Source organism: Lampetra planeri, chromosome 19 (genome assembly GCF_965212315.1).
Source record: "Lampetra planeri chromosome 19, kcLamPlan1.2.h2, whole genome shotgun sequence".
NCBI classification, from domain to species: domain Eukaryota; kingdom Metazoa; phylum Chordata; class Hyperoartia; order Petromyzontiformes; family Petromyzontidae; genus Lampetra; species Lampetra planeri.
Window position 1 is genome coordinate 4445524 of NC_136125.1, and position 120338 is coordinate 4565861.

General features: G+C 46.3%; 3 protein-coding genes across 6 annotated transcripts in view; 1 reads left to right on the plus strand and 2 right to left on the minus strand.

Moving 5' to 3' along the window:
- The window catches only part of LOC144723971 (organic solute transporter subunit alpha-like), a 13251-nt gene extending 6246 nt beyond the window's left edge, over window positions 1-7005 (minus strand). Inside the window, exons 1-5 of one of the 2 annotated variants that reach the window (XM_078602780.1) lie at window positions 6803-7005; window positions 4587-4747; window positions 2945-3018; window positions 2055-2213; window positions 174-285 (exon numbers count right to left, since the gene is read on the minus strand). In XM_078602780.1, the coding sequence (XP_078458906.1) occupies window positions 174-285; window positions 2055-2213; window positions 2945-3018; window positions 4587-4747; window positions 6803-6914 (618 nt within the window). In that variant the 5' untranslated portion in view covers window positions 6915-7005. The remainder of the gene's footprint in view (window positions 1-173; window positions 286-2054; window positions 2214-2944; window positions 3019-4586; window positions 4748-6802) is intronic. The other variant, XM_078602781.1, reaches the window with a different exon arrangement.
- A 20154-nt stretch (window positions 7006-27159) lies between these two features.
- On the minus strand, window positions 27160-106196 carry LOC144723972 (uncharacterized). Of its 2 annotated transcripts, XM_078602782.1 has the most exons (14): window positions 105777-106196; window positions 96118-99343; window positions 93582-93822; window positions 91852-92082; window positions 90294-90374; window positions 69992-70191; window positions 44393-44459; window positions 43131-43342; window positions 35800-35878; window positions 34003-34076; window positions 32994-33086; window positions 32079-32207; window positions 31354-31451; window positions 27160-30943 (listed from the first exon to the last, which is right to left on the minus strand). In XM_078602782.1, exons 2-14 carry the CDS (start codon window positions 99325-99327, stop codon window positions 30730-30732), a joined length of 4929 nt encoding a protein of 1642 aa, XP_078458908.1. In that variant the 5' UTR covers window positions 99328-99343; window positions 105777-106196; the 3' UTR covers window positions 27160-30729. The 2 variants fall into 2 exon arrangements, with proteins under 2 accessions (XP_078458908.1, XP_078458909.1); XM_078602783.1 differs by lacking the exon at window positions 90294-90374 and having other exon boundaries at window positions 105777-106195.
- A 6200-nt stretch (window positions 106197-112396) lies between these two features.
- On the plus strand, window positions 112397-117464 carry RPL31 (ribosomal protein L31). 2 transcript variants are annotated; one of them, XM_078602787.1, is made up of 5 exons: window positions 112397-112611; window positions 113970-114073; window positions 115024-115149; window positions 116105-116217; window positions 117391-117464. In XM_078602787.1, exons 2-5 carry the CDS (start codon window positions 113970-113972, stop codon window positions 117420-117422), a joined length of 375 nt encoding a protein of 124 aa, XP_078458913.1. In that variant the 5' UTR covers window positions 112397-112611; the 3' UTR covers window positions 117423-117464. The 2 variants fall into 2 exon arrangements, with proteins under 2 accessions (XP_078458913.1, XP_078458912.1); XM_078602786.1 differs by lacking the exon at window positions 112397-112611 and having other exon boundaries at window positions 113947-114073.
- The last annotated feature ends 2874 nt before the right edge of the window (window positions 117465-120338 follow it).

The following is a 120338-nucleotide window of genomic DNA, read 5'->3' on the forward strand; positions in this document are numbered from 1 at the left end:
ATGTACCCTGTACCGCTCCCATTCTGCTGTAATGCGCACTAAGTGCCCACTTTATTCAGGGAAATATTGGCAGATAAAATAAAGATTGAATGATTCATTTTTAAACACATTAAGGGTAATCTGCTCAGTTCTGTATAAAGAATGTAGGTCTGAATACAGTGCCATCCACTCACTTTGCCCGGGATGATGAGGCCGTCGATGACGAAGACATTGCCGATGAAGAGAATGATGAGCCGCAAACATAAAATGTACATGACGATCTGCCGGAGAATCCTTATATTGATCCTGTGAGGAGACATGGCCATGACCCACGCGCAGCGAATGTTCAATTTGTGCTCAAAGGACATATTAAAATAGCAGTCAGCGAGCATGAGACAGGTGGAGCATGAAACGTCGGACATCGTGCGGAACAACATCGCGGCACGACCTGAAAACACATCGGAGAATGACACACGGTGGACTTTGTCGAATACTTATGTATGTTGAACTTCTTTCGAACCGTACGTAGCCAACCGTGCTCATCGGAGGTGTGGGGGAAGGACAACAAACTACACCATTGGAACTTCATTTGCCAGTAAAAAAAAAATATTACTGGCAAATGAGGTTCCAATGGTGTAAATGCTTACCCCGAGCTCTCATACTCTGATGGTGCATTGTCTTTGAGTTGTGCGCCTTTTGGCGTCATCTGGTCCAACACCATGTGAGACTAGGCTCTAAGGAAAGCTGTCTCGGGTGTGGACCAATCAACTTCAAGGACAGTGCATACATTATCAGAGTTATGTTTTTTGTTTGCATTATGACTGCATTGTGGTCTATGCAAACATGACTCCTTGTAAAAAAGGTGTCAGTTTTGTTGCCAGATAGAAGGGTTAAAAACCAATTATGAAAACAAACTAGACACAAAAAGTCACTCTAAAGGACCCGATTCATGTGGGGGCTTGAGGGGTTGCAGCCTGGGGCCTCTGAGTTTGAGAGGCCCCAAAAATAAACTGAACTGATTTTTGTGTTAAGTTCGTTGCCCGTACCTCGCACCTCCGATTCGCACGGTTGGCTATGTACGGTGAGAAAGAAATTCAACATACATACAGACTCATAATAAAGGTTTTTAGGTTAGATCACGTAAGTATAAATGTTTCGATTTAAAGCTTTCGTGACTGTAGGGATTCATATTCTTGGTTCTTTCGGTAAAGTCACGTAGAAGGGAAAAAAATAAAATAAAACAATAAAATTCTCACGACGTTTTGATTGCAACACAAGCAATCATCATCAGGTGTGACAACCACAGCCAGTTGCTGTCCGTGGTGCTAAAGTAAAAAAAAACGCCACTTTTTTCAAACTTTATTTCTGTGGTTTTCACACCCGATGATGATTGCTTGTGTTGCAATCGAAACGTCGTGAGAATTTTATTGTTTTATTTTTATTACTTTCTTTTTTTTTCCTTCTACGTGACTTTACCGAAAGAACCAAGAATAAGTATGAATGTATCGCAAACCTCCACTACCCGACACAGCCAGTAAGGTTTGTCACGTAAACAACACGCGCCAATTAGTTACTACTTAAGCCCACTGGTGTGTTGGAGAGTAAATCCACTACATTTACAATTGTAATCCAAAAACCTTAATCATGAATAATATTGTTCGCGAAAACCTACGTTGTAAACTGATTCATACAGACTGCTTTTAATGGTTGAGGCGCAATACGGGAGTGCTACAATACATACGTGTCCTTTCGGTGAGATTCAGCAATTAAAATCGCAGCATCGCAAAGTGCATTACTGCCAGTTATGTGCCGATGTTAAAATAGCTTTGCCCATTTTAGATTTGAAATCGCATTACAATTGGCATGTTAAAATCTCGAAATTGAAAAACTGAGGCGAATAACAATTGATTGTTTGGCATTGATGGTAGGTGAGGGGCAATATCAAATGAGGTCCCAAAACTCCCAACGTCTCTGGGCCCGCGTTGAACCCAACCGGGTCCCCTGCCTGCCTCTTGCCCAGCGCACGTGGATCGCCCATTTGGCCAAAAGCAGTGGCGCAGGTGCGACGGCCTCACCTGTTGAACTCCACGGTGGGCAGGCAGAGGCAGCAGCAGCAGCAGGGCCCCGTGCTCGTGCGAAAGGACTCGTTCTCAAGCTTGCTCAGCATGGAGCTCGTGCCGCCCATGTACACGATGGTGAGCTCCACGAACAGGTAGATGCAAACGCCAAAGTAACTGTTGGCGGGGAGGGAGGGGGGAATAACAGCGCGTGAGAAGATGAATATTTGGTTTTCTTGGTTCTTTCGGTAAAGTCACGTAGAAGGGAAATAATAAAATAACAAAAATTTAACATAATAAAATACAATGCTCACGACGTTTCGGCCACAACGCAAGCCGCCGTCCTCAGGTGAAGAACAGGTCTGTCAGGAGGACAGCGTCTAAATGGGACGGCTGCTTGCGTTGTGGCCGAAACGTCGTGAGAATTGTATTTTATTGTTTTATTTTTATAATTGTATTATTTCCCTTCTACGTGACTTTACCAAAAGAACCAAGAAGATGAATCCCTGCAGTCACGAAAGAAGCTTTAAATCGAAAAATGAATATTTTGCTTTGAAGGACAGTAATGTCGCACGAGTACTGGAAGACGACGGCATCGTTGGTAGTCGACGTGTGTCCGAGTGAGAAAGGCGGCGGTGGGTGCGTCACTCCTGCGCGATGGAGGAGGGCAGGTTGCTAAGGGAGGCATTGGGGTGGCGCCCATAGGTTGGTGACCAAAGGGAATGAGCTAAAGCCCAATTTGTGACGATGAGACTTTCAGAGTGGCCCTCTGATGTCGGGCGTCGGCTGTGCCACAGCGGCGAGATCTGGCGAGGCGTGGTGGCATCGGTGATACACTTGGCTGTGATGAGGTCTGTTCTGGAAGCGTCGCAGGAAGGCGATCGGTAAGGAGGGGGGGGGACACTTACACGGACGAGAGGAACTCGGTGAAAACCGTGGCACGGGGCACCCACATGGCGATGGTGGCTCCAGAGGCAATCACCTGGACAGCGGCGAATAGAATACGAACTTCATTAGACGAATGATACGACATCATGAGCTTGACAATGAACTGTTATTTCACGGGACCTCCCTGTTATTTTTCGATTACAGTGAGGAGGATTGCAACTAAAGGTATTGAAAAAAAACTTCTGGTATTAATCTCCAACTTACATCCCGAAGCCAATAGTGGAAAATCTGCATTCCTATGATGGGGCCGAAGGTACACATAAGACACTCATTGTTAACTCCCCACAAAGTGGTTTGAGTATTATCGTCTCTAGACATACGAGGGGTGGGATTGACCCCTCACTCAGTTGAGTCAATTGGTTTCACTGCATTTATAAAAGGTAATGTCCTTTATTTTCCAACACAGTCTAAAGCCTCGCCAAGTCTCAAGGCTCTGATTGTAGTGAGAGTATGAAAAAAACAATTGCAACACTCTGTAAATATTCACATTATTTAGTTTGTATCAAAACAGTATTCTAAACTACAGTGTATACACTATGCTAAAATACAGATGGGTTAATGAAAATAAAAACGTGAAGAGTTTGTTTATATAACAAAAAAAAAGTGTATTACTAAAACTTGGATTCTTATGGAGAGCTCTCACTCGGCTAGCCGAATCATCACAGGGTAATTTTCGTAAAAGTAAACAAATCCATTTTATTCCTCATCTATGCATCATCTCCACAGAAACTAAATTATGCAGCAGTGTACACAATTATCATGAGATCCGTGCTGTAAAAAAACACTGGACAAATAACACAAATACTGAATACTGTACAATAATAATCTCTTAGGCTAATAATGAGCCGCACAGTGTCGTTCTCAGAGAGAGAGAACGACTCGGAGGCATGGGGAGCCACAGACAAGCTGAAAGGTAGCCAAGCGGTGAGCCAGCACCAACTATTGCCCAAGCTCTGCGGTCCGCTATATATTAAGGCGTCACCGACCAATTAATGAGCGTTTATACATGTGGGTGGAAACCGGAGTACCCGGAGAAAAACCCAAGTTGGGCAACATTCTATCCCTGTACGAGTTGGAAATGGATTTAGATTGATCCACTTGCTGTATTGTCATAGGTGTGGTGGCGACTTCGACACCCACGGAAATGTAATTTCACGACGCAGCACTGGAGTAGAGGCATATGCCGCCACCACCACCCGGGTAAATTATATTTAGAATTCAAAAAAATGTTAAAAATGCAATCCCGTATGGGAAAACATTGGTGGTGGAAATTACAAACGTCATTGCAGTGTGGGGCTAAGCAAGCCGTGAATCATCCATCTGATGCAAACAACTCCTTTGAGCCTTTATTATCAAACACATCTTTACAATGTACATCCTGAGAGGCCATTGCAAAACATGATTTCGTAAAGCACACAAGAGTAGCAAGGGATTTAGTAGCCTGCTCATGTAACGTGCAAGTTTATAGGTTGCATTGTTTGTACTTGATAAGAATGCCAATTGTGCAAAAGATGGCTGGGAAATTCTGCACGATCTAAAGTGAGATTGATTCCTAACGCGATCGTTACCGCTGGGCTTGGCCTGGCATGAGGAGTAACGTACCGCGGGACATCCTGTGATCACCAGCTTGGCAACGCGGAGGGAACGGTTCATGGGCTTCCTTGTGAAGTACAGCGACCGCTCGATGTATACGATGACGCAGAATAACGCCATCACGGACAGGATGATGAACATGAAAATGTTGATGGTGTGTCCCTTGACGACTGTAAACACACACACAAGTCATCATCATTATTAACAGCTCCGAATGATCCCACATGGTCTTGCGATTCCACGATCCGTCTCATTGCTGCACATCAGCTCATCTCGTCATCATTCCATCTCCACAACGGTTGTCCTTTTGGGATGTGTTCCCTTCTTTGGCTGAACTTCCATCGTGAGTCTGGTCCATTGGCCACCCTCTCTTCTAGCAATATCTTTCTCAAGCTCACTTTTTCTTCAAGTCACTATATCTCTAAATTGCATTTGTTATCTCACACCGAGTTCCTCTCTTGTGTCTCTCAGTGGATTTTTCTAGCATGCATCTCTCTACGCATCTGTGTGCATTTTCCAAAAGTTTTTGTCAGCGTCTGTGTTTTATGCATGTCATAGAAGCAAACCTGTCAACCCCTTATCAGTGCCCTACCTTATTACAGACCAATTCAGACCTTATTGGTCACCCCGTGCCCTTATAAATCTCAACCATCATCCTACAAAGTGAGAAACACAAAGACAAAAAAATTGCCCGTACTGAAACGGCTGTACGCCGTATGAACTTGAAAACTCAATTTCCCTGTACAAGAATACGGGAAAATCGTATGGGTTGACATATATGGAGCAGGTAAGAATGCGTTGATTTCAAACTTGCTTTGTTCGCAACATGGGTAAGTTGCTTTTACTAATCCCCTGAAACTCGCCTCTATTTCATCAAATTGATTTAATTTCACCTTCACCGTTACACAAATTACTTGGCGATACTACGTTGGCAATGGTGCACAAACAACAACAAAAAACCTCGATACATTAATCAATAACGCTGCCTTGAAAGGATAAGTGTAATAATTACACGGGTGATCAATGGCCCTACATCACAGTACATATAGACCAGAGGTAGCACCATTGGGACGACATACATAATGTATTGTGTGTTTAAAGTTACATCCCTCCAACAATTATCTTCTGAGCCAACTTGTTTCACACGAGACCTTTATTTCGGCCCATGTTTTTGTTGTTATCTTTAGCTCAATCGTGCAGAATTATTTATGAAGTTCTTCGCGACGTTCCCTGTAGTTCACGCTGAACTTGCAAGGACAGCCACAAATTACAAAATCACAAGATGGGGAAATACGCTCTCCCCAAGGCAGTACTGCAGTACTGCAATGAAATTGGTTCCATTTTTTTTTAAACACCCTGTATATTTATTCCGAACATACCACACACAACAAGTGTACAGAGTGTTTAGCCCAACACACAACACACGCACGCTGCGAGGAAGTTTACTTCGGTTAAGTGACAAACTGGGCTAGGTGAAGTCTCAGGAGGGGGTCTAAAGGCGAGGAATAATCTTGGGGAGAGCTCTGTGCAGTCAATTCCTTGCCCCGGCCACCACCCGTGCCGGATGCCAAACACTCCGTTGTTATTTACTTTTGGTTACAGCAGTTATAGGTTTTTTTGACATGATATACAAATTGTAAAGCAAAATTAAATAATAATAAAAGCAATTGAATTGAAATGTTCAACACATAACTGGTAATGATACACGTATATGCTATGGCTTTAATAGCCTATTCATCTATAGTGTGGTTGGGTGGGTGAGCGTGTGGTTGGGTTGGTGAGCGGGTGGTTGGATAGGTGAGCGGGTGGTTGTGTGGGTGAGCGTGTGGGTGGGTGAGCGTGTGGGTGGGTGGATGAGCTTGTGGTTGGGTGGGTGAGCGTGTGGGCGGCTGAGCGGGTGGGCGGCTGAGCGTGTGGGCGGGTGAGCGTGTGGGTGGGTGAGCATGTGGTTGGGTGGGTCAGTGTGTGGGTGGTTGGGTGGGCGGGTGAGCGTGTGGGTGGGTGGTTGAGCGTGTGGGTGGGTGAGCATGTGGTTGGGTGGGCGGGTGAGCGTGTGGGTGGGTGGGTCAGTGTGTGGGTGGTTGGGTGGGCGGGTGAGCGTGTGGGTGGGTGGTTGAGCGTGTGGGTGGGTGAGCGTGTGGGTGGGTGAGCGTGTGGGTGGGTGAGCATGTGGTTGGGTGGGCGGTTGAGCGGGTGGGTGGGTGAGCGCGTGTGGGATGCATTACGCGCAAAGATGGCCGTGGAGTTTGGCGACTCCTGGGCGCAGGCGATGATGTTGGCGGTGGAGTCATTGCCGCTGCTGCTGTTCATGTTCGTCTGGGTGGGCTGCGTGGTCATGGTGGCTGCTTGCGAGCTCCTGGCAACTGAACGTCGCGAAAGCACGACGCGGGTTGCCCTTCTTATAGGGGAGCGCTCACTCCCAACTCCGCTCGCCCTCTCGCTCGCTTCACCGCAACACGCGAAAGCCCTCGGCGTTTATATGGCCCATCGCGCCAATTCACCTTCGTCCTTGGTCATTGCACGCAAGTTCATTGGGGGGGGGGGGGGGGGTGGAGGTTTCTCCGTTGCAAAACGTGTCGAGAAGACATTGCGTGTTCACACGAGGGTCTGAATGCACGACGGAGTCGAAGTGGACCAACGCGATTTTATTGGACCCTCTCGCTTGCCCGTCCGTCGAACCGCGCTACGGGTCTGATGAAAGATGCACTCACTGTGAGGCCGTGTGCTTAAAGGTTTAAAGCTACGGGAGAACTGGAGATACGTATGTTGGATCTGGGACAGCTATTGAAAGGAGGGTTACGTTTAAAATACACGACAGATGAGATCAATTTGGAAGAGCGATTTTATGACGCTGAAATTGATACAAAAAACAAAGCAATGAGCCTTAAGAAACAAGTTTTTTTTTAAAAAAGCGTGTACCAGCTGCTATGAAACACGATTAAGACACGTGGCCATTCACAATAAACAATAATAACTCCGAAGTGTGCAAAGAAGCAGACACATGCTTGAGATCAAATTGACATATACAGTATCTCATTGGGTTAACTCAGCCCTTTGTTTTTCAGAGTTGATACTATATTACAGTATTTCTTATTGCTTCCCCAGGAGAACCCGAATCCCAACACAATTTTTGATGAGTGCCCTCCTGCATTTGTATTTTGGAAGGAAATCACGGTGCCTGAAACCCCACACATACGGGGAATAGAACTCGACACTGCCACCCCCTGGTAACCTCACAGCCCTGGGTCTGCAACACCTGGCAAGCCCTGCTTGCCACCAGAGGTCGCAACCGGGTACCCGATACCCGTACCCTACCCGATACCCGGCTACCCGTACCCGGGCGGGTACGGGTACCCGTTTGCGACCCTGGTGCGGCCGGGTACGGGTACGGGTAAGGAATCAAACCCCGTTTGCGACCTCTGCTTGCCACCCATCCTACTGCCCACCAGGATCAACTCTGCTTAAAGTCCAGGGGTGCCGCGATGGCGACATGTTAGCTACCTCGCCTGGTATACAGGATGTCGTGAGTCAGATCTCGACCCTGACGCCTGCTGTATATTTCGAGTTTGCATGTTCTCCCCGTGGTCGCGTGGATATTTCCCCGGGTCCTTGCGTACCAACTATAATTTAGCTGATATACATTTCCACGTGATAAGCCACTTCGTTGGGCTATCATTTGTGGCCAAGTCGATTCTGAAAAAGAGCTGTATTGCTCAGTGGCATCTTACCTGGTAAAATAAACAAAAAAATTTAGTTAGTAGTTGTCACGAGAATTGGGTGCACTAGTACTGCACTGTAGGAAGTCAACAGTTGTACTGTGCAGTGACTAGCCCCCACCATAGGAATATGGAATTTCCACCACCGGCGTTGATGAATAAAGAATAGCAGCAGCACAGACTCACATGTAATAACACACATTGTTACCTATTTGTGACTGCTGCATTGCAACGAATTTCATCAGTACATTGATATTTTCACAATGTAAAAAATATATTTTTACCTCTATTGTACTAAAGTACTACACTCAATAATCACAGGCGTTTGTCACGTACCTGCGTGCAGTTTATATTTATGATGTACGGCAAAGCTAGAGATGCTGGAACACGGCAAGTGTGACTTGTAACCCAGGAGTTCCTGGCCACGCACTGAACAAGAGACAAGAATATCTGGAAACCTTTTTGTCTCATACAGCCTCGCAAATAAAATAAAAACCCGGTCGGACAGTGCTGAGTCTTCCAGATTTAAACCTGCAGTGCAATGCAGCATGATTTTTTTTACTGCAAAAGGTAAAATTCCTGCCATTCTACGGGCACGGCTCGTCGCGCGCAATCCGGGCGCAACCTTTGAGATTCATGAAACATTTGCAGCCTTCATAATTAAGAACCAGCAATAAATGGCCCTCTGAGGTAGCCGCTTAAAAGTTGAGGCAGTTATTTGAAAGGGGCTCGTTCACGAGTTTACGTTCTTTATAGGCTGAATACAGCTTCATAAGCCGCGAAGTGGTATGTGGCCTTGTAGCGTCAGCATTCGCTGCCTTCAACTTACACAAAGTCACGGACTCAAAGAGGTGTGGGTGGGTGTTAATCTCTTGTCCAAGGACGCAGTGTTCTTGTTGTCCCACACGACAGCTCAGAGTATTATATTCTTAGGTTTTTTCGGTAAAGTCACGTAGGTAAAACATCAAAATTTATGAAAATAAAATAAAACAAAAATCACGACGTTTCGGAGGCTCAGAGTATTGCCTCTGAACCAGCAAGCCAGACGCTATCTCTTCCCGCAGCCAATCCGACAATGTTAAAGCACTGTTGTATTTCTTTTCTTGTGTAATTGCTATCATAAGATGAAGATCTCTCATGACACGTTGAAATCACCCCGTGCGTTAGAACATGGCCCACAGAGGCAGACGTCGGTAGAACTTCCTCTGATATCTCTTTGCGGGATCCTTTTAAAAAACGAACTTTAAACTTTCAATATTTTTTTTTCTTTCAACAGGTAAGGCCCACTGAGCTTTAGAGCTCTTTTTTCAGAAGCGAACTGGCCACAAATGATAGCGCGACGAAGTAAGTGGCTTATCACGTGGACATTTTATTTAGCAGCCCAATACTCTTCACGCATGTCGATTTTAAATGTGGAGTGAAAATCCAGAGGACCCCCAGAAAAAGTCAACACGACCACGGGGAGAACATGCAAATTCCAAATATACAGGCGTCAGGGTCGGGGTCGAAACCACAACTCCTACGTACCAGGCAAGGAAGATAACATCTCGCCATCGCGGCGTAACATCCACACATTAGGATGTTCACTTTCCCGCAGGCCCTGCCACAAAATAAATATTAGTTGCACGACAATATGACCAATATGGAATGTGAGACGAAAAACCAACACCCGTTGTCAACTAAAATTCCTCGCACAGCCATAACAGGCTGCTGGACAACGTGTTATTGTTAGCGAGCACCTATTAAGGCGGTGGTGACATGGCCCTTGCGGTAGCGCGTTTATCAGTTGTTGGGGAGATCCAAAATTCGAAACCAGTGGCCGCCTGGATTCGAACTTTATTGCCACATCGCTCCCTTAGCCGTCAACTGGCTCGGCATCCTCGACATCAACACGGAACGCCGCTTGCTAGTAATCGTCCGTGCTGTACTAAAGAAGCATCGGCAAGAGCAGTGACAGGAAGTGCTTGTCGTGTTAGTCACTGCCTCAAATCTTTGGAAAACCCCATTGTAAAACTGATAAGATTATCAGGATGGTTGAACTCGTTTACCTATGTGTAGTAATGTATCTTTACCGCTTTACCTTCCGTCAAGCTGAATGGCCAGCACTAACGAGGTTTGAAACAAGTATTTGTGCAAGAATTAAAAGCAATCCCACGGCCAATACAAGAACTGGGCCCCATCACAAGCACCAATGACTCAAAAATTACAAAACAATCTTCCCCGTATGCCTCTGCATAGACAACACTTAAAAGATGTGTCAAATACATAAAACATACATGATGCAACTCGTGCTTTTAAGGACTACATGTACAACATGCGGTCATTGAAGTTTCCATCATGTTTTATGTAGAGGGGCTGTAAACGTCAACCAGCCATCAGTGTCGACAGTGATGTTTGATGTGTAAATCATTACACCAGCTGGGTACGGGGGTGTGCACGCTACCCATGAAAGCGGACCCTGAACACATGGCTGGGAAGTCTGGCAGTATTTACACCGCAAACATGGACGTGTATAGTAAGTCTGTCAATCCACTGCTGGGCGAGGAGCTTCCCATGCCATGCGGGTCGGGTTGCCACCTGGACAGTCCGGGAAAATCTGTGTTCGGGTGTCCGGAATTGATTTGGACTGAGATCTGTAATCGTGTCGAGCTTTATTTCGGTCTGCTACACAGTATGCAGAGGTCGCCGGTTCGATCCCTCCCCTCCGCCGCATCTGTCCAACCAACATATGTAGTCCAGGGGCCGGCAACCTGCGGCTTCGGAGCCACATGCGGCTCTTTACGGGCTGCATTGCGGCTCTTGAAATGTTGAGCTTTATACCAAATTTGAAAATAAAAAATGTGGCTCTTCTTGTTATTTTGGTTAATGACCCCTGACCGTGGAAGTCCAGCTTACCGTGGAAGTCCAGCTTACCATGGAAGTCCAGCTTACCATGGAAGTCCAGCTTACCATGGAAGTCCAGTTTACCATGGAAGTCCAGCTTACCATGGAAGTCCAGCTGACCATGGGAGTCCAGTTTACCATGGAAGTCCAGCTTACCATGGAAGTCCAGCTGACCATGGGAGTCCAGTTTACCATGGGCATGCATCGGCTCCGAAGCCGCATGCGGCTCTTTAAGGACTCCGTCGTGATATTATTGATTAAGGACCATCTCGCATTCACATTGTATTTCGGCGATTTAAATAATGAGGGGGGGGGGGGGTTTCTTCATCAAAATAAAAGAAAAATGGCTCTGCTTGTCATTTTGGTGGCCGACCCCTGACTGAGTCCAATGGCAGCTTACACGTGGTGGGGTAAAATGTGGGTATTGACGCCCCTGCCCAGCGAGGTCAAACTAGCGTCCAGAGGGGCTCTCTAATGGGGGCCCTGCAGCCAGCAGTGATGTGGGCAAGACATTGTATGGATGCACCTCTACGTTTGTTTTACATTCACTGACCCACGTGATCGTTCCAAACACCCACTGTTGTGGCTGTACACAAACCCGTATTGCAGCCAATCCCCTTCACTCGCAAAGTCATGCATGCTCTTTCCGGCACTATGACCCTAGCCACACGATCAGCAAGACAATTTATTGTTGGGCACGAGCATAGCAATGCCTGTTACAGGTTCAAGCAATGATTTGTATGTTGTCCCCATATAAATCCAACAAAATGTACCTACTTCTTCACGAGACATATGACACTTTCAAGATGTAGTACAGTAAGTTCATCATTTGCAGCGCGAGATAAGATCTGGAACCTTGGCAGACAGCTTCAGGTAAAGGGCTGTACACTATTAAGTATGTATGCGTACGTATGTATGTTGAACGTCTTTCGTACCGTACGCAGTAGCCAACCGTGCGAATCGGAGGTGTATTGTATCTATTGCACTGGGACTTCAGAGACGCGACGGTGATGTTATTATGCGGTCCGGCGGCTGGTCGGGGGCTGTGAGAAAGAAGCCTTCTGCCATTCGGCCTGCAGTGATAGCCAGATGGTGGCTCTCCAACAGGGTCCTCCAGTTCTCATGCCACCCCAAGCCCCCGCGTATCCACGCGCATCACTTACTGCGCTGTGATAAACAAATCAACATCTCATACTGGTAGGAACCTCCTGGTTACACCAGCCCACAGGGGATTATTGTGTCCGTCCGTCCGTCGTGCAGGGAGGGGCTGAGTGGGGAGGGAGGGGTTGGGTGGGGAGGGTGGGGAGGGGCTGCGTGAGGAGGGTGGGGCTGGGTGGGGAGGGGAGGGTGGGGAGGGTGGGGAGGGGCTGGGTGGAGAGGGTGGGGCTGGGTGGGGGCTGGGTGGGGAGGGGCTGGTCACCCCGTGGTGTCCTTATAAAACTCAACATTTAACCTACTCACGCCGGCTTGTGCCCGCCCTCACAGTCGGGCATATTTGCTGAATACACCACGCCGCCGTTGACCCTGGCCATTGACCGAGCAACCCAAAGTTCCTTCCAGCTCCCTCCGCAGGAATGTGTTTTACATCGATATGGGAAGTAGCAACTCTAGAAAGATGGGCTACGAAGGAGTACGATGCTTGGAATGCTAAAATCGATCCACTGCATTTTAAATACTCTCCACACATTGCAGATCTAAAATTAAAACATTTAAAACAAAAAAACTGTCTCTTTATTTTTAATTCAATGTATTTATTTTTACCCACTACTTACCTTCCTTATGCTATTCGTTGCGCGCGGTTGCGCTTTAATTTGCGAGCGGTTCCAATTTCCCTTTGCTCGCTCGGCTTTAGCCGCTGAGGTCGTGACTGAGTTTCTTCCTTCATTCCCATTGCTCCGTGCCTCAACCCCCCTTGCACCATTGCAGTTGCGCTGTAATGTGCACCGATGCCTCCTTTATTGAGGGCGATATTTGCACGTAAAATAAAGAGTGATTGAGATGCTGTCACATGCAGTGTGGGATGGTATGCAACCCAACCCGTTACATAAACTTGAGCCCCCTATAACATCGTTGTATACGGGCAGTAGAAGCCAATGAACTGAATTTTAACAGTTAAAAATATCTGGAGTTAATTATAATCATATATGTACTCTTTTATGGTTAAATAGCTCGAGATTTTGTGGGGGAGGGGGGGACAACGAGCCATTCCACGATTAAAGGACGTCATTCAACCATCTCCGCTCAATCACCAAGTTCAAAGTGAGCCGCTCGCAAGAGAACGTTCGAGCGTTGCGGCGAAAAGAACACGAGGGCCGTAATGACAGCAGCGCTGCCACCAATGTGGGGACGCTTGGCGATTGCGACACCACCGCCCGCACGCGTTTGGACAGCACTCCCACGCAGAAAACCTTTTACGAACAAAATTGGCAAATTGTATAGCCGACCACACACTCGCGCGCTCTGAATGGCCGTGGTTAAATACTCCAGTGCCGAGTGGAGACTGGTACAGCATCTTTATTAGACCTACAATAAATTAGGCTCTTTTTTGTTGTTGCAATTCTGGTAATAATAATAATAAAAAGTTTTCCAATCACGTAAAGAAGGGGGTTTCCTCCCCCCGGCAGGGATGCAGCCACTCTTTGGAAGTTTGGGGCCGGCCGATGAAGATCCGCGGAATGCGCCTCCCACTTTGTAACGGATAAGAGGATATTTATTGAACGATACATGATGTTAAAGTCATTATTTTATGATGCTGCTTTGGCAGTGGTGCTAAAGAACACTTAACACGCATTTATTTAAATAATGATAGTAAATCTGAGCAACTGCTAGCTACTGACTCAATAGTGAGCCTAATGTCCGTACGATGTGGACATCAAGGTTCCATCAGCAGCGTTTTATTTCACCTTTGTTGAAGGGAGAAATCTCACGCTCAAAACTACCACGATTTTGTCCAAAGTCGTGTGGATATCTCTCAGCCATATGAAAGAAATGTTGGGGGCGTCCATACATCTCCACCAGCTGCACCCCTAGCCCCGAGTGTCGACACAAATGCCTGTCGAGGTGATGTCAGACGTTACAGCAATTCCGTTTTCTCTGTCACACAAGACGTGACACACAGGAACCTCCTGGTTACACCAGCCCACAGGGGATTATTCTGTCCGTCCGTCCGTCGTGCATCCAAAAATGGGAGGGGTGGGGCTGGGTGGAGAGGGGAGGGTGTGGAGGGACTGGGTGGGGAGGGTGGGGCTGGGTAGGGGGTGGGATGGGTGGGAGGGGTGGGGAGGGGCTGGTCACCTCGTGGTGCCCTTATAAAACTCAACGTTTAACCTACTCACGCCGGCTTGTGCCCGCCCTCACAGTCGGCCATATTTGCGGAATACACCACGCCGCCATTGGCCCTGGCCATTGACCGAGTTACCCAACGTTCTCGTGATTGCTGGGGTCCATACTCTTTGGTTTTTTGGCTTTTTCGGTAAAGTCACGTAGGTAAAAGAGAGAAAATAAATTAAATCACGACGTTTCGGAAGCAACACAAGCAACCGTCATCAGGTGTTGACTGCTCTAGCAAAATTACTGAGGCGTGTGAAGAGAGTTATTGCGAGACAACGTGTTTATATAGGTTGTTAGGGGTGGGGGGGGGGGTCTGTGGCAAGGAGTGTGGATGGTGGTGCACGGGATTAGCATGAGTTAAGCCGATAGATAACCATCCGTATTCTTTTTGTTGTGCAGCGCCTGGCCGGCGAGTGATGGTGGCGTATCAGGCTGGGAATAGAACACCACTGGAAGAAATGGATATGGCTGTACAATTATAAGGCAGCTAAAGTTTGACTTGGTTGATGACATCTTTCCAATGATTGCTTAATTTAAAACCATCCTCTCGGTTGAAGTTGTGTCTATGTTTGTATATCTGGATGGCTTCATGGATAAATCTTTGGTAGTATCCGGGAGGTTTGCAGAGTACTTTGGTATCGGAGAAAACAATATCATGAGAACCCGCTGTGTTGAAACAATGATCAGCCACGGCCGAATAATTTGTTCTGCCGTGTTTCAAATCTGATTTGTGCTCGCGAATTCGGTCAGAAATATGTCGTTTCGTCTCCCCGATATAGCAGTCGCTGCAGGTACAACTCAATTTGTAAACACCGGGGTACTGTAAGTCAGGAATGACATGCTTTACGGATGGGATCAGATCACGGATTTTGTGTACTGTATTGAACCATTCCTGGATCTTGTGTTTGTTTAGAATTTTGGAAATCTTTTTGCTAACGTCTGCTATGTATGGCAACGTGATGGTTTTAATCGGAGTTTCAGGTGGTTGCTTCTGTATGGTGGGAGAAACAGCTTGGCGGATAGTACGGTCAGAGTATCCGTTCATCTTGAGGGCCAGATGTACATGTTTTAATCCACTGGCCAGGTGGTGTTGGTCAGAGATGCAATGAGCCCTATGGTATAGTGTTTTGATGAGGGAATTCTTTTGAGCCGGGTGGTGGTGGTAATCAGGCTTCAAGTAGGAATCTGTGTGGGTGGCCTTCCTGTAAACAGAATGTCCCAAAGAGCCATCAGGCCTCCTCTCAAACAGAACATCCAAGAATGGCAGCTTGCCATCTTTCTCCACTTCCATGGTGAATTTGATGGATGGGTGTCTGGAATTGATGTGGTCTAGGAAATGGTTCAATGCTGGGAGGGCATGTGGCCAAATGACGAAAGTATCATCCACATATCTCTTCCACAGGGAAGAACGAAGGGTGGATGTCAGGATGGCATCTGATTCAAATTTCTCAATGAAAACATTGGCTATCACTGGTGATAAGGGGCAACCCATAGGGGTACCCTCATTTTGTTTGTAGAAGGTACCATTCCAGGTAAAGTAAGTGTTGGTGAGGCAATGCCTAACCAGCGCAGGTACATCCGGGTTCAGTCCATGTTGGACCAAGTCTTCAATTATTGTTTTGGTGTCAGGCACTGGGACCTTGGTGAACAGAGAGACCACATCAACGCTGACGAGGATATCGTCAGGAGACAGTACAATGTCCTTGACCATAGAAACCAATTGGGTTGAGTTAAGTACTGCTACCTACGTGACTTTACCGAAAAAAACAAAGAGTATATTAAATGCACTTACAGATGTCCTGCATTGTTTCTTTCCAAGGTTGTATCCTAGGAAGACAACTGGTTCTGGGTTCTGGTAGATTCTGAAATGGTGTAAATATACTTCACCCCTCTGCGCGACTATGGCAGAAAATGTCTTAATGAGATCTGAAAAACACCCCGTATCTAATAGTTGACGTATTAAGGGGCAGTGTTCTTATTGCAGACTCATCACTTACATGCAAACACAATAAACATGCTCATCCACGCAGTAAAGTGTTTCACAATGCTCTTCAAAGTCAGGTCTGTAAGTCAAGTTGTGCGTGGATGCTGGAAGGTCCAGTTGTTAACAACAAAGCAATTCGTGTTTGCATTCCATGCCAAGGCTTCATCTCACACAACGCCCTGTCTTGATAATGCTCTGAGCAGATTTTGTGTTCAGCTGCCAGATCACGGAGCCAGGAGGGCTGGGACTCTGAGTTAAAATCCCCGGTAGCCCCACGTGGTTTAACCGAGTTCTCAGCCGTATGTGATTCATGGTCTCGCCCTGGTCACTAGCAAGTGCACACAAATAATCCCTCCATCAAAATTTTACTCGTGTTCAACTTAATCGAGCTTACTCTAGCCCTGAGAGTTAAAACTCTGAGAGTTTTATTGACACAAACCCGGGGAGTATAAAGTGTGCGACCTTCGTGTGAACAAAAGGGGTCTACGGATGAAAATGCGCCTTACAAATGTCAATAATGATTATTGTTACTCTTGAAAACATTTCTCGAGGTCTCAGACTTTCGTCCATTCCTGCTCTGGGACTGCTCTCTCACGCTTGGTGGTGCGCTGCTCGCTACGAAAGTTCCAAACGTGTTTCCCTCCTTCTTGTAACAGTGCCGTATATCCCGACAGCACAATTGCAATACAATTGGCAAACAAAATTAAAACAACAGTACAGCATTGTCCCCTCCGATATGACGAAGCAATGCTGTCTGTTCGCATGCTGCGAATCTCGTGCATCAGGATGCCAATATGTTGCATGGCTCTGCAGCTTTGCACGACTCGACACCATAACGGGGGTCGTCGAGCAATGATTAACGTCATGGTAGCAAATACTGCGGGAGTCTCATTGCTGCCAGCTACGCTTCAAGGGAGCAGATCAGTCAATGCAAAGGTCTTGAAAAATATATAGATAAACGACTCGTGCATCAAGATGGCCCATTCGCCGACTCCACTCGAAAGCGAAGTCGGATTTAATGCTGGACAATGTTTGTATACCGTACTGGAAGCATGTGTCGTAGACTGACGCAGAGCTACATTGTGGGCATCAGAGAGCAGTCTGCAAAAATAAATCCATTCATGCACTGTACTAACTTTGCTTTCACATTTATACTTCCCACCAATAACCCCCCCCCCCCCCCAGCTCGGCATAGAGAGAGGGGCCCGCATCCAGACGGATCTTGACAACGGGCTGTACTGTACATGGTGGTCCAGGTGTCTTGTGACCCTCCCCCCCCCCCCCCAATTAATTGACCCCTAACTTTTTTCTCCATTTGCATATTAATTCTTGTTTCAAATAAACCTCACTTAAAAAAAATATAAAATGTTATAGAAAAATGTTCATGGGGGTCACAAGACATATGGACCACGCTGTACACATCCAGATAAGATTAGCCAATCGGGGGACATTCATTTGAGAATCCCATCTGTCTGCTGTGGGTGAAACAGATCTCACGACACCCTGGGTGCCGGCGCATGGTGACTGCCAAATTGTGGCCAAATTTAACAAGGTGACGAGTGAGCTGCATGCAGCCAAATTCAGTTTCCACGTATTACAGGAGGCGCTGGTGCAAGATTCGTATTTATAGCCTCACGTAATAAGTGCTCAGCAACCAGTTGCTTATTGAGCCTGTAGAAGCAATGTATTCCAGCGTTAGGCCATCGCAAGAACTCGTCTCTCTTTGTTTTTCCAGGCAGCTGCATGGCGCTCAATCGCCTCTGTTGAGGGCCACCGTATTCTAGCAGATAGACGAGTTCACAAATTTAAATGGAACCGTAACACGAGCGGACCCTTTCTAATTTAAATTGCAAGCAGGGCTGCAGCTAGACGTCTACGTGTTGGCACCCCTGCGCCGTTATGCAGTGCCGGATTATCCCAGTAGCAAAAGTAGCTACAAATGCTACGGGCCCCGCACTTTCAAGGGCCCCGCACTTTCAAGGGCCACGCGCTAAACGCTTTCAAGCTATCAATTCCGGTTCAGTGATTCTGCACTTGCTCTATTACTATAGTACTATACTGCCTTCGACTTTTATGAACGGCTGGGTGTTGAAGGTTAGCGATTTGTCGTATTATGTGGCTGTATAGCAAATGAAAAAATACAAAAACCTTATTATGCAAGTAAAAAAAATGTTTACATACTTGTGTGTTTTTATTTATTTAGGGCCCCTTTATAACATATGTTACAGGCCTCGCACCAGCTTAATCCGGCACTGCCTTTATGCAAACCTCGCCCCCCCCACCATCGGCACCGTTCCAAATATTTGAGCCACGAGCCGCCTCCGCTTGCTTTAGATCAGTGGTTCTTAACCTCTACCGCAGCCTGCACCCCTTTGGTTCACAATCTTTAAATATATCAAATGTATAATGTTAATAAATACATAGCTTTGGTGAAACAAAGTAGTTGTACTTATGTGCTGGTGTTTTTCGACGATTTACCTTCTAAAAAAATCTGACATGTCTCGCACCCCCAGAAAGGGCATCTCGCTACCCAGGTTAAGAACCACTGCTTTAGATCGTTTGGCTGCTGCTTTACATTTCCACGTGATAAGCCACTTTGTTGAGCTGTCATTTGTGGCCAGGTCATTTCTGAAAAATAAGTGAATACCTCAGTGGGCTTTACCTGCTAAGATACAATTAGTTTTGCTTGTAATATTTATTTTTTAGAAGTCATTTGTTTACCTTTACTCTACTTTTCACTCAATTCGTGTTTTTATATTGTTGGTTGTTGTAACTTTCTGACCCCGTGCCCATACTGGACATCTGGTAAAAATAGATTCGTAGCTCATCGGGTTCCTCCTGCAGTATAATACTGATTCTGATTCACAACTATTTGGCGACAAAGTTCGGGTAGCGCCCACCCTTAATACGATGATCATAACCTGCGGCTCTGGAGCTGCATGCTGGCGGCTCTTTGGCCACCCAGCCGGGCAGCCGTATTAAAAAGAAAACTTTAATATTAAACATAATTTGATGTTAAGCTTTCGTGACTGCAGGAATTACTCTTTGGTTCTTTCGGTAAAGTCACGTAGAAAGAAAATAAATGAAAGAATAGAATACGACGTTTCGATTGCAACATAGGCAATCGTCACCAGGTAGAAAACAAACCGAGTGAACTTCTAAATTTGAGAGAGAGACAAAACACAGACACGGAGACGCAGACTATGAGAAATGTTAATGACAACAATCGTTACCGTCAAACTGCATTGTTAAAGACTAACTAAGGTGGGGAGGGGGGAACTAAATAGCCGCAGTTTATTCCATCACCTATTTTGTTAATTTTAGTCTGAATTTGTTTGCAATTTGCTGTATACCTTCTGTGTCTGTGTTTGTGTACAGGTAGCCCTGCGCGTGTGATGCGGCTCTCGAACAATTTTGGTCAAAGACAAAATAAATAAATAAAATTTGCCTCTTCTTCTCCTCTGAAAGGTTGGCGAGCCCTGGGCTAGAGCGAAAGTGTCAACCTGTAGTTCAGGTGCAGCAACCTCAGCCCACATTCGATTGAAGGGGATGTTGGTTTATAGAAGTGTGGTATCATTATTGAGGATTGCGGATACGAGGAGGAGGCACAAGCCTGTAACTATAATTTCCAGTGGGGTGGAGGCTCTACTCATGTTTCAAAGCAGAGTCATTACATGGGCGTAAACCATGTGGATTTCCTGGGAGTTAAATAATATTTTCAGTTCAGAAATAATCCACGGATTAAAATAGAATTTTCCAGCATAAGAATAAAGTCTAAGCAATCAAAATTCATGATTTTCTTTTTAAATGTATTAAATATGGCAACATACTAAGTGCTTCCACATATGTTATGTAGAAATTAACATGACAAAGACCCCCTATATAGCCTTTTAACAGACTGTAGGGGGCAAGTGCTGCTCGCAAGCACATACGAAGGCCGGCACGGTACCCTAAGGGGTGGGGTGGCCAGTACCACGCCCGGCTGCTTTTGTCTCCCCAGTTGTGATGTTTACACACCACACCACACATCTGTAGCCGAGTCAACCTATAAAATATATTTACAAAAACACATTGATACATGCAAAACAGTCGAGAAATGGCCTTCGTTTGATCCAAAGTTAAAATCTGTGTCTCAGCCACCAGTGATAAAACCGGATTCTCAAGCCCAGAAAATCAATGATCTCAGCCTCGTCGCCAATGGCATTGTTATTGTATTAGCTTTTCTCTTAATCTGGCTTATTCCATCGCTGATACCTTAATTCGTGCTCAATATACAAACATCGAGTGCTTTCACATGCAAGTGTTTGGGAGGCTGTGATGAATATTGTACTCAAGGAGAACACACAAATGAAGGAGCAAAAGTCCTACACTTCCCCAATACAGAATGGGAAATACAACATGTCCCTATGTCACAGAAGGGTAAATTCGAGTGCTTTATATTTGCTTTGTATGTATGTACTGTATGTTGAACTTATTTCGCACCGTACGTAGAAGCCAACCGTGCTCGTGCGGGGAAAAGACAACAAACTAAACACAAAAAGGAGTTCCAAATAAATGAGTTTTCGATCTAGATTTAAAAGTGCATCGCTCCAGTGGTTTCAATAGTATTGGAAGGAAGAGCGTTCCAGACGGCCGCAAAAGCGCATCTAAAAGCGCACAATGCAGTGACCGTCTTTGTTCGATGGTTAAGCCAAACTCCGCTGGGAGGATCACCGGAGTTCGCGTGATGGTTTATGCTTCTTGACGAGATGAGCGAGTCATCGTGGTTCAGTTGCGGCAAGCACCTTGTGTGTAGCAATGAATGCGACGAGCACTCGACGGACACGGTCGGATCTTGCAGTGCCGGTCACGACGCGTGACAAATAATTGAATACACGCTGCAGCTTGGTAATGTTTCTGCCAAACCCTTTGTTGTGTACATATGCGCTCTTTAAAGATGACCCCCTTTAACCTCCTGAGACTGATGTTTGGCAATCATCACCTATTGAGGGCATTTGTTAAACTGTAAAGTATTTTAGCAGCACTAAAATAGTTTAGTGGAAACACAGCATCAAATCCTGGCCATGGCAAGGAACAACAGGGTGCTCAATATCACCTGACCCTGTGCAGTTGGTGCCGTGTTATTGTTGCATCAGTACCGGAGAGACACAGACGGCCTGGCGTGGTGCTCAGGTTGGTGTGGTGCTCCCTGCACAACCCCCTCGTGTATCGTGCAGTCTTTAAAAACGAGTCACTTTGCAAGAATACCGACCCCCCTCCCACCCAATAGTCGCAATAACAATTTCCTTAATCACAAACACACAATGCTATTCCAAGACAAAGTACTAGGAGCTGCCATTTAGCCACCTTGCAGCATGCGGGGGGGGGTAGGGGAGACTGGAGGCTCACCTGGAGCATTGTTGGAATAATGTTTATCTGTTCAGAACCGGATGAATACTCCACAGGACAACCCAAGTTTCTGTGCGGCTACAGAACAGATCAGCCAGCAGGTGGCAGAAACGGCCCACATATGATCAGTGCCCTAAACGAAACAATGGTGCTGCTCCACAACTTGCATGCGAGGTTGTTGTACCCACGTGTGTTCTTGTGCTGTGTACCCATACGAGGTGTAAACGTAAGCGCAGTTTCCAAGCACAAAGAAACCAGGCTGAATGGCACTTCACTCCAGACGCTGCTGGTGCCCTTAGGGGCCGTCCATAAATGACGTCACGCACCTAGGGGGGGGGGGGCTCAGACATTTGTGTCGATGTGTGACGTGGGGGGGGTGAGAAATGTGACGTCACATCAAAATGCGCAACTTTGAATAAATATAGACAACACGTTCTACTTAATTAAATAAACTTTTAATAAATGTTTTCTCCTACAACATCAGAGTGCAGCACCACATTAAATACGTACTCAATGACAATAGTTTTAAGCGATTTGAAGCATGTTTTATTTGGGGGGGGGGGCAGAGCTTTGTGACGTCATTTTTGAGGGGGGATCTGACTTTTTGTGACGCCGTGTGACGAAGGGGGGGGGGGTCAAAAATCGTCCAAATTCGCGTGACGCCATTTATGTACGGCCCCTTATTATGAAGTGCTTATGAATCTGTAACGCATTGTTGCAGAAGGAAGAGGCGGAGGTTGCTTGAGCTATGAGACCAGAAGGGGAGGTGCACTTCTGCACAGCGAGAGAACCAGGCGATGAAGGGAACCCACCTCGAGTAATGAAGGGCAAGAGCTCGGACTGGAATGTAGCTGTTTCAGGACATGCAATGCGGCCCGTTCCAACCGAAACACATCAATGTGTCGCATGTTAAGCAGTCCGCTGTTCCTGATGAGGGTCGCGGGGGCTGCATGCTGAGTAGGGCCGGCCAGACCTTCCCTGGCTACAGACTCCAGCCCTTCCTGGGGAATTCCCAGGCGTTCCCAGGCCAGCTGAGCGACATAGTCCCGCCAACGTGTCCTGGGCCGGCCCCGGGGTCTTCGCCCAGTGGGACGTGCTGCTGCCCGGTCGAGTTCCAGGGGGAGTCTATTGGGGGGCATCCTTACCAGGTGCCCGAACAACCTCAACTGGCTCCTCTCGATCCGGATTACCACGCTCCACACCCGATCACGTAGAGTGACACCGGCAACCCTGAGGAGAAACCTCATTTTGGCCCCTTGTACCGGCAATTTCATCCTTTTGGTCATTACCCAAAGCTCATGACCATAGGTGAGGGTGGGAATGTAGATTGACCTGTAAACCGTGAGCTTTGTTCGAGAACTCAACTCCCGCTTCACGACCACGGAACGGTGCGGCGCCCGCAACACTGCGGATGATTCGCTGCCCGATCCCCCGCTCCCACTTACCATCACTCGTGAAAGAGACCCCGAGGTACTTAAACTCCTCCACTAAGGGCAGCTGTTCCCCCCTCACCTGGAGAGAACAATCCACTGTCTCCCAGCAGTGAACCATGACCTCAGATTTGGAGGTACTGATCCTCATCCCAGCCGCTTCACACTCGGCATCAAACCGCTCGAGTGCCCGCTGCAGATCACAGACTGACGAGGCAAAGAGGACAATGTCGTCTGCAAAACTCAGCCACACCACCTCCATGCCCCCGTACTGGATACTCTCCATACCTCGGCTGCGCCTTGATATCCTGTCCATGGAAATCACAAACAGGAGTGGAGACAAGACGCACCCTAAGAGAGTCCAACACCCACGGTGAACGACTTTGAATTAACACCACAGCCAACTCTCACTCCAGGAATAGAGGGACTGGACAGTAAACAAACGCGGCACCGATTCATAATACTCCCGCAGCAAGATATTGCGGGGAACACGGTCATATGCTTTCTCCAAGTCTACAAAGCAGAGGTAGACTGGAGAAGCATAATTCCCATGACCCCTAAAATGTATGAGAGAAAAAAGATCTGGACCATTGTTCTACGACCATGACGGAATCAACATTGTCCCTCCCGAATCTGAGGTTCGACACCCGGTCGGAGCCTTCTTTCCAGAACTCTGGCATAGGCTTTACATGGGACGCTGAGGAGTTCGATTCCTTTGTAGTTGGAGCAAACCCTCTGGTCCCCTTATTTAAAAATGGGAACCACGACCCCAGTTTCCTAATCCAGAGGTACTGTACCCACCTTCCATGCAAGATTGAAGAGGTAAGTTATCCACGACACTCTTACACTGTCCATCGCTTCCAACAACTCTGGGCGAATCTCGTCTAACCCAGCAGCTTTGCCGCTACGCAGGCCCTCGACCGCCGCAGCGACTTCAACAGCCATGGATGGATCCGACCCCCCTTCCCCCTCTCGACGATCTCCTTTGTTGAGCTCAATGTTACGCCACGCTTAATGAAAACAGCCTAGGCCACATCCCGTCAACCCCTCATAAGGCGTCGGATAGTGTGCCAGAACATCTTTGAGGCTGCCCGGTAGTCCCTCTCCATGGCCTCTTCAAATTCCTCCCACGTCAGGCCTTTCGCTTCAGCGACTGCTGCAGCTGCTGCCCTCTTGGCAAGCCGGTACCTCTCAATCGAGTCGGGAGACTTTTTTCCGAGCATAGTTCTGAAAGCCTCCTTCAACTTGACAGCTTCCCTCACCACTGGTGTCCACCAGCGGGTCCTAGGGTTGCCGCCATGACAGGCATAAACTGCCTTCAGGCCACATTTTCGCATCTGCATCCACAATCGAGGTCCTGAACATTGTCCACTCAGAGGCAATGTCCACGACCTCCCCTGGAGTGCAGGAGAAGTGTTCCCGGAGGTGGAAGTTGACATCTTTTTGCTCTGGGTCTTCCGCCAGACATTCCCAGAAAACCCGCACTCTTCGTTTGGGCCTTCCACGTCTATCTGGTCCGTGCCCAAACGTCGGATCCAACTTATCACCAGGTGATGATCAGTTGACAGCTCTGCCCCTCTCTTCACCCGAGTGTCCAAAACATATGGCCTTAGGTCCAATGATACAACAATAAAGTAAATCTCGATTTAAAGCTTTCGTGACTGCAGGGATTCATCTTCTTGGTTCTTTCGGTAAAGTCACGTAGAAGGGAAGTAATAAAATAATAAAAATAAAACATAATAAAATAATTCTCACGACGTTTCGGCCACAACGCAAGCAGCCATCCTCAGGTGAAAACCAGGTCTGTCGAGGCGACAGCGTCTGAATTTAACAGCACACGTGCTTGGAGCATATATATAAGCTGGGTTGGAAGGGGGGGGAAAGGGCGCCTTGACAAAAAAATTGCATATCAAGAGGAATTTAGCATATTTATGGGAAATGCAGGTATGTGATTAGTACTACTTATGCCCGTGCATTATGCAGGATTAGCAGCATCAAAGGGAGGGGATATGGGAAATGCAGGTATGTGATTAGTACTACTTATGCCCGTGCATTATGCAGGATTAGCAGCATCAAAGGGAGGGGATATGGGAAATGCAGGTATGTGATTAGTACTACTTATGCCCGTGCATTATGCAGGATTAGCAGCATCAAAGGGAGGGGATAGGGGTAGCATTAATAAAGGGAAGGAGTGTTAATAGTATGTAGCTGCAGTAACTAAAACCACCACGTAAACAACTAAAGTATAAACTACATAGTATCATCAGTATTCTAAATATGCTCTACAATAAGGTGAGTTACTAACAGTAAGTAATACATTACAATTCTACGTCGTAAAAAATATAATATGCTTCCATCTAAACTTTATTCTCTTACATCAGACGAGTCTACACCGTACTATATACTGCCATAGACAAACCCAACATTAAATTATATATCAGATCTCCAAAATCCTGATAAAACACAAGATCCAGGTCCGATTCAACACAGCACATAAAATCCGTGATCTGGTCCCGTCTGTAAGAGATGTGGTTCCAGACATACAGTACCCGAAGTCTCGTGGAGAAGACCCTCTCATCCATTGGGACAAACTCCAACTGAACAGCACCCAGCCAGGGGCTTGTGCGTATCCCCCACACCTGCCCAGGGCCTCTCACCAGGGGTTACTCTGGAATAGGAGACCACCCCTGATGGAGAAGTTTGGTTCCAGTGACAATGCTGCTTGTGGAGGTGAGAGCGACTACATCTAGTCGGGTAACTTTCCACCTCTCCTCCACCAGCTCTGGCTCCTCCCCCCCCCCCCCCCCCGTGACGTGACATTCCACGTCGCAATAGCGAGTGTCTATCGCCAAGGTCCAGTCCATCCGAGATCATCACTCTGCCTGCCATATTGGCATCGCATCTGCCCCTCACCCTTCCTCCTGTGGATGGTGGGCCCGCAGGACTGCGCCATGTAGCCATTTCTGGCTGGGCCCGACCGGGTTACGTGGTTCACCTGGCCACCAGGCGCTTGCTGGCGAACACCACCACCAGGCCTGGCTCTAGGTGTGCCCTGGTATCCCTTGTCCAGGCGAGGTTCTCTGATTTTTGTATTGCTTAACCATTCATGAGGGGCTTGTTTTGGACCGTTGTCTGGAACTTCTCCCCAGACCTGTTCGTCAAGGGAGGCCCTGCCAGGAGGACAAGACTCCAGGCGACATAGCTCTGAGGGTCATTGGAACACGCAAACCCCACCACCACAATAAGGTTACGATCCGGCTTTAAAAACCCATCTCTTTAAAGTGGCCTTCACTCTTTGGTTTGTTCGGCTGCCCTGGCTCTGTATTTTATGCATTTCATGCATTGTTCATTTGGGATCCTAGAATGGAATGCGCATATGATTTTTTATTATCGTGGTGTTATATAGACACGCACAATGAACTCGAGCTAGATACATCAAGTTCGATTCCTGATCAATGTGATTAATCGATTCTGTAAGCGTCTGCATCCATTGGCATCCCGTCCCTTGTGATAATACGGAACTGGTGTGACCAGACAAAACGCGTGCATAATAAGAGAACTTAAATCTCTACACATCTGGGTTTGGCCACCTACTTCGTTGTACCAACTCATTACCCTGCAGTGGGTCTTACACATGCTCCACGTTTCTGCGGTTTACCAAACCCACCTCCCCAAATATTGAATTGAAGGCGGGCGTAACGTCACCTTGTACAAGTTGGCTTGGACTAAACACTGCCCCTTGCGAGAGGAGTCATTTGGCAGCATTGGGTGCCGAGAGCACCTTTCGGTGGGGGGGCATGTTGACCTTAAATCAACTTGTCTCAGGAAAAAAAAAAACCCATGAACATGGCTTCAGTTCACATATTTATTATTTGTAACAGCGTATAAACAACAATGTTCAGCGCTAAGTGCTTAGTAAACAACCCCCGGTCCCCATGACGGGCAATCGCTTCATAAACGGTGCCTCCCAACCTTCATCCAAATCCCAAACAAAAACAAACACCATTGAACAATACTGCATTCAGCACCAGTGCAACGTGGGGCAAGAGTGAATAGGCCTTCTAGGGCCAGCAAACGATGAACAGTGAGCGATTGAGTGAGTGGTGTAGAACTTTGCTCAGAAACGATGATTTTCCTTTACATCAGGAGCAGCAGCCTGCGGAGTGTCAGATGAGAAATCGTGAAACGCACGTCGTGTGCGCGTAAACGCTCGGACATCCGCGCAGAGACGTGAACACGCCGTGATTAGTGCACAACGGTGCGGCGATAAATGGCAAAACGTGCCGACGATTACTTTGTGAGTATTCAGACAGCAGTCCACAGATGCTGAAAAACACATTTTTGCTTACAAACAGCAAACACCGTAAAAACCTGTGACGAGAAGAGCACACGTTACTAACCCAACCGCTGACTTAATTGTGATTTGTAAATTAATGGAAACATTCGACTAAGGTGTGTTATTCATTTACACTTTGGATTTGACAGCAAGTGTTTCCTTGTAGCTTAAACTGTATCTCGGGTTTGCCGTCATTCTTAGCGTCTCACGAACGGAAAAACCCGAGAGCACCACTCATGGGCTGTGGAACATTGGGATGACACCTTGTTCCCAGAACCACACGCGGGCAGATGCTCCAAAATGATCCTGAAATAGCGAGGAACTGATCGATGTATTATTTTGGGAAATTAAACTGTGCAAAAAAAAAACCTGTTTGCAGACACACAACGCTGCCAAATCTAACCGACAATGAAGCATCAGTGGTCCACACTTGCTTGCGGTTGGACATAGAGGGCCCATTTCTTCACTGCTTAAAGCATCAATTACGGAAATATTTTCCAAACATTTACTCGCAAACCATTCCAAGAAACCACACAGAACACGCTCCGATGTTGCCAAATCACATGGCTCCCCTTCACCCCAATTCGGTCACAGGGATCCTGGATGCCAATGATATTTATAATTTCTCGTCACTTTGACACACCACGAGTAGAGGTATAGCAGCTTAGCAGGTAACACGAATGAAATTGTACAGGGTGGTCCAGATGTCTTGTGAACCCCTCCCCCCCCCATTTAGAAACATAAGTTGGAGAATTAAAGGGGGGGGGGGGTGGGGGTCATATGACATCTGGACCACTGTAGATGCAACATCGCACACAAGCGTGCACGAGCACCTATGGAGACGTGAGGTTTTTTGGGTTCGATCGTGCTCGACAAGTAACGAATTGGCACGTTTTGTTTATGTAATAACCTTACTAATTGGCTGTTAAGCGATGGTGGGTTTAACGACATTTATATTGCCACGATCCAACCCAAAGAAACCTCTTTACTGGATAATATTGGCCACAAAAGCCTACGTGCAAAACCCATGTAGACATTTGGGGTTTCATACACAGGTCGTCGTATCGGACTCCACAACAATTGACAGACATGTTTCTACTCCCTTTTGCGGAGTCTCGCAAAGCGAGTCATTTACATTAAGGCAATGTCATGCATTTGTCGTAAGACTTAAATTTATTTTATTACTTTATATATTTACAAAAATCACACAAAAGTAAAAAAAAAAAGCCACAATGTTGAAACAATTTTGCAAACCCAGCAAAGTCGGAACGTTTGCAAGGCATTGTTGAAGCGGGTCGGAAGACACCAGGCAGCGAACGAGGCTAGCGGCAACAATCGCTGCAGGAGCCCCACCACCACCACTACCATCTCAGTTTACCGAGCAAGAAACAATGACTTTTTTTTGCAATTAAATGCGTCGGTGTCAAGCTTCCGTTTTGTGTGTGTTGCCGGCCACATGGAACAACACAGAGCAGCTGCACAATGTGTTGGTGGTCTTAAGGAGGCAATGAGTGTTTACCCCCCCCCGCCGTCCCACTTGCTCTATGCGGGTGTAAATCTATTGCGGTATATAATGATAAGATGGTTTATTATTCGACGTATCTTCTTAAAACAAGTTCAACTTTGTGGGCAAATTATGTAATGGCTAGAAAACCCGTAGTTATCACTTAAGGACCAGTTTCCTAAGTGGCCGATTGTGCCATTTCGGAAGAAACCTGACTGCAAGCTCTATAAACACGTTACAGTAACTTCAAATTTCACGATGTCATGTTTTCAGCCACCTTCGTGTGCTCACTGTAAGAACGCTAATTGTAATTTGGATACGCTTTGTGTGCACGCGTGCACGGACATTGAAAACTTAAAAAAACAAATGCCTTACTTAGTAAAGGCCCATCACATGTGGTGAATGCATCAACAATGTTCCACCGTGGAACGGACCACAGCAACATTTCTGATGTCCATCACCCGGCGTAGGTCCATGCCAAGGAGGGGGGAGGGGGCATTGCCAACTTTCATTTGGTGTCAATTTGCATTACGTCAAGGGTTGGGGAGCGGCAAAGCGAGGAACGGAAGGTATTTAACCGTACACCAGGCGGGTTTTTTTCGCATTGGGGCACCGCGTTCAGCCGATGCGTGCCACCCCTGTTAGCTCCTTCGCCACGAGGCCTGGGCACGTGGAAATCGATACGGGCCACGTGTTTAAGGCATGACGCCACTTGGCTGCTGGAATACCGTTCCAACGCTTATTCAGTGTAATTGAATATACAGTGCTTGCACTGGATTAGCAGGGACTGGGGATCCTCTGGACAAGACTTTAAAAAAACCTTCTCCTCGTCTGTTCTCCCTGTTGGCTAAAGCCGTAGGAAGTCCATATTAATTGGCTTGAGGTTTACGTTACAGACCCACACGTTTGAAGGCACCTGGGGTGTGGAAGAACGTGAATTGTTTTTGCCAAGTGGGCTTTTCACGGGATAACGACACACGCGAAAGCAACGCGGCCCTTCAAGCTAGCGGCGAGAAACGTTTTCCCAGTACGCAAAAGCCTACATGACACCGCACGCAAAATCACAGGATGCGTATAAAGTTTGCAAAGTGAAAAAAGTCTCACGAAATAAACGATGCTGAGTTTACTTATGGTCACAAGCACGTGTGCATTCTTCTGTAGGTCTCGGTAATCATCAAGAAGAGGAGGCAGTGTCGGCCCATTAGCTTTCCATGGCATGACAATCTAATCGGGCATATGGGTTGATCATCAACGGCCGAACGGAAGACGGAGCATGCTTCCCAGCAAAGCAAATGAGCATCAGTAGATCGGAGCCATCGAATATGTAGATTTGTCCAAGTAAAAAAATAGTTTCTCAAACTCAGGTTAGAATCCGACACAGCTTCTGCAAGGACAACGCCTAACAACGTCGTGACGGAATGAACATCCACGGACTGATTCGAGTCCGACGCTGGCTGGGGAACACGTGGGCAGAAGACAGGAGATGAATCTCTTGTTGTTTACCCAACGGCAAGCGGATGGGCTCTGGTCTTGGCACCCCAGGGGTCGGATTGGGCGAGAGCCCCCCCCCCCCGCCACGCGCTACTGCGGCGTGGAGAAGAATTGAGCGGTGTTGTTGGACTGGAAGGAGAAGAACGTGGGGGAGGTGGACGGTGGCGAGGAGGGAGACACGCCCGGCGAGCTGCCGTTCTGCAGCTTCCACATGAGCTGTTCCTTCTCCATGGAGAGACGCTGCTTGGCTTTAGCCTCGCGCTGAAGGGACGCCTGCAGAGCCGTCTGCTCCGACGACAGTTGCCTGTGCCAACGGAAACAATCGATTCAAGCCGTCGCCAATTTTATTCCACAAGGCGGTCCACAGATGTCTTCCGACCCTCAATTAATTGACCGAACATAGTTTTTTACTTTGCATATTAATTTCAGCTTTAAATAAACCTCACTAAAAAATATTTGAAGCTTTACAGAATTCATTTGGGGGTCACAAAACACATGTGCCTCCATGTACAGTCCCTCCTCACCCCCCCCCCACCCCGGCAAGCTATGGGTGATATGTAAAGAAATAATAAATTCGAATTCTTCATCTCATTTGATTCATCTGAACAAAAATGCTTTGATCACAGGGGGACAAATCGGCCACTGCTTCAAGCGGCTGGCCGGTGAACAACCTTCACTTTAAGCCTGAGGAGTGACATTGTGCACTGCGCGCACCTCGTGACTTCCATGCTCTTGTCCATGCGAGCCTTCATGTCCTCGTTTTGCTGCTGCAGCACCTGCAGCTTCTCCTCCACAATCCGTTTGGCATCGGCCTGAACGAGAAACGTCGTTACACAAATTGCATTAAGCCACTTTGTCTATTTGGCAACTGCGACAAACAGGTCACAGCTTCGAGCAAGTGCTGCGATTTTAGTGGAGCATTAAAAGTAAAAATGTGGTTTTGATTAAAAGGGGGCATTAATGGTCAGATAAACCCATATTTTACGCTTTGTTGAGTTGTGAGTGATAGCGGGCAGGTTTAATAGATCACACTGATCAAAAATGGACTGAATTACAGGCGTGCAAACACCGTAAATACTCTTCCATTCAGCCCAGGCTCGCTTGAGCAGGGAGATGCTGTGCCCTTTAGGCAGGTGGCCTCTAGTTTAACACTGAGTAGGCCCCTTTGCGACTAATATTATCCATAAAGGTTTTTTGGGTTAGATTGGGTTAAACCCACCACCACAGCCAATTAAATTGTCACAAACAAAACGTGCCAATTACTACTACTTCAGCTCACCGGTGTGTGGTGGAGAGTAAACCCACGACATTTACAATGAATACGACGTTTCGCTGGCGATCACAACCAACCTCCAGTTTCGGTCTTAAATAAAGGCGATTTCATCGTCATCATCGTCATCACCTCTCTACTGTGACATGTGCGGGTGGGGGGAGCAAACCTCCTGCTGCAGCGTGAGCATGCGGCGCTCCAGCGTGTGGATCTGCTGGGTGCGGATGTCCACCACAGCCTTCAGGCTGTTCAGCTCGTCCTCCATGTGCGGAGACGACGCGGGAGACTGCGGTGAGCCCTGCGCGGTCGGCACGAAATCGGTGTGTCAGCATCGCACGGAGGAGCGGCGGGGGTATGGACACAAGTGACCGGGAGAGCCGGAAGAACATCGCTTGTTATCAGAGCTAACAAAAAAGACATCTCCATTACTACACCACTTAAAAATAATCAATGCCGAGTTTAACGATTTTTTTTTACAAATGTCACCAGGTAAGGCCCAACTAAGGTATATAGCTTTTTCAGAAGTGACCGGGTCACAAAATGATAGCTCAATTAAGTGGCTTATCACGTGGAATTTATAATAAGGCAAACTCAAGACGTATGAAGTTGATTCTAAAATGTGGAGGGAAAAACCGGAGCACCCAGAGAGAAAAAAAAAAACGACCAGGGGGAGAACGTGCCATCTCCAAATATACAGCCGCCAGAGTAAGCATCGAACCCATGACCCTCCTGTATACCAGGCGATGTAGTTAACATCTCGCAGGACAAGAGGTTCTCTATTGGAACGGTAGAAATTAATCTCTGCTACGAAGAAGGACCATTGCCCGAAACGTCACTTATTATTCAGGCGCATCCCCCCTTTGAGGGCAGGGTTATTCACGAAAGCGCGGCGTGTTTCTGTTTGCCGCAGGTGCTTGCGCAATCGCTGCCAGCGGGGCACCACCGCTTGAAGCGCTTCGAGGCACGCAACCCCTTTTAGGTGGTGTTTGTCAGCAGGGACAATTCGGGTGAACGTAGTGAAGGCCCCCCCCCCCCCCCACCAGCATCCCCACCCTACCCACCCTCTAACTTTATCAGCGCCTACCTTGCTGGCAGAAGTATTTTTCAAGAGCTTCCCTATGCTGGAGATTTCTTCTTTCTGAGTCTTGATCTGCATAGACAGCGTCTTCACCGTCTCCTGCGATTTTCACAGAGGTACATGTTTTTTGTGTTAGTGTAATGCGGGCGTAAGCGACCTTCCGGAGGTGACGTCACGGGGGGTGGAGTCATGTGACGTGGGGGGAAGGTTCGGGGCTTTAAGCGGGTAAACCGGAAGGGGAAGGCAGTCGGGGTGTGAGCGGAAAAGAGTGAGGCCACGCGGGCAAGTGTGGAGAGGGGGGGCGCCGACGGCCATCGGGAGCCAACCCCGAAGATAAGAGGAAGCTGCGGAGTGGTGTGCAGCTGGGGAGGAGACAGCCAGGAGGGCTGCGTGTTAGAGGCAGCGGTGTGGCTGCCAGGAGGAGCTGCGGAGAGAGAGAGAGAGAGCAAGAAGCTGTGAGAGCTGCGGAGGGAGAAGAGCAGCAGAGAGTACAGCCAAGGGGGGCTGTGTGAGAGGAACAGCAGCGGAGCTGCTGTTGTGGATCGGGCCGACATTGGAGTTAGCACCGTGGAGAAGCTACAGAGTAAAGACAGCCGTGTGGGTGTACAGCACGAACCGAATAATAAAGGACACTGAGCCAGACATCGTGGTCCAGTCGTTTATTACATTAGGATGAAGATGCGCAAGGCGCATAGTTTATAGGCTTATCGTTGTCTTCCCCCACAACTCCGATTAGCATGGTTGGCTACGTATGGGGCAAAAGAAGTTCAACGTACATACAAATTAACGTGGATGTTCAGGAAGGTAGAACTTCCCACCAACGGTTCAGCGCCATCAATGGAGGGGAACGTTTTCCAACGCTCCCTTGAACAGGAAGGAAAACACTTCAACGTCTGACAAACAGTCTCGGTCTGACGTTAAATGCAAATTCCACCGTTTTAAAACGCAGCGGTTGGAAGCAACGCAGATGTCGATTACAATAAGCAAGGGGATAATATAATGGGAGCTCGCATACCTCCAAGCAGGATTTCTCACGTTCAAACTTGTTCTGCATCGACGTCCGTTCACTTTCAAAAGACTGGTTCAGCTCTGGAAATAAACGGCAAGGTGCGAGACAGTGAGAACTCTTGTTGAAAAATTCAACGTACGATTTTAGCCGCATCATCTCTACATAACAAAAAGGCTCAGTCCCTTTTACATGCAAATTTACATCATCTGCACCTAGTTTACACAACAAAGGCTCTTTCCTAACAGCGTGCTTCAGCCGCACCGAACCTCACAAAAATAATATTCAGGGCCTACCTTGGCTCCTCCCACCCTCAACCAGTATATATAAAAATACGGGTTTTTTGGAATTTCTCTCACTTGATACAGCTATCGTGCTGTGACGGTCCCACCTGAAGACGGAAGCTTGTGTTGCCTCCGAAACGTCGTGATTTTTATTTTAGTTTTAATAATTTTAATTTTTTACCTACGTGACTTTACCAAAAAAACCTAAGAATATAGAACTCTTGTTATTGCGCACTCTTACGAGTCCAGTCCATCACGAATACGCATTGATCACACGTTTAAGTAGGCTCTCCGAAACAATAACACTGTTTCGAGTCTGCTGCAGGAACTGGGCTCCGACTCAGGGATGGATCCCAAACATGATCTGGTAGCGTGTTCCAGGTCATTGGGCCGGAGACCCCGAAACTGCGGTGGCCGCATCGTGCGCGAGGTTCACACGCGGTGGGTACAGCGGCAGGTCGCCGTGAGCGGCGGATCGTAGTCGATTTGGTTCTGTTGAAGCTGGTATGCACTGATCGGAAAGACCTCTCAACAGAAAAACGAGACCCACAAAACCGCGAGCATGCTTTGGCTTGGCAAGTTTCGTGAACGTTATTTAAAGGGTAATGAATAAGTTCAGGAATATGCTGTACAAGTCTACGGTTCATGACTGTTTGTGCTGGGTGAGACCCAGGCATGTAACAGACTTCAGAAGCAGTGTTAGATGTGTCCATGCCTTCAAATGTCCTGTTACAGTGCTGCTCATTGCCTACATTAATTAATATGAAGATTTCGATTCAAAGCTTCTGCAGGGATTCATCTTTTTGGTTCTTTCATCTTCTTGGTTCTTTCGGTAAAGTCTACGTGACTTTCCTGAAAGAACCAAGAAGATAATATGAAGATGTTCTTTTAGTTACACAGGAAAGCCTCGATTGAATGCAAGGGTTTTCAATTAAAACAAAATCAATACCACAATTATAACAAAAGTTACTTTTCAGCCGCATACTTAACATTTTTGCTCGCCATAGAACAAACTGTTACTGCATCGCGCACTTTCGGATACACTTCTGCGGTACACTCTGCCTTCTGTTATTAGGAAGCCACTGGAGCTATGCACTTTTCAATATAAAGAGAAAATAATTTTGGTAAAGAACCGTAGAAGGGAAATAATAAAGTAATTAAAATAAAACAATTAAATTCTCACGACGTTTCGATTTCAACACAAGCAATCATCAGGTTTGAAAACCACAGCATGAAATTTTTTGAAAAAGTGGCGTTTTTTTCGAAAAAATGTAATCATTTCTTTAGATCTGCTTTTTATGTTTAGTTTGTAATCCTTCCCCCACACCTCCAATTAGCACGGTTGACTACGTACGGTGCGAAAGAAGTTCAACATACATCCATTAAGTGAACGCAGACAGCAAAATATTTCAACAGGGCTACAGTTGTGTTAAGTTAAATGCCCATATTTGTTATGCTCATAGGGTTCACACGTTGCTGTTGAAGCATCTATTGAATTAAATCATGGAATGTGCAAGCTCACCATTGATGCTCCTCTCCAGGCCTTCTTTCATGGCAGTCACCGTCTCCATCTCAATCTCAGACATGGCCTCTTTCTTTTGCTAAATGGGAAAAACAGAAACATAGAAAATGACGCTACGTCCAGCCACATCAAGTTCCAAGTTCATGCATGGACCACGGCAGATGCCACTGTTAGTAGCTTCCAAATAAAAGGACACGTGTTCAAATCAAAGGCAGAAGGCCAACCCTGACTTTTGGGATTTATGTGCATCTCCTTATGGAAAGTCAATACTTACATAATGAGAGTCAAGTTTATTTATAACCGTGTGAGAACTCGCCGAGACTGTCACAGCAGTTGAAATCATGGGATCGTTCCCTCCCCCACCAGCACAAATTGGTCTACCATAGTTTGTCGATCAGCAGGTCGTGTGTGGTGGGGTAAAGCGTGGGCACTCCCACGTCTTTAAAGTTGTCTGGCCAGCACGGACAAATACCTTCTGGAGAGGCTCCCAGGAAATGCCTACGGTGGAGGCCCTACCACCAGCAGCGGCATAAGCAAGAAGTTGCCACGTTCCACCTTGACCAATTCGAAATGATTGTAGGAAATTTGTGCGTCTCGGCCATCGGGTAAGGCCGCACCTCTCCTTCGTTGAAACCCAGCCACCAAGTGAAACATCGACAGCAAAGCTGCCACCCCCGGCGCAGCGGCAGCTTTTGGCGAACCATCGGACAAAGACGGTCACCCCGCCGCATCATCGTACGCTGTCGGATGTGCTTCTGTGGCCATCTGGAATGCTCTTTCCGATATTAGGAAGCCACTGGAACTGTGCACTTTCAAATATAAATTGAAAGCTCATTTATTGAGAACCGCTTTGTGTTTAGTTTGTTGCCCTCTCCCCTCACCTCCGATGAGCATGGGTTGGCTACGTACAACGGTGTGAAAGAAGTTCACACACAAAACAGAAGCACCGAGGAAAAACTTTTGCGTTGCTCGTCCGAGCGCTGCCGAGTCAACGAGCCACTAACGTCCTCAGGAGGATGGCGTCTTGGCTTGCAAGTGACGATAACGGCGTCCGCGTCTAAAACCTACCCAAAGCCGCGCGCTCTGGCAAAGACGCGGCTGGAATTTCAACAGGGTGCTCATTACAGCGCAGAGCGACGTCAAGCGAAGGTGCCCCCGTGCACGGTACAGAGTTTTTAAAGTGAGATGTATTGCATTGCCTCGTGCAATAATTTGTTTTGGCATTTTTTGTTACACTACGCTTTTCATTTGTATCCATTATATTAAATCCCAAGGATGGTATTCTGGCAAGAAAAATGAACTCAAGAATCATAAGATTGGAATTTAAAATCCCAGTTAAGCATCAGCCGAGCCCATTGCTTATTCTGGGTCAAGAACATGTGTTATTCCATGTGAAAAATCAATAGCAGTTGTCCGATGGATAGACTGTTCACTGCCATAGAAATGTGTAATTTTGACCACCACTTGCTCACGGTCACTAAACAAAGATAAATGGGAAGACGCAAGGTTTTTATTTGGCTAGATTAAGAACAGAATGCTATGCTTTGTGTTGTACATTTATTATAGCCGCTCATTTTGCTATCTAAAATGGGCACAAGATGATTAATGATATTTACGTAAAAAGTCATCACGGTCCAAAAAAACTCTTAAACAGGGCCATGTGTTGTTCTGTTGCTACTAGCGCTGGAGTGTGTGTGTGTGTTTTGATTTGTAATTCAACACCCGAACTTTGTTTGGGTCATTTGTTTTTCCAAGTCGGTCCCCTTTGGCCACCTTATGTTATTGCAGATGCATTGAAGCAAAAGCAGCCTTCCCTTCACTCCATGGGCGACAGGAGACGTGTGACAATTGGGAGATTTCACTTTAGTATTGAGCAAACACACTGGACCACGGCAACTCCTGGACATGAGGACCAGAGTGGAGTGTGGGCAGTGTAAACATCTGATCAATCAGGGTGTGTCACTTCCCTTTGTTATCCCCCCCCCCAACTCCCCACAATTGCAGTATTATTCCCATCCTGATCTCAGCATCACCATCATGAGCAAGACATGTCCTTCCGGAGCTTCTGCAGTGAGCACTGCATCACGTGGTGGCATAGAACAGCCTTAAATATTAAAATGACAGTTGGCCTCTGAACCCACACGGTTTTGAAAAGATTGTCACGTGGCCAACCAAACATGTTTAATCCTCAAGAGTTGAAGTGGAATAAAAAGAAAACACATCGTTCCATGTGGTTGTCTAAGTCATTGGTGAAGTAAACCAAAACCATAAAGTCACCACCACATTTCAGAGTGCGGTTTAACCACAGTCCTCTTCACCAGATTTAAACCCAAACTGTCACTGGTGCCAGCTCCATACCATGATGTGCAATTAGCCCAGAATGCACTGGGTTCACGATCACAAGTTCACAGCGTTCATCACACTTGTCCCTCGTGTGTCAGTAAATTGATATTGTGTCGCCATGAAAACTTCCCACGGGGTCTCAATAACGAGAGATATTTGGCCAATGCTTTTTGAAGTATTCTTAAAAGGGGATCCACTCTTCCTGGTGACAACCAGAGGTCGCAACCGGGTACCCGATACCCGTACCCTACCCGATACCCGGCTACCCGTACCCGGCCGCACCCAGCCAGGTACGGGTAAGGAATCAAAACCCGTTTGCGACCTCTGGTGACGACCAACGGGAGGCAACACCTACATGTTCGCACAAAGCCGAGCACTGCCGCAGGAACATAGAATTTCAGTGTGGAAAAGAGCATCGCCAAATTCAGTGGCTTTAAGTTTAGTTAACCAGGTGGCGAGAACAAGAGACCAGTATCATCTTATTTCTAAATGTGGCCTGGGGCATTAGTCCCAGTAGGGGTGTGATGATTGCTCCATATTGTTCATGTATATAGCAATTTTCAGGTTACAATAATTGTATTATTTGGACCCCAACCGCCCAACGTCAGCACACAATGGGCCTACACTAGCAAACTATGTCAGAAGATTTTTTTATTGGCCACTGTCGTATTATTTTAGTTATTACGCTCGCAGAAATTTGTACTTTATTTTTATTTTATCAAGTAAGGTCCACTGACCTATATAGCTCTTCTTCAGAAATGACAGCTCAACAAAGTGGTGAAATCATGTGGAAAATTATAGCAACCAATTCCATAAACGCATATTTCTTAATGTGGAGGGAAAAACCGGAGGACCTGGAGAAATATCCACATGACCACGGCGAGAACATGCAAACTCCAAATATACAGCAGGCGTCAGGGTCAGGATCAAACCCACGACCTCCTGTGTACCAGGCGAGGTAGTTAACATCTCCTAGCCACCGTGGCACCACCCTATATCAGGGAGGACACTGGATTTAAACTGTGAACCTCTGCAACAAGCAGCAAACACCCTACCGCTGGGCCCTGTCACGCCACGCTCTCATGGGGCAGAGACATTGGGGTTTGTGGCATGTGAAAATTGCAAAGTGGAATTTTGAGTGGTCAATTCCTAGGTTGGGGTCAATGCAGCAGTCCATAACTCCCCCCGCAGATCATGAGAAAGTAAAGAAAATGGCCTATTCCACAAGCAAGTTAAATGCCCATCAATGGGCTCAGGGCTTTGATACAGGTACAGGTGGTTGTTTGAGAAGAATGCCACTGAATTGTCTCGTCAAGGAGCGTAAACCATCACGCAAACTCCGGTAAACATCGCAGCGGCAGCTTTTGATTGGCCATCGAACAAATACGGTCACTGCATTGCACGCTTTCAGATGCGCTTCTGCGGCCATCTGGAATGCTCTTCCTTTCGATATTAGGAAGCCACTGGAGCTATGCACTTTTAAATCGAGATTGAAAACTAATTTCTTGAGAACTGCTTTGTTTAGTTTATTGCCCTTCCCTTGCACCTCTGGTTCACGCGGTTGGCTACGTACGGTTCAAAAGAAGTTTAACAAATATACATGCATACCAACAGAAAACCAAAAAGAATGTATGCAGTACTTGAGGCAGGCGTGTACGCACACAGTACGCAACACAAACGGGTTTTCCAAGAATGATATATAGTGGCAAAGGCGCAGTGGAAAATGTATACTTTTAGAATGGATTTAATACAGCGGCAGAGGGCATGATTAATGAGACGGTGGGAGTAGATTCCCGAGAGACAGAAAACCCAGAGAATGTTACATCCAGAGTATAAATCGGGAAAGTAGGAGGGACGGGCGAGCAGATATGGAGGTTACCTGAATGGAGAGAAAAGAAAACTCCCACCCACGCAACATCAGATGGTCTCAATTAAATGGCAATGTTTCATGGCAGGGTCTGGAAGAGGCAATTTGTCTTAGAAATTCACAGAAATAACAAGGATTCCCCATTTACTCTTAATATAACACATTAACATGCAAGCGCCAATAGCGAGCGCCCACTGTGGACATTGCACATTAGACCCTGGTACGGCCCAGTCATTATGGCCCTCTCCTGCAGTGATGATTGCACAACAGCAGGTACTAATTTAAGGCTGAACACACCTAAGGGAGGAAGACAAAGACAGATTTGGGTAGTCTGCCAAAAATGGCTACGCGTGGGCTGGGATTTGAAACTCAGGTTGCCAGGAATGCAGCGTGCCAATGACCAAGCTGACACTTTCAGATGGTTCAAGACAACGATCCCACCCCCTGTAGTCATGCACAGACACATCTATGCGCATGTAAAACATATTTTGCAATGTACGTAGCAAACCGTGCCAAATCGGAGGTGCCGTTGAAGGACAACATACTAAATACAAAAAGCAGTTTTAAGAAATGGGTTTTCAATTTAGATTTTAAAGTGCATAGCTTGAGCGGCTTCCTAATATCGGAAGAAAGATCATTCCAGACGGCCGCAGAAGCGCATCCGAAAGCGCGCAATGCGGTGAGCGTCTTTGTTCAATGGTTAGCAAAAAAAGCCGCTGTGAGGATGACCGGCGTTTGCATGATGGCTTATGCTCCGACGCATATTGGCAAACAGGGATAAAATCAAGAAATCCCCAAGTGCACTTTGCCATCATCACTATTATTACAAATTGCCTCGTGGCCAAAAAGTAGAAGCTTTCATTTCGGATAAGGACTTTTTTTCTAAACCATTTCCTGACTTGAAGGCTAACCGCAGAGAACGTTTTCTTATGAAGCTATATTTTTATGCACATCATCCCCTACAGAGTGGATAAAATGATTACTACTTGAGAAAAGTCAAACGTGATCAGTCCTATGGAAAGATGGGGCCCCACCATAAACATTTGGAATTTCCGCCACCAGCCGACAGGCTTCCAATCGAGACACTTAAAACTTTTTTTTTCATATGTTATTTTTACAAAGCTAACATTACCGTCACTCATAAAATGTGCCAGAATTTGTAAGTGGAGGTGGTAGTAAAATAGTTTTCTGCATAAAAAAAAAGTCCACTCTATGCACGGAATACTAATTTGAAAAGCAACTGGTTAAATAACTTTTATAGCATAACTGCACAAACGATGTTTCCAGAAGACCACGTACAATAAAAAAAATCCCATATTACAATTGACAGCAGGGAGAAGTTCCATGACAAGTAATTCTGCATGCACACACAAGAGCCACACAATGCTCGAGGACCTCCGATTAAGCACGGTTGGCTACGTATGGGGCAAAAGAAGTTTAACATACACAGAGGAGATGCTGCATCTCGGCGAGTTGAATGAGCATGCAATGGTTCGGGGCAACCGAGATTTGCTAGCTCATGACCACGGAAATAAGAGGCAGAAAAAGGGCCGTGATGGCATGGCGCGGCCCTCCAGCGTGCTCTCATGTAAAGGGGGCGATGACATGGTCAACGTCAAAACAAACTTTAAACAAATGTTAAACGATAAAATGAGTAACGTCGGGATCTGCTTTTATCCATCGTGCATTCTTCTCTGGCTCTCGGCGCCTTGTGTATATAAAGTGTCAACATTCTTGAGCAGGAGGGAGCTCCACTCTAAAATTAACCCCCCTCCCAGCCCACGCGTGTGCTCTCGGGATAAGGAGAGGCAATAAATGACCAATAAAGCCATTAGCGGAGAAGGAAAATGTTCATGTTTAGTCAAGTAGCCTCTCATTGTTAACCGAAAATGAAATGGCATTCCTGGAGAAATAACGAAGCCACTGGATTCATCCAAAAAATCATAGAAAAAGAAAACATCACAAAGTGAAATTAGAACACAGGGCCCTAGCTCGGAGCGGAATTGGTTTCAGATGTTGACCGCATTTGTTTAGCGTCATGTGACACCACATGTTCTCAACTGGGATCCGATTCTCCAACCAGCTCAGGATTTGGCTGACAAGGAGAATGTTTGATGCAGAACAAACAAAATTCCAACAAAATTAATACCTTGTATATAAAACACAAAAGGGGCAAGACTTGTAGCTACAATATTAAATATTCATTGTTTGTTGAACTTTTGATTGAAAGTAAAAGTTTAAGTTTGTCCCACTACTGCATGCATTTTTGGAGAAGATGGCAGCCTCCACATAGCCCACTGTATCCAGTGAGAAATCGTGGGCTAATGCCATCAAACCGGTGACCGAACATCGATCAACGATCTCCCAGTCTCCAGAGCAACTCCTCATAGCATTTTTGATCGTGTTCGGAAATGTGTTGGACATTTCTAACAGAGTGGAATTGTGATTATTTTTTTTAAAAGTCGCTTTTATTTAAGCTATCTACAGCCTTGAAGTGTAATGAGACTGGAGAATTTAGGCCGCAGCCAAAAATTGGTGGCCAATCTGAGTTGACAAAAACGTAAACGAGTTACCGGGACCACAACACTAGGTATTTGGCTCAAGGGCATGCAGTATAAAAATCAAGCCATCTGTCTGTGGGGAAGGTGCAAATCTGAGTTGATCATCCAGAACCAGCGGTGTTCCTTCCCACAGAGATATTATTGACCGAGCAAACCACTAACCAAGAGAATTTTAAAACTTTGCCGGAGCACCACCCAAGCCAGAAGAGACAAAAACTAAAAAATGCAAGGACACGAGATTTCTTAAGAGTGTAAAAAAAAAGCTTCTGTTATGCTACCACTCTGGCAACAATGCAGAACAGATTGAAAAATAAGAATAATTTACATTTGCAAGGCACATTTCATCCATAGATCCCAATGCACAATGTACGGAAAGCAATAAAATAAACAGAACCAGGGTAAACGACCACAACCTATGGGATGAAAGCCAGTTTAAAGATGCGAGTTTTAAAAGACAAATAAAAAAAAACTGCAAAAAAGCCCCGACATAGGTATGCATGTCGATCTTCTTTCGCACGTACGTAGCCAATCGTGCTCATCGGGGGTGCGTGGCCAGGTACCTGCGCCACCCTCGCATCCAGCTCTTGCTCGTGGGTCTGCTGCAGCTGCTCCATTTCCCCGTCGAACTGCTGCCTGAGCGTGGCCTCGAGGTTCGACAGGGCCTCGGCGTGCCTCCTCTCGGCCTCGGCGAGAGCCGCGACGGCCGCGACGGCGTCTCGCTCCGCCGCCTCCTTCTCCTGCTCCAGCCGTGTGCAGCGCTCCACGTAGATCGCTGCCGCAAACAAGACAAAAATCCCCCCCCCCATAAAGCCTTAACAAGCTGCTGCGGCAAGTGCAGTTAAGCGGGCACCTATGAAGGCCGGAACGGCCATGATTGGGTGGAGTGGAACAGCACCCACGCCAGGCCACCTTCGTCAATGTTTTTACACATCGCACTAGATACTCAATTGAGGCCGAGTTGACCTAGGGGAGGGCCCAGGGACAGTTCAGATAACCGCCATTGGTGTCGATCGCGAACGGGAATCGAATTCGGGTCGGCAGGTTCGTGGCAGTGCGCTAACCACGACACTACGTCGCTGCAGCACACAATGGAGTATAGATAGTATGTTAAGGGCAAAACATCATCACGGGAAGTGCCGTCTAGCTAGACCTCTCTTCCACTAGCTCAGAGCCGAGCTCGTGAGTGGGGCCCTCACGATATGGTTGTTTTTACAACTGGCGACAGGTCATGCCAAGCCCGAAATGAGCTGTGATGCCCGCTCGCCTCAAGATGGAGAAGATCGTTCTTTCACATTCAAGAAGAGGGAAATGGTGGGCAGAGGGGTGACTCAGCCCAGCATTCACTCGGAGGTCAATAAAAGATTGTCAAAAATGTGGTTGTCTTATGGAGAAAGCCCCAACCATAGGAATGAGGAATCTCCACCACTGGCTTGGTAACTGCCATGAGGGGGTGGCAGTCCCACGCTTGTTTTGATAATATTTATGGTCAAGGCCTTCGGTGTAAAACCCAAGCTACAAATGAGTCGCTCAAAAATTTGGCTCGAATAACCCTGGGGCTCTGACAGTGGTGTAAAAATTCCCCATGCCTACGGTGCGCAGCCCAATCACTCGATGTGGTTTACCACCTGTGAGTTCATGCCACTACAGTGACTATATCTAGATGCAAAGTGAATTAGTTTGGTGGGGAATGAACGAGCGAAGGGATTTTATGTAGCCGTCAAGTTAGTAATGCAAACACTGCATTGACAATTATGCCTGAATTATAAGTTATACAATTTTCACACAATGGGTCGATAGAATGTTGCATTTATCGATCACTTACCGAGCTGTTGCTGAACACTTTTGAGATCCAAATTAAGATCAGTCAACTTTCCAGATGATTTCTCATTCTAGAAAATCACATCCACAAAAAATACAATCACATCATCATCATCTGCAAAATCACACTGCATGATTATCGGAGTTTAAGAGAGTAACTTCGAGCAAATGTGGCATGTTCTTGGTTAAACAGTCACGTAGTAATAGGTAGACAAATTCTCTCAATTTAAAGCCGTTTGTTAATCAATGACAACAACTACTCATTCAAAGCTTAGGACCATATTGCCAAGGACATATTCAAGTTCTTTAACAGCTGATCAGACACTCAGCAGAAGCCGAAACGCCTCTTCCCAAGGACGGCACATTTTGACAGAGCCCCAGGGACGCATTCAGAATTTTAGTACGGGCTGTCGGAGGATATCCCCACCATGGACAGATAACTTTTTTTTAGCGCTGTTTAATCAATCAAGCCACAATGGTTTCCCACTCCGAACAAGTCAGGGGTGGCACTTCTCTTGTTTGTAGCCGAGCCAGTGGTGGAAATTCCACATTTATATGACAGGCAAGTCATTATGTAGATCAACCCACTTGCACACACACACACACAAATATACATACATGTAATATGTTCATGATCTAATACACGTACACGTCCTTTCATATGCTTCATGTTAAACGCATGCACCTTGCTATGTACAGCGATGTATGGATTGATGTAAAATGCAGACCGTTTAAGAGTCTCATTTCGTAATGCTATTTAACAGCTTCAACGGGAAGGTTTCGAGACGGCGTCGAGGCGCAGAGCCAGTAAGAGACAACCGAGTGTCAACACTGCTGGTGGCCCCAAGCCAGTGTGGAAATTCACCATTCCTATGGCAGGAATTGACCCCTACCCAGAAATAACATCTGACGAGGGATAGCCAAACCAAGTTTGAAAAAGCTCCCCACCAATAATCCGGGGCACCCATGATAATAGACACGACCCGAGTGTCGGTGGTGGGTCAAATTACCTTTAAACGACGACTCGTCATTTGGCAAGCGGTGGAACTATATGCACCACAATTGGTTTCGCTTTTCTCAACGGATGGCACTCCATAGGAGTGGCTTAGATTGGCCAATGGTACGGGCAAAACATGCATTCAGCGGGGCAAACATGCGAATCAGCGATTAGTTTTAACTGCCAACATTTAATTTAAAATGAAATTAACTTGTTTTAGTATAGCAAAATTAAGAATTAAGAACGCATTTTTAGACGAGCTGCAACTGCCAAGTCTAGACCGACAGTGCCTCAGTGCACTTTCGTGGTGAGGTGCAGTGTGTAGACTGATGTGCAGTGCGAATCCATCGGGATGCACACGGCTACACACTCATAACAGACGCCAACGCTGGAACTGCTAATTGAAGGTCAATTGCTGTGAAATGGGTGTGCCACAATTTCCCAGCATTCCATTATTGTTGTGCACCACGCTGCCAACTCCACCCGCTAACGCCACAACAAGGAGGATTTCTTGAACCAGGGCCCACACTGCCAAATTTAATCACGCAATTGTTTAATGGGACTCGGAAACGTACACGGGTTGAGTGAGAACAGGATTTTTCACAGATTCTATTTATTTTCATTTACCTAATTCCCAGGTCCCCACCACCCCCAATGTAAACAAGCATTTTGGCGACTTGCTTGTTTACCTTGAATCCCATGGGAAGCAATTTCCTAATGATTTGCCAACATCTGGACAAAACTTGAAAATACATAAAACGAGAAAGTCGGTTCTGCTCCAGAGTTCGTTTAACTAACGGTGTCTCTTATACTCAAACAAGAACTGCATTCTCACAACCAGGGCGGCATCAGCAGCAGCAGTAGTAAGTAGCCTTCACTCACTTTCTAACAAAACCGAAAGCCGCTAATCTAGATTTGAAGGTTTCGTGACTGCAGGGATCCACTCTTTTGGTTCTTTCGGTAAAGTCACTTCAGCAATTGTTTCTTGCTGTGGTTGTCCCCACCTGATGACGGACACGTGTTGCACCCGAAACGTCGCGATTTAATTTATTTCATACCTACGTGACTTTACCGAAAGAACCAGAGAGTATGAAAACCACTAGTGACTGCCGGTTAATTACCCAAGTGACAAGTAGTGGGGTGAAAGGTGCAGCCCTGCAACTTCTTGTTCACACTACTGCTGGTGGAAGGGCCTCCCATCGAGGGAGCTTGTGAAGAGCCTCATCTTCACAAGGTACTTCGGCAAACCCTCCCATGCTGGCCGGGCATCTGGGACTAGGCGAGCAGCACTCCAAATCAGAATCGTTTCATTCATGCTGGAGAAATCCGACGAGCTACGAAGCTTTTTTTCACAGGATGGTCCAGTAGGGGGGGGGGTGACAGACTTTACACCCACCCACACGCGGCTTGCCAAATCGACTTGCCGTGGTGCACCCAAAGTATGACGGCACTATGGATAACTGTAATTTTTATTTTTAATACGTTAAGCAGACCATCCGGGAAGGCACTTCAAATGCAGTTAATCTGCATTGTGCATGCGAATATTTTCATTCAATTGAGGGCGTTTCAGCAATTTTTGAAACATGCACACAGATGCAATACAAGTAATAGATTTGAATACAAAGTCCAAGACAAGTATGTTGAGCTTGCGCTCCGATTGTTACTTTGGTCTGTGTCATAATTACAGCTAAACCTAAACTATTTTTTATCTTACTTGCTCAGGCCCACCGAGCTATGAAGTTATTTTTCAGGAGTGACCTGGCCACAAAAATTCATCCCAGCCAAGCTCTAAAACGCCGAGAATAATCCATGCAACCACGGAAAAAACATGCAAACTCCAAATATATTAGGCATCAAGGGTCAGGATCGAACCGACTGACTCCTGCATACCAGGCAAGGGAGTTAACATCTTACCAGCTCAGCGCCCCTCTTCCAGTCAACAGCTAACAGGTGCAACGCCAGTACACGTCTGCCTAGGAACTGAAAGCTGCCACATGGAACGCGGTGTGGTGCATAGACCTGCCAGTGTTAATTTAATCCACACGTATGTTCACAAGGAGCCTCTTTTCATCCAGAGCCAACCAGTTTCCATTTCGATCACACAGGTTGATTGCAATTTGTGCAATGCTCCCCAAGGTGTCAAAAGTGGTCATTAACTTCACTTCTAATTTTGCATATGCAATGTATTTTAACATTACCCCTTCCAAAGATGGTGTTTAAAAATTACTTACTGCTGCATGCACTCACATAGTACATTTTCCCAAGTCTAGGGTTAAACATCCGAATGTGTATCATCAAGAGTGATCGAGTCACATTCATCTCTGTTGGCAACGCTTGGCCAGGAAACGCCACACTCATTGCAAGGGCCAGTCGTTGTTTGGAAAGACCACCGTTGACATCCTACACAAGGATGTACTGTCACTCGTGGGAAGGATGGACCAAGGTAATACATATGAATCCAGCAACATGTACAGCACATGTACTGTCCACACCAGGAGTGCACCGATTCTCCCTCCTCGCTGCAAATTAAATTGCAGCGACTCAGGGCGCCAATCAGATGGAAATTATCGATTCAATATTAGTGAACATAGCAGCCTCTAGTGGCCGCAGTTGTAACGTCAAATCGATTACATAAAACATCCATACACATCAATAAAAACGCAATTATTGCCCATGCATTCGGCTGCCAGTGTAATGAGCTTCAGCACTGCTGTTAAATCGATTCAACGGTACACCACTACTCTCCGCACAAATACAGAATCTGATCCTAATCATTCCCAATCAGATGGGTCAGTGCTCAACTCCCTTCACCATATTAAAAAGTGGAAATTCCACATTCTCGTGGCGGGTGCCACAGGACAATGTTGCATATCCAACTTACTGGATATGCAAGTTGGATACGCAACGTTGCTTACCCAACGTGACGGGTATTGGCGTACATGTGAAAAGGTTGGATGCGTGAACAATCTACAGTAAAATGACAATCACACCGTGCACAAGTACTGCCCTGGGTGCGGGGGGGGGTGTCTCATTCATCAGGGCGGATGAGCACTGGGTTGGATATGCGACGTTGTGTTCATGTTCCGCATTACATTCTCCCCGCGAGACGCGTTGCGCGAAACTCCGCGTTAGGGCGCTACATGCCGCGTGTCATGGGGGCAACCTCTCCGGCCGCCACTGCCTCGACAAATTACGAACACACATGGCGCTCTGTGCCTGAGGTGGCGGCCAGGCCACGCGCAGGCGTGACCGATGCCAGGCAGAGCTCTTTGCACGCACGCACCCAAGCAAGCCCAAACCTTTGGCCACTGCTCTGGAAACTTTCAGCCTTTCCAGATGCGAGGAGGAACCCATTGTGGCAATCGCCCCCCCCCTTCCCCCAACCATGCAAGGCAAAGGCTCAGGAGGATAGAATTTGTAAAAGCCGAACGGTTTGTTTTTAGCGCCAATACTTTAGCAGGCTTGTGGATGGGTTAATAACACCGCTTAAAAATAGGTATCGTGTCACTTAAAATGAAAATCAGGCACGTACCTACGCGAGAATTTTCACTTGGCTGTTTGTTTAATGCTACTTTCCTGCTTACCTTTGGAAAAAGCCACTCGACAAAGCCGGGGGAAAAATCTGCAAAATGTCACCATTGTTAGTGGGTGTTGGCAACCCTTTTTAAGTAAATTTTTTAATTACCACTAAAAACAATTACGGGATTAAAATTGACCATGGTACATTTCCACATGTGGAAAAGCCCAGCCCCTGCAGCACATCCAGGCATTGTTCAACAAAGAGAGGGTGGCAATGGCTGGGCAGTGCATTTTATTTTAAGTCCAGGCATGAGTGCTCTACCCCCCCCTCCCCCGTCAAAACATTTGAAGGCGAGACCCTGGAGCGAGTGGATAGCAAAGCACAAGACAATTAGGGTTTATATAATCACACCGTTTCCCAGTGTCGGGATGACCCCACTATGCCCCCCCCCCTACCCCATCTGCTCCAGTGAACATGGTACCGAAATCATTTCCATCGCCAGTCCCAGGACCAAGCGTGGAAATTCCACGTAAAAAAATGAATGCTCAAATTTAAAACAAAGTTGCAGTACTGTATTTAGCATTTCAGCTGACATTTGCAAAGCCTTTCTCTGGCCACTACTTAAATGTCACTCGCAACTGGCATATTACTGTTGTATTTACATGCCCAAGAAAATACTCTGCCAATAATAAATGGTAAAGTGACGGTTCGTATTTTATTCCATCTTGTGCCCTTCTCACGTTTAGCGCCATTTAATTCAGGAAGATGCGACATCAAAAATTCCACCGCAGCATTTTCAAGCATTTGGCACGCTTGTTTTTACTTCAAGCAATCCTGAAAAAGGAGTTGTGGCATGAATACAGCCTTGACCAAGTCACGCTCAATGACAAAATACAAGTCCTCCGTTAGAAAACACGTAATTAAAAATGTCAAAGCGTTAAATAAAAATCCAAGTGTCTTCTTGCACAATGAGCAGTGGCGCATCACTCATCTGTCAGTGGCCCAAGCCAGCAGTGGAAATTACACATTCGCATCGCCAGCGTTCAATAGGACAACCTCAAGATGCTCTCATTGACATGCAGATTCAATACAGGAAGACCCTCGAATATCGCGGGTTCATCGTTCCCGATTACGACCAATCGCGGGCCACCTCTGTACCAATTTAGCTATCGCGGGGGTTAGTTTTGTCCTTTCGCGGGTATACTTTACACTGAAGTAGCAGTCAGTGGCACGGACAATCTTTGCCATACAAGCATCTCGCAGACAAAGACCCTCCCCCGTATCGCCTCTTAACAGACTGTTGGGGCAAGTGCTGTTAGCGAGCACCTATGAAGTCCGGCGCAGCACACGAGAAGGTGGGTTAGCCAGCACCACACCCGGCCGCCTTCGTCTCCCGAGTGGTGACATTTACACATCGCACCAGGGACTCATGAGGTTGAGTCGATCTAGGGGAGGTCCATGACCGGTTAAGATAATCGTCACTGGTGTAGAGCATGAGCGGAAATTGAACTCTGTTCGCCAGGTTCGTAGCGCAGCGTGCTAACCATTGCACTACCGCTCCCCACTCACGGACAAACAGACATCTGCTTTGGATCACCATCATCATTAGTAGTACATTTAGCAATTACACTATTTATTGTCTCGGAAAGTTTTTTTGTACCGGGTTTTTACATGTTAATTTCAATTAACCAGTTTAGTTTATTTGGTATACTGCACAGCACTTATTTAAATTGCGATGTTGTCTATTTTTGGTTGCCGTGAAACTAACCGCATTATTTAGGTAAGGCTCAAATATTGAATATCGCGGTTTTGGCTTGTGACTCTCCAAAAACGTAACCCCAGCGCTATTCAAAGGTCTTCTGTACCCTAAACCAATGCTCAACTATAATTGTTATGCCAGGGGCCCCCACCAGCCATAGATAATAAGTGTCATAGGATTGATTAGAAGCTGTATGTTTTTTATCTGATGTATACGGGAAACAAAGTTTACCAGTCACCAACGTGTACGTAAATATTACGCAAGGTGACACGTGTCACTTGTGGCAAATATGGCATTCATTGGGCAACGTCTGTAAATCATCCATCACCACCGTGACTGCAAGAACAGCACAGACCACGTGACCCACGGGAGCCCTACAGAGCCAGTCAAGGGGATGCCTTCAGAGACTCCATCGCGGGACCCGATGGCTTTAACTCCATCACTCCCTCACCACCACCAAGCAGACCGTTTGCCTTATGATAAGGCTCGTCTTGTTGCACGACTTCCGCGCTCAAACCCACCCCACTCAACCAATGCCCCCGAAAATAGTGGCACATGCCACGGAAAAATGTGTCGTCTCCTCCAGAGCAAATGCAGTCGCCGCGCAGGATTGCTGGCGGTGCACAGCAAGCTGCTGCGAAAACAACCGCCGCCCTCCACTTTAGCGTGAAGAGGAAAAAAAACCCCATGTTTGTTTAGACATCGGGGCTGGTCACAACCTTCCGCCCCACACAGACGAACTCTGAAAGGCATCTCAATGAGAAACAGGTTGTTTCTTTTAAACTAAAGCACCCAGGCAGGTTTGTTTTTTTTTGCTGTGGCAAGATGCCCCACGGTTATTTACTTGGATGCTTTATTTACTCAGCATTCATCGCACGAGTCAAAGCCCCCCCACCCCCACGGGGGCAGTGGCGAGATGGTGTACAGGAGGTCGTGGGTTCGATCCCAACAGTGACGACGCCTGTAAACTGTATTTGGAGTTTGCATATTCTCCCCTTGGCGGGTCACTTCTGAAAAAGAGCTATAGAGCTCAGTGGGCTGAACCAGGTAAAATAATAATAGCTCTTTTGTCGTTTGCCATTCTCGGAGTTGGCATTAAGCCAGATAAAGTGCAAAACAAAATGTGTTCACTCAACGTACTGTTAAGCGTTTGTGGGTTCATTTAAAAAATGGGCCAGGGCAGTAGCGTACATTTCCATGGCTTTTAAATTATGCAGGAGGGGTCAAATGTTAATGTTTCATTCCTTCGTTTGGCTTTTGCTTCGAGGTTATGCCCGGTGGTATTGTAGGTCATGCATAGTGGTATTGTAGGTCATGCATAGTGGTATTGTAGGTCATGCCCGGTGGTATTGTAGGTCATGCCCTCCCTGTCAAAGAGTGGCTGATGCGCAGTCAAGTCTATTCGTACACGGACGCAACAGGGGCTTGTGTCCTATGGACAAGTTGGGCATTTGGTCCGTACAGCCCGATCACTCGCCTCTTACTCCAAGAACCCCGTGATGTACAGAGACCTCTCCATACTGCACGCCAAGCGAAGCCCAAAGTTCTCTGATGGGGTTAGGTTTCACGCTCGATCAGACACGTTGCAGAGACGGATGCAATTTCCGAGTCCACGGTTGACAGCTTAATATTTTTAGGCTATTTATTTTCAGTTAACCTTTCTCCATCACGTGAAGCACGGATAAACAAGTTATATACCAAGCAAGAGGGTGGAATAAAAGTCTGATTACATGGCTAAAGAAACACCTGCTCCGCTGTGGCGACTGATCAGAGCATGAGATAATGCACACACCCCCCTAGGGGAAACCACATCAATCAAATGACTCCAGAGGGTTATTTTACAGACACACCCCAAGCAGACACGATCCAGCAGCAGTGACGGTGAACCCGGTGTTATTTCCGAGACACCACACCGGGCCCCGTTCACCAAAAGTCTGCAGCCGTGCATGCCGCATGCGTTGCGTGCAGCGGTATGTCCAGGGCTTAAAAATTTCCACTTCAAAAAGTCAGCGTTCCCAGTGCTCGCTTGAGTGTCGGGGGCAACGTTCGCCCCCCATTACTGGCTCCGAACCGTGGGAGAAGTTCCACGTTCCTGCGACGACAGACTCTGTTGGACAGTCACGACCGACCGAGTCGAAATTGGCCGGGATTTTTATGAATGAAAATTCGTATTGCCACCTCGCCATGCGTGGGTTTTCTCCTGGTGCACCAGTTTCCTGCCACATGTATAACATTCAGTAATCGGCTGAAAGCATCTTAATATGTAGAGAACTGCAGAGCAATCGTTGGTGCCGGCTCGCCGCCTGGCAGCCTTCCAGCTGGTGTCTGTGGTTCCTACCTCGGCGATTGTGAGATGCAAATTGCACGAACGGCGCTATATACAATTTCATTTTAAAAGCAATCGTTAACTTTCCCACATTTAGCCACCAAGAACAACCTCTGTCATATGACAGCCGAACCAATGTTTGTAAATCTCCGAGTCGGAATTAAGACAAAGTGCCAAGTCACATTTTCTGCTATTGTTTTTTGTGTCGCCATTAAATCGCAGGCTGAGACCATCAACTTACTAGACACTTGAGAACCCAGTTTCATGACAAGGAGGCCGTCTGGGTTCGAACCCAGAATTTCAGCGGTGCCAGCTTAGCAATTTGACCTTCGAGAGTCACCTTACCCACCTCGCTCACCCAAGCTGCGACTTGTATGCAATCAATGAGGAGCTTGCTACTCGAACAGGTGAATGATATGCCAGGCTACAATTGAATTACGCCACATACCAATATATATGTTAGCCTATGACGCTTAAGAGGAGCACTTCAAAAGAAAAACTACTTGCAAAGTAAAAATAGTTAAGTACATTGTTTTCATTACATTTACAAAATATGTAAATTTGTAAGTGTATACTCAGATATTCCAAAAGTAAAATACTGAATCCACACCCTCTATCCAAACAAAACAATAAAACAACCGCTCGCTATTGCACCCATCGTTTGACTGCTGTTTATACACTTACCGTACAATATCTATAAAACTTACCATAAACGGGACATTTCCAGCTAACATACGTGGGGAAAAACACGTGTACGGATGTACGCCTCGCCCCCCATTACACGTACAGTTGGCGGTCTCTCCCCCCGCGATCTTTATGGCAGGGAAGTGTCCGAGACAGGCCAACAACGGTGGTGCAAGATAAGTTCAGCGCGGGCGCGTAAACAAACACATCACAGCTCCTATCTCCATGGCGCAGAGCAGGCTGATAATCAGCATTCCTGCACAGACGATACCCAATTCGTGTGTTCTAAATATGTGCCTACAACAACAACTAAAAGCTGCGCGTCTGACAGATAGCCCCCGAGTGGCTTTGTGGCTGTGGAGTTGGCTCACCGGGAATCGCCTCCGCAGTGACAGCCGCGCTGGAGGAAAATATGTTAACAACAAAAAGAAGATGGAAAAAACCCACGTGGGTTTTGTATGTTACGATATGCCACGTTTAAAGACCTACGTTTCAGTTTTTTTAGGGAGGTTTTATTTGGCGTCTCTCTTATCAAGATATCGATCTACACTCTTTGGGTTACTTATTCCAGGTCAAAAAACAACCCTCGCATGGAAAGACATTAAAAAGGGCCACCACGCCTCAAAATCAATGCGCTCTTTATTTAACCCCCCCTCCCCCCGGGTGGTATTGGGTGGACACCTTCCACTGCCGTCGGCAATTCTCTGCAGTTGCTGTCGATGTTTCTTCACTCACAGGGGGGGCAGCTGAAATCCACACCCCCCCCCCGCTCACTGAAATACACCACACGGCGCAGACCATTCACGCACGAGGTCGCCAGTGTGGCTCTCCAGCCACAGCGAGTGGGGTGGGGGGGGGATTCTATTGCCGGACATCGACTGGCAACTTGTTTCTGTTTCACGTCGCTGACACGCCCAGTTCCGTTGAGCGTTTTTGGTGTCCGCACGGCACGCAGTCGTCACCGTCCATCGAGCGTCTCTCCCGTGAGTGACTAGCGGCCTGTGGCTCATCTCGACTGGTGTTTCCCAGAGCCCAGCAATGGAAATTCCACATTCCTATGGCGGGGGGTTTTGTTTATCAATACGGAGAGTGGGGCTGACTCTTCACCAAGTCGTACTTGTATATCTACCGGGGGGGGGGGCGGGGGATGATCGGAACGGGTCGTTATGAAACTTGCAACAAGTTAAGGACGTGCCACTTACAAGAGAAAAAGAACACAAAGTTACCGAAACTCAGGAGGGTACAAGCTCTTTTTATAATAACTATCAACAAAAATATCTCGGGGATGAGCTCAGTGCCTGGCTCCCGTTTAGCGGGAATTGCCATGGGGCATTGTGCGCATTCGTACCATTGGGGGGGGGGGGGGCGAGGGGGGCGAGTCCTCATTGCGTTATGAAGACTTCCATGACCCCCATGGCTTGAGGCAAGGGCAACAACCCAATTGTTTGATTAGCATTGGTGGGCACCCCCCCTCCCCCACCCCTGCTTCGTGCCTTGAGTCACGGCTGCCTTTGTCTCCCCCCCTACCAGACATACTCGGTATGTTCCAGTCTGTAGCTAACTATGCTGCTTGAAAAATAAATAAATGACATCACCACATTTACGTAAAGCTGAATTGAATTTAGATGGCAATATATTAAAGCCGTCTACCAAATGATGGTCAGACGGCCATCAATCTATCAAATCGGTGGACCATTTATCGACATACAAAATTAGGGAGTAACTTCCTTTGGTTTAGATCACGTAAAGCTGTTTAAGATAAAAAGGGACGCGACCATGATTCCCAGCTAGAACTAACATCAGTGGGCACGTGACAGCCGAACCCGTGCTGGGCATTCCCCCTGAACCAACCTGCACTCACTAGCATGGTGAAGTATAGTCAAAAAAACATCCTTGGAGGCGTAATGCCACGAGGCCGTCGATCACCAGTGGCTTGACAAGGAGCAGTACAGTATACAGGTGAAGGGAATATATAATTTTAGTAATTCATTTACACAAGCCTCTGACAATCACCTTCGGCCAGAGTAAAAACAACCACTAGTCTCTGCTTCTCACCTCACGGAGTGTAAGAAATTTTAAAAACACCTACCGAACAAACAAACTCATTTTCAAGCTTGTTGGGACAAGTTCTGTTTGCAAGCAACTATTAACGCTGCTATGGTATGCACACACATACCTTTTAGACCCCCTCCCCCCTCCTCAAAAACCCAACAAAGTACGGAGTGGGGGGGGGGAACAAACAGCTCAACCACGCGAGGGAATATTTCAAGCGTCCGTATCAAGGGCACGTCGACCGCTTTTGACAAGCCGGCGATTTGACACGACTCCATCGCGGGGCTCGGGGGCTGCACGCTCGGAGCTTCCTCCGCCATCCAACACCGCTGCTGGGCCCTCTCCTCTCTCGTTCCCCCATCGCTTCTCGCGAGCGAGCGGCGGCACAGCATTTGTTTTGTTTGTTTGACCGCGAGGAGGAATTCCTTCCCAAACGACGCTGCCGTGGCCACGGTCGAACGCCAAAACCACCTCTCTCGCGCACTGCCATCTGTGCCGCGCTGTTACCACGGCGGACCCGGTGGGGGGGAAAAAGTGTTACCTTGGGTCTCATAACTCAAAGGAGGCACCTGCATTATTAATGCTCCGTTCAGGAGGCACACAGGACGACATTAAGCTCCAGTGGTGTATGTGCCAAGGCGGTGCGAGCCCACGTGTGTCACCCCCCCCCATCCACTCTGGCGGGTGAATAATTGTACCAAGCTGTAGTGGGGCTCTCGAAAATAAACCAGAGCTTGACGATGTTTTTTAAAAAATATATCAGGACGTTTATACACACGCCGCTGAACCAGGGCCAATGTACGTGCAGCATGAGGTGCAACATAAATTTGGTACGGACACAAAAAAAAATCACACGTGCCACCAACTCTACGTTAAGACAAACGCCACGTGCGAGCGAACAACTATGAAAGAGGCCGACGGGGTTGCGTAAACTACGGCATGGCAAGCAGCACCACACGGCCACCATTGTCTCTCCCACTGCCGATGTTCACACACACACACCACAAGACGACCACATTCTCAGTTTAAAGTCGAGTCAACCCGAGGGCAATACTCGGGACAGATTGGGATAACTCGCCACTGACGGGCATGGTTGACAATTAAATTCAGGTTGCCGGGATCATAGCACTGGGCAGTGACCATACCAACACGTCTCTACACACACACACGCAACTAAGACTCTGTACAGACAATATTTGGCATGTAAATAAAACAGATCGTATGTTACGTTACACAAGCACATACATTCGCTGTTAACTACCGTACACAACACGAGGCAAAAGACACCGTTTCAGAAACCGAGTACTCTTGAACAGAAACTGCTCTGGGGCAGTTGACGTACAAAACGATAACAGGGAAATATACTAGGGATGTTCTGCCGTAGAAAGTAACAAAACTAAGACGATCCTAAATCCTGGACGATTCCGTTACCGCTCGCATCAACGCATCACCGCAGTCCACATCTCACCTGGAGTATTTGTGTACACGTAACGAAAGCTGCAGGAAAAATCCCAAGTCAAACTTACCAAAAATGAACTCAAATTTAATATCTTATCTGTAATGCAAGTATTTATTACCCTATGACAGATGGAGACCCTTTCAACCACGGGGATGACGAATTGCTTTTTTATTTAAAAAAACCCAAACCCAATTAATAATTTGATACAATTTTAAAATGCTACATTAACGTAAAGTTCAGTAGTTTAATAGGTTACAAATACAGCCGAATGACACTTGATAGTGCTCGACTCAACATCACAGGATTGAGAGTTTAAATCCCAGTCGGAGTTTGGGGTGTTTTCTGCTCATCACCCCTCCATGGTTGATACAATGAGCAAAACTTTGCAAAAAAACGATAGTGGCTGTCCTATACAACAATCTGACCCCCCGCCATGAGAATGTGGAATTTCCAACCCCTGGTTCTGGGCCGTCAAGGGAGACGGAGTCTCGGAGGGCTCTCGTTTCACGAGTAAAGTTGACAACAGCGGCACTGGGAAGAGAATCCAGAAAGTAGTCCATACCTCGATATGCGAATATTCGATATACGAAATTTCAGTATAAAACGAACTTTGGATTTACTCCCATTGCTTTAAATGGTCATAAAAATTAAAATTTAAAATAAATCGATCTCGGTACTATATAAATACGAATACAATTCCATCTTCACCATGTTTATTTTATTTAAGTAGTTAGTTTTTTTTCAGTACAGCACAGTATAAAAAAAATATGATATAATTTTACATGTAAATTGTCCGTTCACAATACGAATGGTAAGTTATGACGCGCCCACAGTACGAATTAGTAAGTTACGCAGGCTGGGAAGAAACGCATCCTCCAAGTCCGAACGTCGTACACCATCCAATATAGGAAGTCTCACCACGGGGACGAAGCTCCAGGAACGCATCTACAGTACTTCGCATTTCGAGGCATTGCGTTACCGACAGTCAACACCGTACCGTGCGTGTCGGGCTGGACTGCACACGGGTCTGTTTACCTTTTTGGGCTGCTTGCTGTGGGTGCGGGAGTAAGACTTGCTCTCAACGCAGCCCATTGCTGCTTGCCCTGCACTCTCCCCCCCCACCACCACCACACCTCAACTCGCACACCGCTTGCCCAGCTCGGAGCGTCTGCCGTGACCAGAGAGCCGCCGCTCATTGCTGGGAGCCAGCAGCGCGCGGGATCATGCCCCTCGCTATGCACCCACACCGCCACTCGGCCCACCCTCTCACTTACACCACTCCTCCTCTCGCACCACCCGCAACGTAAAGCCACCCTGCCTCCTCCTCCTACTGACAGCCCCCCCCTGCCACACACACACAACGCGCATGCACGCCAGCCAGCTTTACCACACTGCTCATAATAGCCGAGCATTGCCTGCCGGCTTCTGGGGAAATAAACCGGTATGTGTCTGGGGACAAAAGTCACATTACAATCACTTACAATCCTCTGGCATCGGCAACACCCACCCCGCCCCTCCCCATTTCATAACAAAGAACTTTCCACAACGCCAACTCAAACACGCATTGTTCTCGATTTGCAAGCCTAAAGCCAAGCAGGGGAAATGCCACATTCCTATGACAGGAGCCGGGTCATCCATATGACGACCACGACCGACCGTGGTACGGATTTAATTTAGCCCGATGGTCGGACTCCCAGCTAAGACTTAAATTCTCAGGCTCCTGGTTTTGAGTCGTCTTCTCACCAGGGCTTAATTTCTCAAATATTGGCCGGGTCGCTGGTTGACAAGAGGAGGTGGGAGATGGTGAGTTAGCGCCACAGCAAGATATTCTGAGTTGTGGGGCCGTCCATAAATGACGTCACGCCATTTGACGATTCTTGACCCCCCCTCCCTTCGTCATACACGGCACAAAAAGTCAGACCCCCCCCCCCTCAAATATGACGTCAAAGCTCTGCCCCCCCAAATAAAACATGCTTCAAATCCGTTTAAACTATTGTCATTGTAGTGCGTATTTAATGTGCCGCTGCACTCTGATGTTGGAAAAAACATTTATTAAAAAAGTCTAATTAAATAGAACGTGTTGGCTATATTTATTTAAAGTTGCACATTTTGATGTGACGTCACATTTCTCAACCCCCCCCCCGCGTCACAAATATCTGACCACCCCCCCAGGTGCGTGACGTCATTTATGGACGGCCCCTGTGCCAGATACGTAAACATTTTCTGGGTTGCCAACCCGACTTAAAAATGGGGATTTTTTAATACATTGAAACATTATTGCTCATTCCCTCTGCCTAAAGTTGCATTTCCACAGCACTGCATTTTTATTGAAAGAGCAGACTTGTGCACAACTTGCAAATACCCCTGCATGCCATTTAGCCATAAGGGTTTTGAATTATGACTAAATAAGCGTGCAGTTTTTATAAATTAAACTCAAAACATTGTTATTTATGCAGCGTTTGTTACCAACAATTATTGTATTTTATCTACCTTTTGGAGATAAATGCTTGTTACCCGTGCCCACACACGCATTTTGCTTTTCCAACCACACAGGACCACCAAAACACTAAACACGAACATGAAACTACTATACACCATGCTGTTGTAAGCAGGAACGAAAACCAAATGTGTGTCCTCTTGGAGCCACCGGCACCAACCATGGAAACGTGGAATTCCCACCTCTGGCTCCGGGCCACCACTGATGACAACGCAACGTCGACGTTACGCATCCGAGTCGTGAGACCCGAGTTTGTTTTCTACAAACCACGTGGGGCAACAGCAGGCTAACTAAGAGAGAATCCTACCAATATCGATGGGCACATTGGTGGTGTGAGATTATACATATACCAAAGACAGAGGATCCCCCAAATAGCCTTAACAGACTGCAGTTTGTGAGCACCATCTATGAAAGCAGGCACGGCACAGGAGGGGGTGGGTGGCCAGCACCACACCCGACCACATTGTCTCCCCGGTGGTGATTATTACACACCGCACCAGGTACTTGTCTGAGGCCGAGTCGACCTAGTGGAGGCCCAGGACCGAGTTCGATTCCCGTGAGCTGGAATCGAGCTCGGGGGCCGCCGGGTTCATAAGCGCGGCATGCTAAAATCGCTACACTACTGCTCCCCAAACACTTGGGTCCCAATTCAAAATCACCTTGAATCGGTGACTTGTCCGACTGCAGTCAGGGGGTTGATACGTGTATCAGTGTCCGGAAGATGCAGTGCCGTGCCTTCAGTGTCTGACATGCGTTTAGAGGACAGTATTTGGGCTGCTAGAAATGTCCACGTGGTAAGTCACTTCGTGGACCTATCATTTGTGGCCAGGTCGCTTCTAAGAGCTATATAGCTCAGTGGGCCTTACCTGGTAAAATAAAAGAGTTCTTAGTTAATAGAACATACTGAAGGTGTACCCCGTATACAGGATGCTGCCGTGGTGTCATAGTCATCACAATGAACTTGCTGCATTCCAGGACGTCTCCGGTTTCAATTCTTGGTGCGGCAGTTGAAAGAATGGCCACATTTCTTACATCCCACGCACACTCATTGCTGGTTTTATTAGGTGCTCACCGACAGCTCCTACCCCAACGGTCTATAAAAGGCTACACGAGTCTTTCAGGCTTATTTTACACGTAGATTAAATAGTAAGAATAGTCCTTTTTACACGGTAATGTTTACCCAAGTCCCAATAGTTGTTCAAGGAAGATCCTGCATGGAATGGTTGGTTCGTCCTTAATGATCGTTTCATATTCAAGTGTGTGTACTATATTCCGTACACGTGTGTACGGAATACGTGTGTACGGGTATTGTGTACACGTACACACAGTGAACGATAGTGCGTGTGGCGGTTGGTGCGCGCTGCGCAACGGACCTGGCGAAACCGAGTTGGATTGCCGCTCACGGCCAACACCAGTGACCAATATCCGAACCGGTCCCGAGCCACCCCGAGGGTAACTCGGCCACCCAAAGGAGTTTCTGGTGTGTAATTATCGCCACGAGGGAGACAAAGGCGTTCGGCCTTCATTTAGGTGCTCGCTAACAGCACTTGCGATCACAAGCTCCACCACTGGAGTGAAATCAAACATGAACTCCACACCATCACTCCACGAATAAAAGGTAGGTTCCTCCAGTCCACACCCTATTTGGCGTTCCAGACCAATATCATAAAGCAGCATTTGTTCAAGCAAGTAAACTTCAGATAGGTTTCAACCGGAGTCGTCTCACCACGAGGCAGGCTTAGAGCAAATGCTGCTGGATTAGCAGATGTTATCAGCAGCACTCCGTATAAACTATGGGGGCCCCGTTCAACGCAAAAACCACAGGGACTCCTCTAACTTACGAACTTCGAGATACGAACATGTTCGTATGTCCAGTTGCCCGTTCAGACCAAGATCATAAGTTCAACCGCCATGCAATAGATGGCGGCATCTACACCTACAGGAGATTATACAACTTTTAAAACCATTTCCCGTGTTTAGTATACATGCCGTATAACACGTTTGGAATCGACAGGCGTAAAAAGTTGGACTTACGAACAGACCTCTGAAACCTAACTCATTTAAAAGCAGAGAAGTCCCTGTACGGCACACTCATTACGCGTTGCCATAGAGCATCACGGGGTAAACGCAAATATAATTCCAAGTGCAATGAAGAATTTGTATTTGGCTTCCCATGCGCTTGTGGAAGCAAAATATCAAGTGTGATATTCTAAGCCCAAGTTTACTCTGGTCTTTGTTGTTATGGAGATGACTTAAACATTGATTACAACACAATGGTCTACTCTCCATTGGAGGCTTATCTAATGTTCTGGATAGCACACGCACACACGAGTCACCAATTAAAAATCTAAGCTGTCAAAGCACAATGCAAAAAACAGATAGATGCAAAGAACCTAACAGTTGGTTTCTTCTTAAGAGCCACAGAGCCCTTGCAGATCTTGATATCAATTTGCCAATATTTAGTTATTGATATGGCCCTTATTGATAACACTGCTGGATAACAGCCTCCAGATGATTTACTGGCCAGTTGGTTTGTGTCAATGAAAGTGGGGATCAGACTGGAGCATACAGTACCAATGGATTTTGTTTTGCAGATATATTCGAATAATGGTGGTTGTCCAAAGCACTATCCAGGCTCTGACTTGCTTAGCTTCTCAGATCTGGACAGACCAGGGGAGCTTTACGACAGATAGTTCTTGATACAGGGATGTATTTACAAAAAACACAGCAAGTTTAAAATTATTTGAAACAGTCTGTTAGTAAGTGCCGATTCCCAGATATGGGGAAAGGGTTTTCCTTATATATAGCTTTTTCAAATATTAAATTCCACTCGGGTAAGAGTATTCACAACCCAGAAGTTTGAGAAGTTTAAATCCCAGGTTAGCATATCACCACATCGGGGTCAATGGAGTACCCACTGCACCATCAACGTCGGTTGACTCGTGGACAGACTTGCCCCCACCACAGCAACGTGAAAGTTCCATCCTGAGGTACAGGGCTGCCAACTGTCATAAAACACCCTCTCTGCGTGCTTGTTTGAGCGACGAGATACCGATTGACTCAATACATTAAAACATAATTTAGTTTTTGTACACATTTCCAGGTGTTTTGTTACATCAGCTAGATTTAATAAAATATCAGAATGTTTACTTATACTGGAGGAATCCGATGACTTCGAGACCAAATACGTCAGCTCTTAAACAAACTTTTTCTTCATTTCCCAGTCTCCGCCAACGACCCATAATGGCACAAATTCTGCCACAAGGGCGATGGCTGCAACAACACCGAAGCCCAACGTCGGTAGGGCTTTGTGGCCCGAAAGGGACAGGGGGGGTTAGGACTGGACACATCGGAACGCCGTCACTTCAACAGCACGCACATTCAGCTATTGTTACCAAAAAAGAAAGCCACATTTTTTTACTGCTTTAGCGAGGTCATATTTCTTCCTAACCAATGCCCCGCATAATACAGTCGGGTGTGCACCTTAAGCAACTCTACTCATTTGCACATTACGTTAATCTTTAACCAGATTGCACAAAAAAAAGATGCATTCTCTGCCAACAGCTACACAGTTAAATGCCACGGATTAAAGCCCTCGAATCTTAACCAGATGTTGTAGGAGTTGAAGTCTCGGTCAGGGTTCAACTCGGCCCATCATACCCACCTGGCACAACAAAATGAGTAGCACTTTATTATAAAACAGTGGTAATTTTACATATAGACTGGCCCCCACCACACGAACGTGGAATTTCTATACCTCTAGGCAGTACCACCAATGGAGAATAGCATCAGCCACATCCATGAGGAAGCAGGCAGTCTTTGCATTTGGTGACATGAAACGCATTTGAATTCGGAGGGTGCATTCATATTCATTTTGCTGTATATAGCATAGCAGGACATCGCATCTGATCTCCCCCCTTGCGGGTGCCATCTCTCGCCAAATATTTCCACAGTACGCGAGCGCGCGCCAGCCGTGAGCTTTTGCCGTGATCGATGCCAAGCTGAAAACCAAGACCGATTACTCGCATTAGCGCTACATTCCGTTTGGGAAACGGAAGGTATTTTCGCTATGATCATGGCTCGCTCTTGGATTTGTGTCGGCAAGTGGGGTAGAATCGTACCGGGCCCTCCAGGGGAAAACAACAAACTGCAACCTCGGGGAATTTCATCGGCTGCCTTTTTCACCGAAACCAAGTAAAAAGGGTGGCATAACTTGAATAGGAGGCTCCGGTTGCAAATGTGTGTGGAGCTTCTTTTGCACTGTACGTAGCCAACCGCGCTAATCGGGAGGCGCTCTCGCATGCACACGTGAGCAATTGTTGAATACACTTACGTAATAAAATAGTGGCATATTACTTGTTTATACCGAGTTTGCCATATCGTTTACTGTTGATATCTGGCACCGACAGCAGGTCACCGTAATTACAAAATGTGGCCAATGCAAAATAGCTGTTGCAATCCTGCCTGCACATGAAACGCAGGTGCGTGCACAATACAATGTACACCTTGCATCGCTTGAAATACTTCAAATGCCAGTGCAAAATTTATGTACACAGAGGAAAAAAATCATACCAAACTATGCTATAGCAATGCACGTGTACACTGGCTTTAAAAAAAAAACACTTGATGTGGGTGAAATCATTTTAGGTAGCGTGTAATTTGAAAGAATAAAAAAATTGTGTCAAGGCCGTGATCGTGAGCTATGCGGTGACCCGTTTTCCATTGCGGCTATGGGTTAATAATACACTCGGGGAGACCATTTTCAGCCCAACGACCCCGGAGAGAAACGGCCCTATACTTTAATTTCCTCCCACACAACGTATCGCTCATGGTGATGCATGCGTACGCTTTTTACAACGAAGTTCATTTGCGCAAGGTGACCAATGTCATTGGAGGGTCGGGGGGGAATGGATTTGCATTAAATATACAGGCTTTATACCCCCCAGGTGCTCACCACGGTGCAGAAATTCGCACAGTGATCTATAAGTATCCATGTGACGATGCACCCGTCTCCCTCGTGACGTGTGGCTCGCGAGTATGCGGGAGAGGGACATTGCAAGGTTGTTGTTTTTTTTAAATGTGGCTTTGGAGGAAAGTCAGCGAAATGAAGCCGGGCAGCAAGCGGGAAAAAAACCCATGGAGAGAGGTCCCTGCGCAAGGTGGCATAAGAACGCGGACTTCTTCCACCAACCAGGAATGCGGAAAACAACATCCAGGGTCAGGGAGGTGATCGGGCAGGTAATCGAGAGGCTTGCCTCGCCCAATGCTCATTTAAGCAAAGAAGACACCACGTGACAAACATTGCACGTGTAGAGCGCTCGTCAATGCTACTGGACAACTGTGAAAGAGCTTTATAGCTAATCGGATTCCTTTCCGTATACATATTCCGATTCAATCCACTGCTGGATGAGGGCCTGCCACACTATGTGCATTTCAAGGCGGGCGTCTGTTCACACTTCACCACACTGGGCAGTTCGGGTTTAACAGGGAGCACTAGTACAATATACAATGCATTTTGATCCACGGACCTCTGCTGCCCATAACAGCCTCCCCAACCCCCACCCTCCTGCCAACCTATAGTACCTGTTATGCACAATGGTCACCCATCCAACGCAGCTTAGCTCGGGAAATCCGATAGGATCAAAACCGCATTCCAGGCACTTTCGTCAAAGTGCAACCGATTCTTTACAAATAGTGGCCCGTGCTACTACTACGACTACAGAAGCAGTTCGTACAGCTATTATTATCTTACACACACACACGCTTCACATTAAACACAATCATTCTGCATCATCACACGCGGTACCCATCGCGCCGAGCTCAGCACGGGGGACCGCGTGCAGGGGACAGCAGCAGACGGTCATAAAGCTCCGGGATGCGTACGGAAATCGCACCTCCGGGGGGATAAAGGAAAACGAGGCAATATTGGTCCCGACAAAACGCACTGGCGGGAGCGTCAGAGGTTCCACTGCCCATGTGCGGCAGCGGGGCACGCAACCTGGCGCCTCGACCAACAACGGCGGCGTGTCGGCGATGCGAGCTTTTAATAATTCCCTGCGCTTTGGAGAAAGCTGAACGAAGCCACACAGTGCCGGATTATCCTAGGAGTAAAAGTAGCTACATATGCTTACGGGCCCCGCACTTTTCAATGGCCCCGCGCTCAATGCTTAAGCCATCAATTCCGGTTCAGTGATTCTGCACTTGCTCTATTACTATAGTACTATACTGCCTTCAACTTTTATGAACGACGGGGTGTTTAAGGTTATCGATTTGTTGTATTATCTGGCTGTATAGCTATGAAAAAATACAATTACTTTACTATGCAAGTAACAAAATTTGTGTTTTCATATTTGTATATTTTTATTTAGGGCCCCTTTATAACATTTGCTACAGGCCCCACACTAGCTTAGTCCGGCACTGATGCCACAGCAAATGGCGCACCGCTTTATTACGTGCGTGGTTCCACACACCCGGCTCAACCTTCCTGTAAGTGTTTCATCTGCAGAATGTGTTGCATGCTTTCATCGATACATCTCTTAAGCGCCGTACGTAGCGGACCGTGCTAATTGTACGTGCAGGGGAAAATGGGGCAACAAGCTCAACGCAAAAAGCAGTTCTAAAAAAATTAGTTTTCAAGCTCGATTTGAAAGTGCATAGCTCCAGTGGCTTCCACATATCGGAAGGAGCCGCCGTTCCAGACGGCCGCAAAAAGGCATCTAAAAGCACGCGATGCAATGGCCGTCTTTGTTCGACGGTTAGTCAAAAGCCACTGCTGCGAGAAACACCGAGTTCGCGTGATGGTTGGTTCATGGAAAGGCGAAGGTGCAGCCCCGCAATTCCCATGCTCACGCCACCGCTGGCAGAAGGGCCTTCTACTAGTGTGCCCTAGCGAACCTCCCTCAATGGGTATTTGGGAACACTTCAACATTTTGGACAAGGTAGGAGTGGACCCACACTCCACCCCGTGACATGCCAATGGACTCCCCCATCGTGCAATCCACGTATATACCTCGCTAGGTGGACATAAGCAGGCGAGCCGGGGGGGAGGGGGTGTAAGGAACACGCTCATTATTTAAACGCTGGCAAGATATTAACTGCCTTGTCCATTGTACAGGAGGTCGTGGGCTAGATCCTGATCCCTGTATATTTGGAGTTTGCATGTTCTCACTTCTGGTGGTGGCGTAGATTTTTCTCCGGGTACTCCGGTTTTTCCCTCCACACTTTTACAAACGTACGTTTAGAGTATTTGGCTGCTATAAATGTCCACATTTTAAGCCACTTCGTTGAGCTATCGTTTGTGGCCAGGGCGCTTCTGAAAAAGAGCTCAGTGGGGGCCTTACCTGATAAAATAAGAGTTTATTTTAACCGAACCGGCGGCCTCTTGATTACAAATCCAGTGGTGCCAACCCTGTTGCACCACGGCAGCGTCCCATCAAACAATATTAACGACGCGACGATAATATTTGTCTCGCAAAACACAGCGGCGTGGGGTGGCGTAGTTTCACGGCTCCGCTTGAGCCCTCTTGGCACCGGCACGTCCGTCGCCGCGTGTGGAAGCAGACGCAGCATAAAGTGTGTTCTCGTGCGTGGAGACTTCCACCCCCCTGGCCCCCACTCGGACCTTTTAAAATCTTCCACGCAGCCTTATCACAACTCCTGTTGTGTCTCGATCCAAGAGGGCAGCGCGCACGTGCACATTTTTCAGGAGCGACAACCCGACGTTGAATTTTGCCAAGTGGAAACGTTGGGACGCAATGAAAATGATAATGGGGGGGGGGGGGGTACACGCAATCCGGATGAAATGCAAAGCCAAAAGACAGTGCCCTGCTGCGCTGGAGCCAACACCAATATTTGCCTTCATAAGTCTGAGAGCGGGGGACAAGGAAAAACGAGAAAAATCTGGAACAAGTTCAACACGAATCCCCGAGGAGCGTTCAGAATGATGCTGCTGCTGCACTGTATAAATCAGCGGGACAAACCTCTTCTCATCTGCACACCTGACTCTACTCGGGCTTGCCACCTTTTCTCACAGATCAAACCCAGACAGAGTTTTCAGGTCAGCCTAGGTCGGCAACCTGCAGCTTGCCGGAGCCGCATGCGTCTCTTTGTGGACTGGCTCGTGACGTTATTCATTAAGGACGACCGTCTCGTAGTCACGTGCAACGCGGCTCTTGAATGGCTCTGTTATTTTGGTTGCCAACCCCTGGCCTTGGTCTTTCAAAAATATGCAGTTCACTGTATTTTAGTTCAACACGAGCCACCAGAACTCGAGACAAAAGAAATGCCCGTCACCTGGACAGACACCACTGCCTGGCTTGTCCGAGTCAAACCCCCAGATTCCCACAAACTCCTTTGGAAGTGACCCACAAAGGTCAGACCACTTGGTTGCCCACAGATTAGGGGGTAGTGGAACCCGTTCGCGGGTGGACCAGTCGATGGGCCTGGGTGGTGCAGAATGCATCGCACGCGACTACAAAGGATGCACCACTTAGGAAAAGCCGTATTTTTGGCTGCTTACAAACAAGGTTTCTTCTTAACTATTCTCACGAAGAAATGTTTGACTTCAGCAAGTGGGACGTTGTTAAAAAAAAGTTGTAAAAAATGATTGCCTCTGGATATAAGATAATTAGAATAATAAACGTTATAGTGTACAATACCAATCCAAGCACACATTTATACTTTAAATCCCGCAATTACCATCATCATAAATACTGGCCGAAGAAAATTGCCCTTTCTTCAAAAAGGACAATGGGAACTTTAAAATTAGCTGATGTGGTGCCGTAGTTGATGACCACACTGCCACCTGCTGGCATCGAGGCCACACAGGTTCCCAAAGGCCCTCCTCATGCAGAAGAGTTTTGCGCAAGCAAAATTAGAATTCGTGGCTTTGAAGCAGCACCTGGCAGCAACCGTGAATTCAACAAAGGGGGAAGGGGGGGAGAGGAGGAGATGTTGGTTTGGCAGAGACAACGAGAGCAGCCCCGCTAATTATAGAGGAACCCGTGGCCAACGTGCGCTTGACCACTCATTCGGGAGCACCTCACTTGGAGCCGACCCCCCCCACTCCCTATTCATGCTGGTCTCATTTTTACTACCCTCATGATTACAAAAATCGCAGGCACTCCCCCTCTGTGCCAGTGCAATTAGGCACCACAGGGAGAAATTGATCCCAAAACTCGGTGCAAGATATGTTTTTAGCCAGTTGGACTGGTTGTTGTCTGGCATGGTGATTGACATTTCATTTGCCTGGATCTTTCTCCAGTAGAGCGGCTCAAATTCTCATTTGATCACATGGCACGGACGGCTCCATCCAGTCCTTGAAGACTAAACTAAACTATTTTTTTTATTTTATCATGCAAGGACCACCGAGCTATTTAGCGCTTTTTTTAGAGGCTACCTGGCCACAAATAATAACCCAAATGGCTTATCACGTGGAAAATGCTGCCAAATACTCTTAAACGCACGTTTCTAAATGTGGAGTGAACAACCGGAGGACCCACAGAAAAATCCACGGGATCACGGGGAGAGAGACACGCAAACTCGGAATATACAGCAGGCGTCAGGGTGGGGATGGAACACACGACCTCCTGTACACCAGGCGAGGTAGTTAACATCGCCACCGTCGCACCTCGGAACATGTGGTGAGAACCAGGCGACAGTCTACATTATAGACTGCCAGTACATTCAAACGTAAGAACCAGGCTACAGTCTACATTAGTGGTTTTTGTTTTTTTATATTTTTATTTTATTTGCATTATTTTCTATTTTTTTATTCACTTTATTTTTTTATCTACGTGACTTTACCGAAAGAACCAAAGAATATGTGGTGAGCATCCATGAAAGTTGGCACAGCACACAAGGAGCTGGGTAACCAGCACCAATCCCCGGCCACCTTCGTCTCCCCAGCGCTGACCATTACTCCCCGCACTGGGTACGCATTTAAGGCAGAGTCAACCTAGAGGAGGCCAAGGACTGGATCGCATAGTCACCACCGATGTTGGGCATGAGCAGGAATCAAACTTCCGCATTTAAGGCAGAGTCAACCTAGAGGCACTACAGCCGCCATCGGCCATTAAGTGGCGGCGGACATCACCATAGTGCTTGATCCAAGTTCGGTGCACTTCGAGGCCACGTGAAGTGTGGAAAGCTCGCTGCTGGCAGGAGGTCACGGGCAGACCCAGGCGCCATGGGTTGACTGTCCGAGATGACTGGCAAGATCACCAGCTGTGCCCAGCTTTCTGCATTTTACCCACTCGGCGCAACGCGCAACGCGCACACGGCGCCCACCCACGCCCGTGTCCGTGCATACCTTGGCGGCGAGGTGCTGCAGCGCGGTGGCGAGGGCGGCGAGGGCGGTGACCCTCTCGGCGTCGAGCCGCTGTGCGCACCGCAGGCGCCGCGCCAGCTCGTCGCGCGTGGCACGCAGCTCCCCCAGCAGCTCGTCGGGGCCCCGTGACAGCAGCAGGTCGGGCTGGCTCAGGCAGCCCGATAGTGCCGGCCGGCCCGCACCTGCAACCGGACAGCCAAGACGGTTTTAAATTTCGATTTAAAGCTTTCGTGATTGCAGGGATTCATCTTCTTGGTTCTTTCGGTAAAGTCACGTAGAAGGGAAATTATAAAATAGACCTGGTCTTCACCCGAGGACGGCTGCTTGCGTTGTGGCCGAAACGTCGTGAGAATTATTTTATTATTTTATTACTTCCCTTCTACGTGACTTTACCGAAAGAACCAAGAAGAAGACGTTTTTATTTATGAATTATTATTACGGGGGGACTCGTCTACTTACAAACGAGTTGGTTACCAGGAGGTCCTGTTGTTTCCAAACACCCCCCCCCGCCCCCTCGGCTATATAATCCCTTGTTACAGCCACTTCTTTGGCATACTTCAGCGATTGTTTTCACTTTCGTGGTTCCCCACTTGATGAAGGGCGCTTGTGTTGCTCCCGAAACGTCGTGATTTAATTTAGTTGTTTTCATTTTAATTTATTTTGTTTTTTACCTACGTGACTTCACCGAAAAAAAAAAGTACGATTCCAAACATGTTGTACGGCATGTACACTAAACACGGGGAATGGCTTTAAAAGTTGTATAATCTTCTGTGGATGCGCACGTGCCACTGTGGTTCTTCATGGTTCTGGAGATGGAGATTCCACCACCCCCATCGATTGTGCGGCGGTTGAACTTACGACTCTCGGTTCAAACGGGCCACTGGACATTTTGGACAGGTTTGTTCGAATCTCAGAAAGTTAGTAAGTCGAATGGTCGTGGAGAAGTCGTAATTAGTTTTATATACATTCGTTTTTTATGGAGAGACCCATCTCGTAGCAAATGTAAACGCGCGATGAAGCGACTCTCATCACGTCTCGAAGCTAAACGTTTGAAGGGGTGGCAGGGGGACGCCCCCCCAGTGAGTGGTCCCCTGTGCGACACAAGGTGACAGCACTTGGACCGTCAAGTGGGCATTAGTCTGCCAACACGGGGGCGAGGGGATTGCCACGCGTAACCCCCAGAGTCAAATTGATCAGCTCGAAGAAACGCAAAGTCACCTCGGAGGTTGCCGCGACAATCACGCTCCAGGATGCGATAAGATTGATCGATAATCGGCTCCTCATACTCTTGCAATTGTACTTGTTTTGCGATTCTTCCGGTATACGTGAACGATAACTCCCCTCCACGTAAAGACTGCGGTTGAATTCTAACAAAATTGTATTAAGTCTCTTTGTAGGATTATCCCTTTGATGTACCACAAATCGATACTTATTTTATCGGCCCTAGGCAAAATGGGGCGAGTTGCCCCCCCTCCACTTCTGACCTCGCAACATTTTAACAGTAACGAGTCGACTCAAAACGTCCTCTTCCCCTAGCGCTCACGCGCCCCCCCCCCCTACCCCCACCCCTCTCTCTCTCTCCCCCCTCTCACCGATATAACCTCTTGCCACGGCAGCTCTCCCGCCGACGTCAGCATTTTCTTGCCGTGGTTGTCCCATCTGATGAAGTTCGATTGTGTTGCGATCGAAACGTCGTGTTTCATTTTATTTCTAGCCACGTGACTTTACCACAATAACCAAAGAGATTTGGCTTGGTTCCCATCGCCGTATGCAAGCCCGAAAGCAGCAGTGGAAATGACATCTCATCCTTAAACCTGCGCTATCCTCCCCTCTTGTGGTGAACTCTTACACTGCAGTTTTTAACCAATGCTACTGGGTTGCCGGATGCTAATGACAAAAACATTTGAGTTGCAATCAGCACTAACCATGATCAAGCAATACCTCAAGCTTGGTGATTGGTTTTAAATTTTACTTTCATTCAGTTTATTATTTTAAGGAGCACCATGGTGGCGTGATCTCCCTCGCGCGGTATGAAGGTGGCCGTGGGCTCGATTCTGTACCGCCTCCGTTCCATCAAATGTCCCACCCAAGTTTCGGCGAAGTGGTCGCAACAGAATGAATATATCTGTACGGAGATCGAGTGGTACTACCACGTGCTGGATCATGAATAGGGTTTGCAGTTTCCTCCTCTATGCCACTTGTTCCATAATGCCACCGTCCAAAACATACCAATGCCGAGCCCTCAAAAAGTCTCGGCTTGGCGAGGTTTGTCTGGTTAATCAATTTGCATTGGCGTTAATTGCTACAGGCATATGCCATTATACTGCCATTTAGACATTGGACAATACATATCATCGTTCTTTTATAATAGCAGCTTGTATTGAGCCTTTCATAGAACCTCAAGGCGCCAAGTAATTTCACATCTCTTGCTACAGTGGCGAGATGTTAACTACCTCGCCTGGCTTGCAGGTGGCTGTGGATTAGATCCAGACCTGAACGCCTGTATTTATGGAGTTTGCATGTTCGCCCCGTGGTCGCGTGGATTTTTTTCTCTGGGTCCTCCGGTTTTTCCCCTTCACATTTATAAATCAACATCACGCGTTAAGGAGTATTTTGGCTGCAATAAATTCGCACGCAATAAGCCACTTTGTTGAGCAAATATTTGTGGCCAGGTCGCTTCTTAAAACAGCTCAGTGAGTCTTACCGGGTGAATAAAATATTTTATTTTCTACCTACGCGACTCTACCAAAAGAACCAAAGAGTATGGATCCCTGCAGTCACGAAAATTGCAAATCTAGTTTAGTTTTCGTTTATTTACTTTTAGCGATTTTGCTTACCTTTCCTATATTTTACACTCCGATGTTGTTGTAACTTTCTGACCCGCCCCCACTGGACATCTGTGAAAACGTTACATCGCTTATCGGATTTATCCAGGATCGATTCATTTGTCAGTCCTGTAACGTAACAATCCATCTAGCCCTTGCACACAAGATGCCATCGCTCAATACTCCATAGTGGATGACCTGTTACCTCCTCCAATTGTTACTCCATCGCTAGTCTTGGCCACCAGTCATCAAGCCTCATGAGCGCTGCGTACTTCCACTTATTTTTACGAGCAGTCAATAATACGATGTCTAACCCGTGTATATTCTCCAATGCATGCTTTCCTGTCTTGCAATGCAGACCATATCCTAACAGCTCCTTTGGAACCTAGCAAAGTCAAATCTGATTCCCAATGTGATTTGTCAAAAAACAAATGCCACTGGGAAGTACATTAACATTCAAGCCACAAAGGTTACACAATGAATAACATTTTTCGATCAAGCCGAAACGCACAACGAACTTGTGCCTGTACCCAATTAATGTATTACACGAGAGCCTTTATTTTCTGGCTGTACGTAGCAATCCATTGCCAATCATTTAAGCTGCCGATTAGGCAAGACACTTCTAAACCCTGCACCCATCACTTACTGAACAGCAGGTGAGTCATGTTAAAACCTATGCCAAGAGCACGTGAACGTCTCAGCTAACGAGATGTTGCTAGTTTAACACGAAGGCTTTCGCGACTAATATCATCCATAGAGGTTGTTTGGGTTACATCGCGTAACTATATAGTGTAGTTAAAACCCGCCACCACTTGACACAGCCAACTAGTAAGGGTTGTCACGTAGAACAGAACATGCCAATTCGTCACTAGTACACAGCAGAGATGTTGCCAGCATGAATGATAACAGGGCAGCTTTGTTTAGCAGTGCAAATATAAACTAAACAACCGTACTTGCCAATTACATTCAAAATTAGAATAGGTTCACGTAAAAAAATGCATGAAAAGTCTTTCACCACCATAAAGTTCAGTATACAACGTATAGATCCTGCTCACGTTTCAACATCACTGGGCGAGGACATTCAGGAGTAACTATGGGATGGTGGCCAATTGTACAGTTTTAAATGTTATTGGCTAGATAATAGTAATTGCGCATATAAACCATGCAGAGAACACAACCTGCCCATCAAAAGCCTACTTTCTGTACCGTCTCCTGCAGGACACCATTCCATTACTTCATGATGAAATTCAATAGATTTCCAAGCCGTTAAATCCAAATGTTTGTGTTGCTCAAAAGCAGCAGATCCAGTGCTAATACATACACACGGTGCAAAGCCTTTTAAGCCATTTCTCACAAAGACAACCTACTGAGAGAGAGCCCAATTCCTAGACTCCCCTCGTATTATACTCAATTGCACGTTTAAATCGGGTTGAATGCATCAGAGGGATGGGTAAAAAAGCGATTTAAGTCTGTACGACTCGTCATCATCATTAACTCCAACACCGTGATTATTACGCTACCCCCTCTATTCATAATTATAGTTATCAATAGCATCACCGCGCTTATTTCATTAAACGATTAGCGCGTCCAGGTGGGGCAACGCCCAGCTAAAATTATTGTATTTATATTTTGACTGCAAATTGTGTCATAACATTGTGGGCGGGGGGGGACTCACGCTAATGAACAAACGCAAGCGAATATGAAACGCACGCTTTTTAAAATTGGTTGCTGCAAGTTCAAAGTTTTGGACTTTGGTAATACTGAAACCAAAGTCCATGGTACACAAGTTAAAATAGCGTTCATTCAAGTGTGCTAATAAATACGACATCCAATCCTAGTTTTTGCCGCCATATAGATACTGTAGCATTATCGAAGACAAAATGCCTTGGGGACTTCAAATTTTCCAATGGTCATACTTTATAACACAAAACAGGTCTCGCTCAAAACACGAAAGGAACAGGGCCCATTCTCTGCCGATGATAGCCTTGAGCCAAAAATGAACGGAATCTGCATCAACTCAGGCAGGATTTTAAACTCGCTCCCATCTCCCAAGGGAATCCTTTCACTATGCGCCAGAATCACCATTGTGACTGGGGGGAAACTGTGCCTGAGAAACTCTCTATCGTGTTCATGGAGAAAAAGTCACATTTCTAGCGTACCAAGCACGAACGGGAACATCGGTCAACATGTAAATTGAGTCCATCTATGTCTGCAGTTAAAATTTGAAGACAACGATGACGTACGCACGAGTGTATATTCAACATTTCTCACCATATGTAGCCAACCGTGCAAATCGGAGGTGCGGGGAAAGCACGTTGGCAGATGTAAGGTTTTTTTTGGTTCAATGGTACCACACGCAAAAAACGACCTTGCATTGCCAACGTCATAACCTCCGTGCGATTGTAAAGCTAAAACCGAAACGTGTTGCACTCACGACGCATGGCAGAGCGCGGTGGAGCAGCAGTCGCTGCACGCACAGCAAGCCAGGGTACAGAACTCGGAACGCTCGCGACGCAGCCGATAGAGAAATGAGTCAACCCCCCAGGAATTGCAAAACAAAGTGCCTTGCAACACTGCCCCACGACGGCCCATGGCGACACTCAATCCCTCCATCGCCGTTACAGCCGGGCCCATACCAGCACCACACCAGTTGGGTGTTTGCTTCGGAGAGCCACTTCACACGCGACACAGGAATGAATCTGCTCGTTTGCATGTAAACACGCACACACGCACTTGGAAGCCGAGCAAGGTCAAGCCTGGATAGTGCTTGGATCAGCGACCACCATGCATAAAATAGATTACAATCATCGGGCTGCGGGGTAGGCAGTGCGCTAAAATACTGTTGTATGGTACTTCTATGATCCCCACCGTCACCATGCTGGTTGGTGAAGTATGAACAATTCACGCACATGATCTGCGCAGTATGGAGAGGGCCCACATTCAGCAGCGGATTGGCAAAGGGGGCTGTAACGTGTGCATATAATTACACTTATGGCTTCATGCGGGTATCAGAGGTTTAAATTGCTTAGCTTAAATTGTAAGGTTGCGAGTTCCAATCGTGGTTCAGCTCATCCCATCTGTTCTCCATTGGTCAATAAAACCAGCAACCACGTGGTGGGAAGCCGACAACGGAAGTCATGAAGAGTGACCCCCCCTCGCCCCACCATAAGTGCGTGGAATTTTCACGACTTGGCTCGAGATCAACCACCGAGCGGAGACGCACCGAGCGGAGACACACCGAGTGCGCGCATTTGAGCAACGAGTCGCTGACTTGACCCTCGATAAAAACAACTCGACACAAACGGGGTCGCGTCCCCAAATTACTTTCGAGCGAGCCGAGATGCATTTCCAAAACGAGCGCAAGGCTGCGGCGTTCATCTCCTTTGCCGACCGGAAAAAAAAAAACGCGGCTGCAATTAAAAGTCGGGCCAAACGGAACCACGATCCAGGTTTGTTTTGGGGTGAGTGTTCAGGCCACCGTAGCAGTTTTATGCCAAAATTATTATCAAAAACTAACCTCCACCCCCCAGTCATTAGCCATCCAGAACATGACAGCTTCACTTAAATATACACACCTTATATGGTTCAATACGTTTTTACCTGGCGAAATAAAATCAACTTAAACTACCTCCTATTAGTACGGTTGCCTGCATACGGTGCGAAAGAAGTTCAACATACACACATACAAGTATCGGCCATTCATAGCTACGTGCGGCATCGCGCTGCCTTGCTGCACCACAGCTCAAGGATACGGGGAGCGCTCTTGGCGGAAACATTCTATGGCAGTGCTTTGCCATCATTTTCTACCCAAAAAAAACTTGAACTTTTTATACAAAAAATTTGCAATCAACTGCCATTGTATCTCTCGCACACCACAATCACGGCCACGACATTTACTTGGCACGAATGCTCAGCGCTGACAAGAGGATCCAGACGCTAAAGCCGTGTGGGTTGGTTTGTTTTTGGACGATGACAGACACCTCAATGCACCATGAAAAGTTCCGAGGAGGGAGGGGGGGACAAGCCGGGCAAGCGATAACCGAAGCGAGCTCGCGTCGCCGCAAAATAACACGCGAAATAAAACCGAAATGTAAACCTCGTGTTTAACCTGCACGAGGTATAACGCCACGTGTTTTGCATGATGCGATTACAGCGGTGTTTGCGTTTTCCATCGATGCTTTTATTCAATAAGAGTACGTTACTGTGCGCGCCATTACACACTAGCCCAGTTCAACTCCCCATCGTCAAGCCGCCTCCCCCAAAATAATGGAGCCCACAAATTAGGTGATATTTTGCAAATAATAATAAAAAACGACGATTAAAACAATGTATGTAGACGGTTATCCATAATGGAATGTTGCTACCCACTTTCAGAATATATCGAAATTCGTAATTAGGCTTGCGAATTAAATTCACAAAGCCCATCATCTATTGAGTCTAATTAATGAAAAAGAAATAAGTTTATCCACAGACTGAAAACGTGCATATACGCTGAACAGCCTTTAAAAAATTAACCCGTAAAAACAAAGTTTCTCACTATAAATCCTTTATATGCGTGTTCAATGGGCCACAACCCAGCCCACATTGGTCTTTGAAACGGGCGGCTAGAGTCCTCTCGTCCTCTGGCTTGAGATGGCTGCCACCTATGGGTCAGATGATTGCCTGCCACCATTAAGCAATTGGTAATTAAATATTATAATTTTTTTCCTAAAAAGCGTAAAATTTTGGAAAAAAATTCACGAAAATAAATTGTCACGCACAACGAGTCTGTGTGCAAAATGTCAGCTCGATTGGATCACGGGAAGTGGGTTAAAAGACGACCGAAAGATTTGCACGGTCGTAAGCGCGCAAGCAAGTGAACTTAATATAAAGGAATTAAAAATGAGCTTAACATGCAAGGGGGGTCGGCAAGCACAATAAGGAGGCATTCTTTTTGAATCATGTAAAAAAAAGACCGATATTTAAAGAGCCTCAATCCACGTGAAGACGTGAAGACGGCGGGTGCTTCATACAGAACGTCACGAAGCAGTCGTCAGGACGAGCTGCATGCGGCTCCGAACCTGCAGGTTGACGAAACCCCCCGCGCGTCGTATTACACCAAGTCGTCATTTCACTTGTTTAAGGCTTCGGAATTTTCCGTCGAAGGCAATTTAGTGATCAGGCGCGGCATCACGATTGATAGAGCAAGGTGGACGTACACACACCATGCGCGCACACTGAACATTTTACTGCCCACTAAAATGATGCGTTCCCCCCCCCCCGTGTTTAAGGACACTTTGCAAGTTGAAATTGTTATTTTTAATTATTATTGTTGAGGAACTCGCCAATAGAAAAGGCAGTGTGTACCGAAATTACATTGGCAATCCAGCATCAGCAAACTTCATGCACAAAAACAAAGGCAACACTTGGCATGACACTCACAGCCATTCAATGGTGAATCACTTCAGTGTGATCCGTATTGACCTCAGGGTTAGCTACCTGATGAAACTCAAAGCCGTTTGAAAAAGACGTGGTCTCGTTGATGTTACATCGTTGCGCACGTTTAACTTACTTCACCCGGTACGTCGTCGACCATGCTAAATCCGAGGCGCAACATTCGCCCATAAAAAATCTGAAGCCACCAAGTGAGCAATTCTAAAAATCGGTCAGAATTTGACGAATCCACCGGCCACGTACAAACAACATCTGCGTGGACGTGACAAGGTCGGGTGGTGGAGGGCCAACGACAACAATTACGCGGCCCTATCACAAAAACTAAATGCGGATCACTGCATTGGAGACGCAAAAGACCTGCGTCTTTGTAAGTTCGAGCGAGCGAAGTTTGGCAACAGGGAAGGGATGAGGGTTGACAAATCCAATAGTTGCCCATCCAGAAAGGGCAACATTTTTCTTCACCTCGAGTGCCACATGTAAGTGTTTCTGTTTACGCGGCCCTGTTATGGTTTCTGAGCAAAGCCAGACAACATAAACGTTGTTTCTTAGGCACATTAAATTGTTCAGGTTTCTACCGGCCGACATCTGGCTGCGCCCAAACAGCCACCGCACAAAAGGGGCTACTTCACACAAAGATCCCATCGCAAATATTTCGTATACATCCGCACGGCCGTCATTCACACGTCAGGTGTGTCAAAGGGAATTTGAGCGACTGGGTAGATTAGCTGCACAGAAGAATTGCAGGCTTAGAAAAAAGGCTGGACCCACAAGTTCAAGTTAAGGGATATCCTGGATTTTCAAAGGTCTGCATTGCTGCGCATTGCCTCGTGTGTACAAAGTATTTATTATTGTTCAACTGGGATTACAGTAAACCCTGGAGCTTACGTGTTCCACCAATATAATTTGGGAGGGACCGGCAAATAAAAAATGCATTCCGAGACGATTAGGAATCAATGGCAGGCGATATGACTCAACAAGAATGGGCTTTAATTAAAGCGATCCTGCACTCCAGCCCATGACTGGACAACACTGGGGGGCAACTTCGCATCGACTTTCCACACATCAACGATTCTCTTCGAGACCGCGGGGTGATTCTGCTTGCTGGGGTCGCTCTGAAGGTCCTGGGCCAGGGTCGTGGTTGGATGCCAGTACCATAACCTTGGGCAGCAGTGGGGCATTAAGCAAAAAGAGGTTAATGCTCAGCTTTTTTCCCCAACCTTAAGTCTGACAACAAACCACGACCCTGCACATGAAGACACTGCACCATCATGGGACGTTCTTTGCCAGTACCAAAATATGAGAATAGGTTTTCCCCTTCCTTTCCTGGCAACAAAACAGGTGTTAAGATGTTAAAACACCAAACTGAAACCCTTTTACAAGGAATCATGTCTGCATTAACCACAATACTTGTGGTCAGAATGCAAAGAAAAAACTGAGACAAGGCTCGAAAGAAAGCCGTCTCTGGTGTGGACCAATCAGTTTCAAAGAATGCATATATCAGAGTAAGTTTTTTGTTTGCATTCTGACCACAAGTATTGTGGTTAACGCAGAAATTATTCCTTATAAAAGGTTTCAGTTTGGTGTTTTAACATCTTAACACCTGTTTTGTTGCCAGAAAAAAAGGGGAAAACCTATTCTCATACGGCATAGCGAACTGAAGACGACTCAAGTCCAAGTTTTGCTTATACGTGGGCTGGACATATGCCATTAAAAGAAAATTCCACATTACCACGATGGAATCCAGTCTCCCCATAGAATAAACATCGGTGACAAAATGGCACCGATTGTATCAATCTCAGGTGGCGTCGGACGAGCCAAACAAAGCACAGGATTTGAACACGGTAATTATCCACCATCAAATCTGTAAATCACTACATGTTGATCCGTTCCTCTTTAGTAGACCATGCCAGAACATAAATCAAGCGTTTAATCCGCGTACGAAGCAAGTGGCATAGCCTACAATTATGTCACGAGTGGCGCCAAGTGGCACCGACACAGATTCTCATGGCAAGGTTGACGAGCGGGCTGGAGGGGTAGCAAGGTGAATATCCACAAATGTTGGCAGGGGAAGGATCCGAAGCTGCCACGGTTTGAGGTTGGCCACTGCGGTCGCACCGCGAGCTACCCCTCATTGCCCACCTGGTGCGAGGAGCCCCCCCCCCCCCCCCCGCATCAGCCGTGCCGTGCGGGGCCACGATCCGTCAAGCTCAAACGTCTCCCAGCTCAAGGCGGCGCAGCAGCGTTCATCTCTATTGGTGGGCCCCACGTCAGTGGCACAATTCCACATTTCTATGGTGGGAAGCCATTGTCTCCGGATGTTGACCACTGCCCACTTGCAGTGCTACGCAGGTGTTCAAGATTGAATTTCTCCTTAGGCGAGAGACCACACACTGACGAAGCCTCCAGCCACAGACACTGCGGTTGGCCTTGATTTATGAGCAGAGATGGTTTGCCTGACAGGTGGTTAAATCTCTCAACAGGTTTTTACTCATCTTGGGTGAACGCTGGGTGACCAAGTCTTCAACCCCACACGGCTCCTTCAACAATGATCCACGTTACACTTACGCATGAACACACACTATACATTACCTAAGTTTCCTTCACAAATTATTTTGAGTGGCGTGGTAGCGCAGAGTTTTCTTGATCAAACAAGCATTAGGGGTTGTGCAGATCGCCACTGGTAGGCCTCGGCAAGTTGTTGAACATTCCATATTCCCATGACAGAGCCCAGTCAGGGTGTTGGATCATTTCCATCGTTTACTTCCCACAATTGGGTACCTATTTAATCGAGTCTGGAAGAATAAGTGTAAACAATGACAAATTGTCAATACATACTTGACTTATCATGGGACCTTTTTTGCCAATATCAAAGTATGAAAAATAAGAAAATGTTTTACCCTTTATGGCTATGAAAATATGTTCAGATGTTAAAATACCAAATACCTTTTGAAAGTCATCAAGTCTGCACTAATCACACGTACCTGTGGTGAACATGCAAACAAACACCCTCTGTTAATATAAGCATCGTCTTTAAAACCGATTGGCCTCTATCAGAGAGACAAACTTCTTTATGGCCTCGTCTCAAGTGTCAGATCAGAGAACGCCAAAACGCGAACAGTACAAAGACAATACACATATGAAAACATTATATAGCTTGGGTTGAGCAGCGATATCATGGGACCTTTGTGCCAGTATCAAAGTATGAAAAATAAGACGCGGGTTAACCCTTTACTTTACCTTCGTTATACAATTATAGGGTTGCAATTTTTTTTATTCTCAAGATTAAATTCAGCCTCGCACAATCCTCCAAATTTAATTAAACGAGTACTTCAAGTGGGAAATAAACAATGGCAATCCAATAAAAAAATTAAACTGCGCCCTGTCAAGAGAATTTTGAATACTCAGCATTGGCTAAGAACCAACAATGGATATTTACACAGCCCGAATATACTTGTTTGAACACAAACACGCTTAGACTCATATTCTTAGGTTTTTTCGGTAAAGTCACGTAGGTAAAAACATTAAAATTAATAAAAGTAAAATTAATTTGAATGTTTTTACCTACGTGACTTTATCGAAAAAACCTAAGAATATGAATCCTTGCAGTCACGAAAGCTTCAAATCTACGCTTAGACTCAACCATACACAACTGAACTGTATACACAGGGACATTAGTACGCGAAATATTATTCCTCGTAAATTAAAATCGCATTCTCAAAACTTCACTCATAAGTGTGCAATATCGTTAAAAACGGCATAGCAGCACTGGTTGCTAAACGACTTACCGATATCGATGTAGATATTGTAGCCATTCATGATCGTGGGGGGGTGGGGGAGGTGATATCCAACAGCTCGGCAACAGGTCGACCGCTCGCGTCAAAGCCGCATGACACTAAATGTTTGAAAACAGCAGCGGTTGATGTTGGGATGGGTTAGGTGCGGCGGGGGAGAGGCAGTGATGATGGGGCACGGGTGGGGACGCTAGGAGCGGGGGTGGTGGCGGTAATCCGCCAGGGCCCACCGCGTGTGCTCGTTCAATTACAGCTTGGAATCTGCCCCAAAGGCAAGAGGAGGGCTTCGCGATCACAACACAGCCCCGTGGGCCACGAGGCACCTTGGCAAACGAGATCAAGTTGCCCGGCTGCGACATCTTTCCGGGTTCCAAAGAGCCGGCGGGCGTCATAAATAAATGTTGATGCACAACTGGCTCGTGAATTACAAAAGTAAAACCAAAATTCCAAGCTCAATTTTCAAGGTTTCTGGCATCCAATGTTAGTGGCAAGGTGCTCATAGGGATGATGCTCACTAGATGCTTAGGAGTCGGTGACGGCAATTCCACATTTATATGGCAAGGGTCATAATTGTCGTCCTTACCACCGCACCTTCGATGAGCACAGTTGGCTACATACGGTGTGAAAGAAGTTCATTCATATAATGGCCATCCTCTAAAATAACTCACTGCAGATATTCCATAAAATAACCGTTTCATTGACCCTTGAAAAATAACTGATTTGAACTCGTCATCTCCAAGTGCTCCAATTATAATATTACGTAGCTTATTTTATTATTCTTAAAGCTTTCATGACTGCAGGAATTCATATTCTTTGGGTCTTTCGGTAAAGTCATGTAGATGGATTTAAAAAATGGGACAAAGTCTCATCTGATCGAGTCACCTCACATTTCTCAAGAGATGCCGCGACACCACGGTAATACCGATCTCCTTCACACCGACATCTGCTCCTGTCGCATCTTCTCATGCTCCTCGTCAGCTGCTACAACGTCAGGTAAATGCACTTTGGTGGCTCCCCCCCCCCCCTTGTCCTCCTGCAGACCAGGCGAGGTGGTTAACATCGCCACCGTGGCACGAGATGCTTAATTACTTAGCGCCTGAAAATGTCATGAAAGACGCAAAATAAACTGAATTTTTTTTGCATACAAAGAATCCGGATGTTTATCACTTGTTCAGTGACGTCTACATGGTGGTATGATGGGCATATGCCTGTAGTAATTAACACTCTTGCTAATTATTTAACCGGAGAAACGTCACCGAGCATAGACTTTTGCATTGGTATGTTCCATTATGCAGCGAATGTTAGGCACACATGTATATGTTTCACCACGCACATGCGGGAGTAACACAAGCTCTGTACAGATGGATTCAAGAATATATTACTTCACTGATCTGACCACTTCGCACAAAACTTGGAGACATCGTTGATGGGAGAGAGGCTGTACAGACAGTAGGTTTCTAAGCTAGCCAGTGCAGAGAATAATTTTATCCCCTCCTACGGAAAAGTCCGGAGAAAAGCCATGAATAGAACTTCCACACGACAAAACACCACGAGAAACATGAATTGTGCAGTACATTGAAAGATACTTTGAGATTTTCCCCAACTTAAATAAAAGATAATTGTCCACACTCCAATGGAATGCACTGCCAAAAAAGTATGCACTGCACCCGGGTTCAATTCCAGGTAATAACGAACATCAGTGGCAAGCGATACCCAAACCGGTCAAACAATTCAGGTATGTGGCATCCCCTGTTCCTGCCGTGGCAGGAACCTCTCATCCTTCCTTCCCAACAGACCAATGTGGTGAAGTATGGTCAGACAACCACCATGACACCTCCAGCAAGCAATGGATTGAGGCGACTGTTAATCATTATTATAGCACACGGACCCACAAGAGGATGTCCATACTCAGTGGTTCTTTCGGTAAAGTCACGTATGTAGAAATAAAATAAAAATTTAATTAAAGCACGAAGTTTCGAACGCAACACAAGCGCTCATCAGGTGAAAATGGGGCAAAACACACAGCGAGGGAACACAGAGGGACATCACACACAGAGCACACCGGGAATGGCAAACTGCACGGAGGCAAATACAACAAGAAGATGGGAGACGCAAACTCGGCAAACCTTAGAAACATAACGCGATGCAAACCAGTCGGCCACCACAGTTAGACACTAAACCTGGTTGACCACGTATTTCAAAAGATACGTGTCTGTTTACGAGTCCTTGTCCTCTGCTTACGTTGGTGTGTTCAGTCCAGAAGATGAACACAAAATATAGCAGTCTTTTGAAATACGTGGTCAACCAGGTTTAGTGTCTGTGTTGTTGGCCGACTGGGTTGCATCGCATTATGTTTCTAAGGTTTGCCGAGTTCGCGTCTCCCATCTTCTTGCTGTATTTGCCTCCGTGCAGTTTGCCGTTCTCTGTGTGCTCTGTGTGTGATGTCCCTCTGTGTTCCCTTTCTGTGGTTTAAGCCATTTTCACCCGAGGACGAGCGCTTGTGTTGCGTTCGAAACGTCGTGATTTACTTTAACTTGATTTCTACATACGTGACTTTACCGAGAGAACCAATGAGTATAGTAATTCTTGCAGTCACGAAAGCTACAATGCAGGAGGATTTCTCTTGCATACACAGACGGTAGCAAGAGGGCTCTCAATAGTGCTAAACTGATTTAGTGTTCTTTTAGAAACGGGTTCTGAATTCCCCCCCCCCCCCGAAGGATATGTAATCAGGTGCGACGTCGTGATTGATCGCAGGTGGATGTACACATGCACACCCCCTGAACATTTTACCGCCCTCCTAAAGGATGCGTTCCCCCCCTGCTTTACGTAAACAAAAACGTGACCAAGTAAACCAGTTGCAAATTTCAGAACGGCAATCTTGCTTGGCAACTTGTAGAGAGTAATAGTAAAATTCGTTTTAAATCCACTGCTGGATGAAGGCCTCCCTATACACCCTGTCAGTCACATAATAGGGGTTTACCCTCCGGAGAAACACCTTTTGCACAGAATCATGTCTTCATTAACCACATACTTGTGTTGAACATGCAAACAAAACGCATGCACTGCTAGTATATGCATTGTGTTTCAAACTGATTGGTCCACACCAGCGACAGCTTTCTTTAGAGCCTTGTCTCAAACAGTGTTAGACCAGAGGACGCCAAAAGGCGAACAGCACAAAGACAATGCCACCATCAGGACACCGAGAGCTCGGGGTGAGCAGCTGCTCAGTGCAGGTTGCTGAAAAGGAGGGGCGAAAATGGCCCAGCTTGGATATCACTCGCCAGCGATGTTAGCCGTGGCCAAGACTCGAACTCGAGTACGCCAAAACTACTGCAACCACCACCCCCCTACCCGTGTAAATATCTGTGCACAAAACATCACGCACGTCACTATTTGCCCACTAACACGTAGGATGTGGTCTCGTATGAACGGCTGTAGAGGCTTCACGCGTGCGGTTCGGAGTGGTGACGTTGACAGGAATGTAACACGGCGCCATTGGCACCAATGGGATAATTAGGCCCGTCTGCTCAGCGTCGTGTGTCAGGTTTGAGACTAAACCTCCTGCCCATGGACACCACCGCACGCGGCGCAAATCTGAATGTTACAAGCGTACTTGCAGCCACTTCACTGGTGAACCAGCAGAGTAAACTACTCAACTAAAGCTGTTTTTATTTTTATTTTACCAGGTAAGGCCCACTGAAGCTATATAGGTATCTTTCAGACACAACCTGGGCACAAAGGATAGCTCAACGAAGAGGCTTATCACGTGGACATTTACAGCAACCATATTACTCTAAACTCATGGTGCTAAATGTGGGAAGAAAAAAAAACGGAGGACTCGGAGAAAACTCCACGCGGCCACCAGGGAGAACACGAAAACTCCAAATATACCGGCGTCAGGGACGGGATCGACCCACGACCTCCTGCCCGATGATGCCGGATGTAATTACCAGCAAAACGTCGTACTCAAAAATTGTAAATGTTGTGGATTCTCTTCACACCGGTGGGCTAAAGTAGTGAACCATTTATCTTTTCTCAACGTGACACTTTTTTGCTGGTTGGCCGTGTCGGGTGGTGGAGGGTTACGACACATTTATAAATAACACGATCTAACCCAAAAACGTTGATTATTATGAATTATTATGAAGGCGAGGCAGTTAACATCTCGCCACCCTGGCACCCAGTGCGCGTCGCTGGGTGGGAATGTTCGGTTCAGGATCGATGTCAAGGTGCTGCCTGTGACAAGGTGACGCTCCACGTCACCCTGGGTCCCTTGTAACTAAACGAATTGTTGGCCGCATCGGTCCCTTGTTCAGCCTCTTAGATTACAGCATGCAGCCTTGCTCAAGGTTGCCCAACGGTGGCAGATTATTTCGCCTGCAGAGTAGTATTCCCTATAGTATGGAATTAACTGGCACCATCACACCAAGGGAGGGCCTTCCTCTGTTGCGGTTTTAAAGTTTGAGAATATATTTTTACTGTAGGGCGTTCACTCGGATATTTTTTCCCACCCTCGCTTGAACTGCTGCTTTTTAGAGATAATTTATACCCACTGCTTGGTATATTTTTTCATGCCACCATTTGCAATCTATTACATTTATTACAATTTTCTACAAAGCGCTTTCGAGTCGATGCTTTCGTGAAGTAAAGGCACTCGGACATTGATTAACTCTGTTGTTGTTGTTGTTTAAGTGCAACTCACAAAAGCATGCGAGTTCACATCCCGGCTTGGCGTGGACTCTGTTCATCTCTCCCGGTTACATAATATGATCACTTAAACGTGGGACGTCTACATCAGTTGTCACGTGAAGAGTTAAGCCCCGAACGTCGGAATGTTGAATTTTCACAACTTGCCGAGGACAGCCAACAGAAATGAGCACTGCCCTCGTTATTTGACGGTAGGGAGACGCGCACTACATTTTTATACAACTTGGGTTTTTTTTTTAAATGTCAACATTAACAAGCGACACTCCCAAGCGAAGCATGCGAGACGAGCCTTGCTTGCCCGGCCACAATTCTCAAGTGCCGCAGGCGAGCGCAGTAGGAGGCTGTATCCTCAAGCAGTCGAGAAAACAAAAACACCACTGCAGAAACCGCTTAGGAAGAGAGTCTGCAACACTATACACACTTGCACTCTTGCTAACAGCGAGGAGCTCTGCCATCGGCCACAAGCATGTGCATCACACCACATTGAGAACGCAGTGTTCCCTCATTCGAGAGGGATACGTTCCAGAGATGCTCATGAATAGCAAATGTCACAGAGTGATATTGGGCTACAAAAACTTATCTTTTTTAATTACCTTAAACACATAAATAAGCTATCAAATCGATAAACATTACCATAAACTAAATTTATTATAATAAACTAAGTAACTTAAAAAAATTAAGTGTAAAATAATAAATTTTGATTTAAAGCTTTCGTGACTGCAGGGATTCATATTCTTGGTTCTTTCGGTAAAGTCACGTAGAAGGGAGACGTCGTGAGAATTTTTATTGTTTGACGTTTATATTATTTTATTATTTCCCTTCTACGTGACTTTACCGAAAGAACCAAGAATATGTAGAATAAGAGTTCAGAAATGAACTTGCCTTAACTGATGATGCTGGCTTTGGCATCATCATCATCATCACTTTATCTCATCGTTTAATCTCCCTTTCTCGCACCACATTCCCTCTCGCCACTTTCTCTCCATGCAGTCGTGTAGCGTTCCAGATGCGATTCACGAACAGTCAAAATCGCGGATAGCAAGTTCGTGAATAAACGGAGGGAACACCGTATTAAAAAAAAAACTGATTTGGATGATCATTGTAATACATTAACAGCCCCTTAATTTTTTACACGTAATCAACATGGTTGTTAAGGGGGACTGCAGTGTGATTGGTAGCACTAAGCCAACAAGTCAGTCCCTCCATGCTCGAACATTGAGCAGTGCCCTCACTTTGGTTGCAGATCACGAGTCTAAAGTCGACGTTCCTAAGCCAGGAAACCAGTTAGCACAAAGGACAACCCCTGCTGGTGATTTTTCTTTTTACAAGGCGGTATGGACTTTATCAACCCTAGAGGACGGCTGATGGGCCGAGTTGACACTGCCGAGATATGAACTTAACATTTAAATCACGAGTCAAACGCCCTACAGTTTCAAACAAGCCACAGAAGTGCAATACGCAGCCTCTGTGCCTCTGCACAAACCATCAGCATTTCCTGTTTTTGCAAAAGCGGAGGCATTGCGCCTTTTACACATTGGTGTGCCGCTTGAAACTCGTGGTTTTTCGGCCCGTCCTAAAATTATGTTACGATGGGGTTTTTGCATTTTACAGATTTGGATTGTCCATTCACGGTGCCGATTATTATATTTAAAAAATCGTCTTTTTAAGGCAAATATAAAACCTAACCTTCTTAAAGCTAGTAAATATTTTACAATCAAGTAAACATAACTATTATGTCCTTGATTGTTCATAGCCGGCTCTGGATTGAAGTGCATCCCATGGAAGATGAACGTAGCTCTGGGACAGCGTTGTTTACTTTGTATTTAGCGACGCTTCACTGCTTGGTGTTGAGAACAGGGAGTTGCATTGGCACAGTCACCAACATTAATCTTGTAAAAGTCACATCACCTGGGGCATGTACGGGACCAACCCCAATGTAACCTTCAGCGACTCGCTATACCAGTAGAAAATATCTGAATGTATTTCACGCATCCAGGTTTAGTGCCGTCTTCAAAGCAAGGATAGTGAGAGCAGGAAAACACATTCCAGAGCACGCCCATGATAAAGACAATTCTAACTGTAAAGGTACGAGAGGCATTTTCACAGGACTGGTCTTGTATGTCGACAGACATTATTTCGCGCTGTAACGTCGCGGGGGAAGGACAACAAAACACGAGGTTGGTGGCCGATGGTCAAGCCCGGTGACCGAGTGACAGCCAAGGAATGGAACGTGGCCGAGCGGCCGCGCCCAGAGGAGATGTAGCGACTAAATGTCCTCGTTTGCAGGCGCCAAGTGGATTATTTACACGGCAGGTTCGCGAGAGATGGCGACACAATTGGGGCGGCCCTATAACCAACTGATGATGATCATGATATATACACACACACACACGTGTGTCCATTATCGTAGAGGGCCGCTTTGTGGGAAGAGTGGTTGCCGATGGCGATAACGGCCATCACCATGGAATGTGGAATTTTTTGGCACGACGTCTGGAGGCGAGCACCGTCATAATGAGCAAGGAAACTTGGAAATTCAAGTAATGTTTGAATACATTTTTAAACGCATACAATTCCGACGAAGTGTGAACGTCGATTTTCATGACTCCTCAAGCCGTGTGGTTACATTTGTTTGTCGTTTTTATGTAACGTGGAACAGAATAAAAAAGATTACATTTGACGTTTTAAAGAGTCTGAAGATGCAATGGAATGGAGTTTTATTACAATTACTTGAAAGTCAAAAAGTGGCCCTGCACAAATTAGCCCTGGGGCAATAGCAATGCTCATCTCCATTAACAGCTCAGCCAAGGAGGAATACATATTCCACATTCCCAGACAGGAGCCAGTCCATCCGTGCAATAACCACTGTAGACTTCAACACAAAAAGGGTACACGCATTTCATCAGCATCTTGAGACGTGACAGGTTGAAACGCTTTAAACTCAAGGCCATCTCGATTGAGTGCAAGCAGTGTCCACACGGCCAATGCTCGGGGCTCATTTCCTGCCGTGGCAATCGGGCTTTAGTCAGTGCCGCTTCCCAGGCTTTGGAAAGCGCTTTTCCGCCTTCGCTGATAAGGGGGTCGCGGTTCGAGCCATTTGAGTGTCATCAAAACTCGCACTTCTTTAAAACTGGCCTTCAGCAATTGGCACCGTTGGCTCGGTGTGTTACGGAAGAAGATCAACGGTGCATACAAACATTTACCCCCCTCGTTACGGTCAGTTTACCCCGGTTTGATGGAGGAAGCCACTGGAGCTATGCACTTTTAAATCTAGATTGAAAAATAATTTCTTTACAACGGCTTTGTGTTTAAGCTTGTTGTCATTACACCGCACCTCCGATGAGCACGGTTATCTGTTACGGTGCGAAAGAAGTTCAACATAATTCATGTCCTGGTTTCGATACATGGCGCATTGGGATATCCAGGGATGAATTGCATCTTTAGAGAAGGTAAATAATTGTTGTTGCTGCTGAAATGCCTTCCTCCTACACAGTAGAAAGCACCACTGGGAGGGTCACAACCACTTGCCTGTCACGGATGCGTAGCGACCCTCCGGAGTGTCGCCGTTCGAGATGGTGGCACTGGCAGACACCTGCGACGGAGGGCCACCTTCCAATAAAACGCAGGGGGGGTGGTGGTGATGATGGGTACCACCGCTTTTCATCGCGACAGCAGCGCTCACACTCAACGAAGGCCAAAGCAGGCCTAGGTGCGTTTAAAGCAATTGCGCTGCATTAGGGACAAGCGCGAGCATTGAATGACAATTACATTAGATTTGTGAATGCAAGTGCAATTAATTATGGATTTTAACAATCACTGGACATTAGACAATGTTCCTCTTGTTAAGGGCGGGACAGGAAGAGCTAATTAATTTAAATAATGCAGTTTCATTCACAGCCCATTTAATTGTATGTGAATATGCTCATTTGGCAAGCCTACATACTCTGCAACTGTTTTTACATTGAATTGACCCAATTCCTGTGGAAACAAAACTAATCGAGTCCACAAAGATATGCCTTCAATGTATTGGTACAAACTTGGAGCTATATTCCCGTAATCAAAAACAAATCCCGAACTTCTAGTTCACGATAAGCAAAGTGCTCATCGTCACCATGTTCCAAGGCAGTGGTGGAAACTCCACGTTCTCGTGACGTGACTAACATCACCACACGGACCAACTACCGACTACCAACAACATTCCACTCCCTCGTTCTCTCGTACCCAGGAGGTTACGATCACCAACTGACAACCAGAAGTCTTCTTCAGAATTAGTCGCAAATTCTAAGTACAGCTGGTCCCCACAGCTTTAACGACATTGCAATGCCTTCCTGGAACCTCTATCGTCAATAGGATCCTTGTAAAATCTAGAAACATTATATAAACGTAAATATGGATCAAAGTAAACCGGAGACCGCCTGGACATTACCAACACAGCCAATTACAGCAACTGCGTCACCTACAAAAGACAAAGCTCATCCATGTAACCTTAACAGGCTGTTGGGGCAAGTGCTGTTAGCGAGCACCTATGAAGGCCGCATGGCACACGTGGGTGGCCAACACCACGTCTGGCCGCCTTTGTCTCCCCAGTGGCGATGTTTACTACACCGCACGAGGGAATCATCTGAGGCAGAGTCGACTTGGGGGGGGGGGGGGGGGGAGGCCCAGAACCGGTTCAGATTCAAGTTCCATGTATTCGGTATAACCCTGTGAGCCATGCATGCGGCTCTTGAGTCGGGTGCAACCGCAACAAACAAAATATGAACAGAGAACATCTTAAAGCGACGACGCGCAACAGAAACATCCCGGATAAACCAGCAAATCTTCCAGAAAAAAAAACCACCGCATTACAACGCTGCGTGCAAAAAAAGATAATTAGTCACTGGTGTAGTCCATGAGCGGAAATCGAATTCGGACCGCCGGGTTGGGTAGTGCAGCACGCCACCCGAATCACACGCGCGCACACACACATACGCGCGCGCGCGCGCTCGTAAACACGTGCGCGCCCGCCCCTACACTCGGCTGTACTCGCGACACGAGCACCCCCTGCTGCCACCGCAGTCCCCTCCGCCCCCACACCTCTCCGTACGTTTAGCGCCACGATGCGCGGCGTGCCCACTGCGATCGCTGTCCGTGGACTGGGTGCTGGCGACGGATGCGGAGCCGGGGCTGGGGCTGCGCTTCCTCAAGGCGGGCAGGGCCAGAAGCTTTTGGCAGAGCTGGGCAGAGAAGTCGGTGGCTGTGGCGGCGGTGACGGCGGCCGAGGCCAAGGATGCCCTGGCGACAGCCTTGCCGGCGGCCGTGCTGGTCTGGGCATCACCTGCGTTGCGGTGGAAACGCAGCAGAAGCAGCGGCAGACGCTGAACGCGCAATTTGGCTTTCACGTCGATCTGGTGGCACGCACACACCTACGATTGGCACGGTGCACTACGTACGGTGCGAAAGAAATGGATTATAAGAAAAGGTTTCTCCCCATTTTTCTGGCAACAAAACAGGTGTTAAGATGTTAAAACAGCAAACTGAAACCTTTTTCAAGGAATCATGTCTGCATTAACCACAATGCTTGTGGTCAGAATGTAAAAACAACTGATAACATGTGCATTGTCTTTGCAGCCAATTGTTCCACACCAGATACAGCTTTCTTTAGAGCCTAGTCTCCAACGGTTTTAACAGAAATGTATTAAACACGTACGTCACTCCACGCGCCATGTTTCACCTGCGCGTAGAGTCCGCTAGTAGGGGGGAAGGGGGGGGGGCAATGTTGCCGTAGTTTTTCCCCGTTAAATAATTCAGCAATGCAAGATGCAGTCGAGTGTTTCAGCCAAATGTGTTTGTCAGCGAGGTTACTTCGCTGGTAAAATAAGATGCACCACGAGGCCCTTGAAATTGCAGGGCTAGGTCAGCAAGCAGATGGATGCATTTGACACTTGGCTTCACCCACCATTCATTCTCAAGAGTCCCTTAACTATTTCCATCTTACACCTTTACACCCCATGCGAAGGAGCAATCTGCAATACTCTGCATGTACTGCTGCTATGCAGTTGGATGAAGCCATTAGGATGGCCTGACAAACATTAGCACGACTACATGTTCAGTAACACAATTACAAGTTCAAAACATCATTCCTCTGGAGTCGATAAAAACATGTACTGCACCACTTTGTGCAAAGGAAAAATGTGGAATGTTTCCCATTGATTCTAGACCATCATGGAGCACCGCTGTACAATGGCGCACGGTGGCAGCGGTGGTCACAACAGGCGAGGATTCAGCAGAAAGGCCACGAGGTACACCCACACCGAGGGTTCCGCTAGTCGCGACTGCAACACTAGGCCACCTGTTTTGATGCAAATATCATCAATGATAACGTGGAGCGTGCGAAGGAGCGGCCCATAACAAAGCAGGTCACAGGAGGCTTTATTCAACCAGCTACAAAGCAATGCTCTTCGGCACTTCAGTTACTACCCATCTAAAAGTGTGTTATTTTATTTTTTGCAATTAAATTGGTACAAATTTTTATTTAACTGGCGACCAACTTATTGAACACTCGGCATTAGCCACGTGTCGCATATGGTATGTAGAACGTATTTCGCAGCTGCTATGTTTAGAACACTGCTGGATATGAGCCCTCCACAGTAACAGATTGACCCGTATGTGAAATACACATTAGAAAAGAGATGTGCAATAAAAAAACCTAAGAATATGAAAAAACATTTTTTTGCCATTTTAATACGAATTAAATTGGAAGAAACCACAAAATTAACACCGGTTCTCGCTCCACTGCACGAGCAAATCCAGCGAGCGCCAGTCGTCGCGGGGAACCTGCGGCGAAGAAGGTGCTGTTGGGGTTGTCCGGTTGCGGCCGAGCGGCGACGGTGGCGCGTGTGGCAGGAAGCCTGGAGGCTCCTCGGCATCCGGGTAGGAAGGAGGGGGGCCTCATCGCCGTGGGGCGGCCCCTGCCGGCGGATGAGAAAGGGCCCGTGGGACGCAGGCTCCCGTTGGAAGGTTGGAGCAGGCATCCAGCAGCGACCTTGGAGGAGTCTCTCCCATCATCGACCTGAATCTGCAATGTTACACGTATGCATGTAGAACTTGTTTCGCACTGCAACGTAGCCAACCGAGCTAAAATCGAGCTTCTAAAGAAATTCGTTTTCAATCTAGATTGACGAGTGGATAGCTCCAGTGGCTTCCTAATAACAATGTACACACGGCGGCGCAAAGCCACGCACGACGCAAGCCGAAGCAGCGGAGAGTTTACCGAGGCGGCGACACGGCCTGCCGCTCGTTTCAGGTGGTGCAAGATTCGAATTCTGCGGGCGTCGCACAATTATCACGGCGGGTGCAGTAACCACAACAAAAACAGTCCACGTGCTTCACACAATGGAGGTGAAGATAGTGACGTCAAGAACAAGGGTAGCCGCCCATTGCGCGCCGGCGTCCGGGTCAAAATTGGAAAGGTCACCCTGCAATGTTTCTGAATTGAGAGTGTAACATGGCCATCATCCACCACCTTACTGACAAAACTTGGCAGGACCCTCCCAGCAAGGTGTCCAAGTGAGCGAGCCTCTCGGGGATAATAAATAAGCGTAAATAAAACAACAATGGGTTACTGCCAAGTGTGCACGTTGAATGTGGACGACCCCGTTAACAAACAAAAATTACAATTATATAAAAGGCAAACCGCGAGACCCCACCTTGCTTCTTGGCATTTCACAGGCCGTGCTGCTGCCAGTAGCCACGCCCTGCCCCGTTGGAACTTAATGTTCATATTCTCCCCAAAAACATGCAACATCAAGAAAGTTCCCAGCACATTCGTGGTTACTTGTGTTATTTCATTAGGCAAAATTATATGGAAAGCACAAAGACGTGATTTGAAGGGCACGCGTCGAATTGTGATGCACGACATTACTGCGTCAAACACGTTTAATTACACGGTCGGTCTGTGACGGCGACATCAATAATTTACGCACGCAAACTCACTCCATTAATTTGAAGGAGTGAATAGTTCAATGTAATATCAACATCGATCATGATACAATTATCGAACAAAATAGATGTTTAAAAGATAAATGTCTTTTTGCTTAAAACCAATCTTCAGTCCGTAAGAAATTAGTGGTTACCACAAATCTAAGGTAAATTAATATTAGGAATGGCCAAGTGGTTTTTGCACAGCATAAGGCAGTGCAGCAATTTCCACTGGAATTCTATGCTGCACCCTATGACCATCACACACTGACCATGGTGAAGTATGGTTAAATATCCCCACAACGCTCAAAACAATGATAAAATGGGCATACGTGAACACATGCACAACGATAGCACGACCAAGCGCAATCGTCCAATAGAAAGGGGCATCCAGCTTTGGGAATGTGGAATGTCCACTCCTCATGGCTGCCCACAAATAATTCCTTTTTGGAGCATGGAGACAATTTGAGTGCGTTACGGTAATGAATGTAATTGAATAGTACAAATATTCCTTTTATGCCCAGGAAAGTCTTTGCGTACCGAAACGTTTTTCAAAATCAGGTCATGACTTGGATGTTTGGCAAAATTTTTTTTTTTTGTATTTAGCTGCGATACATTTCTACATAAGCCACTTAGTTGTGGCCAGGTCGCTTCTAAAAATGCATACAGCTTAGTGGGATTTACCTTGCGAAATAAAACATAGTTGAGTTTATATTCCTGAGTCTTTCGGTACAGTCACGCAAATAGGTTCAAAAAAAATAACATCCACGTGACTTTACCGAAAGACCCAAGAATATGAATTCCTGCAGTCACGAACGCTTCAAGTCAAGATAGAGTCGCGTTTAGTTTATTTGTTTACAGAAAATAGGAGGAAACCCCAGTGGACAGACAATTCATGTGTATGAACAGACAAATAAAAATGATAAAAATGGGAAAAATAAACCACTTATTTGCCGCACTGCCTTTTACTAGCCAAGTCTTAGCCACCCTGGCAGGTGTCTCCCACACACGCACAATAATCTCCGCCTGGACCCAAAACAATCATGGACACCCAAGTCCAGACCATTTAGCATTTTCATACACTGCAATGTATTATGATTATATATTACAGTACATATTCCCTCATTCACGAAGGATATGTTCTGGAGATGCCTGTGAGTAGCAAATTGTATGGAAAACGTTGGTGTACAAAAACCCATCGTTTCTAATTAATTATCTTAAATAAACGGTCTCTCATCGCTCTACCGCATCACATTCTCTCGCACCACTTTCTCACTTTCTTTCCCCACTGTCGATGCAGTTGCATAGTGCCAGATGCAATTCGCGGATAGCCAAAAACCGCGGATAGTAACTTCGCGAGTAACGGGGGAACAATGCTGCATCCATTTCTCACCATTGTCAAATTCGCGCTTCCGACTGCAGCTTCCTCCAGCGGCACACCGTCGACAGCATCCCTCACGGGCGCGGGGGGCTCTGCTTTGTCGCCATGTGTGGGTCTCGTTGGAGCCCTCAGTTTGGAGCCAAACGGAGGCTTGAGCTGCCTCGCCCTGACTTGGCCGCTGGATGGAGCGCCCTTCTCTGAGTGGCCGTCGCCCGGGCCGTTTAGCTGCCGCCTCTGGGCGGAGACCACGACGTTCGGTGCTTGGGCCGGTGCAGAGGCCCTCGCAGGGAGGCGCATCGGCGGCTTCATGGCCCTGGGCGACGGCCTCACCGCGTTGGCCAAGGGGACCTTGGGGGACATGTTCACGGCCCCCAAGACGGAGGGCCCATCGCCGTCCAGATGGGGGCAGCCCAAGACTTTACTCGGCTTTTGCGGAGTGACGGCGGCAACGGTTCTCCTCCCCGCAGCGGCTGCGGTTACTCCGGCCTTAACCGGTGTGCACAGCTTGCTCGAGCTGCCAGGCTTCGACGGCGTGTTTGTCAATTTCCTCGCAACACCGTCAATCACCTGCTGCCTTGGCCTTGTGGGGCTGCCGTATTTGGTGGGGCCAGCTGCCAACAATTTTGTAAGACACAGCGATGAAGGGAGCGCCCGTCTTGGAAACGTTGGCAAACCCCTGGCTTTGATCGCTGCTGCAGAATTGTCTCTTGGCTGCATCACGGCCGACGCTTTGACCTTTGACGGCAACAATTCACCTGGTGCATCCACACCGGCCATGCGACGTCCCGTGGGATCGGTGGCCTTCACGGGATGCTTAAACTTCTGAACGTTTGTGACGGTGGCACGGGCAACCCGACCTTCAACCACAGTGGCTGGGATTCTCTCCATGGACTTGTTTGGATTTGACATCTGCAGCTTCTTCTGCATCACGTCGAGGCTCCAAGCTTTTCGGACAACTGTCGGCAGCTTTTTGGCATTTGAAGTTTGATCGTCCGTTGTCACCCCCCGACCAGTCAGCGTTTTCTTGGACGCCTTGACGGCTGTGCTCTCTGCTCTCCTGTTGATAGAAACCGGCAGCGTTCCTTTGTCAAAGTTGAATTGCTGCGGCAAGCCATTGAAAGAGGATTTCGACGAGGAAGATATGGTCGAAATCTCACCAAGATCGTTGTCTCCAGCAAACATCACCGCAGGCACGAGGGTTCGTGCACACCCATCGTCAACGAGCGGAGTGGACGTGGTGCGACCATTCAAGCTTACTTTTTGTAAATCAGAGGGGCCGTTGGGCGAATGCTTATACTTTAACATACCGTGGTCACCAGGAATGCGCCGATGATTAATGTCACTACCCAAGGGTGCACCAATCTGGGCTCTCTTTGGGTCGTTAATGCAAAGAGGCCCATTTTCACAACCGGCCTTTGGCAGTACACCAAATCCCTTTGGCCTTTTTGTATCAACGAGTTTATTTTCCACCATTGCAGTTGGCAGACTTGTCACAGCAGAATTGAGATCTTGAGAAGCCACGGTCATCATCGTAGAATCTATATCAGGCAGCGAAAGCTCTTTTGTGACGTTGACCGCCATATTCTCCACTGCGACCACCTCCGCTGCACGGCCAGTGGAAGACGCCGCATCTTCGGCTCTGCCAAGTGCACACATTGCCTCATCGAGTGCACCGTGTTCAAGAGCTGGCAATGCTGTCGCGTTGAGCCACAACATAAATTTCTGCTGTTCACTGGCAGCCGCTTGGTTCGCTTGCTGACGTTCGGCTATCAGATCCAGCACTTTTGCGTTTTTCCGCGGCAGCATGGACTGCATCGGCGAGCACTCGTACATTTCCCGAACGATGTTGGAGGTTTCATTCAAGGTCAGACACCGCAACGGGTTGTCCGCGCTGGAATTCAACGACTCCCACTTCTGCAGATTCCTCTTCCTGATCTCGTTAACTATGGCCACGCAATCCTTCTTGATGCAGCTGTTGTACGCAAAGCTGTCGCAAGCAGGACCCCGCAGCAGCTCAGCGTTGATCTCGTCAACAGACGGCTGCCGCTGAACGCGTTGCTGTGCGGTGCCAAGCAAGGGGATTTCCTTCTGCATCGCGTCGGTGCCCACGGGACCACGGTGAAAACATCCCAGGACTGGGCTGAAAGCCATTGGAGTTTTGCAAGGTGGGACGGCACGAGCGATTGGACTGCTAGATTTGATGGCCCTCGGCGTCAGTGCAGATGGGTTTGAAGTGTGGTTTTGAGGGGCCACGCATTTGGGCTGTGCTATAAATTTACTGGTTCCTGTATCGTCCTCACAACAGCAGAGATTTCCATCCAAAGCATTCTCAACGTGGAAATTCACACAATGTGTTCCTGGACAACTGAAAAATGTTGTGTTGCTCTGCATTTTGTCGCCACGGTATAAATCTTCGTACGAACCCAAAGGTTTACATCCCAGCAACTCATCTTCAGTTTCCAAAGTACAGTCCTGACTAAATATTGTATGCTCCTGCAAATGGCCACCATTGGCATTTTCCAGTGGCTTCCTTCCTTCTCCCACTGCTGCTGCTCCTATTCTTGCACCACAGCTCCCACTCAATTTTAAGTCACGCCCACACCCCACAACGATGTCACTCAGCAGAACACGATTGAAGTGGTCGTAGCCAGCGCCGTGTGCTCTCGCCGCCTCCTCCTCCTCCACCACACAAGGATCGCCCCCCGTGTTGTGCAGGAGGGCATCCAGCCGCACGCCCTGTGGCCCGGCACAGCCTTGGGGCCGCATGGCGCCAGCTTCGCGGACCCCGCTCGGCGTGGAACGCGAGGACGTGTCATTTCGAACGAGCACGCTATTATTCCTTCTCACGGGCGTCGCGAATGATCCGTCATTGGTACCCATCTTACGAAGCCCCGTGGCGGTGCCGCCACCGCCAGGCTCACCGCGGTCGCCCTGGAGTTTAACCACGAGGTCGGGTTTAGCCTTGCGCCCACTTAAAACGGGCGACTTGGAGAACATGCCGGGCGCCGCCACAGAAACGTCAGAGCCATTGCTGGAGAGGGGGCTGCTTTCAGTCTCCGATTTCCCATCTGCCGGGCCACGATGACCTTGACCCCCTCTGGGTGGAAAGGGGTTCCCCGGGCCCACGGTGGCGCTGAGCAACGTAGAGCGGCGGCACGTCGTTTCCGAGGGACGCGCGCGCGGGACGGACATCGGTCTTTGCGACCCCTTGGCATTGCTCATACTTGGCTTGCGCACCCTGAGGGAGGGGAAAAAAAAACATGAGATCACACGCAAACATTTCAAAACACCAGGTCAAGGTTTGCAAGTTAATGTCGCCAAAAGTGTACGCGAATAATTGCGTTTGCGGAATGTTGGAAATGTGAACGAGTTAACGCTGTGACACAGGAAACAACCAAATGACAATTTTAGAAACACAAAATGGAGGAAAGGAGTAAACCAGAGGATAAATGATAAAAGTCATGAAAAGGCCAGGCTGTCCTGTGGTTTAAACATTTCAATAACAACCAGAAGGCTGAGATCCAAAATCCTGGTTGGTTATCAAGTAACTAAAACGAGTACTGCTCTTTTTGAAAGTTAACAAAGGTTGCGTACAAATTCTATCCCATGTCATGAGAATGTGAGATTTCCACCATTGGCTCTTATTCTGTAAACGCCTCAATGGCGTTAAAAATCGCTTGGGGGGGGTCATATATTGTTATTTTCAGCCGATCCCTTCGATACTGCAATGCAAATTATAAAAATAGTAAATAACACAACATCACTCCGGAATATATACTCCTTTGAAAAATGGGATGGTGTAATATGTAAATGAAAGACAAATGTCATCTTATGTCAGTTAAAAAGTTTAAGCAGTGGGCAACTTCAGACATTATTATTTACAAGTGTCACAAATGACATCGACCATCTCATGAGGCTCTGTGGTGCTGCTGGTGAACGGCTTGCAGCTTGAAATGTTCAAGCCGGGCTTGACTGCAGTTCTCCTTTGGAGTTCAGCCACGATAAGTGGGAAAAAAAAAACTATTAACAGCCAAGCCCTTTTCACTCCCTGATCTCGCATTTTTAAGGCTCTCCATGGGAGAAGCATTTCACCGATTATTAGCTATGGAATTTTATGCCATTACTAATTCATAAAGCCTGTCTTCGCCAGAGAAAAAATTGAATAGACAGTGAACCCGATAGGATTATTTTTTTAACAATTTATATCAGACACTAAGAACTATTCAAAAAATGCGTATTTTTAGCCAAAAAGTTGACAACTTGATTTAAAGACATACCCATTGGAAACCGCTCAATCTAAATATTCAGTTTGTTTATTTAAGAACAAAAATGAATATAATACTGAGGTAAAGTTATCATTCTTATGGTTTTTGAATTATTCAGATTTGAACATTATAAAATGCGTATTTTTTCGGTCAAACCCACTTGAATCCGAAATCATCAGTTAGAGAGATTGGTTCTCACTTTAATTTTATTTGCTGTTTAAGGCTCTATCAAACTAAAAATACCGCAATCTTATATTTTGAACAGTTTATGAATCACACGCAAATATGTTTATGGGGCACTTAAAAATCGAGATTTGGGGGCCTTAAAATGAAAATTTTAGGATTTGTTTTCCTGTTGTGCCATAAAAGCTACATATGTACCAAATTTCAGCAACCTTGTCGGGAAGTGGCCTAGAGGTTTTTGAGACGAATCAAGGTTTTTATTTACGTAAATAAATTGCGAAGCAAGGTGGGTTATTCGGAGCGGCAGTGCGTAATTTTCACCAGAGCTGTCTGGGGACCCGAGCTCCTGCAAGTATTTCCCATTCTATTCTTAGGTTTTTTCGGTAAAGTCACGTAGGTAAAACATCAAAATTAATAAAAATAAAATAAAATAAAAACCACGACGTTTCGGAGGCAACACAAGTCTCTGTCATCAGGTGGGACCGTCACAGCCGGATTAGCTGCATCAAGTGAGGCAATGATTCAAGATGTAATCCCTTAAAAGCAAGTTGAGGGGGGGAGGAGAGGGGGGGGGAGCTCATCAGAATGTGGTAGCCAATGAATGGAACGTATCGGGAGGGAGGGGGGCGGGGCTCAAAGACGGCACGGAGTGCCACGTACAACGCATCGGGAGAGGGAGGGGGGCGGGGCCAAAAGGATGGACGACGACTTAGACGCGGTTTCTGCTGCACACGCCAACGCATTGGACAGAGAGGGGGAGGGGAGGCCTGATACACATGATAGAAAAAGAACGAAAATGCCCATGTTTATACCAATGAAGAGAGTACTGTTAAACACTGGGGATGTTAACACTCGGTAAAGTAAAGTAAAATAGTGCCCGTCAGATAAGATGGTCCAAAAAAGTGTAATTAAGTCTTTTTTGCGTGGTTGATAACATCTTTCCAATGATTACTAAGTTTGTACCCATCATCCCAACCCTACCGTGAGAAATGAAGCTCTGCTAATGGGTTTCTGCACAATCGTGAGCAGGACAATCACACGTCCAAACATCAGATGGCCAATGTTGATGTGCCCCGGGGGGGGGGGGCACGTCACATAAGCTATAACCTCGCGACTCTGATTCTTTCCAGCAATATACGACGAAATTGCCATCTCATGGAGCTCATCAAGTGGAGCACATATATAGGACTAAATTGCCATCTCATGGAGCTCAACAAGTGCAGCAATACATGCGTGGGGACCACCCACCACTTATGGGTCTTTGAACTCCCGACTATTTTTATTTAAATGCGTTTCGACCCATGGAGCTTGTAGGCATCCACTTGGCGTGGCACTGCATTACTAGTTGGTCTGGTTTGTGCTCTTCGCCATGTAGCAAACAGGTTATAAAGGTGGTGAGAGGCGGGTCGATGCACGCTTCACAGCTAGGCAACCAAGCCACATACAGTACAAAAACACGAGTGCGTTGTCTTAAAGCATTATGGGTACACAGTGTACATCTTGATCGTCTTTCCACAGAACAGGGGATTTTGTTATTGTCCGTCAGGACATATGATTTTCAGACCAATATCCATCAGTGTTTGGGGGGGGGGGGGGGTTACATTAGGAAAGCCGATGGACTAAAATGTTTGTGTCAAGACAGGCATGTTTATTAGACAGTGTCAGGCAACTTGATGAAATGGTTCAAATATCTTGGAGATTGACCACATTGCTGACAATGGGACACATTCGCACATTTTCAAAAAGGGAAAAAAATATTAATTTGCCAACACGCAATTGGGATGTTTGTGTCAACTTTAGAAAACACGTGATATTTCTGAAAGTGCAACTCGTTAATTGAAACCAGTGGCAGGAGTCTAGAAGCTCTAGGGACATGATCGCGAGGGTGGCACACAGAGTTCTGAACCCTGAGTTAAATTTCTCGGCAACAGCTCACACGAGTGGAGGGCGAATTCCAAACTGGCCTTGGGCCGAGGGTACAAAAAGCAGCAGCCAACTACCTCAAATGTCCTCTCTAGTGGCGTGTTATTAACGCAACTGACAGCCAACCAGGACTTGCAGCTTTAAACTAAACTTTTTATATCACCAGGTAAAGGCCCACCGAGCTATATAGCTTTTTTTCAGAAGCGACCTGGCCCCAAATATATAGCTCATCACCTGTAAATGTATTTCAGCTAAACACTCTTAACGCTGCTGTTTCTAAAGGAGGGGAAAACCAGAGGACCCAGAGAAAAATGCACGCCGACCACGGAGAGAGACATGAAAACTCTAAATATACAGTTGTCAGAAAAGTTACTCCAATAAGAACAGATCCTGGGAAAATCAGGAAAATCGAAAACCCAGTTTCGCAGCTACCTTCTCTAACGTGCACTGACCAGCGTGGCGAGGTATGGTCAAACATGCCCACGATTGATTGACAAGGCGGCATGGGGAATCCTCCATCCACCCACGAATTGGCAAAGGGCTGCCAATTATATTTTGTTATGTTATAATTGCACTGTATTAAGCCGTTTATAGATGTATGGTGCATGAGAGTTAAGGGTGTGCCGTTTTAGGAGCACATATGGAGGAAACCAGAGGTGTGGACTCGAGTCATGTGACTTGGACTCGAGTCAGACTCGAGTCATGAATTTGATGACTTGCGACTCGACTTGGACTTGCATAACAATGACTTTGTCCCACCTATGAGATGTGGACTCGAGTCATGTGACTTGGACTCGAGTCAGACTCGAGTCAGACTCGAGTCATGAATTTGATGACTTGCGACTCGACTTGGACTTGCATAACAATGACTTTGTCCCACCTCTGGAGGAAACTATATATATATAACAGTCGAAAGTTGATCCAACAAGTTTACAACAATTATCGATCCCCCCACCAAAATGCTTCACTACCCCCCCAAAAGAAAGAATGTTACTTTGTAGGCATATATACCTACACAGCCTACTTTACAATAGAACCAATAGTATCTGCACACATGGGGGGGGTGGGGGGGTGGTAAGAGGACAATCGGTGGGGGCGACAAGCCCTCCGTAGCGAGCGAGCGGGACGCCGAAATTCTCGCGTCACGAACACCCCCTCAAGGTCCACGTGCCGCGCAGTTTCCCAAAAACAAGGCGATCCCATTCCTACCGCTCCACTCAAAGTGCGTGTGGGTGTGTGCGTGTGCGTGAGCGGTAGTGTAGCGGTTAGCGCTGCGCTACGAACCTGGCGACCCGGGTTCGATTCCCGCTCACGACCAACACCACCAATGACGATTATCTGAACCGGTCCTGGGCCTCCCCTAGGTCGACTCGGCCTCAAATGTGTACCTGGTGCGGTGTGTAAAACATAGCCACTCGGGAGACAAAGGCGGCCGGGCGTGGTGTTGGCCACCCCACCCCCTCGTGTGCCGTGCCCGCCTTTAAAGACTGTCCCTTGTGTCAATCCACCGCGTTGAGTTTGTCGTAATCACAACTCCGCCGAGCTGGGTCAGTGCAGCACAGGCGTGGGGTGGGATCCGTGCACAATGACGACGACCAATTTCGCTTCACTGCCCTCCTGCCCGCCGCCCCATCGCGGCATCCCCGCCAGCCTATAACACCTGTTTGCCGTGCGTGGCGGTCGCTCGTCAAAGCAACGTCCACGCATTCCATGGCCGAGGTGGTTCTGTCGAGGCGTGCACGAAAGCAATCCGCCCATGAGCGCCGTGAACTCCGTAGCCCGCGTCAACAATTCGCGATCGGCCCGTGCCCAAAACCGCACGGGCCGGTTTACACCGCCTCCCGCACGCGAATGCCGCCAGAATCCACTTGTTTTGTACGAGCATTAAGAAAAAGCCATGGCAACGCCATTTACTTGTTTACATTAATCGTTGAAAAATAATAATCCATCCTTTGAAAAAACAACAACACGCGCTTAAATTATAGCGACAGGGGACCGCACAGACTGCCACGCTAACTGCAGCAGCATGGTCACGATCAGCGCGGGCTTGAAACGCAACTGCGCTTCAACGGGGAAACACGAGCAGAAGGGGATCGTGCAACGGTCAATTTAAAATATTTTAGGTGGATAAGCATAAAGATTTTGAAATGAAGCAAGAGCGCAAGTTAGAATGCTTTAAGAAAACACAATTTAATTAATAAAAACTAAATCTTCCAACCAATGTCCCTGAAAACCCAAGTTGTAACGGCGGCGCACATTACCCACTAACACACGGGGACCCCCACGTGGAGAGCTGCGCTTTAAATCGCGCCTCCGGTTAGCACCGTTGGCAAAGTGCGGTGCAAAAGCAGCGCGACACACATACACGTGGACCAGGAGACTATCGCCGATTGGAGTAATCCTATTGGCTGTTAAGGAAAGTAAGTGGCCTCGGTGTCAGGGCACATCGCAAGAAGGGATCGTTATCCGTGGACAAGACTGGTGATGGAATGGCAGCCAAAAGAATAGACATATACCCAAGAGGAAGGCCACTGCAGAGTTGGGAGGATGAAATAAGATAAAAAAAATAATTAAAGCAAAACACCCACGACGTTTCGATCGCAACACAAGCAGTCTCCGCCTGATGAAGACCGCTTGTGTTGCGATCGAAACGTCGTGGGTTTGATGCTTTCATTCTTTTCAATAATTAAAATTTATTTTATTATTCTCATTTTATTCTAATTTTTTCGTTTTCTATTTACGTGACTTTACCAAAAGAACCAAGAATATGAACACGTTTATATTGACGCGATCCAACCCAAAAAAAACTTTCTTAGGAGTATTATGAAGCGATTAAGGTTCTACACCCCATATATGCAGGATCAGTCTTAACCACGCCTTTACAATGTCGAGTGATTAAAAGCATCCGGACAATTACTGGACGGTAATTGATAAGCACAATTACATCAATACTGTACTTGTATTAACTTAGGTACGAAACCAGGTGCAAGGTACATTGAAGAACTAACACAAACGTTAGGCGACAACTTTGGTTTAGGTACCAAATTTAATAACCAAACTGTAAAGGTGGTCAAGTAACGAGGAAAATAGTACACTTAAAACGTTACAATTGCATCGTTGTTATTAAACAAAAGCAATTAAAAATATGATCGGCTAAAAGGCATGCGATGACTGGTAACTTTATAAGTGAAATGTACATGTAGTAAAAACACTTTTAGGTGCGCAGTTAATGTTATACTAGAAAATGTTTGCAGATTGTCTTAGCGGATGATAATGTAACTATAAAATCACACCTCCTACCTGCTCGTAGCCGGGATATCGTAGCTTCGAAGTTGCCGTTTAAAATTGAATCTCGTTCCACGACTGTAGATGACTCCGAGTTATCAGCAGTCGTAGCTCAACAGCTATTGCCCCTGGACTGACCAACTAAGCACGCACGCACACACATCAAATGTCTACATACAAACGCACAGCGTATAATATATAACCGCCCGGGTTTCTCTGCTCGTCCTGCTTTTTAGAACTTAAAGTTGCTACCCAAGCAGCGACGAGGCGAAAAGAAGCGCGCTGCCCAGAGCGAGTCAACAAGAGTCGACGACTGTTCCACGTGAATGTATCAACTTCATCCTGGAAGCTCCCCCCGCGTTGCACCAACACCACGCCCCTCCCCGTCGCGGAGCCAAACCCACCCTTCACAATAAAAGTCGCTCCTATTGTTGTTGAGTGGGCATAACAGTGCGCAACAATCATTCACTCCGGGTGGAACAATGAGCCGGGGTGGTGGTGGGGGTGGGTGTCACGTGCGGTGTGTGAATGGGGCTGATAAGTGGCGACTCGTTATGAATTGCTCCAATCTGCGGCAAAGTCATTCCGTGCAAATTCATGACGCAAAACTTGTCCGTTAACTCACCTCCACCCGACGCAGCCAATTAGAATATATTAGATAGTACGGATTTGTCGCGCGGGTTAACGACGCGTTCATATTTTACGCGATCGAATAATGTTGGTCGCGCAAAGGCTCCTTGTTAAATTGACAGCGCAAATTGGCAAGTGTGCTCTTGGGCTTGCACCTGATTGCACATTCCGCAATCGCCTTACCGCAGTAATTTAATTGTCGCATTAAACTGCTCCTGTATTTTGTTAATATTTTTTTTATTACGGGTTTTAATTAAAGTTACTTCCATTTGTACCGAGCTGCTCCTGACGCAATTCCCTGCCTCAAGCACCTGCTCAATGTTAAATTATAGTTACTGTTCTACATCGCCTTTGGCGTCCTCTGGTCTAACACCGTTAGAGACGAGGCTCAAAAGAAAGCTGTCTCTGGTGTGGACCAATCAGTTCCAAAGACAATCCATATATTATCAGAGTATGTTTTTTGTTTGCATTCTGACCACAAGCATTGTGGTTATTGCATACATGATTCCTTGTAAAAGGTTTCAGTTTGGTGTTTTAACATCTTAACACATGTTTTGTTGCCATAAAACAGGGGGAAACCTATTATCAAAGAAGAACAATTGAGTATATTGGATATGCTATTCATATTCAGTTACTATTCATTCTTTTTTTTATTTACGCGTGCTAATTTTTGCTTACAAAGAGCCACCCACCGAGTAGACGGAGTCTGTGCAGGTGGCGAGGTGGAGTATCTATCACTGCACGCGCTGGACAAGAGATGGAGTGATATGGTACAGGAGGACGTGGGGCTGGGTGGATTTGCCGATGACTGGTACCAGCGGTGTCAAGATCGTCCTCTGTGGAGGAGGTTCGTGAAGGACGCTACTGGGGAGTTGGAGGCAGTCGCCCTTCAGCAGCAACAATGGAGGGCAGAGGAGCGACGCTCACAACAACGAGCGGAGCGCCGGGCGGTTAAAACAAAGAGAGCTTGCACGGTGGAGAGCACAGTTTATGCATATGCCAGTCATGCCATTAATCTCAGTCAGTCAACCCACGGCACCTGGGTCTGTTCCATGACATGTAGCCACAAAGTGCACCTAGCCTGGCACAAGTGCCGTGGTGACGTCACCGCCACTTAGTGGTGAACGTCGGTTGTGTGTTTTTGCAGTATCACAACGGAGAGTCGCGAGAGATGACGCTGCGGTTCGAGGGAGGCGTTCACCCAGCAGACGATGATTGACCGCGGATGATGGTGATGAATTGTCGCTCGCAAGCCGACACATTGTTTACCCCAGGACATTGCAGACGATCTGCAGTGCATGCAGGCAATCGGCCCGGAGAGCGTCGTGCTCTGCTCAATCCCATTACTTCTCGTAATTGGCAATTGGCTTTAAGTAAATGAAAAAAAATCGGAGAAGTTTCTTAATTCAAGACGTTTTTTTAAAAATACAATACTTTATGTTGTATCCTAATAAATATGATCTATACTATAATTAGTCGCCTGCCTCAACGCTCTGAAATCGCTGCTAATGCTGTGGTTACAATTTCCGTGAATTCTGCGAGACTGTTTCGTCTAATCCATACCGTGATTAGCCACCGTACTGCAGGTTAAAACTCCTGAATATACAAACACGTTCCTTCAGAGTGGGCAGTTAGGAACTTGGTTGGACAGCGCATTCGTGCACGACAGACAAATATGCACGACAGACAGACAAATAATCCCTGGTGGGCAGTGTGGAACCTATTGTTCCTACCTGTATAATGTAAAAAATTATGTCAACTCAGAAAATGTCATCATATATATTAAATAAAATCTAAATTACAATTCCTTAAAGGAGAAACAAATACGAATGAATAACAATTGAATGATTACCTTACCAATCTATTATATAATTACAATACCCTCCCCCTCTCCACCTCAAATCACTGCACCAGATTAGGTTACATTATGACGTCACCCTGCTGCTGCTCTATTTAAGACCGGGAGCAAGTGGAGGGCTTCACCATTCTGGCAAATTGAAAATACAGTACTATACAGATGTCTTGTGATCCTCCGTTAATAATCTATAAACTCAAAAATTGTTGTTTAAAGTAAGGTTAATTTAAAACAGAAATTAATATGCAAAGGCAAAATTATATAATGGGGTTCAATTGATTGGAGGTCACAAGACATCTGGACCATCCTGGACAATCTATGCCTCCAGTTTCCTGGCTTGCTGCTGGCTGGGCTTTCCACCCCAACAATAACTCTGTTACGAGCCGTTGCCGACTAAAACTAGCTGAGTAACTGGCGATACCGGATATATTCCTTATAACGCATACAAATCGAATTGAAGAATACGTTCTGAAGGCAACGCTGATTATAATCATGGGAAGCGATGCCGAAGAGGTGGGAGTAACGAATGCAGGAGACTGACCACGGTTCATTAAAATCGCTCAAACTTTTCAATTTGTGCGCCGATTAATGTGTTTATTTCGTCTTGGAATTTTTTTTGCAGAAAAAACATTATTTGTAGTGCAGGATGACGAAAAGAGTGGGAATTAAAGTTTTCTTATTTTTCGCTGGAGAGCAACGTGTTTTTCCGACTCGTTATATTACGTTTTATTTTACAGCACACGTTGTAGCGATTGGGAAAACGGTAATCATCGTCCCTTACAGCCATAAACTTAGGAGCTTCCTGAAAAAAAGTTTTAACTTCGGCTTTCCCGGGGAAACAAATGGTTCAACAGCAGTAGTAGCAATAATAATATATTACATGAGGGCTGCATTGATTTGCATAGCTGTCAACCTATACTGTTTACCCATTTTTTTGAACAGGGAAATTGAGTTTTCAGGTCCATACGGCGTACAGCCGTTTCAATACGGGCAAAAAAATGTTATCTATTTGTTTGTGTTTCTCCCTTGTTGCTTCGTGACTATCATTGTTTGATTGCATTGGTATTCCTAGTTTAATTAAGAACAAAATATGTATTAAATAGAAAACTCCCAATTTTGAACATTGTAAATAGCCATTAAATTATATATTTAGATTATTTTGCGTCTATAAACTTTCAATATTAGAAGCCACTTACAACGAGCTATCATTTGTGGCCAGGTCGCGTCTGAAAAGTAAGCTAATATTTCAGTGGGCTTTACATGGTAAGATAAAAACAAAGTTTGGTTTCATCTGCATATTTTTTAAAGTGATTTGTTTACCTTTCCAATGCTAATCTAGATTTGAAATTTTCGTGAATGCAGGGATCCATACTCTTTGGTTCTTTTGGTAAAGTCACGTAGGTATAAAATAAATTAAATCACGACGTTTCGATCGCAACACAAGCAATCATCATCAAGTGGGAAAACCACAGCAATATTTATTTCTCGATTTAAAGCTTTCGTGACTGCCGGGATTCATCTTCTTGGTTCTTTCGGTAAAGTCACGTAGAAGGGAAGTAATAAAATAATAAAAATAAAACATAATAAAACAATTCTCACGATGTTTCGGCCACAACGCAAGCAGCCGTCCTCAGGCGAAGAATGAAACACCACCAAGCTTGGAGCGTATATTTAAGCTGGGTTAGAGGGGGGGAGGTGGGAAGAAGAGCGCCTAGACAAAATAATTTGCATATCAAGAGGAATTCAGCATATGGAAAATGCGTAGGAGGTGGGCTGGGGGGGTTCCAAATCAATACTATGCCTGTGCATTATGCAGGATTAGCAGCATCAAAGGGGGGGGAGGGGGGTAGCATTAACAAAGGAAAGGAATGTTAATAGTATGTAGCTGCAGTTACTAAACAACCACGTAAAAAACTAAAGTATAAACTGCATAACAAACTAAAGTATAAACTACATAGCATCATCAGTATACTTACTATATTCTACAATAAGCTGAGTTACTAACAGTAAGTAATACATACAAAATTCTACGTTGTAAAAAATTATATAATATGCTTCCATCTAAACTTTATTCTCTTACATCACACGAGTCTACACCGTACTATATGCTGCCATAGACAAACCCAACATTAAATTACATACTGTATTGCTATAAACCACCCTATACCTTATACATTTTAATATAACACTATGTATTATTCTACCCACCCTAATGTGTATCGAAATGGTTTATTTCGTCCTTCCAGTGATTGCTAAGCCAGAATCCATCTTCTCGGTTAAAATTGTCTCTGTGTTTGTATATGTGGATCGCCTCATGAACGAATCTGGCTATCATGAGAGATTCGTTCATGAGGCGATCCACATATACAAACACAGAGACAATTTTAACCGAGAAGATGGATTCTGGCTTAGCAATCACTGGAAGGACGTAATAAACCATTTCGATACACATTAGGGTGGGTAGAATAATACATAGTGTTATATTAAAATGTATAAGGTATTGGGTGGTTTATAGCAATACAGTATATAATTTAATGTTGGGTTTGTCTATGGCAGCATATAGTACGGTGTAGACTCGTGTGATGTAAGAGAATAAAGTTTAGATGGAAGCATATTATATAATTTTTTACAACGTAGAATTTTGTATGTATTACTTACTGTTAGTAACTCAGCTTATTGTAGAATATAGTAAGTATACTGATGATGCTATGTAGTTTATACTTTAGTTTGTTATGCAGTTTATACTTTAGTTTTTTACGTGGTTGTTTAGTAACTGCAGCTACATACTATTAACATTCCTTTCCTTTGTTAATGCTACCCCCCTCCCCCCCCCCTTTGATGCTGCTAATCCTGCATAATGCACAGGCATAGTATTGATTTGGAACCCCCCCAGCCCACCTCCTACGCATTTTCCATATGCTGAATTCCTCTTGATATGCTAATTATTTTGTCTAGGCGCTCTTCTTCCCACCTCCCCCCCTCTAACCCAGCTTAAATATACGCTCCAAGCTTGGTGGTGTTTCATTCTTCGCCTGAGGACGGCTGCTTGCGTTGTGGCCGAAACGTCGTGAGAATTGTTTTATTATGTTTTATTTTTATTATTTTATTACTTCCCTTCTACGTGACTTTACCGAAAGAACCAAGAAGAATATTTATTTCCCTATACTTTGCACTCCCGTCGTGTTTTTGTATTTGTTTGTTGTTTGTTGTTTTAACGTTCTGATCCGCCCCCTTATGGGACAATTGTACAAAAAGAGCTTTAGCGCATCAGATTCCTCCAGGATACACGGACTCTACTTACGAACACTCGACTTACGAATTATTAATAATTTGTCTACATTGGCCTTCAAATGAGTTCGATAGTCCGGCGGCGGACTATTTATTTGCTTAAACACGTTAATAGTATTAATCCTTGATCGTGTCTGCGTGGATTAAATATCAGCCGTTCTATACGATTGGGGGGGGGGGGTGCGTCAAGCGTGCGTACGTACGCAGGTGGGGGGGGGGGGGTAAAAAGTACGCGTGCAGTACAGGGAGGGAAAAGGGGTTCAAGTTTTGACAGATTTTTGCGTACCTACTAAATAGATGGCCCCTTATATCGAGTTGCCTGTTCGAACCGAGAGTCACGCAATGGATGGCGGTGGTGGCATCTCCATTTGCAGAACGTGAACAACCAGTTGCGTGTACAGGAGATTAAACAACTGTGAAAGTCATCCATTCCCCGTGTTTCGTGTACATGCCGTGCAACTTGTTTGGAATCGACAGGGAGTAAAGCTGGACTTACGCACAAATCGACTTTAGGGGCCGTCCATAAAGGACGTCACGCGATTTTGGACGATTGTTGACCCCCCCCCCTCGTCACACGGCGTCATAAAAAGTCAGACCCCCCCCCTAAAATATGACGTCACAAAGCTCTGCCCCCCTCCCCCCAAAACAAATAAAGCATGCTTCAAATCGCTTTAAACTATTGCCATTAATGTGCCGCTGCACTCTGATGTTGTAGGAGAAAACATTTATCAAAAAGTCTATTTAATTAAGTAGAACGTGTTGTCTATATTTATTTAAAGTTGCGCATTTTGATGTGACGTCACATTTCTCAAACCCCCCCCCCCTCGTCACACATCGTCACAAATGTCTGACCCCCCCCCCCCCCTAGGTGCGTGACGTCATTTATGGACGGCCCCTTACGAACAGACGTCTGGAACCAAACTCGTTCGTAAGTAGAGGACTCCCTACAACAATGAGATGCCTGGAAGGGAAAACCTCCGCTCTGGCAAGGCGACCCAGCCCGTCAGCCCCGCCCCCGAGGCATAACCCCGCTCCCACAATCCTTTGCGCTTCTCTTCGACATCAGCGGCGGCGAAGGTGAGATGCCGGCCTAGCGTCGCGCCGTCGCAATCCGTCGCCATCGGCTCGCCCCGCGCACAAAATTCCCTCGCAGTTCCATCCCCGTTACGTCTCGAAATGTTGTCCATCGCGGCAGACGTGTATTGACGGGTGGACGATTGTCGCATCGGATCTGGATGCCGTGGGATGTGATGGAGGCGCCGTGTATGCGCGCGCGGGTCTGTGTTGTAGTTTGGGTTCCGGGCCGGCTGCGAGGGTGAAATGGTTCTGACTTGATTATAACTCGCGTAATGGTGAACCTCTTGTGAGCAAAGCGCGTGTGCTGTACCCCTGCGTAATCGTAACATGTCGCTTAGGTTAGACATGAAATGTATATGCGGCCGGTAATGTTGACTTATGAGAGTGGTGCATATTGAGGCCTAGCGAAGGCTTCTCGTGAGTGCGGTTCCAGTGAGTCAAAATGGTTATAAGAGCAACGAACATTGTACCAATGGAATGCGTAACAACAATCTGTAGGGTTATCGCATACATGCCACGTTTCTCGATTTGTATTTATTTGAAGTGGAGCTTGTGCGTTAAGAGGCTATACATTTGTGATTTACGGCGTGGGTAATTATATTGAACTCTTTAACAGTTATCTCAAGTTAATGAGTGGCCCTCACGAGAATCGATGTCATCGGTACGAACTGTTATGATTGTGAAAGATAATGCAAACCCAAAAGCAAAGCTGTGCGTTTAAAAAAAAAAGTGAATCAACCCTTAATGTTTCAAGACTTGTTGCCAGTTTCGTAAATTTTGCTCCGAATCGATCCAGCCCACCCATTCACCAACCCGCACTGATCACTGTGGTGAAGTATGGTTTCACCACACTGATGGAGGCCTGAAGCAACGAGTGGATTCAGAATGGCTATAATTTTCCCCCAATGATAGGTCTTAACACATCCAGATATTTACGTGTCCCTGTGTAAAAGAAGCATGGGAAAGCGTTCACCTTTTGTTGGTCCCGAGCCAGTGATGCATATTAAATATTCACAGTTTGAGGGCGTTTTACAACCTCGAATGTCCTGTGCGTATGATGACACTAAGTGATTGTAATATCACTGGAGAGTCATGGAATGTACCAGTGATGGCAATTCTATACGGGACCAGCACTTTAAGTGTACACACTTTGAACGTGGAACCAAAGACGATGAAGAGTGATAAAAAATTAGGTCACTGAAAACTTGGTTTGTGATTGCACGTGAACAGAGTATGTTAAACTCATTTCGCACCGTACGTAGTCAACCGTGCAAATCGGAGGTGGGCAGGCCTTAATCTGTTTGAGTGAGATTGACGCCTCGTAATGTAATGATTCATGGTGGATGTGTGTGTTACAGATGGCGCCAGCCAAGAAGGGTGGCGAGAAAAAGACTCGTTCCACCATGAACGAGGTGGTGACCCGCGAGTACACCATCAACGTCCACAAGCGCATCCATGGCATGTGAGTCTCACTGGAGGTGTGCACATGCGGGGCATGGTTGGGAGAGCTGTACCCTGTGGCTCATGGCAACACCTGAGCAATCCCATGTCACATAACCCAGTTGTAAATGTGAAGAGAGACTATCCTCTCTGTGGAATTTGCTTAACTGGTCCAGGGCTGTCAACATCGGAAGTCCCAGTTGAAGACCCCCACCTATTTAAAAATGCATCTCTCTTTTTAGTTTGCTGTTGTCTCAAGGATTTCTCTCCCCAGTTTCTTCACACTTATTTGACTCCTTTACATGGATGTTATTCTTAATATCCAGTAAGGGTGCATTAGACTTATACATGATAAACAAGCGAGTGCCATCCAATGCTCTTTAGAGCTCTTTTGAGCATTGGGTGGCACTTGCCCGATAGTGTATTACTGGGGTAAATTGACATTGATTTCAAAATAACAGTAAATGTAGGGTGGGGTGATGCAAATGTATATTTTGGCTGCGTGACCAGATGCCACAATCCAGAATGCTCCTGGGTTTTAGGACTGACTTTAATTAAGTCATTATAGATTAGAGACAGTTATGTACTTTTTGTGTGTATGAATGCTAACTGAATATTGCATTCTACGCGACGTGCCAGGTTGATGGTTGTTGGACAGCAGGCGTCATAATATGTTAAAAGCTGGAGATTTAACAACTGCTGGCTTAATATACATATTTTAAAGAGTTTCTTGACTGGGGTGACATGAGAGTGGATGGTGATGAACGTGACGTGAGTATAGCATATTCTTGGATCTTTCGGTAAAATCACGTAGAAGGGAAATAATAAAAAATAAAACATAATAATTGTTTTATTTAACTTATTTTTATTTTATTATTTCCCTTCTACGTGACTTTACCGAAAGATCCAAGAAGATGAATCCCTGCAATCACGAAAGCTTTAAATTGAGTATGGCATGCTGTGGACCCACAGTGGCTTCAAGAAGCGTGCTCCCCGCGCCATCAAGGAGATCCGCAAGTTTGCCGAGAAGGAGATGGGCACTCCCGACGTGCGCATTGATACTCGTCTCAACAAGGCGGTGTGGAGCAAGGGTGTGCGGTGAGGCTGCTGCTGCTGCATCCACTCCCACGCACTCCCAACTTACCTCCAACCACGCCTGTGCTAGACACAAAAATATCAGTCTGATGGTTTCCCACTTAGCCTGACGTGGAAACCCCTTTTCAGTCTGCTGAAAGTGGATATTGTCTACTGGGTTAGTCGGTCATCCTTGTGAAATTGAAACATGATAATGGGCCTTTGTGCACTGTTCGTTTGCACAGTTTTGATCCATGTTTTTGGGTTGGGCCACAATAATTGAATGCAAATTTTTTGTAATTTCCTCTCCACCACCTGATACAAATGTCACGTTTATAAACATTACTTATTCGAGCCAATGTATTGATCAAATTGATGGATACATTTCACCAGTGGCTTGGGACTTTTCATGTCTGAATTCAACATCAATATATGTTTTGCACACTGCTTTGAGCTTCATCAGATAGTGAGCTTGGAAATAAAGTGCTGTGTATCTGCTGTGACATTAACTGCCAAAGTTTGGGTAATTTACATTTTAGTTATTTTTATTTGGTTTTAATGTTATTTCAGGTATTTGTAAAGTTTATTTTAATCAAAGGACTTGGAAGTTATGATTGGTGTGCTTTATGGTATTGCTTTGTGTGGGTAGTTGGTTTGTCATTTAGTTGTTAGGTTACATATTCTCTTTGTTTGAGTGTTGGTGATTGAGTGCGGATTGTAATATAGTTGAAATATTTACTTATTGATGTGGTTCTAAGCAGAACTTGGTTTATAACTTTTCTCTATTGAAGTTTAATTTCTTTGTCAAGCAAGTTGAGCTCAATTTCCACCATTGAACTGCAGAGCATTAAATGTTGATGAAGCTTTACAAAAATAAATTAACTGCTAGCTGCAGATGGAATGTCTCGTGACACGATGCCCTTCTGGATTATATTTGGGGAAACGTTTAAAACAAGCTCTATGGGCTGTTACCCTGCAGGAACGTGCCGTACCGGATCCGTGTGCGGCTCTCCAGGAAGAGGAATGAGGATGAAGATTCCCCAAACAAGCTGTACACCCTTGTCACCTTCGTGCCCACCACCTCCTTCAAAGGTAAAGTTGTGCACTTGCCTCCTTTGTCAGCCACTAAGCAACCACCAGTGATACATTGATAGCTCTGCTATTGAAAATCAGTAATGGACACTCATGGAAATAAGTGTTGATAGCATGGTATAAATCTTGCAGAATGCAGTTTGTCCTTCCCTCACCTCCGATTATCTTGGTTGGCTACCTACGGTGCGAGAAGTTCAACATATGTTGGTCTATTTCCTTATTTTTCGAAATTGTTCATTCACCAAATCTCTCCATTTCTATGGCAATGTCGTGGCTAGCCAGGCATACAAGCACAAATGGGATTTTTTAAAAAGTGGTGCATATGCATTGAAACAAGGGGACATGATGCTCGGTGTATTTGGGGCTTTAGTTATAGGAACATGTCAAGATATACTTGGCCTAAGCCTGTAGTTTTCAATCCCAAGTACAAATTATGATGGTATGATGAACTATAACTTATAAAAGGATCACCTGCTTTGTATAAAGTCAGCAGTTCGCTGTAACTTTTACAAGCTCAATGTGGGTGGTCTGGAATGCTATCGCCAATAAACTGCAACTTGGATCATTACCTGTGAGATCTGCACTCAAAACTGCCACTGCTATGCAGTGGCCTCAAATCAAATGCATCTCTCCGGATGTCCGCTGCAAAGTATGATCTTGAGTTTTGATTATAGTCTGCTGATCTTTCAAGGTGCATTGAAAAATGTTGATACTCCTGCTGTTATGGAGTAACTCATGCAGCCAGCTATGGCTGCAAAGATGGATTGCACATGTTATGTATATCGTTTATTGTAAAATTTGAATCAGTTCCTATGATCACTGTTACATTGTTTTATAGCTTTATTTTAGTGATTTCGAAAACGTATGGTTAAGCCATGTTTGTTGAATATAAATTGTCTTATGGTTGTTTGACTTGCATCCCACTGGGATTTTTTCACATAGCGTTGATATGCAGTTTTTTTTCTGGAAAATTTAGCTGGTTTTTCCTGGATGTTTCTGTTGCTCGTCGTCACTTTAAGATGTTCTTTGTTCATGTTTTGTTGCGGTAGCAACCGAGTCAAGAGCCGCATGGCTCACAGGCCTACACCTAATGAATGAAACTGATTTTTTTTTAGCTCAAGTAGTAGAAAAGTTCTGCTATGCGTGCCTAACTTTTTTTCCCTCTCTTTACAGGTCTCCAGACCGTCAATGTGGATGAAAGTTAGATATTTTCAAACCATACATGAATAAACTGTCATTCCCCATCACATGACTGTGCGTTTCATTGTTGAAAGGAAAAATTATGGTTTCCATCAGCCTATTTCAGACAGTGCAGAATGGCTAGCATACCATCAAGTTGAAATAGTGTTGTGCACATTTACACCTATATACAATCAGATGAAAATGCTACTATATAGGACTGCACAGGTTTGCGTGGCTTTTAAATGTGGCTAAATGACAACACTGATTATGCCATAAAAGAACCAGGCTTTGTGTAAATACAAAGTCATTTTAATAACATCAAGGCAAGGGACTGGATAAAGCTGACAGGATTGCACATTAAAAACAAATCTAAAGCAGTTTTTTTTTACTTATTGAACAAAGTACAAGCTATACAAAATGGAAAATAGCTGTGTACACTGGAAATTCACAAAACTTAAAATGCAGTCTTAACCCTACCTACCTAAGTCAAACCAATTTAAAAACCTATTTACAATCCCTTCAGTAATGGAACAAAGGTCGCTGAATAGTGTATATTGTTCATTAGCCCAACTTTCAATACGATTAACACTTGATGGTCAAGATGTACTTTACCCTAAGCACACACTTGGATGCTTTACATTGACAAGGTATGGCTTGAAATGTTCAGAAACTGGAAGAAATCTACACTGTCATTGAATACATTTAACAGCATGGAAATTTCAAATTTTCCCTTTACAACTGAAAGTTAATGCAATAAGATGACCTACATAAATGCTCTTACTGCTGTGCTTTCAGTCTATTGGATTTCTTTTACAAGTCTCGATACAGTTTAAGTGATCACCTTTACAAATGTTTCTGTAATAACCACTGCTGAGTTTTTATGGATTCCACAATGAGCCACAAGTGAAATTAGGGTTGAGATGAACACTATGTGGTTAACATGGGTATAAATGGCAACCGATGACGTGTTGCCACCTTTTCACAAAACTTGGCATGGGCCTATCGAAACTACAGTATACTGAAGTAAAGTTGAATACAATGCTACCAGACCTTAGTACAAATCGATTCCTGCCACGTGCAATTTAAATGCCAATTCCCCGAATGTCCAGGTCTTAACCCCAGGACAGGTGTCAACCCTACTCAACCAAAGGATAGGCATATTGAACAGGACGATAGCATGGACTACAGCAATGCATTTAAAGCCACTACAGTAGAGGAACACTGCAAAATATTTAAAATTTATAGCAATTTAAATTTGGAATTTCAAAACTGAAAGAATGGTAACAGTATTGACCGCAACATCAAAAACAAGTTGAAGCTGGCAGCATAATGGTTTGCTGTCTGTATACCTCACCAGCAAGTATACTAAAATGTTGCCGTTTGCAATAACCAACACTTGACATGAAACTAACTCGAGGTCGGCTGTGCAAGCACATGCAGTTTGCCAAGTTCTAGTGGTGGCCTCTGCAACACAGTCGAGCCATATGTGCAGAGGTGCCATTTGCCGTGTGAACTACATCACCGAGAAATGCAAACAGGCAAGGGCCCCTGAATTAAACTTACGTAATGAAGACATCTCATGCTTTAAAAAATATTTTTCAGGCTAGGTTTTGGCAAGCAATTGTGCATGAACAGGACCAAAAGTTACTTTCATCTTGCTAAGTGCATCACAATGTAAAGATGAAGAGTTGTGCCGACTTGTAATCTCCAAGTTCAGGGACCGATAAAGGTTCATCGCGGGCCTTGCTCAGCCCATCAGCTCCCGAGACACGGAATGTACAATTACAGTGCACGGTTAGAACTACAATAAATTACTCCAGGGATTGTAGTATACAGTACATTGTTGTACTGCTTCCAGGCTTATCCAGAAACAAACACACCATATGGCGTCTCCAAAAGATTTCAGGAGGGCCCTGCATTTGTATGTTTGGCTAACTCCATTGTAGTAAGTGTCTGAAGTGTGGGAAAGAGGAACCAGTAGCTGGAGAAACTCCAAGCATAAGGGAGAGGTATTAACAGGTTCATACATCGAGTTGTTGCTGTACCATCTGGCCACCTTGCAACCCAGTTGAATGTAAAGTTTCACAAATATATGGTCCACCAACCCTCGTCTCCACCAAAGGACCCACTTATAGTATGCACATATGAATGATTGTTGCTGATGGGAGCGAAGGGATCTGATTAAGTTGTCCATGCCTTATGCGTACTAGAATTCTGAAACAGGACCCTGCGGGGTGGGCTGGTAGGAACGAATAACCAAAGAATATAAACAATGTATTATTACACTTGTTAAGCCAGGAAAGCCCCACTGAGTCAAAAGGTTTTTGTAGGGTCCTGCCAAGTGTTTGCAGTAGGGGGCGATGTTGATACACGGACGGACGATATAATCTATTGGTGGTCTGGTCCACTTCGTTCCTACCAGTATTAACTTAAACATGAAAGACCCACTTAAGTTTGGATGCGTATTCTAAACTTAAACCTACATTTCCCTCGTCCCTTGATGGTGTCGAAGAGGTTATGTATATGATATAAAAAGTATCCAAGCACAGTATATTTCCTCAGTGAATCCACTTTCCTGAAGGCAAGTGTACCAGTAAAGGCTACCAAGATAGGCCGAGCTTAAACAAACCCCATCGGCCTCAATAAAACCTAACTGCAGGCTCAAACATAAATAATAACTAATCGCACCAAACTTCAATAAAAATCTACCAACAGACTAGTTTGCGACATTACCACCTAAAAGTTTCACCACTACAGCAATAAACACAAAACTAGACTCGAGAAACAACGAGTTAAACATTTAAACAAAGTTAAGACAATTCCTGGTTGGAAAGCTGAAAAACCTTTTTCCAGTGTCAGACCCGCACGTCGAGTTTCTAACGAGTGCACAAATTAGACTTCACAAAGAGCAGTCCTGGCACGTACTTGAGATACTAGTT

Bases quoted from the DNA above. Each gene is read 5' to 3' on its own strand.
- LOC144723972 (XM_078602782.1), bottom strand. From the start codon at position 99,327: ATGAGCAATGCCAAGGGGTCGCAAAGACCGATGTCCGTCCCGCGCGCG. The intron at 44,460-69,991 runs GTATGCACGGAC...GTGATTTTCTAG, and splicing joins TGCAGCACCTCGCCGCCAAG to AATGAGAAATCATCTGGAAA. The intron at 32,208-32,993 runs GTAGGCGCTGAT...CCGACCGCGCAG, and splicing joins AAAATACTTCTGCCAGCAAG to GGCTCACCGCAGTCTCCCGC.
- RPL31 (XM_078602786.1), top strand. From the start codon at position 113,955: ATGTGTGTGTTACAGATGGCGCCAGCCAAGAAGGGTGGCGAGAAAAAG. The intron at 114,074-115,023 runs GTGAGTCTCACT...GTGGACCCACAG, and splicing joins CACAAGCGCATCCATGGCAT to TGGCTTCAAGAAGCGTGCTC. The intron at 115,150-116,104 runs GTGAGGCTGCTG...GTTACCCTGCAG, and splicing joins GTGTGGAGCAAGGGTGTGCG to GAACGTGCCGTACCGGATCC.